Consider the following 138,517-nt stretch of genomic DNA (forward strand, 5'->3'; position numbering starts at 1 on the left):
AGATGCTCTGCATGCCCATACATCTTGGTCATGCACCTTGCCCTGCTCTCTGGCTTTCCTGCTGCTGCCTTGTCCTGCTACATTCCACTGTCAGCTTCGCTTTAACCCTAAATATTCCTCTTCCAGGCTCAGCAGTAGCCCAGGTTATTGTCCAGCACATGCCATGAAGATGGACCTTTGCTGGGACAGCTCTGTGATAGAGAGGAAAACTACCCTGAAGTGACCCAAACTGCTGGTAGTCTGTGGGAGGGGGATGGATGCCCAGCAAGCCTGTGGACTGGCCTGTACCTCAGCAAGCTCCTCTTAGTCAGGAATAATTAATTACCTTCTCAAGGATCTTAGCTTCAGCCCTTCCCTGCTCATGCCCCAGCCCAGTAGAGGAGGGAGGAGGAGACGGCAGCGAAGAGGGTAGAGAATTAATTGGACATTGTGTTGGGAATCGCCTCCTGGTTGCTGTCAATCTTGGGAGTGAACAGCCTCTTGTCTCACTCAATAGGAACTTTATATGCTCCTTTAATCCTTCAGTCTGTATTGTCAGGGCTTCCCCCCTCCTCCTGTCTCTCCTTCCCACCACAGGACTTTTGATGACCCCAGCTGTCTGAGGCAATACAAAGAAGCCCCTTAACTAACACCCTGTGATCTATACAGGCAATAAAGAGGGTCCCCTTGACAAGGATTTGCGGGCAGAATATATGCAAATGCTGGGAGGTGCGCGGGTGGGGCGGCGTGCCGGGAAAACCACAGTGCAGAGGGCACGGCTCCTGGCCCGGGGGACGCCGTGGCCCGAGCCTGTGGTACAGGTGAGGGGTGGCCAGACAAAACCAGGGCTGGCTGGGGCTGCTTGGCCATAGCACACCCTGCCATGGGGTAAAGGGAACTGGAGAGCCCTGTTCATCAGGGCTGCAGGGCCAAGCCATCCATGGGCACAAAAATGGGGGGCTCCTGGCCCATACCCCCCTGTGCTTTGCTCCTTGACGGCCACCTCCCGAAGTCAGGAGGCCATGCTCCTTCCCACATTAGCACATGAATGGGGTTAGGGGTGGGGGGGAGGTGGGAAGGGGGGCAAGCCCCCACTGTCCACTCAAGCAAACAATTTGGCTAGCAAATTGACATAATTACAAGGGACAGAGAGAAAAGAAAGGCGAGCCCCCTCCCCTGCGCTCCAGAGGGCCCGACCCCTGCCGAGTTACTTAGACCCTTTGTGCGACTCAATGCTAGGTACTGATGAGGGGACGTATGCCCTTTTCAAGGGCCCTAAGCGACCGGCTGCCCTAATCTGATTACAATTTACAGCGCTCCTTCAGAGGGGCTGCAGCGGTGCTCAGCAGCCCCGGACACGCCGGCTCGGACACGCACGCGCTGGCCCCAGCCCGAGGTGGGTGGGTGTGCGTGGCCAAGGTGGGAGGATGTGCACACTGGCACCGTGGCCAGCAGCACCAGCAGCACCTGCAGCCTGGTTTTCAGTGATCTGCCAGTTGTGCAAGGTCGAGAAGGCTGAGGGCATGGTCGTGGGGACCTGTACACGTGGGCAGGAGCAGATACGGAGTGGCCAGTGGCTGGGGTGTGCAATGAGCCCATTTCAGCCCAAATCTGGGCTTGGCACCATGCACGTGCACCTGTGCACACCAGCACATGCGTGGGCACAGATGTAGTAAACAGGTAACCCCCCTTGTCCCGGGCAGATCCACAGATGGGGCCCCTCTCCACCAAGAGTGGGGGACAACAAAGGTGAGCAAAGGCCTTCTGCCAAAATCTGTGCAGCAGCTTGCAGGAGCAGGAGTGCGAGCAAAGCCCACCACCTGCCTATTAAAAGAGGGATTAAACTATGCTGTTCCTCCCCCCACCTCCTCCCTTCTCTCTCTAACATCATCCCCTTGGGGAAACCACCACCTTTACATGAGATTTTCCCTTTTTTTTAACCTCTTTTCTGCTCCGTGCCACAGAGATCCCAGGGGATTAGCAGCCAGGCTGGGCCTTCCAGCCTCCTTGAAGGCAGGTTGTTTCAGCCACCCCCCCCATGGGAACCTGCCCCAGGACAACTTTGGTCAATGCCTCCGGTGCTTCCCAGCCAATTTGTACCACCTAATCCCCGCGAGTATCTGCAGCCCCTTTCTCACACGTTCTCCCGCCTGCAGGAGCAGCCCAATCCTCAGCTCTCCACGCTCCCCCGTTGAGAAACCCTCCGTCCATCGCACTTCAAACGCGCCAGCCCGATCCCGGCATTGTTTGCCCGGGAATTAAAGCTGCAGGGCCAGCCCCAGCGAGTGATTTAGGTACTGAGAGCAGACTGAGCCCCGCAAGAGCACGGGCAATAAAACGCTTCGCTGCCCAGCCGCCTGGGCAATTTAGGTGTCTTCCCACGAGGAGGAGGCACAGCCCAGAGGGCCAGGGAACTGGGTCAGGGCTTCTCCCAGCACATGGGACAGGACTGTCTCCCAGGGCTCAAGACCTGCCCCACCAGAGATGTGGGTTGGCCACCTTGCTGAAGCAATGAGGGTCACACGGTCTTTGTCATCACAGAGCCCCATGGATCCTTGCAAGCTGCTGGGAGTCCAAAGGCCATGAAAGTTGGACACACAGATTATCTGGGACACAGACAGAACTCAAATGGTGTGGGGTGAAGGACACCAGTCTGGTCCCACAGTAGGAAATGCAGTGCTCAAAAGGTCTGCTTCTGCTTTCAGATTTTGCAGACTTTTGGGGAAAGGTTTAGGACTCGCTTTTTGAAATGACATTGTCTATGGTGCCTGTCAGTAAATGTCCCTGTGGTGGTTTCTGATGCACTCTCTGGAGGAAGCTGTGAGCAGAAAATGGCTGTTACATCCCTTTCCCAGTGTAGAGAAGCTGGCACAAGATCTCCCTCCTTCAGCAGATCCCAGCACAGGGAAAACACTTGCCCTACATTTTGCCATCCCTGTCTTGGAGAAAGGATGCAGTTCAATGTATACTTCAGCCTCTGCAGGGATCATTCTCCAGAGACCATTTCTAACCCCTGTCAGACCTGCCTTTGCCATCATGAAAAAAATAAACAACACACCACTTGCTGGCAAGCAGGCTGGAGCTCCTGATGGCCCAGCTACCGTGTTTCTGAATTTCTCCTTGGCCAAGCAGCCCTTTCCCTGCATCCCACACTGCTGCTGTGCTTGAGACCAATCCTATGGAGGATTTTAGGCCTTTTATTACTTCTCTTTTTTCAATGGTGAGGTTGTTTCAGGCCAAATGGAGGCAACGCGTGTAAGGAGAGAGCGTCTCCCGTGCCTGGCTGTCCCTGTCCCCGCCATGGCACAGGAACACAGTGTTTTGGCACCTCCTCCTCTGTCACAATGTTTTTCAGCTCCACCAAGCAAAGTGTCCAATTAGAGCAGAGCCTCTTGCTTCCATCTTTGCCGACATTTAATTAACATGCTGCTGCTGGCAGCCGCTGACAAATTCCAGAAACATGTTGTAAAGGGTTTTTGTCTTTACCCAGCATGGAAAATGAGGGTGTCATATCCCAAGGGGATGTGAATAGCTACTTTTGACTCCCCCCCTCAGGTGTAAGAATTAAAAAGCTAGACGCAGTGAAGAGACCTATCAGCCCTCCCACCTCCTTTCCCCCCCCCTCTCTTTTCCTTTCCTGCTCCTCATATTATATCACCCTAGAAAACATGCAGGATTTTAGGCCTGGTTTTCATCCCTGTTTCCTCCAGATCTGGCTGAAGCCTGATGGTCCAGCTAAGACAGGGGCTACCCCCTTCCCATCAGAACCATCAGCACCAGTAAGTGGAAGGAGCCATATGATGACACGGGAAGAAATGGCTAAAGCCAATAAAGAGGAAAGGGTCCTGTCAGCCTGTCCTGTACATGCAAACAAAGTTCCCGAGGAGCTGCTGGAGGCCTCAGTAGGGAGCTCAAGGGAAGGTGATGGCAGAGGCCACCACGTAGAAGTGTAGCTGAACTCAGATGGCCTCACCCAGCCATGGATGGCAGGATGGGGAGAGGGTCAGCTGCTGCACCCCAGCATCTCCTCCTCAAAAACACCCAGCCTGGCCTGTGCTTCCCACAGGGGTGAGGGCTCATCACCTTCTCAATTGTCATCTCAAGATGCCAGCTTCCAAACCAAGTATCTCCCCAGACTGCATTACCTAACACATTGTCCAATACACCCAGCGTATACTGCCACCGTTCATGCCTCCACTTTGTCCCCAAGGCACCAGGAGTGTCCCAGCGCCTCCGCTTTGCCCCGGGCAGCCAAGAGCCACTGGCGGGAGGGACGGCTGTGGGCGACATCCCATCCCGCTGACACACGGCAGCACAGGGATGGAAAGAGGAACACTTTATTCCATCCACAGCAGCTCGTACAAAGGCGGCAGAGTGGGGCAGAGCCCCCGTCACGGGGAGCGGACGGTGCTGGGTCCGGCGCGGCGCGGCTCAGGGCGAGGCGGGCTTGTCGGGGTTGTGCATGTGGTACGCGTCGCTCTCCTCGTCCTCCGGCACCTGCGGCAGAGCCCCCTGAGCCCCGGCCCGGCCGCGGGCCCACAGCGCCATCTCGCGCCCCCCGCCCGCGCCCCTCACCTCCCAGTACACGCCGTCCTCGAAGCAGTTCTCGGCCGCCGCGTCCCCCCAGATGGGTAGCTTCAGGATGCCCCCTGCGAGGAGAGGGGCAGGGCGGTGGGCAGGGGTCGGGGGGATGCGGGCGGGGTGCGGCTGGTCCACCCAAGGAGTGCTCGGTGCTGTCCCCCCGGATGCATCCCGGGCACATGGATGCTTCTGTTTCATCTGCAGGCTGCCTCAACCCTCCCCTCCCCGTGCTGCCCTCCGCTCACCCACGATGGCCCCCCCAGCAAAGGCCATCAGTAGAGACACCACGATGCCGGCAGCCTGGAACCCTCCCTGGATGCTGGGTGTCCGTGTCTGGTACACACCGGTGAAGTCAAATGCCTTGATGAACCTGCCCAGGGCAGAAGTGTGGTGATTGCCCCTGGCTGGAGGCATTCCCTGGCTCCAGAAGAATCACGCTGCCCTGCTCTCTTGGGAACTATTCCCTAGCCCCATCCCTCTTCTGCATCAGACCAGGAGAGAATTGCAATGATCACAACTGCTCACTTCCTTCTCTGACCCCTGGCAAAGCTTCACCAAACAAGAGTCCAAAATATAAACATTCCCTTTGTGGTTCAGACTTTTAGCGTTACCTGGCCCCACAAAACAAAGCAGAGAGGGAGAAGCACTTCCCTCCCCATTGTGGCCCAGAATAATGCCAAACAGCAGGACTGTGGCTCACTTTATGAGGCCACCAAGAGTCAGCTGCTTAAGATGAGGCTACAATTCAATACAATTCAGTAAGCCTGATACAGTCAGTGCACACCATGTTTTTGAGGGACAACTCTGGGCAACTCTGACCTATCAACAAAAGCTGCTATTGCTTCCTGCTCCCAACTCACAGAGCTTCAGGTAAAATCTATTTTCAAGTCATCTTACCCTTCCTTTCCATATACATCCTCCGTGGCTGCAGCTGCTGTGATGGCCCCCACAATGCCCCCAATAAGGCCTGGCATGGCATGGAGATTGTGGATGCCACATGTGTCCTGAATGTGCAACCTAGACTCCAAAAAAGGCTGAGGGGAAGGGAAGTAGAGAGAGATCAGGGAGTTGAGCATGGCCTGGGAAGGATTAGCTCCTTCCATGGAGGGATAAACAGAGAAAGAGAAGAGATATTGTGTCCTATTAAAGATCTAAAGGCTTGTAGACAAAAATGTGAGCCAGCTCAGGATAAACTAACAACATATCCTCCAAACACGTTCCTGTTTGGAGTCTGAAACTTCCTGAACATTTTGGAGCAGTAAAAGGAGACAGTAGTGCATCTCATAAGGGATTCTGGAAAGCAGGAACTGTCAAAGGGAAATGAATCCATCTCTGGTCTCCTCAGCAGCACCAGGGCTGCAGACCCCTCGAGCAGCACTCACCGTGAAGTAGACATACCCCACCGTGGACACGATGCCAGAGACGGACCCGACAATGAGGGAGCCGTAGGGGGTCAGCATCATCTCGGCGCTGGTGCCCACGGCCACGCCGCCGGCCAGCGTGGCGTTCTGGATGTGCACCTGCAGGAGAACCGCTCTGCCTTGGCACCTCAGGGACACTGCACTGCTCAGCCATGGTGCGAATGGCAAAGTGGGACAGTCAGCTCCGAAAATGTTTCCAGAGGAAATATCAGGGCCCCATTTTCTCACTTGGTGGTGAAAAACAAGAAAAGAACAGGCAGCTTCTGTCTGTAGCACAGGTGCACATAGACTCCCACTCCCTGTACCACACACGTTCTTTGCATCCACAGATATGGGTGGGGAGTTGAGATGAGATGGAAATTGTCTCACCCGTGTGTCATGAAGCTCTGCTGTCACAGAGACATGTCACCCACACATCCAACACGTACCAGTCAGCCCCCCGATTGCTCATGAGCTGCTGCGCAGGCTTTGTTTGATGGGGAGCGCTGCCAAACAGGGCTCTGCAACGTGCCCAGCAGAGCAAGCCCAGCCCCTGCTGTGGCTTGGGTCCACCACAGGTCAGGCATCACCCCACACCTCAAGCCCTGCAGGACCCATTCCTACTTTCTTATCCAATATAGCCTCAGGGTTTCTGCCTGATTGATGGTTTCACCATCATGCCCTGAAACCCTGTGCCTGTACAGCAAAGCACAGGTGCCAACTGTTTCCTGGAGCCTGGATCAACCTCATTATATGTCCTCTGGGCAGTGTAGGGCTCTCTGCTGCCACCTTACCATGTCAAGCTTGCCCTTCTTCTGCAGCATGCTGGAGAAGGCCATGGTGGTGAGGACACAGGCGGCCAGCGAGCAGTAGGTGTTAATGGCAGAGCGGTGCTGGGCATCCCCGTGATCAGAAATGGCTGAGTTAAAACTGGGCCAGTACATCCACAGGTACAGGGTACCTGGTGAGATGGGGCAGATGGGAAGAGAAAGGGAAAAGAGAGAATACAGGGATTGGGAAAAAAACCCTAAAGAAGATATTTATTCTCAGGGGGAAATTACATCCCATAGTCCTGCTTTCCCCACATGATGGGACCTGCATCAGGAAAAGCTGGCAGAGAAAGGGAACCAAAATGCATTCTTGTCTTTCCAGGCACCATCTCAGCCCAGCCACTGATGAAGGCACCTGAGTAACTGAAAGGTGAAAGACCTCTGGGGTACAGAGCTCCTCAACTCCATTCCCAGTTTCAATTTTTGCCAGGGACACAGGAGGAAGCAGCCCTGTGCAGCCAGGTGTCCCCATGCAGCAGCACCCCGAGATGAGGGCAGACTCACCGATCATAGCAAAGAGGTCAGAGTGGTACACGGAGCCCTGCTTGTCCTTACTCTGCTCCAGGTTGGGTCTGTACAGCACCCGTGTCACCGTGAGGCCAAAGTAGGCTCCAAAGGTGTGAATGGTCATGGAGCCACCTGCATCCTTTACCTGCAGCCATGGGAAAACAGAGCTTTGCTTCTGCAGTCGCCACTGATTCTGGGGCTGAGGCTTGATTTGCATTGTGCCCAGCTTGTCTGTGCACTTGACAGAGGGACTCAGTGCTCCTGAACCACAGGCTGATGTGTAAAACCCCAGAAGATCTCCCTTATCAGGGAGGTATGACCCACATACCCCTCTCCTTCAAAATCTGCCTACTTTTGCTGCCTGAATTCTTGTGTTTTAAATGCTTATGAAGGCAGTGGCTTGGTGGAGCCATAGCAAAGGGAGACAGTTTGGAGAGGTGCAGAGAGGAATGAGCAGAACAAAGCAGGTACTACCTAAAGCCTTACATGAAGAAGATTGAGGAGGATGTACTCGTTCACTGAAAAGAGTGTGACTTGAAACAAAGTCATGACAAGGAGCTGTATGGGGCTGGTTTTACCCAGGATGGCCCCAAAGGCGATGCACACAGAGCCCACGCAGAAATCAGCATTGATCAGGCTGGAAAAGGGGAAGGAAAATAGTGGTTTAATAAGGAAATAGTTCTCTGTAAATCACTATTACCTATCCCCAGCTCTAGAGAACCCACCTGAAGACAAAGAGGTGATTAGGAGACATCCCTGGATTTCCCACTGACCTTCCTTCCACCCTTACACTCCCACATTTTTCAGGTAATGTGGATGATCAGTGTCCTCAGCACTGACATCCGTGGTGCCTGGCTTGACACTAAAAGGTGAAACTCATCTCAACTTTCCCTTTGAGCAGTACCACCATAATGGCAGGTACCTTTGGACTAAAAGGTGGAAAGCAAGTGGAAAGTATGTGTAGGGAAAACAACAGTTTAGAGATTGATATGTATTTGAAATAACTGAGGGACAGGTATTGCCAACTGCTTGGCTCTCATTCCAGCTCTTCCACTGGCCAGGCCAGAGGTGCCATCCCAGAGCCCAACTCCTCCTTACTTCTCCACTCCAATGAGGATCTTCCCATCCTTGAAAGAGTGGAACCAGCCTTGCATCAGGAGAGCCCACTGGATCCCAAAGGCAGCAAGGAGGAAATTGAAACCCACAGCTCCGAATCCATAGCGCTTGAGGAAGGTCATGAGGAAGCCAAAGCCCACAAAGATCATCACATGGACATCCTGGAAAGCTGTGCAGAGGGAAGGGACTGTCAGCTCTGCAAGGACAGCAGGGCTGCAAGTGCCATGTGCATTTGGTGTTGAAAAGAAACTAATTACATCAGTAGCAGTAGGGGGGAAATTCAAGAGAAAATGTGTGTTTGCCTCATGTCCCCATGTTTTTAAGTCTGAAAATGGCTCAGCTTCTGGAAACTGTCTCAGCCTTTAAAGTAAATGTTTACCAAAAGCTGTGTGCAAAAGAAGACCTGAAAGTAATGGAGTGTAGATGAAAACATTTTTCTGTTCAGATATTTTTTTCCCCTTTTATAAAACACTCAAAAAATATCATGTGAAATGAACAGTAAGGTTTTGTAAAAACATGCAAATTTTGAGTAGGTCCATTCAGTACAGGGTCTTGATGATGGCTCAGTGCAAGGAGAGTACAAGAACAAGGGAAGTTTACAAACATATTTTAAATGCTTCAGAAATCAGTGGTAAAATACCCTTGAGACCAGAAACCCACCTTGTGAGATTTTTAGTGCCTAAACCAGAGAGACCCAGTTCTTCCCACTAATGGTCAGATCTGCTCACCTGAGCCCCTCAGATGCCCTTCCCCGGGGGAAACCAGATCTGTGTGAGCCTCTTGAAAGACCTTCTTGGTGCATTAAACCTGCTGTACTTTTTAATGCTGCACGTTTCTATCAGATAAGCATTGCTTTGAAATTAAGTGAGCTGAAACGCTTGCATACTTACAAATTGAACCATGCAAACCCTCACACTGCAGGCCACTCAGCCAAGAGAAAAAGCAGGAGACCCAAGGCTGGGATCCTCCCTGGGAGACTCCCACCAGCAAACTCATGCTGCAGAGCAGATAAATACAGCAGTGATGGAGCTAAACCAGAATGTTCTGCATTTTGCAGTGCACAGAATATTACAGCCACTATATCCAGCAAAGTCTGTGCACTCAGAGAGGGTGTAAGCTCAGTGCAAAGGAAATTCTGTGGCTGCAAGTCTGCTCTACCCTGAACCTGTGCTGAAATCCATCAGCCCTGGTCCATTTCCACAGGGCTTGTGTCTGCTACTTCCACTGCGGGCTGGTGAAGTCTTGTGTGAAGTGCAGCTCTGCAGAAGCTGAATTCTGTCTTTCTGTGCTTTAGAAGACATTGCAACTTGTTTAAGGATAAGCATTTGGACAGGCTTAAGCCATGTAGTGCCATGCTAATCTGATTGCTTTTAAAAAAATGCTCCCCATGCCAATGAAATCACTCTTTGAAAAGGAAGAAGATGAGATCTGCAGCTGGCACCGTTCAGCAGAGGTCACTTCCAAAGCACTCCTACACGTGTCCCAAGAACCAATCTTACTTACTGTGGTTTTACCACACAACCCCATAGAATTCTGTCTGCAGCTGTATTTATATCCTCTCTCTCTTTTCCAGTGTAAGCAGCACAATATACAGCTAGATTTATCTGCTGCCATTTGCATTTTATATTCATTCTTTCATCCTAAAAGCAGAAATACACAGGTCAGAGTTAAAGCCATGGACTGCGTGCCTTCCAGAAACGCAGAGGATCCCACCGTGTTAGACTTTGCACAAACTCAGGAGGAAGAGCCGATCTTTCTTTAAACCACACCCAGTCTAAAACCTTTTTCTAACCCTTGCCTTTGTTTTTCCCTTAGTAAGAATAACATTGTTATCACTCAGAGGCAGCGCAGGCATTGCCATGCCCTAAAGGTTTTGTAAGTCTGCTTTTGTGGCAGGACAGTTGCCATAACTATAAAGAATAAGTGTTTCCGCCTTGGGAATGCTCTCGGGGACAAAAAAATCTCATTTCTTTTCCCCTAGAGATGAGTCACTGATTACGGAATATCCATGTGCAACCTGAAATGAGAAGGAATTGTCACACTGACTGGACCTGGCAATGGGCACCACTGACACAACCACATATTGTCTTCCTGAAACCAGGACACCTTCCTTCTGCCTGCCTTCCCAATCTTCTTGAAGGTGTTTGTCACTCCTATCCCTCTGCCATGCAGGCAGGTGCTGTGGACAGCAGTGATCACAGACGTGTTGGTACAAGTGATCTTCTGTGTTCAACCACCACATTCTTCTGAGCAGCATTGGATGGATACAAGGATTAAAATTCCAGGGCTTGGCCACCTTGTCATGTTTGTCCATCTTTGCAGAGAGAAAATACTTCTGATTAGATAAGAGAGAAAGAACAGTTGTGCTTTTGGGCACATGAGCCCTTCCTAAGGTCTGAAACAGAAACATAACTCACAGCTAAACTGAGCAGTTGCCCTTAGATTGATTTAGTTCTGTTGAATCCATCCTGTCATCTGAGGGGGAATATTTGGCACTGCAGAGCAGGAGTGGGATATGAGGACAGAAGAGATGTCACTTCCTAAGCTCCTACACACTCTTTTTGGACTGCTGATGTCCTCCCAGCACACCAGTGACAAGATCAGCCCTCAGGCACTGTTTTGCTTCACACCAGCCTGTGTGGGGCTGGTCCCAAGGGCAGATGTCCAGGGAGAGCCCAGGGCAGCCACGACCCTACATGAACCTGGAGGCTGACTGAGCAGTGGGTTTCTGTGAGCAAATCCTTTTCTGAACTAGCTAATCCTCAGCAGCCACAGGTTGCTATAGCTCCTTTGATTTAGCAGGTGTTTTTAATGGAAATGTTCTAAATAGATGCATGACTCAGGCCTGTTGCTTCCTTGGAAACAATTGCCTACAGAAGCAGCCTGTTCTGAAAGGCTCACAAAGATGACCAGGCCCTGGAGATCAAAGCCACCCAAAGGCACTGCCTGGCCAGAAGAGCTTTAACCTTCTGAATAATTTCTGTGTCACTACGATGCAGAGACCCAAGAACCCTGGGAACCTGGCAGCTTAGGAGGGCTCTGGCACTGAAATGCCAGTAGCTAAAGGGTAATTCACAAGTGAGGGGGTGGACGGAGGAAGAGGAGGAAGATGTCACAGGATGTCGACAGCGTTCCTCTGTGTGCACAGAAAGGCTCGCTCTGATCCAGAGCTGAGGGAGGGGGCAGCAAGCTGAAACCTGCGGAGTGTTGGGAACACGTCAGCCCTATTCCTGGAAAAAAAAGACGTCATGGTACCCTGCTGACAGAGCCCCATGGCACCGGAGGGCCATGAGGCTTTTCTCCTGCTCTTTGGTGAAGCCCAAGCCAGCCTCAATGCAAGAGCACAACAACCTCCTAGCAATGGCTAGAGACAGCTCCTCTGACGGGCTCAGGATGGGATGGAACGGGTTGGGATGGGAACCAACCAGCACAAGGATTAGGCTCCCAGAATACTCACAGGGGTATCGGAAGTAGAAGTCGTTCTCCATGTCACTGGTGAGGTTCATCTCTCGTTTCTCCTCCTCCCAGTGCGCATCAGCTTCGGCGCCGAAGCGCACGAAGACCCCGAAGAGGACGATCATGGCCGCCTCCCAGAGGAGGCACACGAGCGGCAGCCGCCAGCGCATGGACGTGTTCTTGGCCATGCCTTGGTGCCTCTGCCTCTCCATCCGCAGGGATCGCGTCCCCCACGCCCGCCCGAGGCCGGGCACACATATATATAGCTAGGAGAGGGCAAGGTGGGGCCCAGGGAGGTGCCTCCGGCAGGATCGCATTTCAGAGCACTGGAGCTTCAGCAGGGTTTTTCCTCTAACCCACCTTCCTCCCTGGGAGGAGGGACAGGCTTCAGCACCTTTCCTCCGAGCTGCTCCCAGCAGCTGTGAGCCCTGCCTCCACGGGACGAGCAGATGTGGAGGTCAGCGTGACTGGGGAGTGGAGTCAGAGTGTCCAGCCCCCTGCTCTGCCCAGTCCCACACCCCTTCCCTGCCCCGGCAGGAGCACCCTGATCCCTGCTGTCCCCTCCTTCCCTGCTCTGGGTGCTCCCCTCACCCTCTCCCCAGCTCTGAGACTGCTCTTGTCCAGCTGGCACTGGGGGTGCTCCAGCTCTTGCTTTTGGAAAAGCAGCTGAGGTGCAGAACAGGAAGAAGAGGAAGGTGTATGTTTCAAACCAGGTACCAAGAACCTTCATGAGTGCACAGACATGTGATGGCCCCACCAAGGCTGTAAGGATGTTCAAGTGACACATGTTCCATAATTTCTCAAAGTGATTTACCCAGAGCATCCTCCTGGCAAGGCAAACTGAGCTGGGGCTGCATAACCAGGGCAATACAGTGAGATGGTGCTGGAGGCCTAAACATCCCCTCCTCTGGTATGGTTTTTCTTTAATTAACAAATATAAACACAAAACTCCATCTTTCCTACTCTTTTGAATTATGTGCTCTTTTCCCAAAGAGCCGGGCTAGTCCTACAAACAGATCCCAGCTCCTTCCTCTGCCTGCAGATCCCTGGGCTGCCTGTCAGTCTTCAAGAGATGAAAGACTGCAGCCCAGGCAAGCTGCCCAAATTTGCTGATGGCATCTAATTGTGGCCCGCAGGCTGAGCAAGCAGCACTGATTTTGGTGTTGATTAGGCAATAATTTGAGTTTATTATTTTTTCTTGTGTGCTTTCTTCTCAAAATGACAGATGGCAGAAAAATGCTGTGGATGGTCTTGAAGAGACTGACGGCCACAGAAAATAATTCTCCAACCTCATTTGAACCCCATGCAGGCAGCAGGATAGAGACAGCGTTAGGAAGAAGAGACAAGCCCATCTGCCTTAGCCCTTACCCTGCATGAGCTCCACGTGACAGGGGTCACTTTTTGGGGACACCTAAAGCAAGTGGATGTTGCTGTTGTCTGAATGATGAGCTCCCCCTCGGGCAATGCTGCTCAGGGTGTGTTTTTGGGTCTCCCATTACACAGGGTTTGTGCAGGGCAGTCTCAGCTGTACACACGAGGATACAAAAGATCCCCAGCTAGAAAGAAGCTGAAATCCCCAAACAATACTTGATCTCTAATTGCTGGAACACTGTTGACATGTTCTGGTGCCAACTACGTGGTAGGACCGGTATCCTGCCCTGCCCTAGAGCAGCCCTTAGACACCTCGAACAAGGCAGCACAGAGGAGCATTTTTAAAAAAGGGGAACTTGCTTAGGTGCTACAGCCACCAGCAGCTACATTCTGTGATTACTTAGCAAAAGACTAACTGCAGAGCTGTTCTAACCTATGCCATCACTGAAATGGCAGGGTGTCCAGAAAAGCAGCTTGCAAAGCCCTTGTGCAGACCCCAGAGGCAGCAGTTCTGTCCCACCTGCTGTTCCCAGCTCCTCTCCCCATGTGTGGAGGCCAGGAACAAAGGCTAATGGCTTTTCTGCTGGCCTGATAGTCTCACCTTGCTGCACTGCCTGGCGCTGCCCCTCCTTATCACCCTGCAGATCAGCACTTTGTCACTGCAGTCCCATCAGGGCTGGCATGCTCCACTGACTGTCCATGCTGTGAGAGCCCATTAAAGGACTAGCTTCTCTCCAGGCTCTTTTCAGGGCCAGGCTAACACTGGGAAGGCTGATGGGGCTGTGCCAGCACATGTGTCTGCAGCAGTGCTGGCAGAGCACTTCCTGTGATGGGTTAGACCACTGCTGCATCCACCCTACAGGGTACCAAACTGTGTGGTAGGACACACAGGGCAGGTTTCACCATGCCTCAGCCACAAATATCAAGGTACTTAAATGTCCTGTTGGAAACTTCAGGCTGGTGTGAGCTTGCTCCACCACAGAATTTCACCCATCGTGTCCAGCACCTGTAAGAGCTGCAAGGTTTCCCCAAAAAATCACTGGGATGATGGTGGGGGAGAAGGAACATTTGCCTTTCTGCTTAAGAGATGTAGGACTGGGTCTGGCAGTGGCCAGATCTTAGTTACCTTGGGGAAGGGTTGTACAGTACTGGTCCCAGCTGGGTCTCTCCCAGTTTCTCACTTTTATGAGCACTAAATATATTTGAAAGAGATAGAGACAAAATCTAAAGCACAGAAATCTTTCATTGCCTGGGGGCCTTGGAGCAGTTTCACCCTGGGAAGGAGGGAGTGGGTGCTCCCCAAAATTAGTGGTCAAAGCAGCAACTTTGGGCACATGGGGTGGAGAAGGCACTGGGGAATGAGAACTTGGGGAGTCTTGGAAGCCTTGATGCAGCACAAGGCAGACTCTGGGCATTTCCCAGTATTAAAGGTGACTTGTTGCTTGTGCAGGTCCTTGAGGAATGACCTGAAAGCAAAGCATCTGAGTCAATACAAAACAAAACTTTTTTCAGGCTGGCTCAGCAGAAAGGCAAACAATTTTCCACTGGGGCAGGACAGAGTGGTGGAATGAGGGGAGATTAAACAGTTCACTTAGGTCTGGGCTTTCTCGTCCCTTTTTAGACTCCACCATTAAGTATCCCTTGGAAATAAATGTTGGAAACAGGACAAAATAAAATGATACTATTTTAAGTTAAAAAAAAAATCTTATCCGTATCGAAGTGACAACCAGACGCGAGCCAAATTCACAAATGATTTTTTCTTGTGCTCTCTCCTTCCTCTCAAGAAACAGCATTTACCAGCAAGTAAATGATTGTCCTGAAAGAACCCAAGGACTGTTTCAGAGGGAAGTGTCCTTGTGGAGCAAGCAGAGAGGGCAAATATCTGTGTAAGCAGCACAAGAAGCAGAGGTATGGGCAACTCTGGCTGTCACACTGGGAAACACACCTGGGCTCAGCCAACACCTGTGCTGGGTTTCCCAAGCTGGATAGGCTTCCAGAGCAAACACACTGTAGTGGGCAGGAAAGGAGAAGGAGTTTGAGTAGCTAGAAGCATTCCTGTGTTGGAAGCTGTCAGACTTCACTGGGAAACTCCCCTTTGCCCTGGGTATGTTTCAGGACCCAGGTGGACTGTGATAAGGCAGGTTTTGGTCACACTCTGCTAAGTGTCCTCAGCAGACTGCTGGGGCAGGTGCCAGTGGCTGGACAATGGCAGTGACACGGTGTGGTTGGCTTTTCTTCTGGGCTCAAACAGCAGAGCGATGCCAAGCAGCAAGAGCCAGGCAGGAGAAGGGAGCTCACATCCCCGAGGCTGCAGGCTGCCCTCTGCACTTTTCCAGGGACACCTGCTGCCCTTCTCTTGCTCTTGGTGGCAGGTTACTCCAGCCCAGCCGAGTGGATCAGCTCCTGGTTCTAGCTCATTAAACCCACTTGTGTTCACAGTCACCAGCAGAGCCGAATGGGCAGTTTAGTGTCCACTTGTCTTTGTTGCTCTATAAATACGACTGGCTGCTGGTGACACTGGTTTGGGCTGGGACATTCAAGCTCTGGAGGCGAGGCTGGAGCTCTGGGCTCTGCTCTGTGGGGATTCCTCTGCCTTTATCCAGCAGGTAACCAGGTGCGACCACACCTCACCGCTGACCCCACGGGAAAGATGCGCTTCAAGCCCTGCAGGGAGGGGATGCTCCTGGGCGAGGCAGCTGATGACACCCCAGGGTCTTCATCCTCCACAAGCTGCTGTGCAGGGGACCTGACCCTACACCTTTGCATAGAACCGTTAAGTTTGGAAGAGACCTTTACAATCAAGTCCAACCATCAACATTATCACTGTAACCCCTAAACCACATCACTCAGGCCAGATGCAGATGCCTCTTGGACACCTCCAGGGATGGTGATTCCTCCACTTCCCTGCTCAACCTATTTCAACACCTGACCAACAGAATAGTAAATTATTTTTTTTAAGTATGTAATCTGAATTTGAATCTGGATTTCACCCATGCGGGCCCTGGGCTGTCCCTGCTGTCCCAGGGAGGCTCGGGAGGAGGATGCCGTGTGGCAGGACCCTCGGGCAGGCTGTGTGTGCCGCGGTCCCTGTCCCTGCTGCCGCGGGCGGTACCGGGATGGCGGGTGCCGGTGTGCGGGCAGGCGCGGACCTCTAGCGGCACTCGAGGAGCTGCCGGGTGCAGGGCGGGCAGGGCACCACCGGGTCGGTGTCGCGGCTCAGCCCCGAGTCCCGCCTGGCGCCCGGCGAGCGCCGCCACCGCAGCCCCGCCCTGGTGACGTCACACCACACGCCAAATGACGTCACCAATACGCGCGCCCTGCCGGCTTTAAATTTTAAACCGGTGGCGGAGCCCAATCGGCTCGGTCCTCGCGCTGGCCTCGCCCGCCCCTCTGTCTCTGCTCCCCGCCAATGGGATGGCAGCGCTGGCCGCGCGGCCGGCCAATCAGCAGCGAGCACCCCTCAGGCTGCCGCTCGCCTCCGCCCTCTGGCTCCCCGTTCTCCGCCAATGGGGGAGGGCGGCGCGGACAGTGGGCGTGGCGGGCGCTCCGCGGCAGCCAATGGGAGCCCGCGCTAGCCGAGGGCGCGAGCGGCCGTACTGGGCGGTCGATGGCGGCGGCGGCGGCGTGAGGGGCCCGCGCCATGTCGTGCTCGCACAGCGCCGTGTTCCTGCTGGACACCGCCGGCCCCGCGCGCCGCGAGCGGCTCCAGCGCGGCGCCCTCCGCCTCCTCACCCTCCTGGGCTGCCGCTTCGGCCTCTCCCGCCTGCGCTGGGCCTTCCGCTTCTTCGACTCGCTGGGCGGCCGCGGCGGCGCCTCGCGGGGCGGCGGGTTCCGCCCGCCGGGCCCCCGCGCCTGGGAGCGGTTCGAGGAGGAGCTGGCGGAGCGGCTCGGGGCCCGGGCCCCCGCCGCTCTACCGGGCCCCGCGCCGCGCGCCGCCCTCACGCACAGCGGCCTCAAGGAGACGCTGCTCGACTTCCAGTGGGACCGCCCGGAGATCGCGTCCCCCGCCAAGCCGCCCCGCAGGAGCCGCAGGACGGGGCCGGCCGCCCCAGAGCCCCCGGAGGCGCCGCCCGAGGGCTTCGTGAACGCCGTGTTCCTGTTCTCCCCCTGCCCGCACTCGCGCAGGGAGCTCCGGCAGTTCGTGTCGGGGAACGATGCTCCCTCCTCCCTTGGAGAGCCGCCCACGGCGCAGGAGCTGGCGGAGAAACTCCTGTCCAAGAGTGTCCAGGAGTTGCTCGTGGAACAGAAAATCACGCTGTTCTGGGTGGACACTGCCGACTGGGCTCAGGTAACGAGGTTATACCGCTCAGCTTTCAGCTGTGGGCAAGAGCGGGACATCTGCCACGCTGCTTTCCGGTATAAGTAATCTTTGGGTGGTAGGGAACCGTGCCAGGTTTCAATTACTGCCTCATAATCTACAGCAAGGGACTGAAATCTGGAATGGAGTCATCCACGTGGAGACTGACGTGCATCTACAGTGGAGTAGCTGTACCGCGTTTATTGATGGGATGTCTTGTGCTTTGACTTAGAGGGGTGTTACAGCTGTTCAGAATTGCAGATAAGCAACCTGATAGTGTGTAGCTACCAGATTTAAAAAAAAGCTTGAAAATATTGCTATCTTTTATTTCACTGGGAATAGTATTACTTTGTTAGGTTCCTATGAAGGCTGATAAAACCACTCAGAAAGTATTTAGGGGCTATGGATACATTTCATATGCCAGCTTTTCTGAAAAAGTACGATTTTTATTTGTTGCATGAAAGCTCTGTTACTGCCAACCTTAACTTGAGACCTCTCTGTTATTTTTATTACAGCTGATTGAATGCCCGGATCATGGTGGCTACTGGACCATGTTTGAAGTGATTTGTCAGATGGGAGGCACCATTTTGCCAGCTGAAACCTTGGTGCACTGTTTGAGTCACCCCAGGGAAGATGCTGCTCCTGGCTTCCTGGGAGACTCCAGGTTCCCAGTGCCACAGGCTGTGCCTTGGGCCACACTTCTGCCCCTGGATGCAACTTTGAACTGTTTGTTCTCCAGGCCATCCGTGTATCGATCAGTGTTTCCCCAGCAAGAAGGAACATTGTTTCTCAGCATGCCAGGTAATAATAAAAAAAAAAAAAAAGAAAGAAAAACATAGATGTGCATGGTAGTAACTGATCTCTCATGCAGGGTCCTTGTTGCACTTCCTTTGTGAATAGTGTGTATAGAAGTAACTTCACATATTTAAAAGCCTAGATGTTTTTCTTTTTAAGTTCTGCTCGTGCTCTACTTCTTGATTCTGATTTAGCCTCTTCAGTCTTCCATGCTCCCAGAAGTTTGGATGAAGAGCTCTTTGCTGGTCACACCTTAGAGAGGTGTACTCCCTTTTCTCATACAATTATTCTATTTAGCTAAAATAACACAGATTAAAAGCCCCTTCCAAAGAAAACAGATTAGCTGTAAAGCAGCATGCATGAGGTCAGTTCTGGAGCACACTTACTGTGCAGTATATTCCTTGTTTAATCCTGGAACTAATTTTTTTTTGACATTGAAGTTTTCTCTTCACCTCGATGGAGAAACCTTTTTTACCTGCATTCAGACTTTTATTTTATCCTATGCTTGCACAGAAGGGAAGAAGCTGGAAAGCTGTGCTGTGATCCTGGTACCTCTTGCCATGAGCCAAAGACAACTACGGTGTCCAGTCAGCATCTTCCTGAAAGGAAGCTTGACAGGTTGGAGCTTGGCACAGGCTGGCGACTTCCTCACAGAGAGCTGGATCCTGCAGAGCTCACAGGCTCAGCAGGGAGAATCTAACAGGTCTCTGTTTCATCAGCTGTTGAGGAGTCTGGTGGCTGAAGGACTGCACATGGTAAATTTTCCTCTTTGCCTTAAACTAATACCTGCTCTGAAATGAACTGTGACAAAAGGGGTGGCAGTGTCATGTTGTGAAGACAATAATAGACACTGCACTACAAATTGCTCATTTGAAGCGAAATTCAGAACATTTTTTTGAGATCATGTAACTATAACCTGCTTGAAAGTATCTGTGCTCCTTAGGTCTCTGTATTTCTAGATAAAGTAAACTCTTTATCCTTTTTTTTCTTTTAAAATGCAGATTGCTGAAGTATCTCTTTCTGAAATTTGGTGCCCCTGCACTGCTGTTCTGTCACCACTTTCTGAGGATACTGCGGTTCTGACTGTGCTTGGTCCTGAGAAGACTGCTGGCATTCAAGGATGCAGCCTTGAAGGAGCTGTAGTGGAAGATTCTTCCCAGGACTGTGCTACTCACCTTCCAGAGATTGTGAATAGTGTGTTGAGTAAAATTGACATGTCAGTGGAAGATTCTCTGGCCAGTCTGGGTAGGTGTCAGGAAATGCAAAACTCTCCATCTTGTGATCATCTCTAGATCTGCAGTGGAAAAAAATCTTATTTTCTGCTTGAGGAGTCTCATTTTTGGGACTTGTTCATTGTGTCATCTGTAGCTAAGGCCTTGTGATATGATGCAGAAAGAAATCTGTATGAGTGTGCTGAGGAAGCTGCTTTTACATGTGTGTTTTATGTTAGAGTGAATTTTCTCATCTTCTGATGTATGATGCTATGATTGTATGATTGCAAACCTCTGTCTTAGAGCTTCTGAAGGCTGGGGCCTTCTGCCACTTAGTTCAGCTTCTCTCATTTTTGTGTATGTGTGTATCTGCTTACAGGAGAAGAAACTCCAGTGCCAGAGTGGGTCCAGCGGGAACTGTCCCATACAGGGGGCTGGCATCCTTCAGTGCTGGAGGCATGGTATCCTGCATCCAATGCTTGTGGAGCAAGCTCAGATCTGATGGAGTCATTCAGGTATTTTTCTGAATGTCTCTGCAATAATCAGGGATTTCTGGTTCCTTTTGAGGGAGTATGGCTGTAGCATTGCTTAGAGTTCTAGAATTAAGTGTGTCTTTGTTGCTTTTATTTCTGTACACAGTTACTGGTGGCTTATCTCTTGGTAATTAGACAAAAGAAACTGAAAACAGGATGTTTGGGTATTAGTTTGCATGGATTAAGGCCTTGGTAGTTTCAGGAGTTAAAATGACCTTAAGCTACTTGGGAAATGACAAATTTCAGCTTCTATGGGATGATAAGATCCAGTGCAATGTACTGAAATACCAGTCAGATGTCACTGGTTGTGTTCTCACAGTTGGTGTTTATTTGGAATGAATAAGCTTGCTTCTTCAAAGAGCTGGCTGAGTAAAACAAAAGAGCCTAATGCAGGGTAGTTTGGAAAGCACAAAGCTGCTCATTTAGTTTTGTGCTACAGGTCAGTGCCACATCCATCGTACATTAATATAATACTTGTTTTCCAGCATTTTAAGAGCATTTGGGTTTGAGTTACTAGTGTGTGCTACTTGCACTATATTGCTGCAGAGTGAAATCTAGAAAAACCTTATTTCTGTCCACAGGAAAGAAAGGATATGCCTCCTACTCCCACCTTTTTTGGTAACAATATTGTTCTTTCATATAGGCTCCTGCAGGTTCCTTGTGCTAACAGTAAGGATGATGCAGATCAGTCTGATGTGGAGCTCTCAGAAAGTCTATCTGAGCTGTACCAGAGAAAATTCAGTGAAACCTCTGCTGCAGCTGGACCAGGAAATAACAAAAAAAGGCGTATGTATGCTTCTGGATTATATGTGTGTGTTGTCAATAAAAGATGATGCATGAACTCCAGAGATCTGTACTCTTAGTACATGCTTTAGATTTTTTTTTGTTTTGTTTTAATTTAGGGACAGTCTAATTTACTTAGTATTAGGTTTGTTCTCTAGTAGAATCCAAATTATTGTAATTCAGGGCTGTGCAGTGACTGACTGCACTGTTAAAAGCAACATGCAGAGCTCTGCAGTTTAATTGGCTGTTAAAACAGGGGCTGCTCCAGCCTAGTAAATATTGCAGCCTCAATTTTGTTTTAATTAGAGAACTAAAACACTTTTTTTCTAGAAGAGTTTAATCACTGCATTTCTCTACACTAACTACAGTTGACTTTACCCTAGCCTCATGTATCTGCAAGTTCTACTCTGTCAGCTGTTTCTATTTCTGTGACATAAGATTGCTGCCTATATATAACTTCCAATTAAACCTGTGTAAGTTCTTATGCAGAGCAATATGCACCTGGCTTTTTATTCAGATTAATAACTGCCTATATGTTGATCTCATGTAGAAATGCTAACCTTTTGGGCCATGTTTTCCTCTAGGAGATTACTAAGTTCACAATAGTACAGAATTTAGTGTTGTTCTCTACCTTGGATGGAGTTCCTGCCCCAGTGTGCCTGATGTAGAACTCTTTCTTGTGGCATTGCAGGTGGTGTTCCCCGAACTCCAGTCAGGCAGAAGATGAAGACCATGCCCAGATCCCTGCAGATGCTCAATGTAGCAAGACTGAATGTAAAAGCTCAGAAGTTTCAACCTGATGCTGTGCCACCAGCAGTGAATGAGAAGGTTCCACAGAAGCTTTCAGCAAAAAGATTGGATGAAAAGGTGGAAGGAAAGACAAAAGCACTTAAAATATCAATTGGTGTGTGTTAAGTCCTGTTACCTTTCTGTCCTGATACATCCCATATGAACTCTTGATATCCTGCTATAGGAGTCATAGAGGATTTTTATGGAAGGGAGAGCAAAGGATAATAATGGAGTATTCAGTACCAAGGAGTAGATCAGTGTTGGAGTTTCTGTATCTTCAGCATGGCAGAGCAGAGATTTTCTCCCACCCTTCTGCCATTTAGTTTCTGATTCTTTACATACTAGTGTTACAGCTGCTTCTGGGGTTAGTTTCTTGCCTTGTGTCCATCTGAAAAATGCAATAAGGATTTACTTTTTAAGATTTTTTTAAACAAAAGAAATAGAGGGAAGCACTCATCAAGGTATGACTGGAAATGCAGCCGTATTTGCTAATTAGGCAGAAATAAAGGGCTTTTCTTGACTGCTACAGTAGCCTGAAGGTTTGCTGACCTTGAGCAAACATTACTGATTATAGGATTGATTTAGCTTATAATATGTCCTGGGCCTGGACATGGGACTGCCTCTGTTAGTGTGCTGTGGTATGGATATCATTGCTGGAAGAAATATTATTTCCTCCTCTGTTCCCTGCTTCAGCTGGGATATTTTACCAGTGAGGTGTGGTGAAACATGCGTTTAGTTAATGGAGACCATTTCCTTGCAGACTTCCAAACAGAGGAGGAGCTGCAGTCCCACTTGACTGCAAGCTACCAGAAGGCTGTTGCTGAGGGAATTCCCTCATCTGTGTGTGCCCAGAGTATGATCATGGCCATTAAAAGGTTCTTGAAAATACCAGATGCCAAAGAGAAAGAGGTAGGTAAGAGCATGTGTGGGCAGGGTTGTTAATGATCTTGAAGTTAAGAGTTTTACTATTTTGCGCAACCTTTCCTTCATATTCCCTCAAGTTTTATGTGTTTTATCATGGTCACTGACTGCTTCTATCTGTGAGGACTCAATGGTGAAAAACTGGATGCTTGTAAAATACGGAAAATCCAGTTCAGTTATTACTTTTACAACTTTGCTAAGTTTTGCAAGATGCCTTTTCTTTACACTGACATCCTTACAAATTCTAATTTCAGAGACAGTACTTTAAAAATACATTCTTGCCAACTGTATTTTAAAGAAGGTGCATCTTCTGCTTTTGCATTGCATGGCCAGTACAGGCCTGGCTTTGCCAGGAAAGAGAAAATTCTCAAGGTATTTCTTACAACCTTTAGCACTATTTATAGACTTTCAATAATCTGAAACCAAAACTGGTAAACCTGTGATTAATTTAACAAAACCACTATAAGACAAAAATCCAAAGTGGATCCAGAGTGAAGAAGGCCTGAAGCTGTGAGCATGAGATTTCAAACTCTATTTTGTTCTATGTCATAACTTTGCTACTGAAAGGAGAAGCAATTCCTTTCCTTGAAGGAAAAGGAAAAAAACTCTGAAAGAATAGGTTGGGGGGATAACTTGGGGACAAGGGAGGAATGTGCCCTGCAGACAAAGAACAGTTTGGAAGTTTGTGCTGTCATTGTGTCTGCAGGTGGCCTGTGTGGGAAGAGTCAGAAACCATCTCCTGAAGACCAGCAAAATGCTCAGACAGCAGCATGGCTCAGAGAAGGAGACCAAAGTCAGAGAGTATGAGACACTGTATTTACTTCAACTTCTGAGATACTGTGGAGTTGGTTAGCAGTTTTTAGTGGTGGCTTTTTTGTACAACTGGAAAAGTATTTACATGGGGCAAATATTTCAAGGGGACTGTGGTTGCAGTAAAACCATTTCATTAAATGCAGGTATACCCATGCTGTGTGATAAGCACTGCAGCCTATATCTGGAATGAGGCATCTCCCTTGCCACCAAAATGAAATGCTAACTAAATTTTGCTGTCAAAAGGAACCACTTCCCTTCCCATTGCTTTTTTGAGCACAGCTTTTGCAGTAAATCTGCTGTTGCCCTTGGAAAAAGAGGTGGTGGATAATTACTTGTTTCCTTAGGTGCCGACTTCAGGTATTTTTGCGCCTTGAGTTGTGCCTTCAGTGCCCTTCGCTGCAAAGCAACGCTGAGGAGATGGAGCAGCTGTTAGAAGAGGCAAGTAAAGTATGAACCAGGTTGTGTTTCTGCAGGGCACTAGAAATGCAGACCTGGAACCTGCTTTTCCTTTGATTTTACACTAACACTTTATAGTCCTTACTAAAATATCTACTGCTGCAGCTGTCACACCTTAATCCATTTTGCCACCTGAATTTCTCTTCCAGGTGACAGATATGCTGCGCATTTTATGTCTGACTGAAGACTCAGCCTATCTTACAAAGTTTCTAGAGGAAATACTAGAGTTGTAAGTTATTTAGCATGACTTATGTGTTGCTGGGGACTGTGGTTTGGGTCGAATGTTGTCTGTGAGTAGATAGCAATCAACAGCTTTGATTTATTGCATCTTTGCAATTCTCAGAAATTTAGAGGTGTTCTCTTTATTATGCTTATATTTTGGTTAAAGAAAAAGTAGCTGGTAAGCAAGTAAACTAATTAAAAAACCCATATTATGATAATCAGTTAGTTGTCTCTAAATGGACATGTAAGAGCAAGGATTTAGTTCACACTTTGGGTTTGAAATACCAACAGTTTTGAGGAGGGGTGTATTTCATGTGGTTCTCTCTGATGCTCCAGGTATATGAAGTCTATACCGAAGACCCTTGGAGGTATTTATTATGGTCTGGGTACACAAATACCTCCGAAGCTGGCATCAGTTCTGCCTTCAGACTTCTTCAGTGATGACTCCATGACTCTGGATAGCAAATCTCCAGGCCTTCCTCCCTCTTTATCATCTGTCTTAACTCCCAGCGCTGTTTGCAGTGAGAGTGATCAGCTGGAGGAGCTGCGAACCAGATCTGCCAAAAAGAGAAGGTGCCAATTCCAAACAGGAGACAGCTTTTTGTTTACTATAAAAAATACAGTCTTTATTCTGTATTTGTATCTTTTGCAAAAGTAGGTTTCAGGAGCATCTTCCATGAGAGGAAAAACATATTATGCTGTGCAGTAGCTGATCTATATTGTTAAAGTTAAAAGTGATTTACTGGAGTTCCCTCTCTTGGGGGTTCTGTGTTCATATTAGCAAATTGTGAATGAATTCCAACACCAACCTTAGGAATAGCTTTTTATATTGCAAATCATATCTCAGTGTTGTAGTAACTGAGGTATCAACATAGTTTGCAATTTGAATTTAGGGAAACACTTTCTGTCTCTTGAGTCACACCTAAGTTTAATTGTCAGTAGGTTGACAACTGTGCTTTTGATCTTGTATTAACTTAATTTTTGTGTATTTCCTAAAGGAATAACGTGTTAGCCAGACACAGGAGCATGACAGAAGCACCACAGAACTTGCGTCAAATTGAGATTCCCAAGGTAGCCAAGAACCCTGTCAGAAAGGTAAAGTTCTTCCAGAAGCATTGTCTGTGAGTTGTGATGCTTGACTGCAAACACTTTTGCTCTGTCTTCCCTTAGTAAGTGTGCCATGTACCAGCTGTACAGAGATCAAATAGTTTTGAAGGAGAAATTGAAATAATGTTTGGTTCAGAGCTTACAGTTAATATTGATAGTTAAACGTAACATTGCACTGCTGCTGAGGGTGATTTCTTGTTTGTTTCAGGAGAACTCACGTTCTTACCTTGCCACTGAGAAGTCCCAGCAGATGCCTTTGCTGCAGAAAGAGGCAGTGCAAGGTATATTGACTTCTGACTTGTTCATGGAAAGGTGCATCTTCAGCACATGTTGTCCCTGTAAATTTTACTGAGCCATGATGAAATTATGCTGAGGTATGCCGGAAATCTGAAGGAAGTTTTGCTGAGTTGTGCAAAAACTTTGAGGGGTAAAAATATGCAGTATTCTGTGTACTCATAGTCAGAAAACTTAAATTTTGTGTCCTCAAAAGAAAACCTTGACTCCTGAAATTATTTCCATCTTCTCTCCTGAAAAGAAAATGGGGGCAAGAATGAACTATATCTGAAAGTAGGATGCATCCCCACAAATGCTTCATAAAAATAAATCTCACACGTGTTCTCTGAACCAAGATGTGCTTTGGTTGAAATTTTGTAGTGCACCTAATGTTCCACATGGGACACTGACTGTCTGCTTTTTCTGCTGTGGCATCTTGTTGTAGCTTATTGCTGGAATCCTGCAAACAATACAAATTCAGAAGAGAAGGCTGGGAGGGATTTAGAGGAGGACATGTTCCAGTAGGAGAAAAAACAAATTTTCAAACTTTTTAGCCTCTAAAAAGTTGTCTTTCCATGTTGGTATATGTTCCATCCCTAGTGGCTGACAAAATTACCTTAGTTTTTTTTTTTTTTTAATCTTTCTTCTGCTTTTCCTTGTAATCTGATCTTGTGTTGTTTTTCTTGCCTCACAGAGGTTACAAAGGTAAGGAGGAATCTCTTCAATGAAGAGATAATTTCGCCATCAAAAAGGTCGCTGAAAAAAATGCTTAGAAGCCAGTCAGTGTCTGCTGTGGAAGGCCTAAAATACAAATGCACCAGTGAGGGCAACAAAGGTAGGGAATGACTTGCACATGTAGGATTGTTATGGAAAAGCTTTTATTAAAATTCCTATTTTTGCATTTTCAGTTCTATGAAGCAATTATGGTCTGTTTTTAATAAAAGATAAAAGGAGATCATTGCTGTGGTGTTTGGAGGGTGAATAATGATGGTATTGAAACTGAAACCTGTTTTTACTGAACTCTTTACATCTCAAAGAAAATTAAAGTTAAAAATGCTTGGTTGAAAAAGGATCTGTGAAATAAAGGCAAAGAATGAAATTATCTCTGTAGATTAACTATGTCTGACATGGTACTACTAATAATATTGAGAGAGTGGGAGGGAGGTGTAGACACTGGACTGAAATAATGATAGCTTGTGCTGGGAGACAGCACAGAGATTCTATATTGACTGTCAAGCTTAAGCCTGTACAAAACTGTATTTATTTATTTGTCCCAGTGCTTTGTAACTGTGTGATGTTACAGCTCTTGCATGATTTTTAGATCATCGCAAGTTATTGACCAAGAGAGTTGCAGAAACACCAATACATAAGCAGGTGTCCAGGAGACTCCTACACAAGCAGATCAAAGGCCGGTGAGTTCTTTCTGAATTTCTTCAGTAAGTATTGGCTATCCAATTAATGGATGCCTAATTAATGCCTGTGAGCAGAATTACTGGGTATCGTTGTGGGTAAGAAGATCTTCACTTAAGGCAGTAAGAGAACCAGTGGAGGCTAAATGCCATTGCTTAAGTGGAGGGAAATACTGCTTGCTTCATCACATAAGTCAAGCTACTTTAATTCCTGCAGCTAATATCTGTTTAGGTTCAGATGCTCATTCAAGGGCTTCTGAAGAAAAGGCTCCTTCTGTATTTTGTGGACTCCAGGCTGAATTGTAGCATTTTCTTTCATGTAGAACTGTTACCTGTACATCTGGGGAACTACCTCTACTTAATTACATGTCAATAGGAGGCAAAGTGCTCACTAATTGCTCTCTTAGAGTAGCCACAAAGCAAAATATTGGTGTAGAATAGAACACTGCTTTTCAGTCTCTGTGGCAGGTTCTGTTCCTGTAAATGTGCTCAGTATGCTAAGCCCAGAATGTTTGTTGTTTTTGAAGGTCTTCTGATCCAGGTTGTGATACTGGTATTGTAGAAGAGTCTCCAGAGAAGGCTGTATATGGTAAGCACTGATTTTTTCATTAAAGGTGGTTTGGCTGTGTTGTAGTTTGTAAGATGAGTGTGCTTTGATTTGGCTAATTCATGAGAAGTCAGTCCAAAAGTGCTGTACTGTTCTGTTCTGACAGAACCACTTGCTGCTCACTGCTTTAACTGCTCTGTACAGTAGAAGTTAAGAAAGACAGGTAGATAGTCTTTTAAATGAAATAATGTGAAGGGTGAACAAGATTCTGTGCTGCTGTAATTACTGTCAAACCAGCACATGCTTATTTTTAATGTAACTTTGCCATGTTGTACTGTGACCCTGCTCTGATTTCTGCTGTAACAGACAGACACACCTGGCTCTGGGATGTGCTCTCTTATGCTGGTTACTGCTGTTCCTTTTCCTCAGAAGGGAAAAAAAAAACAACCCAGCATATCTGGGCAAGCAGGAAAGTGAATTGCTAGGGAAAAGAGATGAGCATTAACCCATCTTTTAATTTGGATGTAACTTGAATTGAACATGGCTTTTTCCAGCTTTCCTTTCCATATAATAGCTAAAGAGGATTAAGAGTAATCATGAGATAGAGGAGGAGCATCATACTTTAGAAGGAGATTTGTATGCATAAATATTCCAAATCCTCAAGAAAACAGAACCTTTTCTTCACTGCTTGCCTTCCTGGGTGAGATGGGTATCTATAGAGAAGTTATTTCTGAGACTGTGTTCCTTGCAGCTGTGAACTGTTCCTGACCTTGTGCCCATTGCTGATGGGGAAAGAAAGCTCAATCTCCATTGTCTTTCCTTGCCTTTTCAGAAGCAGGTTTGAGAAGAAGCCCACGCATCAAACAGCTGTCTTTGAACAGGACCAGCTCTGGTGCTTTCTATTCTACACAGCCCAGCTCAAAAAATTCACAGCACCTCCACCAGGGGCAAGAAAAGGAGAGCTGTAAACTGCAGGATGTAGAAGGTACTACTGAGTGGGATTTGAGCAGACTGATACTGCTGATCTGAAAAGCTGGTATGGATAGCTCTGAGTTTGATTTGATTTGGCTCTACAAGAGACTGTAAGAAGCTAAGAGCTGTTATGTAATATCTTCTGTAGACAGAAATTCATCCTCAGTAATTATTTTTTAATTGGTAATCTGAATTTTGAGGAGGGTAAGGCAGCTATTTCTATGATGAATTTTCTGCCAACTTAACACACCAGTCAGGCCCATCTAACAGAATACCACTGATTGTTAGTCAGCATTCCTTAAATGCAGTGAAATCCTTGTAAAATATGGGACAGAAATCCTATAGCTTACTTTCAATCTACTCTCTGGCAGCATAAAGCAATGACTGATGGGATCTTCTTTACAGGCTTTCTCAGTAGGATTATCAGCTAAAAATGGTGACACTTAGTTCTTTATATTCCACTTATTAGAATCCTTAGTCATGAACCAGAACTATCTAAAGCTACAAGCTATAAATAGAATAAGAGGCTGAGGTATTTTCTATCTTTTTTACCATTGGAGCACTCTTTCTACAGATGGATATTAATTTCATAATGGGAAATAACAATAATTCTGGTGAAGCTTTAACACTTGGTTAGAAAAAAGTATGCCAGAGATATGAGCTTTTTACACTACTTTTCCACACATCTGACATGATTCAGACAATTGTAGCACGCTTGTGTTAGTAAAATTGTACTGTTCCATTTTATAGGCCTTAAGCAGCATTCAGAGAACCCCCCTGTCCAGACTCCCAAGAGGTTTTTCTTTGGTGCAGTCATTGACATGTGTAGTTCTGCAGTGAAGCATTCACCTGGGAGGAGGAGAACAAGAAAGGATTCCTTACACTTAGAGGAGCTTCCCTCATGTCAGGTAGAAACAGTTACCTCCCTTTCTCTTTTATCCCATCCTCATTTTCTCCTCCATTCATCAGCGTCTTAAATTTAGTGTTCATTAAGTCTCATCCAATGGGTTTTTTATGTTTCAAATCTTGGGAAGTACCTATGAAAATGGATAGATAATACTTCTAACTGTATTATTTTTCCACTGCAGACTCCTAGAAAAGCACCTCATAAATTTGCCCAGAAGCCACTAAATTCTGCCAGTAAGCACCTGAGGAGATCACCTCGCATTGTCCACAGGACACCACAGAAGCTGGAGAAGACACCTGGCAAAAGTCCAACAGCTAAGCAGACTGTAGCTAAATGCTTGGGAAGATACTTTTCTCATCCTGCACAAAAGGTCAAGTCTCCATCTGCACCAACTGCCAGCAAGGGGGTTCACTTACTGCATGTAACTCCTGAGGACTGTGGTGCAGCAACACTTTCCCCTCCTTGTAAAGAGCCTGGCTTGCAAACACCAAACCGTGAAGGGTTTGCAGGGCTCAGTTTCTCTGTCTTGCCTCCAAGAGATTCAAATCCAACTGCTTCTTCTTCCCCCTCTGCCATCCAAGGAAGGTGTGTTACAGAACGTCAGACTCCAAGGCGTTCCTTGAGACACCTCTCAAAATTAGCCTCTCCAGTTAGTGCTCGGAGGCAGATCCTCACAGAGGAAATTCAGCTGCAGTCAGATCAGTTACCTGGAGCACCTGAAAGGACACCCAGGAAACTTGAAGATCCAGGTTTAAAGTTATGTACAAGCCCACTGAGTACAGAAATACCTCAACTTGCTGTGAGGCCAGAGCCTCTCTGCAGTTCTCCACTCTGTGAAAGTTCCACAAACACTGTGACAAGCTGCTCTGCTTCCCAAACGCAGACTGGGGAGTCTGACTGGGAACCTGGTGCATCTAAACCAGCTTCTCAAAAGATTCCAGGTATTACTGGCACTTCACTGAAGCCCCTGCTTCACACATCCAAGCGGGTCAAATGTGAACCAGGTTCTAGAGGAGAGAGCCTCACATGTGCAACACTTACAGAAAATGAGGACAGTTGTCATGATAGTGGTGGTAACTGTTCTGTAGAAATCCTTCAGCTTCATCAGTCCCAAGTTACTGAAAATACTTCTGTATTGGAGAAAAATAAACAGATGGATAGAGTGTCTCAAAAGTCTCCTTCAAGGGAGGACTTGGAAAACTTGGAAAACCATTTGTCTCCAAAGCCTTTTGCTGGAGGGCAGGAAGATGAACAGAATGCTGAGAGAGACTGTGAGCCATCAGTTAAGGAGGAGAACTGCAGTGCAAACACCTGTGAGTCCTTCCTAAGTGATTTGCAAACAGCTAGTGATGACTTGGAACCAAGAACTGTGCTGAGGGAAGAATACATGGGACTGAAAGCTCCAAATCTCAGGAAACGCTCCAGATTTGCCCTGAAAGGTTCTCCCCCCATGCAGAAGTCTCCTCCGGCCTATTCCCTGCGCTGCACTGCAGACAGGAGGCAGCGGGAGGCTGCGGCTCGCATGGCACAGCCCCCGGCCCCTGCCAAGGGCTCCACTCCTGAAAGTCACTGCAAACTTCCTTCTGCCAGCTCGCCGACCTACGAAGTGGAGATGGAAATGCAAGCTTCAGGCCTGCCCAAGCTTCGCATTAAGAAAATTGGCTCCTGCTCATCGTTGGAAGTTCAGCCTGAAGCAAGTGCCAGCAAACTCAGGGGAGGAGAAAGTCCCTTCAGTGATTTTGCTATGACCTGGTGCAGCAAGCACCCAGGAAAACTGGCAGCTGCCTGTGTTTCTCCATCCTGCTGCCGTTCTTTCCATAGTACACCTGGGAAAGGTGCAGGACAGACCTTCATATGCCAGTCATACACCCCAACAAGCTGTGCCTCTACTGTCACCTCCCCATTCTCATTGGAAACAGGAGTCCTCCAGACACCTTCTCCAAAGCAGAAGGGGAAGACTACTCCTGATGCCATCAATGACTGGCCTCGCAGGAAGAGAGCAGCAGGCAGCACTGCTAATGTGAGCTGTGCTCAGAGCGAGAAGAGTGCTGATGAATGGGCACGGCTGTCAGCAGGCAGAGAGAGAAGGATGAGGATCTCAGAACACTGCAGCAGCAAAGTAACAAATACTCTTGGGGAATTTGAACTGGAAGGGATTTGCAGGCTCCAGGATCAGGCATCTCCTGGTGACTCTGAACCAAGGGCTGATGAGGACTCTGCCATGGGAACTTTTGGCTTGAAATCTCGGAAGCGGGGCTTTACTTACCTATCACCAGAAAAGGAGGAGAATCACAGTGCCAAGAGATCATGTGCTGATAGAGGCAGCTTGGATCTTACTGACTTCTCCACAGATGAAGGCAACAGAAGTAAATCAAGGACAGACTCTGTACTTCCTGAGAAACAAGGAGTGTGTGCTCTCAAAACACTGGAGCAGCACAGTTGTCTAGGGGATGATGATGTCTTCCTTTTGTCAGGTAATTAAATGGCATGAAAGACACTCAATTGAAATTCAGATGTGGTTAAAAATGGAGGTTAGACTAAAACAAGAACACCATTGTTTTATGTGTAATTATCTGAGGGAGAGTGAGGTGAAAGGGGAGTGGCTTGTAGGTGACATGGAAGATAATTATGTGGAGAGGCACACTGGATATGAGGGTATTAATGATTGAAGAGAGAGTAGAGAAATATGAAAAAGCAGGAGGCTGGAGGAACCAAAAGCAAAATTTGAGAACTTGAGGAGAGAGGATGCCAGTTGCATCCAGCTGGTGATTTGTTCAGGTTTGTGTTGATGCCACTGGCTGTTTCTGCCCAGCATCCAGCTCTAAAGCAAAAGATCTTAAGTGTAAAGCTTGGTTGCTTCAGTGCTTGAGACTGGAGTCTTGGTGGGGTTAGTTCTATGGATGTTGGTGCTTATTAGTGCTCCAGTTGTCTCTGCCTGTGGTGGCCCCTTGAAAGTGCTGCCAGGAATGATTCCCTTGCTAGCAATAATATATCAGTGGATAAATAGGTCTGAGCTGCCTCTTTGCTTTTGCTGTGAGTACAGAGGCTTCAGCTAACCTTGATGAAACAGGCTGTTCAGCTCTGTACACATGGCCTTGTGAATTTCAAGTACTTAATCCAGCATTGTTGTAGAAATTACAGGGAACTCTGTCAGGTGTTGTTCTGTAGTCATTGCACTAAGCTTTGGTGTCTGTTTTCTCTTGCAAGGAAATATTTGTATAGAGACAGTGTCTTACTCAGCATTATCACAGAAAAAAGGCCAAATCTTGAAGCAACATTAATCCATATTCAGGACATGAAGTAATAGCAGTGCTTAGCCTTAAGATGGTCCTGTAAGCGACTTTCTGTACCTACAGACCTTGTGCTTATATTTCCAGATCATTGTGGTTGTAACAGTTTTCTGCCAGGAAATGTGAATTACCTGTGTTTAATACAAGTGAAGTGATTTTCTGCTAAACCAGCTAAGAAAATTAAATGTGCTAAGAGCTGACTCCACACTGCCATTTACCTTTCTCAAATGCTAAAACATTACTGTGACAGCCTAGAGCTTGTTTCAGATAAAGCATCACTTACACTGATGTCAGTTTTGAGGTAGCATAAAGGCTGTGTGTGAGGTTTAACATTTGAGTTGTTGAATGGTTTTGCTGCAGCATCTCCCTGTGCTTCTCCAGGCTCCACTCCACCCCTGAAGAGTGGACTTTCTGCCAGCAGCCTTGTAGCCCTGACCCAGTCTCCACTGCTGTCCCCACCGCCAGCTCGAAGGAAGCATGGTCAAGGTAAGCACAGAGGAATAAGAACAAAATCATGCTGTGCTGGGGGTTGGGCTTTGGGCAGAAAACCTGTAACTGTATCTGCCACTGCTGTGTTCAGTGTCTCAATCTCACATGCTTTCAAGAAACTTGGCATGAACTGGGAAGTTTGGGGGGAAAGGTAGCAGTGAAGAGAGAGCAGCTACATGGGAAGTGCAACTTCCAGTTCTCATTGTCTCCATTTGGTATTTGGCTTCTTGGAATCATCAGTGAATCCTGATGAACTGTTGCTTTCATATATTCTTTCTGTTGTTTTAGAAGAGGAATCTGATGCTGTCCAAATTACTGCTGGCCAGGAGCTGTCTCCATTCCACATCATGGCTTCCAGGAGGCGTCGCCTTAGCAGGAGTTACTCACGGAAAAAGCTGCTCAGCTGAAGTTTGGAGCCAGACCTGCATGGGAAACTTTGCATTATTCCAGCTGTACAGCACACCTTTTAACAAAGACTGGAGTTGGGTGCTGGACTGGAACTGCCTTGTGTTGGTAGGAGACTGAATGCAAGCACGTGGCAATAGAAATAAGGACCACTCAAAAATTTATGGTTTCTTCCATCCATTCAAAACTTAGCATGGTCTTCCTGCTAATGGAAGCTTGGAGTGAGTTCTGCAGTGAAGGTCCAATTCTCCCAGGTCAGGAGGGAGAATTGTCACTTTTCTACAGCTTTCTTGCAAAATAAACTGATATGAATTTCATTGTGTCCTTTAATCCAAAATCTGTCTTTGGCTAAAGGATGGGGGCTGCAGGAAGGAGGATGCTGGAGGCGAATGGGTACAGAACAAGCTTGTGCTCCTGCTGTGTCTTGTCCTGATACTAAATGGATCCCTCTGTTAATTGCATCCAGTTTGCCACAGCTTAGTGGGAAAATAACAAGCGGATTAATTAATTAGCCAAATGCCAAGAGTACAGAAAAGGGGAAAGATAATTTAACTGGGAACATCTTTGTAGTTCATGAATGGCTTGGTGTATCCGCTCCTGGCTACTGCTGGATAAGCAGATGCTGATGGAATGACTTCATTGTCCTTTTCTGCAAACTTGCAGTAAGCCAGAGAGAATTGGCTGGGGAAGTGTCCTTGAGAAGTGAAACTTGGATGGAATAACTGAAGATGAGTTTCAAGAGTACTCCTAACCAAACTGAGTCATGGATTGAATAGTGATTTAGTTTTGTGTTCTAACCCCATGAGGAGAGCAGGATCTGTGGTTCAGTGCCTGAGATGTAGCCTACAAGGGGCTAAAATAGTGCATAATATTGGAAGGGCTGAATTTTTTCCCTTGGGATAGTGATCTCTTTGTGCATATCAGGATCTTGGGGAAGTCACCCCACTGTGTCTAGTGACTGCACAGGAAGTGGAGAGCTATGGTGTGAGGTCACCCTAACTAAAACAAGGCATGGGAAATCAGAGGTTTGTAAGGTGCCTTTAAGGTTTTGAGGGACTAGGTGGGATTGAGGGGAGCTTGTTTCCTGGATGCACTATTTGTTGCAGGAAAGCTGTTAATTTCCTGCTCAGAAGAGGGGTGGAATCCTGTGCTTAACAGTGATTGTTTTGTTCCTGGGAGAGCTGCACCTCCTTCAAGGATGTGGAGTGACACAAGCTTGGAACTCCAAATCTATTACTTACTTCCAAATAGGATGGATTGTTATTTTCCCTTTTTGAGGGTCTTTGTTTTCAACAACAGGAAATAAAATGTCTGAACTTAATCATGTGTAGCTCAGCCACATACAGAGCCCTCAATATCCTCCCCTCATTGTCACACCACTACAGGCAAGGTCAAGGATGTAGGAGATCAGAAGGTGGTTCTTACATCAGATGCTGGCTTTTAACTTGGTGTATTACTCCTTATTAAGTAGTGGCTGTAGTGCCTGTTCTCATTTCAGGCTGAAGCAGTGGTTTGTTTTTTAGAGTCAAGTGGTCAAGCAGCCCTTTGTCTGCTGTCCCTTTCCCTTCTTAAAGCAGGTATCTGGGCTTTCACTTCTTGCTCTGCTAGAGTTAAACTTTGTCTCCCTTCCTGAGCTGTCAGTGTTAAGCTGCAGAATTGTATTTAGTCTGGTTTAAATCCAGACTGGAAGTTCTCTCAAGAATATGAAAACCTTGCTTTAAAGCAGCTTAGAGACCACAGGAGAAGAAGAGAACCAGAGCTACTTTTATCATGGACATTTTAGGCAATTCTACTGCTGGCTGCAGATTCTCCTCTTGTGGCAATTTAATGTAGGAGGCCTACCAGATGTGGCTGGGACTACTTAAAGCACATATTTAAACATTAGGCTAACAGTGTGACAGTGGCTGTCTTCCCATGCAGTGAGATTTAAATATAAATAATTTCCTACATTCCCAGAGTAAATGGCCCTTCTGACAAGTGACCATAAAACTCACTCTGCTTTATTAGAAAAGTTATAGTAGAAATGTAAAAACCCCAAAGTTACTACAAAAATGTATGTACAAATTCTGCAGGACTGCAGAGCACCTCCTGCCGAGGCTGCCAGGGCTGAGCAAGCCCTTCAGCTGAGAATTCCACATTGTAAACAAGTTTTTAGTGTTAAGAGGCCTGGAAGGAAAGTGTCTCCTGCTTCACAGTGTTGAAGCTGCTGAGGGAGCAGAGGAAAAGCATCCTGTCAGTGCTGCCTGGACTGGCAGCAACGTGGAGAATGCAGGCTGCTGCTCCCACACTCGACTCCCTCCTGATAACAAATCACATCCTTCTCTTCCGCAGGTCTTGCAATGTAACAGGGCTGTAGCCAGGCTGGCTTGTGGGGCAGGAGGGCTCTCAAACTCAGCTCAGCAGTACCTGAGCAGCCTGCCCTGCGCCAGGTGAGCGTTAAGCCTGGCTCTAGAGCGGGTTTTTCCTGACGTCGATCATGGCAGGGTGGTAAGGCACTGGGCTGACGTTGAGGCTGGCTCTGCGCAGCTCCCGGCGGGGTTTGGGAGCCGCAGCCAGGCTCCGTGCCGGGAGCAGCAAGTGCTCCGCGTCCCTCTGCCGCGGCTCGCCGGGGCTGTCGCTGGGCAGCGAGGAACGCCTCCACGACGAGGGCAAAGGGGCGTGCACCAGGTCCCTGCTCTCCTCCCTGGCCCGAGGGCTCTCTTCAGCGGCAGCTGGAGGCACAGTCTGCTGCTCCCCGAGGCTCAGTTCCTCACAGGTGCCAAGCTCAGGGGCAGCCCCATGAATGCTTCTCTCCATCCCTGCTGGGAAAAATTGAGGGTACAGAGATGAGTATCAGGATCTCTACTTTCCTCACCAAAATTATATATATATAACAATTGCTGAAGGACCTGTACATGTACTGCTCTGGACTGCTCCAAGCTCCCACTGCCAGGCGTGCGTATTGAACCTCCCTTTCAACTTGGCAGGAACAGCAAAGTCCTAGCCTGGGTTTCCTCTCACCTTTGGCTTGTCCAGGGTGGAGGTTCATGTTACTCAGTCTCTGGTTCAGCTCCTGGTTTGCCCACATGTAACGGCTCAGCTCCTTCTCCAGAACCTGAATCCTCGCCTCATACTGCAGCTTGCTGCTGGCCAGCCCCTCGTCCATGTGCTCTACAGAAAAAACAAGGCTATTTCAGCCTGGGAGCCTTGTGAAAGACAAAAGCAGTAGCCCTGGTGCCCATTTGGAGAGCTGGGGGGTTACCACGGCTCTGCTGCAGCAGTAACTGCATGTTCTGCTCGTGCTCCTTCTGCTGCAGGGTGAGCTGCCGGTCCATCTCCAGCCGCTGGCGCTCCACGGCCGCCTCCAGCCAGTACACCAGCTGCTGCTGCTCCTCCAGCTGCATCTCCAGCTCTGAGAAGGCAATGTGCTGCCTGTGCTGATCCTCTCGCAGTGTCACCACCTGGCCAGGGCCCAAGAGCAAGAACACTTCAGCTCCTTCATGCCTGGGAAGATTTCCTGCTTCAGTGAGTCCCAGTCACATTAGTTTTTTGGTAGAGTTTACAAAGGTTGGTAGTGCTGGGATGTCAGAGCTGCCTTGTGCGGAGGGAAGAGCAAGGTGTGGCTGCACTGATGTGGCAGGGATCTATGCATCCTATGAGTAGCTAAACCACTCTCCCAGCTGGGGGTTTGTGGCCTGACTTTACAAGGCAAAACCACAATATGATGCAAGGAGAAAGCTTAAAACTGAGGAAAAAAAGAGTTTGGTCATATCATGATTTATCTTAACAAGTGTGTTCAAGCTGCATTATGTTTATTATCTGTTCTGGCTGGCTAATAATGCAATCACTAACAGCCAATAAATGAAATACAGCTCCCACCAGCAGACAGTTGTCTCCCACCTTGTCAAAGTACTTGCAGAGCAGAGCTCGTGTCTCGGAGGAGGACAGGTAGCTGAGTTTGGCCATGAGGTTCATCTCACACTGGGACAGCAGGCTGGCCGAGGCCCGCAGGACTCGCTGCCTGCACGTGATGGACTCATTCTTGTACTCAATGGCTGCATCCAGAGCCTCGATGGCCTCATCCAGCTGGAACAAGATCCGTTCTTCCTGCCAGGGCAGAGCTGTAGTTATTAGGGAGCAAAGGGTTTGCTCTGCCTCACTCTGCCCTAACCTTCCTTGTCGTGTCAAGAGTGTTGGTGGGAAGCTGGGACATGCACCGTTTGGGATGCAGGGGAGCACCTGCCAATGCCCTCATGCTCTTCTGACCTACAGCCTCCTGCTCCCCAGCCAGCAGAGGTACCTCTGGGGACAGCAGCGTGCCCTGGCGCAGCTTGTTGTCGAGCTCCAGCCTCTGTTTGAGCAGCTGGTCCTTCTCCTGGCGCAGGCTGTTGATCTCCTGGCGGATCTGCTGCTGGTCGTGGGCGCTGCCCTGACGCAGCTGCCCGTTCTTCTCGCTCAGCTCCTTCTCCAGGTGCTCCAGGCGGCTGGACACGCGCACTATGTCATCTGTCAGGGCCTGCAGCAGAGGATGCTCAAGGGGATCTGCTCTGAAGGCAAGTCAGGCCTGTTCAACTTTCTCTCAAGTGACCTCCCAGACAGACACAAGCCAAAGGTTACCAAACCAACAAGCTCAGAGGCACAGCACAACCAGACTCTTTTATAGAGATAAGATTTCCCACTTCCCAACACCACCTCATGCTAGCCTGCTGCCCTCTGCCAGACCCAGGATGGCACTCAGGTCTTCCAGCCCCCACCTCTGCTGGAAATCAAGCAAAGGGTTGAGGTGTCACACTCTTGTCCTACCTGGCTGGAGCGCAGCCGTTTGCTCTCCAGGCCATTCTTCTCCTGCAGCAGGGCTTCCTTTTTGGCTACAATAGCTTCTCGCTTCCTCAGCTCATCTTCCAGCTCATCCAGGGCCTGGCGCTGCTCCAGAACTTTATCCATCTCCATGTCCAGCCACTTCTTCTGTTCCTCAATTTTCTGATGGAGAGAGAAGCAAAAGGCATGTGTGTGTGCAGACAGCAGCAGCAGCAATGTCCATGACTGCTGGACTAAAGAGCAGTGGGGATGAGATCTGAACAAGAGTCCCCATTCCATCTCTGCTAATACCCACAGCCCAGACTTCGCTTTTGTCCTTCCAACCCTTCAAGAGGCAGCTGTCGAGGAGATCTTGGAGGGCATATCTCTCACCATCCTTTTGGTAACAGACAAAATTTCAAAGCTTCTTTACCAATGATTTAGATGAGATCCTGTTTCTGAGGCTAAGACAAGATCTGTCCTCTGCTACTAGATGCAAATGATGTTACAGACTGTCCTTCTCAAGGGTGGGATGGGTTCAGGTCCCTGTTTTCAGCTCTCTCCCATCAGGCTGCAGTCTGCCAAGCACCCCCTCTGAACAGGAAAGCGGAGGCAGGCTTGCTGTCAGTACCTGCTGCTGCTCCAGGCTGATCACAGAACCATTGCTGCCGCTCCGCCGCTTCCTCTGGAAAGCCGCAATTTCCTCTGTTTTGATGCGCAGGATTTTCTGGTGCTGCTCGTGCTTCAGTTCCAGTTCCTGTGTGTGAAAGAGCAGCCGTGAGCAGGGAGGGAGGGAGGGAGTGGGAGATGTTTGCCCTATGGGGCTGAGGGACAGGCTATGTTCTCCCCCAGCTCTTGGGATACTCTGTCTCCATGCTCTCCAAGACAACCACAGCCCACATCAGAGCCTGCCCACTGTCACTCTCACAAGCAGCACAGCAGCTCCTGCTCTCTCCTACCTTGACTCTGTGCTGTCCCTTGTTCACCTCTGTCTCCAGCCGCCGTTTCTGCTCGCTCTCCTGGCGCAGCCGCCGCTGCAGCTGCCCCTGCTGCCGCCGCATCAGCTGGATGTTCCTCTCCAGCTCCTGCACGCGCTTCTCGCTCTGTGCCGACAGCGACACCAGCCTCTCCGTCGCCTGCTTCTTCCTGCACAGAACCTGCCAGAGGGTAAAACCACCCTTGGCCTCGGCTCTCCTCTCTTTGCAGAGCCGCCCCCAGCTCTGCTCTGCTCAGTGCCGGGTGGGCAGAGCCCTTCCCTCACCTGTGCCTTGCTCTGCGCGGCCGCCACGCGCGTGCGGAACTCCTGCAGCTTGCGCTTCTCCCCAGGGTCCCGCGGCTCCTTGCCCTCCAGCTCCTGGAGCTGCTTCTGGCTGTCGCTCAGCTCTGCCCGCACCTGCTCTGCCTCCTGCTCCAGCTCACTGATCTTCTGGCTGTACTGCCTGTTCAGAGCCTGGGCGTCCTTGCCTGCAACACAGCCCTCTCTCTCACAGCCAGGATCTTGACCCTTCCTCCCTCTCCCCAAGTATTTTAGGCTACAGAGACTGAATGTTCCCTTTCTGTCAGCCATTCCAGGGAAGGGACAAACCAGTGGGAAGGGCTTCTGTCAGCTGGAGGGATGGAGAAATAAGGCCCTGCTGCTTATAGGGGAACAGACTGAGAACAAGCAACACAGGGAGAGAAGAGAATGGAAGAAGAGACTAAGCACCACGACTAGGAGGAGGTTTCATGGGAAATGGGTGCATATTCCTGCCAGTGGCTCTGCACCTGTCTTTATGAGCTCTGTGATCAGCTCCTCCTTCATGCGGATGTTGATTGCCAGCTCTCGAATCTTCTGCTGTGCTTGCACCAGCCTCCACTCTGAGTCCTTCCCTGCCAGGCGCTCCCAGGAACCAACCACTGACTCCCGCTTCCCACAGACCTCTGGAACACAGATTCCCAGGTCAGGAAGGTTCTGTCTTAGCAGATGGGTGATAGAAGGACAATCTGGTCTTGGATCTGTAGCCAGAGTCTGGCACAGCATTGCCCAGAGTCCCCCTTCCACCAAAACACACACCTTTTCCAGACCCTACAAGTTCAAGTTTCTCCCTAACAAAAGCAACTGGACTCCATTTTTGTCCTCTGGGCACATCCAGGTGGGACATCAAGATCATCACCCAGTGAAGCACCACCAGTCCATGGAAGATTGTCCAACAACCTATGGTTGCTACTTGCCTTTTGACAGCTCCAGCTGCTCCTCCTGAATTGAGTGGGCATTGCCTCCACTTGGGTCCTCGCTTAACTTGAAAATCTCTTTCTTGCTCAAATTTTGGATCCCATTTCTAGAAGGAGAAACAAATCAATCAGTTTGGTCTGGGCTAAAGCTGTTCCCCGTAAGGACCCTCATGATCCACAGACTTCAGAAGGAGATGGAAACAATAGCTGTGGTCAGGAATGATGGTAATGAGCAGTAAGGTGTCTCAGCAGCATCACTGACCCCACAGGCAGCGTTTGCCCTACATCAGCCATGAGAGCTAAGCTGCAGCTGTGGGACAGCCAGGTCACTGCCAGGGCACTGCAGAGGAACAGCTGGCTGGGACACCCCAACTCACCGGCACTGGGACAGGGACTGTGTCTGTTCCCATTCCTCCATCTCCTCTCCTGAGGACAGTTCTGATGGCTTCTCTGAGTCCTGGCTGAGCTCCCTCCTCAGCACCACATCTCGGACATCAGGATTGCCTGTTGAGCACTGTGTATGGTTCAGGTGCCAGCCTGCTGGCCCCTCCTTCTGCAAAGAGGAGTTGCTGCTGAGCTTCTAGGGCACAGAATTGGAAAGAGAGGAAACAAGCAGTATGACCAGTGTTAGAAAAAGTGGCTCCCATCTGAGTGTCACTGCTAGACATAAAAGCAACAAAATGGATTGAGTATATTTTCAGGAGAATCAATCTGTTTCCAGACCCAGCTGTCTGTGCTTCTGCTGCTCAAACACTGAACAAATCTGGGACTCACACACAAGATGAAAGCAAAACCCTCAGTTTTGAAGCTGGGCTGTTTTTGCCAGAGTTGTAAAACTCTGGGTTTGAACACTGAGCACAGTCCTCTGGACTACACTTCTGACTAGGATCACATTGAACAGCAGGGCAGAAACTTTCCTATGGTGGAAAGCAGCCACATGAAGAGGCAGCAGTTCTGCAGTGGCACAGTCTTACACCCTCACCTTCTTGCAAAGAGTTCTTCCACTCTGCTCAGGAGGCAGCCCTGAGGAAACCACACCAAGGCCATAGGACGGGGCAGCATCCAGAGGGGCTGTGTGGGGTCTCTGGCTGGCAGTCACCAGGTGAAGATTTTCCAACAGTCCTGGCACACACAGGTTTGGCATTGCCATCTCCAAGCGCACGTGCAGCTCTGAGATCATATCCTGCTGTTCTTGCAGTTTGTCACTCTAGGAAACAATGAGAAAAATGTGGTTAGGAATGTGTTGATCAGAGGACCCTGAAAGCTGGGCTGAGAACCCCTGGTCAGGAAGGAGAGGAGTGGGGCAGGTCCCCACAAAGGGAGCAGAGCCCAGAAATACCTGCAGCTTATATTGTTCCATAGCATCCTCCAGGGCAGCCAGGAAATCACGGTTCTCCTCCTCCAGGCGTTCCACTTGCCTCTGCAGCTTGGCCACCTGCTCATCTCTGATGGACTCACACTTCTTCTCAGTGCTCACCTGCTCCCCAAGAGAAAAGAGAGGCAACATCAGCATCCACCTTTGTCCTCCCCTTCCCACGCTGGACTCTGCAAAGACTCAACAGCTCTGCAGACCAATGTTCTTCCTGTGCAATAAATCTCTCAGCAGCAGCTGAATCCAATTTCTCCCTGTCTGCTGGGAGGACCATGTCCTTCTGCCTCCCTAGGGCCTCCTGCTCAGGTTACTTCTCCTGACCCTTCCATCACTCTGTTCTGGATCTGCCGTGGCCGTGAGATGACCCCAAGCTCAGAGCTGTGACACCCCACTGTTACCTGGGCTTTTGCCAGCTTTGCACCTTGTCCCTCGGGTGCCTGGTCCTCCATGGAGGTGCTCTCAATGCCGCTGTCCAGCCCGGCCGAGGTCAGCTCGCTCCTCTCGCTCTCCACGGCGCACAGCCACTCCTTGACGCGCAGGATGTGCTCCAGGCTCAGGCTGCCCTGCTCCTGCAGCTCGGAGAGCAGCCGGTGCGCGGCGTCGGTGCAGGTGCGGTAGTGGGCGCACTCGGCCAGCAGCCGGGCCGTGGCGTCGGGCGCGCCGCGCCGCGCGCTGCCCGAGCGCCGGATGGTGCGTGTCTCGGAGCGCTGCCGCTGCTCCAGCGCCTTCTGCAGCTTCTGGATCTGCAGCTGCAGCTCCTCCACGTGCTCCGTCTCCCTGCGGCAGTTCACCACCGCCTTGTTCTGGATGTTCTGCGCCCGGCTGGCGTAGTTCAGCGTGTTGAGGCTCTCGTCGAAGTCGGAGGACGATGGGCTGACACAGGCGATCATCACGGTCTGGGCATTGCCCCCCAGAGAGTCTTTCAGGATCCTAAGGAAGAGCACAGGGATTAAAATAGCAGAAATACAAAATAGCACAGGAAGCTGAATGTTTTCAGCCCTTTTCAGAGGTTAAGCCCAAGGAAAATGATGTCCTTGCTCCATAGTTGGTTTGGCACTAGTGAGGTGAATGGAATCATTAGGCAGAGGATTAACAGTTTGCACCATGGAGAGTCTCCATCCAAATAACTCCTGAGGCTGGGACCTGCCTGACTCTGTGATCACTGCCAGGGATGTGCTGCCAGGGGTCCTGCTGGAGATTGCAAAGGCCACTGTTCAAGTTAAAAACTAGCTGTGGACCATTAAACAAGTCTACTGGGAGTACTTTTTATCCCCTGCCATGCAGGAAGGGCAGGATAACCCATGGTAATGCCTCATCTCAGCTTCAACAGCACAACTCATGGAAGCCTCATTGTCTCCAGCACTGCAACGAGCTAGGCCTGCATTTCTATCCTGGTCTCATTGCTCCTCAAGACTGAAAACCCACAGAGAGGCAGCCCTGTAACCTGAGCCCATGAGACGTGGGGGGTCCTGGTCCCAGTGGTACCTGGTGATTTTGGAGTCCCTGTATGGGATGTGGGTGGTCTTTCTCCGAGGATCTCCCAAGGCACTGATGACATTGCCCAAGGCCAGGAGGCCACAGTTGATCTGGATGCTCTCCTTCAGCCTCTCCCCCGTGTTTCCTGTCTTCACAATTCGCTCTGAGCCCGCCAGGTCCACGAAATGGAACTTAGAGACGAGGACCTGTCCGGCGGCGGGCGCGGCGGGCGGGCGGCGGTGCAGGGGCAGCCGGCCGGCCCCTCGCCGCTGCTCCATGGTCACCGTGAAGATGGTGTGCGAGCGGCTCGACTGCCTGTTGATGTGCGTGGCTCCCGTGTGCTTGGCTGTGTTCCCCATCTCCAGCAGGCTCAGCACCTCGTCCAGCCCCTCCACTTCTGACTCCTTCACACCGCAGAGCACTGCAAAGCAAAGGCAGCTGTGGCTGGGAGGGACGGGCTGCCCGAGGATGCGGCTCCTCTGTGCAGCCTGGTGCTGCCACCCTGCCTGTACGGGGCCTTGCCCAGACCAGCTTTCAAGATTAAGCACAGCAAACTGCTGCAGGAGACAAAGGGATGGAGGGAGAAGAAGCCTGTGCACAGCCACACATACCAACGTTGCCCTTGTCATCCTCCCGGATCTGGATGTCTTTGCTGGCTGTATCCACCTGCAGCAAGTCCCGGAACTCCTCCTTGTACACCTCCAGGTAGGACACTCGGACCGTGTAGTCGATCAGGTCATTCTCATCGATGAGCTGGAAGGTCTCAGCCATGGCTCGTGGGATGATGCCCTGCTCATCTTCATTGATGGAAGCTGGCAAAGAGAGGCACAGGCTCAGGGAGAGTCCAGGGAGCCCACGCTGGCTGGGGACAGAGTGAGCTCAGAAGCCTGCCTGCAGCACACGTCAGCTGGGAAGGAGCAGCCTCACAACTCTCCCAGAGCTCAGCCCTGCCAGCCTGGGTTACACATCCCACAAGAGCTCTGGGCAAATCCTACCCCACTGCTGTGCTGGAATCCAGCAAAGCTGCTTGTTTCCAGTCCTTCCTCAAGAAGGAAAAAGCACCTCAGCATTTTAGTGAGTATCAAACACTATGCCTGCAGCTACAGTGAGCTGTCTTCTGAAGCCAGCATGACTCCACAACTTTTTCCAGCTCTGAGAAGCTTTTCTTTTTTTTTTTTTTTCTTTTTGGGGTTGCAGCTTGCTTGTATCTGGACACAGCATTCCACTGTCTGAACTTAAATGTTTTTCTTTCTGTCTCCAACAGCCATGTAAAATGGCACTTCCCGAATTTGGTGCAATGGTAGCCTGAACTGGGAGACTGAAAACAGATGTAGATTAAAAGCATGAAACAATATAGTGTTTACAAATGATGCAATTATCTAAAGATGACTGAAATGTTTACAGTACATCCTCTGTAAGAAATCATAATGCCATTAAACCAGAAAGAAAAAGTTGTCTTTTTCCTCACTTCCTTCATATAAAGAAACAAACAGGATTAACACTTGCAAACCTCCCTCTCCTTCAGCTTTATTTCAGGACCTAGGACTATGACCACCACCTCCAGAGCTGGTGGAGGAACAGTCCCTGTCACTTGTGCTGCAGTGAAAGAGGAGAAACCTAGACACTGCGATATCAAAGGTTTCCATGGGGAGTGGCTACAACAACATAGGTGGGGGAAAGGGAAGGCTGGTGGGGGGTAGGATGGCAGAGAGAGGTTGGCTTGAACTGGAGGGGCTGGCAAGGTGGAAGGGTTGTTTGGGAAACTGGAAGTGATGGAATTGATGGTACAGCTGGGTTTGGGTAGAGACATCAAAGGTGCTGAAATGAGTGTGGACAGCAGCACCAGTGGGGCTGGTGGGTTGGGAGAGATGGCTGGGATAATGGTGGTGTGGGAGGCTTGGCTGGATGGGAGGAGATGGAGATGGAAGGAGGTGATAATGTGAGGCTGGTGGGGACAGGAGGGACAGGGATGCTGTTGGAGCAGGGATTTTGGTGGAACAAGGATGCAGGCGGGAGAGAGATGCTGGAAGAGCAGGGATGCTGGCAGGACAGGGATGCTGGTGGAGCAGGGATGCTGATGGAGAAGGGATGCTGGCAGGACAGGGATGCTGATGGAGCAGGGATGCTGGTGGAGCAGGGATGCTGGTAGAGCAGGGGTGCTGATGGAGCAGGGATGCTGGAAGAGCAAGGATGCTGGTTGAGCAGGGATGCAGGCAGGACAGGGATGCTGTTGGAGCAGGGATGCTGGTGGAGCAGGGATGCTGGCAGGACAGGGATGCTGATGGAGCAGGGATGCTGGTGGAGCAGGGATGCTGGCAGGACAGGGATGCAGGCAGGGCAAGGATGCTGGTGGGCACGGAGCCGCCGGTTCCGGCAAGACTTACCGACGCTGGCCTCCCCGATGGTGTAGGTCTTGCCGGAGCCCGTCTGTCCGTAGGCGAAGACGGTGGCGTTGAAGCCGCGGAAGAAGGCGCGCAGCAGCGGCTGGACGCAGGCCCGGTACACGGCCGCCTGCCCCGCCGCCTCGGGCAGCACGGCGGCGAAGCGGAACCGGCGGCGGCCCAGCGCCACCTCGCCGGTGGCGGCATCGCCCCGCAGGCAGGGCCGGTGTCCCCGCAGCGCCTCCCGGGGCAGCAGCGGCCGCACCCGCACCGCCACCCGCACCGCCGCCGCCTCCGCCGCCATGGCCGCGCCCGGCGCGCCGCGATGGCGTCACGGCTCCTCCCGCGGGGACGGGGCGAGGAGCGGCGGGACGGGAGGAGGGATGCGGAGAGCTGGGAGGGAGGATGCGGCGGGACGGGAGGAGGGATGCGGAGAGCTGGGAGGGAGGATGCGGCGGGACGGGAGGAGGGATGCGGAGAGCTGGGAGGGAGGATGCGGCGGGACGGGAGGAGGGATGCGGAGAGCTGGGAGGGAGGATGCGGCGGGACGGGAGGAGGGATGCGGCTGGTCCTCTCTGCACCCCGGGGGGATCCGGGAACGCCCGCGGCTGCGGGAGTTGCGCGGCGGCTCCCCGGTGCTCCAGAGAAGCTCCATCACTCCTGGGACTCTTCATCACTCGCAAAGGACTCCGTCCCTGGCGAGGCAGCGCTCCGTTAATCGCGAGGTGTTGCATCTCTGGTGAAACAAAGTTCCACCACCCGTGAGATGCGCCGTCAGTCACAAGGGACTCGCATCTCCCATCAGCTGCTTCATCACCCCAGCACCTGTGACACTCCACTCCCGGCTGACATTCCCACCATCCCCGTGGGGAAGGGACAAGGGGCTGCGTGGCCCTGCCGAGGCACAGAGTGCTCGAGGTGGAGGCGTGGGCAGCTCCGGGGATGCAGTTTGCGGAGCAGCTGGTGCCGACAGCTGGTGCTTCCCGGCCGCCCGCCGTGCCGGGGGCTGGCAGGGCCGGCTCAGCCACTGACGTACGTTCAGGACAATCTGAGCGATGACAAAGTTTTTCATCCGGCAGCCTGCAGTTCCCTGTGCACCGCCCCTGCGGCTGCGGGGAGGGGAACGGGCCCCGCGGGTCCCCTGGGTGCCGTGGGAAGCGCGGGCTCTGGGCTGTGCCGAGCGCAGCCGGACACACGGCCGGCACTGCCGGCGCTGCCGGAGCGGCTCGACCACGCTCGGCATGGGGCTCCGGCTCCCCCTGCGCCGCAGCACCAGCTTCACCCCCGACCACCCTGCCCTCATGGAGCTGCCTGGCCCCACTGCCCTGAAGATGGAAGCAAACGTCCTTGTCATGGGAGCGGACAACGTAGGGAAATCAGGTAAGAACTGACCGTGAGCTGGAACAGGGGGTTCCCAGGCTGGAAACTGCAGCACTGTTTGGGGGGCCACTAGCAGGGAGCAGCCCATGGAGCAAGTTGGTGATATAGGGTTGAGCCCTGGAGGGCAGCTGGGATTCAAGGTGAGGAAGCTGAGCACGACCTTGTGGCCAGCGGGGAGTGAAGGGGAAGGTATTTTCCACTGAGCTGCAGTTTGCTGATGGTCCTGGTTGTGCAGATGCTTTGGTTCTTGCTGTGCCTCTGCTGCACTCTCAGAGTGCTGGTGGCTGGGAAAACTCAGAGGTCATTAATGCTTGTAGGAGTTTGCAAGGGGATGGTGCCTGACTCCGCTCTGGATTTAGAAAGGAGAATCCTCCAGGTTTTTGGTTATTCTGATGATTCCTGTCCTTCCCTCTGCAGCTCTGACTGTGCGTTTCCTGACCCGGCGCTTTATTGGAGAGTATGGAGACATGGGTGAGTGCCAGGCCAGGGCCAGGCCACTTCCCAACAGGGACTGGGGTCGAGAGAGAACCCTGCTTCTGCCTGTGGGATTTCATTGCAGCCCATCCCCTCCTGCCTTTCTCCAGAGCTTTTGCCTTCTCACAGGGGCTCGATGTATTTTTTCAGTGACCCATCTCCAGAATTGCTTCTCTGGGGTGCAAAAAGTAGAGGGTGCCAGCTGGTGACACCATGAAGATGACATTTTTTTTTTTTTCTCTTTGTGGGGGGCAGAATTCATCTACAGCCACAACCTGACTGTGGATGGCCGAGAGATTCTCTTACACATCTGGGACGTCCCCAGTTCCCAGGTGAGAGGGCTCCACTCTATCACCCGTTTCTACCCCAGAGATACAAGCCCCCTTTTCTGGAAGTTACCTATGGAAAACAACAGGCTAGGAATTCCAGTTGGGCAAGGCTCTCAAATCAGAGAGTTTGTAATTGACTAAACTCTTCTCACCTGCCAAGTACAGGACAGCAGTGTTGCTGACAGGGCAGCAATAGTTACCATAGCCCATGGCCCTGTGGCTGGAGCTGAAGGACTAATGCTAATACAGGACTGTGCTAAAGAAGTGCTGCTCTGAGGTCCCCACACTGTTATCACCTGCAGCCTGCAGTGCTTGGCAGCTGGGTGAGTGTTAGGATTAGGGTGTGATGCTGAAAGCTGAATCATTCCCCCTTGGTTAGTTCTGCCAAGTGCTGCTCTGCCCTCCTCAGTACTTCTCTTTCTCTCTGCCCTTTTGCTGTTCTCTAGCTGTCCCTGTCCCGACAGGCTCAGGATTGCCCTCTTCTAGCAGGCAGGTGTGGAGGGAGGGAGCCAAATAAAACAACCCTTCCTTTTCTCTTTCCCCAGGAGCAGGCAGAAGATAGTTCCTCAGAGGAGAAGCGAATCCAGTGGGCAGACAGCTTTGTCCTGGTCTACAGTATCTGTGACCGTGCCAGCTTCAACATCCTGCCCCTCAAAATCCAGGTCATCAAGGCAGCCAAGGAGGGGCAGAGCCAGGAGAAGGTGCCCATTGTCATTGTGGGCAACAAACGGGACCTGCACCACCAGCGGGTGGTGTCCAGCGAGGAGGGGCGGCTCCTGGCCCTCTCTTTGGACTGTGGTTTCTATGAGGTCTCTGCAGCTGAGGCTTATCATGGGGCCCTCATGGTCTTCCATGGACTGGCCAAGCTCATCCCAGACACCAAGCTGGCCCTGAAGAAGGGCACAGGGATCCGTGGCATCGTCAAGACCATGTCGGCTGTGTTTGCCCGTAAGCGAACAGACTCCCTCTGAGCTCCTGCAGGATGTTCTGCTCTCTGTGCTGCCCAGCTGGGCCCAGCCTCCTCACTGGGTGCCCATGGAGATGGTGTGTGTCTTTCCATAAGTAAGATGGGTTCCTTGCTGTCCTCCTAGTGTCAGGGTCTGGGTGTCCTGCCATGCACAGCCAGTGCAGCCAAGGACTGTTGTATGTTACTCTTGGCTCTGCCATGGGACAGTCTCACCTCTGCTGTACCAGCTCTTTAGGTGCCTCCCGCTTTCTCCTTTTATCCTCCAACACTGGAAACCACGGTGGGGATTTTGCCAAAGCTCCAGGCAGCAGCATCCCTAGCTCCTGTACCAGGAGCTGCCCAGGCTGTCAGCAATTAGGGAGGATATCCTGCGCTTGTACAGCTGTCCCTCCATTTCTGCTCTGGGATTCTTATTCCTGTTTAACCTTCATCAGGATCCTCATCAGTAACCCTGGAGCACGCATGAGCTGGAGAGGTGGGGCTTTCTCTACTGGGGAGGCACTGGTAGTTCACTTGTGTGTGACAGTGTGCCAGAGCCCAGGGCACTGGCAGTCCTGGAGGATTTGGTGAGGGCTGGTGCCTGGCATCCCCCCTGCTGTGCTTTTGAGCAGCCCTGCTGGTGGCCCTCTCTCCCACAGCCTTTCAGCAATCACAGCGTTTCCCCTGTGCGGGCGGGTGAGCGCTGCACAGGCTGTGCCTGGGAAAAGCCAGGCATGGGGCTCGTTCCCAGGATGGGAATTGCACCACACGCCTTCCCAGCCACCCCTTTGTGAGGCTGCCTGTCCCCGGGGAGGAGAGGAGGTGGAGAAAGGGGTCTCCGGGCTCCTCACTGAACCCTTCTGCTGCTGGGAGGCTTTTCCCTGCCTCTCCCAAACCCTTCTCTTTGTGCCCTGGGAAAGCAGTGTGTTGGAAGAAGGTTTGTGTGTGCTGTAGGGACACTGATTTCTCTGCTGTGTTCTTCTGGAAATGCAATAAATTTTCTTTGGCAGGAAGCCCCGGCTCCTTGGAGCTGTGAATTTGTACTTGGGGCATGGGAAGAGACACGTACTGTGCTGGGCATGAGCACCCACTATCCCAGTGACAGCTACCCACAGGGAATGTAGCAGGATGTTTCCCGCACCCACTCCCTTGGCCCTGAGCTGGGGGTCTCACCCTACTCTGTTCCCTTGGTTTGGTGTCTCATTCCCACGAAGAAGCTGAGCAGATGGGGTGAGTGGCAGGTGGTTTATTATTGCAGGTTTATTATTGCAGCAGATGCAACAAGGTGTTGTGGGAAGCCAGGTGATCCTGTGGGAGAGGGGCTCCAGGAGTTCCACCTGTTCTCACCAGCCTTTTTCCTGACCCCACCATCCATTTCACCACCAGCTGGGAGGGAACTGCCCAGGGCTTTCCCATTCATGAATCCTGCTGTTTGGTGGGGATCTTCAGTGCCTCCATGGAGGAGCAATCTGTGCCTAGGGATGGGCCCTGCAAGGGGGATGGAGGGAGGAAGGATGGGGAAACAGGCTTGCTATGCTGATGTTTGACAGCTTTGCCGTCCTCCCTGCTCTCTCTCACTGTTGTTCTCAATGTGTAGCCCATCTAAGTTCACTCTGTCTACTGAGCAGGGTCCAAGGTAGCCCTGGACAGTCCCTTCTTCTGGTCTCACTGCTCTTGCCACATCTCCTTCACCTTCCCCTACCTCCTCCTTCCAGCAGCAGGGCTTTCGGTTGCCTTTATTCCCCCATCCTGGCCTTGATGCACTCCAGAATAAGCTATCCCATGGCCTGTCTACCACTTTAAGCTCCTGTCCTGGAACAGGGGTGTGTGTGGGCTGCTGGCAGGGGCCCAGGCAAAGCGTGCTGAGGGGGTTTGAGAGGGGCTGGGGTGTGCTTGTCCCGCCTGCTGGCTCAGTCCTTCTTGAAGACAGGACTGTAGAGGCTGCCGTAGTAGGCCCGGCTGTACACGGGCTCGGGGCTGAAGCGGTAGGAGCCCTCGCTGACCCGCCTGTTGTACGGGGAGAAGGCGGATTTCCGCGGGAATGGGTAGTCGGGGTCGAAGGCAGGGCTGCGGTAGTAGCTGTGCCGCAGGAAGAGGGGATCCTCCAGCCCCAGGAAGGAGAGGGGGTGATGGCCGCGGTACTGCCGCCAGTCGCTCCTCAGCTGGGATTTCTCCTCACTGGAGGTGGCAGCAGCCTTGGTCTCCTCCTCTTCCTCCTTCTTCTCTTTCTTCTCCGTGTCAGTCTTGCTGCCCCTGGATGCTTCTTCTTCCTTCACCGACTGCCTGCGGAGCTGAGAGAGGGGGTGAGCACCCAGCCAGGTTGTACCTACCTGTCAGCCCTTCTCCATCCATGCTACACAGCCCCCCTTAAACTGGGAGAACTTCAGGAGAAACCAGTTTGCCCCCAGAGTGGAGGGGAGTGGGTGGCTTGTAGTCCTTGAGCACCTTGTGGTGGAGAAATTCTCTCAGGAGAACAACAGGCTGAGGTAAAGGAGACAGAACAGGGTGTCAGCCTGAACTTCCACTTTCCCAGGAATGTGGTCACGCCTTGGCTTGGGCATGAACTGTGTGAAGGTGTCACCATTGTCTGACCCATTTGTTCAATTGGGGACTCGCTGTCATGGCTTTGGGGATGCTCAAAAGGAGGGTGGGACTGACATGTCTTCATGGCACTCCATCTCCCCAGTCTGGTACCCCCTGACATTGCCTGCAGCTATGGGGTGCTCGTGGCAGGAGATTGAGCAAAATGGTTGGCTAGAGATGGACAGGGCCTGGCTGGGGGCAAACTCACCGGCACGTAGCTGTACAGGGTGCCCAGCAGATGCTTAGGGGCACTGACGAGGGTGCCCCCGAGAGCATCCACTGTCTCCATGGCCCTGGACAGCCTGCGGGGCGTGAAGAGGATCAAGCCCTCTGCCGCATCCCAGGCCACAGCTGGGACCTTCTTAACGCTGGAGATGCCGGAGGCACAGGCGGTTTGCAGGTTGTGAGCCACGCTGCCCACGAGCCCGGGCTCCTGTCCCTGCTGTCCAGAGAAACCAGCTCAGCTCCTGCCGGGCCCTCTGCCCCACCGGCCCCTCCAGGGCTGGCCCTGCTTTCCCCATCCCCTTTGCAGCTCTAAGCCCGAGAGATTTCAGCTCACTGCTCTGCAGAAGGCACCACAGCTCTTTGCAGCAGGGTCTCTCCCCATCCCTGTCAGCTCCCCCACTCCAGGCCCCCGGGGACCCTCTGCTCCAGGCTGTGCTTCCGCTGCAGGCAGAGCAAAGGGCACTGACCCCAACCTGCTGCTTCCCGTCCTCGGGTCCCAGCGGAGCCCATGCTGGAGTCTGTTCCCAGCCCCACTGGCTCACACCACCCCTCACCGTGGGGATTTTTCAGGGATGTTCAGAGGTTCAGTAGGGAATTCAGTGCTGACATCCCACAGCTCCAAAGGAGTTTTGAACATACAAGCCAGGGTGATTTTGCCTGGCACAGAGGCTGCCCACAGCCCCAGCTTTGCAGATTTGGTAGGGGACTCCTGGGGTGCCCTGCTGCCAGGCCCCTCCTGCATCCTCCAAGCTGCAGTTCAGGATTGAGCAGGGATAGGGGCCTGGTCCCCAAAGGAATGGGGGAACAGCCTCCATGCTTGCATGATCCATGGGGAGGAGAATTTGGAGCATTCACTGCTCTGCTTTTCTCCATACCTTGGTGTGGCTGGTGTCTTTCTTCCCTGCCTTCTCCTGCCTCTGCTCCGGTGCCTTGCTCTGGCGCCGGGTCGGCCAACCCTGCCCATCGCTGCGGGCCTGGGGGGCCACGGGGGCACTCGGCCTGGCCAGGCTGCCCTGGAAAGGGAGCAAAACCCACCACTCAGAGAGAGCTGATCCCATCCACTCCATCCTGCTTAGCCTGAGGATTTCACAGGGGTGCACAGGGAGCTCATTTGTGCATCTAGGGAGAAATCCTGAGGGCAGATGGGAGCTCTGGGGTTTTGGCACAGGCCAGGAAGATGTTCCCACTGCAGCATGGGGTGGGAGAAGCAATTCCTTCTCCCCATCCTCTCTGGGTCTCCACAGGGGCTTTTTGCTTTAGGAAGGATGTTATGGCAAGGCCATAAATCAACAATTACCCACTGGGAGCCTGCTAAAAATGTGGTACATGGTTATTTATGTGTGAACATCATGCAGGAACTGCCAGCCCCAGCTTGTCCTGCTGAGCAGGGGAAATGTACTCTGCTCAGATTTGCTCCAAGGGGCCTGAAATGTCCTGTCTGAAAGCAAAATCAGCTCAAAGGAGGATATGGGGGAGCAGGAACCCAGCAGGTGGCTCCTGGCACTCACCAGGATGGGGATCCAGGAGGCCAGCTCCTGCCCTTTGGTTTTGGCACGCTGGAGGCTTTGGGTGGTTTGCTGGTAAGCGCGGTGGGACACGGTGCTGACCAAAGCTCCAATCCGGCCCAGGGTGCTGGGAGCACTGGGAGCGCTGGGAGCACTGGGAGTGCTGGCAGCCCTGGAAGCACTGGGAGCACTGGAAGTGCTGGGACCCCTGGGAGCACTGGAAGTGCTGGGAGCCCTGGGAGCACTGGGAGCACTGGAAGTGCTGTGAGCCCTGGGAGCACTGGGAGTGCTGGGAGCACTGGAAGCACTGGGAGTGGTGGTAGTGGTGGTTGTGCTGGGCTGCCGCTGGGAGGCCTTTGGTGTTGACAGATGTTTCTTTTTGGGCTTCTTATCTAAAGGCAGAAGAGTACAGGCAAAAGAGGGATGGGAGGGTTACATTCTGGTGGGACAACCTTTCTAGGCAGCCTTATGCCAAAATCCAGGGGCTGCCTCCTGCCCCATGCACCCCACAACTGAGAAGCCACCCAGCCAGTTGTCACCAGGCTCCCTCAGAGTGGATTTGGGCATCAGGACTACCTGCTTCTTCATCCTCCTCTGGCAGCAGGTATTCCATCAGCTTCTCCAGCCCCCCCAGGGCTGTGTCGACGCCTGCAGCTGCCATCTGGGTCACCGAGTTCTTCCTCGTGTACTTGGCTGTTGTTTCCACTGTGCTCTTGGTGGCCTCATAGCCCTCTGCTGCCAGCTCCTTGATCTTATCCACGGAGCTGCCAATGGTGCTTTTGGCACTTTGCAGGGGGCAGGAGATAGTGTCCTTCAGTTCAGATGCGAGCTATGGGCAGAGAGATGGAGAGCAGCCCCACTGGTGTTCTTGGGGTGGCACGGGACAGCCAGAGGGACCACAGGGACCCCAGCCATGTCCATGCCACTAAACAGCTCCAAGAGGGGCATAGCAGCTCTCTCCAACCTGGGCTGGAGGTAGCCAGCAGGGGTGGGACACAGGACATTGCTGACTTATATCTGGGAGCACTAACCATTGTTTAGGCTGCAGAAGCCCTTGGAGGAGCCCTCACCTGGAGATGCTGCCTTGTTTCCCAGCCAGCAGCCCATCACCATCCAGAAGCAAGGCTAGACGAGATGCACTGTGCATTTTTCAGAAGGACTGGGGGATTCCAGATTGTCCTGCCTGTGACTTACCTTGTCAACAGGGTACTGGAGAGCAGGAATCTTCTCCTCTAGGTGGTCCAGGCCCCGGCAAGCCAGGTTGTTGGCCACAGCGACTGCCTTGGGCAAAAGCACGGTAAGAAAAGCACCCGGGCTGTGCCGGGCACGTGCGTGTGCCAGTGCTGTCCCAGCAGGGAGGCTCTGCTGGGCCCCCCTGCCGTGTCCCCCAGCACAGGACTCACACTGGGGCTCCAGCCGGCGCACCACGGGCTCCATGCCCCACATGGCCAGGGCGCCGGCGCCCTGCACGCCGCGCTCGTACACCTCGCACACCGAGGCCATCAGCGGGTGCGACTCCTTGGTGCTGCTGTACTTGCGCTGCAGCGTCTCGCAGGTGGAGCTCACCACGGGCAGCTGCAGGACCCTCTGCAGCACGTTCTCCTGCTCGGGGCAGATGGACCTGGCTGAGCCAGCAGCCCTTCCCTGAGGAATGCCCCTTGCCCACACACCGGCGGCTCTCAGTGGGTTGCAGTGATTGCAGTGACCAGGGGACCGCGGTTTGCACAGCAAGAGGAGGAGGAGGCCATTTCTCAGCCCCACTGAGGGTCTGCCAGGTGTGCTGAGTAAGGACAAACAGGCTGGCTGCTGCCACTGAGGTAGAAGGGACAGTGTCCGAGGAGGACAGTCCCCACTCCTCCCAAGCCCAACTGTTTAGGTGCTCCCTCTGGCTTTCCACCCTGTGGAAACCTCCACGACTTCTGGAGGTTTGAGGAATAAATGGGGCACAGATGAAGGACAAGCATAGTTGGCAGCTAATACTTAGTGCTTGTATCAGCTCAAGGTCAACTTTTTTGATTCTCAACTGTTTAATTTCAAACAAGCACAAAGGTGTATCCGTTCCCTTTGATGATGCTCTATGCTACTGCAGGAAAAGATCCATATAAAGAGAGCATGGGAACATCTGGGACAGCGTGAGGTGTGGCTGATATTCATCCAGCACAGTCAATACACGCTACCTGGCCCCCTTGGCACATCTCTGCCCTTTTCTCTCCCTTCCCTGCACCCACCTTGGCATTTCCATCCTGCAGAGCCTGAGTCTTCTTCACCGTCATTGTGGCGCACCCACCTGCAAAGCAAAGTTGGGAAGCGCAGACTCCGCCTGAAAGCAGGGCTGGGCTTGTGTTCCCCTCACTCCTCACTCCCCACACACAGCAGCTGGGCTGACACACACCTCCCATGGGTGCAGTGGACGTGGCATTGCCCAATGCTTGACTTTTTACCAGTTAAATTGTAAAAGCAAAGCCTCCATGCAGCCCTGCCCTGCTCGTGTGCCCTAGCAGACAAAGACTCAAAAAGATTACTTGAGAGGCATCTAGTTTAGAGAAGTTAAGATAAGGGCAAAGCTGGCAAAGCAAACTCAGAGCAACCAGGATGCCAACAGATGTGCATGAGAATGGACTCTGGCTGAGAAGGGGTAAGAAGGTAACACAGGAGCTGATAGAAGAGTGGTGGTTAGGGATATGGTGAGATGTCCAGGTGAGTTCAGCATTCCCCTCACACACAGATTTGCTGCTCATAATGCCAGCACTCATCCTTGTGAAAACACAGCTCCAGCCCCACAGATCCCTTTTTCTGAGCAGCAGATGAAATTCTGGGAATCTAGAGAGAATCCCTGTTCTTGTTTCTGGTCCCTGAAGCACCCAGTGGGCACAGGGTTACTCACCAAGGGCCAGCCTGTCCCCAGCAGAGCAGGAGCAGAGAGTGGTGTGTGCACTGTCCCTCCAGCAGGGTCCTGTGAGGGTGATGCACTGTGCTCTGGCCACTACCACCCCCACGAGGCCCCACCTCCCATTGCGTGGGCTCGGAGCTGACGATTGTGGTGGAAACGGGCCAAGGAGCTCCCTGAAAGCACCATAACTGGGAACAGCTGATGGCACAAAATCCCCAAGTTGCCCTCCCTGCAGAGTCCAAAGCCACAACACGGCTGAAATGTTCTGGGGTTTAACACCACTCCTTCCACAGAAGATGAGAAGTTACTCTGGGACATCACCACCTCGAAAACAACAGATCATGAGCAGATAAGGAGAAGCTGAAGAGTCAGGCAGAGTTTCCTAAGAGATTAAAATCTTCCTGTATTTCTGTAAGCCCTGTTATGCCTCATGCCTGTTGGGAAACCTGACATAGACCAAGAACATGGTTTCTCCCCAGAAGAGTTTACTGAGCACAAGGAACAGAAGGCAGATGTGGAGGGACATATTCTGCTTAATCTGATTTGGCCAGGTCTGCAATTTCTGACATGATTCATGAGGCTTTTGGTGAGGAGGCTTCAGCTGAGGGTCAGGACAGACACTACATTAGGAAAGCTTTAGGCATTTGTGGGAGATGGAAAAAAAGATCAGTTTGGAAGTGATCTCTGAAGATCATCTCATTCAACTCTTGCTCAAAGCAGGGCTACCCTCAAACCTAGATCAAGCTGCTCTAGGTCTTGTCCAGTCTTAAAAACTTCCAGGGAGAAGACTCCTCTCTCTGAGGCCCAGTTTCTGTGCTAACCATACTAATGGTTAAACTATTTTTTCCCAATGTCCAACCAGAATTTTCTTTGCTGTACCTGACATCTCCCATCCTTGCTTTGTTCCCCTCTGTGCAGAATTTGTGTCCCAGTTGGTGCTGGTGCAGCCTGTGTTCCATGCCCCTGAATGCCCTACCCTCTCAGTGATCTTCTGACAGACTATTCAAGATGTCTCCTGTGATGGTGGGACAAAACAAGACATGGTTCCTCAAATGTGGACTCACAAATGCTTGGTGGAGGAGCAACTGCCCTCCTTGACCAGCCAGCAATGTTCTCACCAAAATGCTGCTCCCCACAGCCTTGATGCACAGGAGGCACATTGAGGACTCACACCATCATTAACAAATCCATTTATGGTACTGATTGCAAAGAAGACCACACCACCTGTATGGGGCTATGCCAAATCTTGGTTATTGACTACAGATGAGCCACACTGATGAGACGAGGACAATGTGGTAGAAAGAGGACAATTGCCAGAGGACAAGGCAATAATCAGGGAGTTCAGTGCAGATGGATGGTCCAGGACTGCTGTGTGTCCTGGATCAGCTGGTGAGGCAGGGAGCCCCTTGGCATGTGGCTCACAATGCCCACAGCTGCCCAGCACTCCCACCCAGGACACAGAGATGAGCACCCAACACAGCTCCACGGCTCCCTGTGTGTGACTGCTCCCATGGGGGTGGGAGGCTTCCCTGGGGCATGGGAAAGCCCCACATGGAAATACTCCCTTTCCTTCCCAGAGAGCCCAGAGTCCACTCCCAGCCCAGGGCTGTGTCTGCCTTGCTGGCTGGGTGCAGAGGCACGTGAATGTGCTGGGCTGCCTCCAGCTGGTGCTGGGGTCACTCACTGCCCTTCAGACAGAGGGACAAAGGGCACCAGCCTGCTTGAGAGTTTGTTCTCTTGGCACTGAGATTTTTCCAGCCCTGCTGGCATGGCTAAAAGTGCAGAGGCCACAGCAACCTCCTCTGTGCCTTGGCTGGAGTCAGGAGCCAACACAGCCTTTGCCCTACTAATGCCTGTGCTCATCCCCTCCCCTTCCTCTGGGGCAAAGGCTGTGCCAGCCCCGGCTCTGCAGGGCAAAGGTACCACGGCTTCCCTGCCCCACCACTGCAGCCTGCACCAGAAACACTTCCTGTGCTCCTGCAGCAAGGTTGAGAGCTCACCAGACCCACAGGTGCAGGGAAGCAGTTTCACACCCTGTCTCTGCAGTTCAATAAACCACGGTGAGGGGATCAGCCAGATCCCCAAAGCCCTGCAAGGCACCTTTACACTTTGGTCTGGGAAGGGGCTGGAGAGGTATCTGATTCATTTCTGTGCAGGACCAACAGTCCCATAATCACTGCTGACAGATGTCTGCCCAGTTTCTTTTTAAGGACTGCCCTCCTGGGCAATCTATTTAGATTTTTATTTTACTTTCAGTTCAAAAAAAGGTGTTATTTAATTCTTTGTGGAAATATAAAATTACTATCTCCTGGATTTAGAGACTGATTAATTGTCTTGCTCATGGCAGAAAAGCTTTTAGACACTTGGAAAACTACTCACACCCTGCCCCAGTCACACTTCCTCTACAGAACTGGTTTATTTGGTATCTCCCTGGACATGTTGGTTTTTAATATTTGACTGCTCTTGACACTCACCTGGGAATCCCCAATGGCTCATGTACTCCTTGAAATGTCATACCAAGCACAGTGTTAATGCTAGGAAGGCCTTTCTGTAAGCAGAAGAGATGATGATCACTCTCCTACTGTTTCCATTACAAAATGAGTTTGAGGCCAGTAATCCAGAAGGAAAGTCTTGCTAAAGCATTCCTGAATGCCATGCTTTACACATTGTTCAAGAGCTGACATTTTGGAGCTTCCAAGTTTACAAGACTCACTGCAGAGGGTACGAGCTAACAGTGAGCTCAGTTTTATGGTTAGCTTGGCTCCATCCCTTGCCACCTCTGCCCGAGATATTACCCTTTGTTCCCTCCCTAAGTTAAATTTGTCCTTAAACTATGAGCACCTAAATGAAAGATACTGAATTATAAGATACTGAAATGCAGGTGTCCCTGTTCTTTCCACCCAGCTGTGCCTACACTGGTCATAAGGCTCCAGCCCTCACTGCTGCTACTCAAAGGCAGCTGATGGCAATTCCCAAAACACCACCTTGTTTCAGGGCATTCCAAGGATTCAGTTTCACCTGATACTCACTTATTTCTTAATGTTTTTGCAGCTGAAATTGTGATTCTAAATTAGCTGGATGAATCTAGCTGCCAGTTGGCTACTGTAAAAGGAAAGCTCTAGAAGCCAATCACAGGCAATGTCTCTTTAAGAGTGTCACACTTCATAAAATTCAGATGTGGGAGGAATCCTCCCTCCTTCAGCATCTCTTTACACCACCTTCCAAGTTATACACAGACACAGTGTCACACTCATTACAGTTTATTGCTTATGTTCAAACATCTTGTTCTTATTCCAACTGCTGTATTAGAAACACACACAAAAAAGGCACTAAAAGGATTTTCTCCATATGATCACAATCCTACGGCTTCAGTCACATTACATTAAGGTACCTTAAATCACCAGCTTCCAGCTGGGGAGCAGAAGGCAAATATTAGTGCTTAACATCCAGTAAACAGAGGTATTCCCGTGTGTTCCAGCCCACATCATGGAGAATGGGACAGGCAGGGCTGAGACAGGCTGAAAATTCACGCCCCATTTCCCTCAATAAGGCTGTACATGCTAATCCACACCCTATGGGAGAAACATCAAAGCCTGGCTCAGAGCTTTGCACAGTGCTTGCCTGCAGGGCACAGGGAGGTGGAGATCGGGCTACCCCACTGTATCAATGGCTTTCCCTGAAAAGTGTAAGAAAGAAAGAGAAAGCACTTGGCAAACAGTGAAAGTATTTTGTGAAATATTTTGCATCTGAGAGCTCCCCTGAATGGGATTGAAAGCACATTTTTAGCAATAAAATGGAATTCTGTAGACAAAAACTGGTCAAATCTCCACCTTCAGATGATCAAGACTCCTCTTCCTTTCTTCCAGGGTTCCTACACACTGGGATAATAATCAACTCTGACCAAGGTAGGGATGGATTCTACCATAGCCAGGTATATGAAAGACAAATGGAGAAAGACACAAAAAATTCCACTGTTATAAAGGAGAGGAAGCCTTGAATATTGCCCATAATATATATCCCACACACAATGCTCTGCGTTGGCCTGAACAGCCAATATGCTCTACTTTTAGTGGTACTTATTTCCATATTAAAAATAAGAGCTGCTGAAGGCCACATTTGGTCTTCAAACACACTTAATTATCCTGCCCAGCAACCTCTTTCTTTCCAAACACTTCATTGGCAGGCTATCACTTTGTATTCAAACTGGAAGTAATTCCAAGCCCAACCACAACTTCAGGTAAACTGGAGCACTGCCTCACCTGCCTACTTAATTCTACATCCTTTGCCTTTTAATAAAGGAGACCTACACCTTTTAATTTTCTGTTTTTAGATAGCATCAGAAATAATAAGAGAGGACCTTGGTTCAGGTTAGAGTAGTCTGTTCACATCTCCTTGACAGATTAAACAAGGACTTCTTACACCAAAAAGCAGCAGAATACACAGGCTTACTCTGGTAAAGAAAAATGTTAAATTTATCCCCTATATAATGTGGAATTTTGTCTGAGATGGCATAAAACTGGTAATTTGCGAAGTCAGGAGAAGAAAATCTGCATGCCATGCTAGCCAGCTGGACACAGCATTTCTCTTTTAACCCAGTTACACTGCCAGCCATCACTGCCAGTGAGGTCAGTGATAAACAATAACACAGTTGCAGGGCAAACACGAGGCATTTTCAAACGGTTGCACCCATTCAGCCAGCGAGGGAGCACACAAACAATCATGTGGTCATGAGCAGGGAGGATAGGGAGCACCAGATAGGAAAGTCCAAACCATGAATGCCCAAATCCAGTAAAAAGCTTTCTTCTCACACAGGATTCTGATATTATCATGACCAACTCCATTCTCTTCCCTCCTGGAGCTTACACAACTAGAAACATGTCCTTGCAGTTTTTTCTGACTCAACAAGCTCTGAGCCAGGCTTCTCTCCTTAACTGCACGTTCCAAACTCCTTATTATACTGGAATTTTTCATGTAAAATGAAAAGAGAAGAACAAGCTCCTTATCACAATATCATCAATGGAAAATAGTTGTGCTTGCAATTACAGGGGTTTGGGAGTTAATGTGGTGTCCTGCACCAAAGCCCTCAGCTGTGGCCTGCTGGAGCAGTCAGAGTCACTGGCCAACAGTCCTTGGCTCACAGTATCAAAGGAAACAAAGAAAGTGCAGATTTCTTGGGACAGGAGTTGGCACTCGCTAGACTGCAGCTCTGGCATCACCAGTGCACACACCCCAGAGACCATTTCCAGGTACCTTCACAGAACACAGGATCCATCAACCCAAACCCACCAGAACACTCATCCCTGGCTTCAGGCCGTTCTAACTGCAGCTCCTAACCTGCCTTAGCCCACTCTAGACAATCCGACCAAAGGGACCTTGGATTAGTGAATTAGTGAAACTTTCCAGTGTAAACATGATCAGTGTAGTCATGAATCATATAGCTATTACTGTTGCCTATGCACCTATTTCACAACCCTGTATTAAAATAAAGGAATTTTTTTTTATCTAGCAGCCAAGTTCCAAGTCCTCTTTCTGCTTGTGAAATATTGCTCAGCTTTTTCCTCTCTCCACTCCAGCAGGGAGTGTGTCATGGCACCGAACTCATCTGCAAAGGCACAGGGAAGGAAAAAGGGCAGAATTCAATTATTCAGAGGACAAAATTAATTTTGAGGTTATTTTAAGACGTTCATTTGAAAGTGCCATATGAAGATAAAAATCTATCAAGAGGATCAAAGCTGCAGCCTCACACTATGCAGCACCTTTTATGTCACTGTTTGAGCTTCAGATGTGGGCTTGCTAATGTGAGGATCCCCACCAGGGAGGAGAGGAGGCCACAGAAACCAATCACTCCTGAGTTGGTTTTGTAGATTCCCAGCGTATCCAGAGGGCCTGAGAGATCACAGAGATTCTTTACCAAGTCCAGCAGCAAAGGAGGATTCCTTTTCAGAATCTGAAAGAGCTGGCAGAGAAAACTATGCAAACCATCACTTTTCACGCCATTTATCTCCTCGCTGTGCTCCTGCCAGAAGCAATTCTCCTTTGTCTTTTCTTCCAGCGCAGCTTGTTCCAACCTCCAGCAGATCTCATAGCAGTCCCTGGCCAGGTTGAGCAGCAGCGAGCAGTAGTAGCACTTGGTAGCCCAGTGGTGCCACTTGGGGCCGTCGATGCGGGGCTGCAGGCCGGCGCTGCGCAGCCAGAGCACGGCGTCGCAGAGGAAGTAGAGGGCGCGGCTCAGGTGCGAGGCGGTGAGGCACAGCCGGGGCACCGCCGCGGGCAGCGCCGCGCTCCTCCGCGCTGCCACCAAGGCGTGCACCACGTTCCCCAGTCTGAACACTGCAAGAAACCCCGCAAAGGTTAGCACTGCCTCATGCACAACTCGTCCTGCCGCTGTCCACGCGTAGCTTTACAAAACTTGGCAGTTGTATGATTAAGCGCTTTCTGGAATTAGTGAGGAAAGGGCTGTCAACATCTCAGTTTTGTGTAAAAATCACCAGCCCAGGACATACACACACGTTTGGACTTGCAGCCTTTCTTGCCACCCCGTTCTTGCACCTGGGGGGTCCTCTGGACCAGTATCACCCTCAGCTCTGTAGGAATCAGTGCCAGCAAATAAAGAACACAAACAGAGCCTCTAATTTCAGATGTACATTTCACTGGATTTTATCTCACTTGGTGGACAGAAGATGTTACTGCATTAATCCTACTGCAACCATGAGATACAAGTTTCCTATGTGCCTGTGAAAGCTGGTGATTCACCCGCTGAGCATGGACACCAAAGTCCCTCCTCAGCCATGAATCTGTCAGAGGGACATGCACATCCCTGCAAACTGTGTGGAACAGTGTATTCCATTTCAAGCTACAACATATGGCAAGCCTGATTTCACCTGCTGCACCGTTTGAGTTTTGGCCCCTGAGTGTTAATACAATATTATTCAAAACACTTTTTACACCCTGCTGCCTTGTCACAGATGTTGACAGCACCCAAGCCTGGTGGAACTACAAGAGCCCTGAATTTAGGCCTGATGTCTATTAGTGATTAATTTAGCAGAAGCACAAGAATTATGGCTATCCTCATAAACCAACTGGCCTCCCCACGAGAAATTACCATGGTTCTGAAGCTAATGGAATAATAAACAAATCCATGGCAATACAGGAGACTAGAATATTTGTCTCATATGTTGCAGTTGTCCCAGGATTGAGCAATTGACAAGTGGGTGGAAGATCAAGCAGAAAGCAAGTGATACACACACAGTAACAGTGTAACCATTGCGGATGCAACCGTGACACAGAATGGAGTGATGCAAATGGTCAGGCTGTGCGACAAGCACGGAAGGGTATGAGATTTAGCAGCGTATAAATGCTAAAGAAAATGTTAAGTATATAAGGATATAAAAGCCATATTGAAGGATGGTCCTCCAGAGTTGATTTTGTGGGATGATGATCTTTTAACACTGGGCTGTCTCAACCCGCCAGCTGGAAGAACTAATGAGCACACAGTGACAGCCTTGTCCATAACCCTGGTCTGTCCTTGAACAGAGGTGACATTTTGGCCTCTATAGCAGCAGCTGACTGTTGATTTATTCCTCTGGCCTGTCCAGGGGTAATTCCGATTGTCTAACTGGAAAGGAGGCTGAGGAAGTAAAAAAAGTCTACTTGGCCCTACTTAGCCTGGCAAGCCATGGCAGAGATAAGGTCTATTGGCAGTTTTGTAAATATACTAAGAGAGGTTTTCTGGCTCAAGCTAGGTTAACTACAGGAAATGTAAGGCCAGGAAGTTTTACTGGAAGGAGCAAGTGAAGAAGGTCTTATCCCTCTAGACACCAGGTACTTACTTTTCCGGCCAGAGCTCATGCTAGATTCCAACTGCTTGAGTTTCATTACCAGCTTCTTTTTATCGGCTTTATTCTCTATTAAATAGCTAAGCAACATGCATGTGTACTGAGTGGCTCTGGAAGGGAAAAAATGAGGAGAGGGGGACACAGGTGAGACACAGACAATCACAGGCTGGCAGCAGCAGGACAGGTTTATTTCACAGAACCAGAATTGTCAGGGTTGGAAGGAGACCATAGAGTACAACCCCAGTGCCAAGGCAGGAACACAGGAGCGTGTCCAGGTGGGTTTGGGATGTCTCCAGAGAGGGAGACTCCAGCACCTCCCCGGGCAGCTGTCCCAGCGCTCTGCCGCCTGCAATCTAAAGAAGTTCTTCCTCATGCTGAGGTGAAACTCCTTGTGTCTTAGTTTGCGGCCATCGCTGCTCGTCCTGCCGCCGGGCACCGCGGGAGAGCCCGGCTCCATCCCGGGAGCGGAAGGTGCCTCAGGCCCGGGCTGGGCGCGGGGCCGCGGCCCGGCGGGACGGGACGGGCCCCGGGGCGGTGCTGGGGGGGCCCGGGGAGGACGCTTGCCCCCACACTCACCGGAAGAGCTGGTCGCGGCCCTGGCAGCGGTTGGTGAAGTCCACGAAGCCCTCCATGGCTCGGCGGCACCGCGGGAGCAGCGCGGGGGCCGCGGCCGCTCCGCCCCGCCGCGCTCGGGCCCCGCCCCGCCGCGGAACGCTCCGCTGCGCGCCGCGTTCCCGCCCGGGCCGCGGCACCCGGGTGCCGTTACCGCGGCAACCGTCAACAACGGAGCAGTGGCGGTGTCACCCCGAAAGGCTTCCCCCTCCCGGGAGCCGGCGGCGGAGCTGCGGCGGATCCTCCCGGGAAAGGCGGAGGAGCCCGGCACGGCCCCTCGGCCCCGGCACGGCCCCTCGGCCCCGGCCCCGCTCCGAGGTCAGGCCGCGCTGAGGGGTGGCGGCGGTGCGGTGCGGTGCGGTGCGCCCCGTGAGCGCGGCCCCGCCACAGAGCTGAAGCTCGAAACCACCCGGTGTCTTGGAAACGAAGTATAAAACTTCCAGCGGGTGCACGCGCTCTCAAAGTTAATCGCTGTGATTTTACCCAGGTCTTATAAGTCCATTTAACGAAGAGCAAGCTAATATTTTTGAATGCTTTGTCATAATTCTTACACAGGCTCGTGACAAAGTTTTTGGGCTCTCTTTACCTGTGGGCAGCCTGCAGATCCTTTCGTGGCTGAGATCCCCAGAGCAGGACAAACCCCCCGGGAAACAGAGGCGATACAAGGAGAAATGAGCTGTACAGAACAGGGTTGCTCTGCCTATCAATACTGAAAGGAACCCACCCTTAGACATCATTAATCATTTTTTCTCCCATTACCTCATTAAAGAAAGTATTGAAGGACTCTTCGTTCTTCTGCATCCAGGGTGGTTCCTGCATCCGTGGTGTGCCTTGCCTCTGGAAAAGGAGAACCATGGCGGTGAATACTCGGAAGCATCCCCTGAGGATTCCTCCACCATCTGAGAAGGACTGGCAAAAGGAAGATGAGGAAGATTTCTTCCTGCTGGATCCTGATCGAAAGCGTGATGTGCTGCCGCAGCCCTTCAGGATGATCAACAAACTGGTGCTGCAGGTTTTTGAGAGTGCTATGGAAATCATTGAAAGGAGGGAGATGCTCCGAGAAGCACAGAAACTAAAGGTGCAGCCCAAAAAATGCTTCCCAACAGCTGAATTCCAGGTACAGAGCCTCTCCCAGCAGAGACAGCATTAACCACCACAGCAGATTTTGTCATTCCTCTGTTCATGACATTCCTCAGAATGCACCACCATCTCACTGGTTCAGTTCAAAAGCCTGCAGCTTCTAAGCTTGTCTGACAGGTTCTGCTTCCCACTCAACTATCACACCTCTCTGAAAAGAGAGAAGCAGGTATTAAACACTAAATTTACCTTCTGCTTCCCAGGCTGGCTCCACCCTTGTTTGCTGGGGAGAAGGTAATTAGTCAGTAGCACACAAGTGGGCAAGTCCAGCTCTGTGTTATGGTGAACACTCCAATAGGAGCAATGTGAGCAGAGCCACAGTCCTGCCTTCCCCTTTATTATGTGGGGGTGTCAGGAGGATACTCTGGTGTCTGCTGGTGTTGTGTGATTGCTGGAGGAGTTCAGCATCCCATCACAGCTCTGTGCTGGAATGGAAGGGCTGAATGCTCCTGAGCTCTTGGCCTTTAAAGCCCCTTCTGTTTGTGGGACAAAACTTTCTCATTCCTAACACAGACCAATCTCTGTGACAGAAATGAGAGACCCTCCCCTGCTCCTGTGGGGAAAGAATGTGTCAAAATGTTCCTCTTGTAGAATCAATCAGCATTTTCTGGTGAAAAACCAGGAGTATATCATTAGTATGGCTGATGTACCCTGCTGTGAGAAGGCAGCTTGGTATACTCACCTTTTCCCTTTTTTGGTAGGTAACTGAAAGAGCCAATTGCCTTGCAGTGTCTGGGAAATACATCTTTGTCGGTCTGTCCATGGGTCTGTCTGCCTTCAGCACGTCTGACTTGAAGGATGTCTGTGCTTGGGATGCAGCCAAGACAGAGATCTGTGCCATCCATGCCTCAGATCTGGGGAGCGAGTGCCATGTCCTGCTTGCTGTGGATGAAATGGGTTAGTGTGATGTGGATTTTCTTGCCCTAGCTGGGGATTAACTATGCTCTGGAGCTGAACTGACAGCTGTGCTACACAATTTTGCTAGGTCAGGAGGAACATTAGGGTGGCTGAGAAGCTTCCTAGAAGGCCCTGCAGAGAGGGCGTTGGACAGCTCACAGATTGTAGGGTGACAGAGTGGCCTTAGGGCCTTGTGATTAGCAGAGGGTGTGGGTTTGGTGGCCCTGATGGTGCAGAAGAGGCAAGTGCACAGCTGAGGGTGAAGCACAGTAAAGTTTAGGAACATCTTGGGCTGGGCAGAAAGAACTATTGCTCAGTATGACCTCCTGTCTGTGACCTGTTCCTGCACCTGTAATAGTTTGTTGGTTCATCTGAAAGTTGTCAGTTCTGGTGGAGATACTTTTCAGACTGGTTTATCCATCTCTACGCACAATCAAATATTTACTGGTGCTCTCATATGGAAACCAACAAAAGTATAGTGCTGGAAAAAGCCCAGGAAGTAATGTAATCCTGTTCATTCTCCTGCACATGTTGTAACAGCCATCTCCCAAGAGCATGGCTAACATTCCTTCACTCTTCTCTCCCACCTTCTGCTACTTCCGTATTTCTATTTCAGGGCTTGCCTGGCTCTTCTGCTTTCACAGGGAAAGCTTCCTGCTCATTAAAACCCTGAATGAAGTGGTAAGTACTGAGCTAATACCATAGACACTGGGCACAGGCTGGGAAGTAATCAATCATGTGGAGTACCAGTAGCCCTCAGAAATTTATTCATAGGCAGTAGCGCTCCAAGACTGCTGCCCAATATTTATTTTTGTTCTTCCAACAATCTGCCTGGCCTTCAGCCTATTGAGAACTGTGTAAAGCCATGGAGCACTCTGAATCAGTGATCTTGCTTTGATGCCAGCCTGCTTTTCCTTGGCAGGTGGACATCAGCCAGAGAAGCACTTGTGTGGAGGTGGTGCTGTCCCAAGGAGGTGATTATGCAGGAATCCTGCTGCAAGGCAAGTGCTGTGTTTGGAGACTCTTGTGTTCTAACATAGGGGCAGCAGCAATGTTTTTAGAATGCTGCACGTGGTCTGGGTACCCAGAGATCCTGTTTTAACCCTCCCAGTCCCTCCTCCAGCTTAAAGAGTGGCTCCTGCCACTCCCTGTCCCTTCCAAAAACTTGGTGTGGATCAGGACCGATCCCAGAAGCTGTCTGGAACTGGTCAGTGCAGGCCCCAGTCCCCAGGAGGCTTGGTGAAAGCAGGTTTCCCTCTCTCCAGAAGTATCAAACTCAGTTCTTCCTCTGGTTTGCTATAGCTCACTTTTACACTGGAAAGATGTAGACCTGAAAAATGTTCTCTGCAGATATAGGGCAGAGAGCATAGAGAACCTCTAAAAACTCTACAAGAAACTCCTTGTTACAACAATCTTCTGTTTCATGGCAGCAGAATCCATGGCAGGCAGGTCTTCTGGACCCAAGTTTGGTGGAATCTGCCTGGACATGTGCTGAGAATGAGACATGTAGCAGAGAACTAATGTGAGACCACGTCTCACTTTCTGCTCTCTACTACTCAGAGGCTACAAGTCAGGTTCTTGACTGAGTAGCTTCATAGAATTTCTTTGGTGGATGCGGGACCTTGAAGAGCTGAGCTGGAGACCTGGTATGTCAGTCTCAATCAAGCATGTCAAGCCTTAAGTTGGAGGAGAGGTGGGCTGCATGGAGTTCACACAGATTTTATCTTTCAAAAAATACACAAATCTTTTTATAAGGATAAAACATAACAGAGGCTGCTTGCCTGAAAACCTTTTCTCCTCATTTCCAATTGCTTAACATGGTTTCCCAATGCAGACAGCACAAAAGCTTGGCTGGAGATCTACCAATTGCCTAAGGATTCCTGGCTGACAGAGATGGAAAAGATCACAGAAGCTGCAGAAGCTGCAGAAATTGCAGAAGCTGCAGAAGAGCTGGCTTGCACTGAGAGGAGGTCAAGCTGCTCATCTGAGGTACAAAACAGTTCCATCTCCCTCTGTGGTATTTTTTCTTAAAGCTTTTTGCCCACAGGTCTTCCCCCAAGCCTTGCTGCTGCAGACAGTGACAGCAAGCACAGCCTGAACCCTCCTGTTGGCCCAAGGGGATGATGTGTGTATGTCTACAGCTGCTGCATTTGCCCATCCCACATTTCATCAGGCCTTTGTGCTGTTGGGACATCTTTACTCTCCCAAGACAGGCTTTCCAAAGAGATTTCCCTGGTCCCAGGGTTAGTGCTCCTGCTGCCCCTCCCTGAAACTGGCAGCTCCTTTCTCAGTATTGCTCCATCTGAGGGGGCCCTGTGTATGGTATTCCCACAGGGCTCTGCTTTATGTTACTGGGGGAAGGTGAACAGGAGTGGGAATCAGGCAGGATGCCTCTGCTTGGCAGTCTGGCCCTGAACAGGGTTTGTGTTTTAGACTGCATACAAGAGTGCCTGGTGGGGTCACAGCCTCACCCACCTGAGCAGGGCAGTGTCTGCCTGTGTGCACCAACCACTGTCAGCCCTGGTTCTCTGGCAGAAAGCTGAGGAGCTGCATGGAGACAGTTCTGCAGAGATGATCACTGGCCTCAGTGACTGTCCTGAGTTGCCATGGGGAATTTTAAATGCTGAGTGAAGCCTTAACCCTCCCCTTTATCACTTTCACCCTGCTGGATTTCACCTCTCAGCACACAGACACTTCCTGCCCAGCATCTTGAACATGCCCTCTGTGATAGCAGCCTCTTAACTCTTTGCTCTTCCTTCAGCAAAGACTTTCCTGGACATTTGAGAGGGAACTGCTTTCAGCCTTGTCCTCAGAGTAAGCATCTTGCTTAACTTAGCAAAGCCAAAAACAAGCACTCAGGCATTCTCTCTTTGCTGATTCTATGCAGACTATCCAAGTTCCTGCCCCTTCCTTCTCAGATGTGGCTGATTATTTAGTCAGACTTTTTCTGTTCAGCCCAATGTCAATGTGTGTGTGGGGTGGTGGGCACACACTGATATTGGCTCCCTGTTACAATTTTCTATTCCCAGCCAAGCATATATGTGACCTTCTCCAATCCTGGTCTCTATGAAGTAAAATCTGGTTCTTGCTTTCAGAAGACACTCTTTGACCTTTAGTCCTTTTTCTTTTTATTCTTTTTTGCCTTTCCTCCCCCCCCCCCCCCCTTTATTTTCTGAGCATTGGTGTGACTCACACAGGCCTGTGCTGCAACAGGAATAATTGAGAGATGGCACAAAGACAAGATTCTGGGCAGGACATCCTTGTAATTTAGTTGAGAAAGTAATGCCACCCTCAAGCTTCTGTGTCTTGGCCTGAAGAATGAGCACAAACCCAGTATCTCCCAGACAGTGCCAGCCATCCTCTGCATTCACAAAGGAGTTATTCCTAAATTCTTGAGGAAGCATTTGATTCCCACAAACAGGTGAAAACTCACCAGTGTAGCACACAGCACAGTTCTCAGGTGGGCACTTTTCTGTTGCAGGAGCTTCCAGTGTCTGCAATCCAAGCTGATGTAGAGCTGGATCCCCCAGTGCTGCTGCTGACAGTGAGGCCACCCAAACCCATCACAGGTCAGGACTGATTCTGGATATGCAGTCTGCAGCCTGTTTGAGGTGGCAAAGGAATCATGGCCCCTATAAATACAGAACAGGTCAGAAAGCTTCAGTAACATGATTCCTGATCCTTTCCTGACCTGTTTTTCTAGTTACATGTAATCCTGTAGTGGGAGTTGCTTCCTCCCAGACCATCTCACACGTCACCTTTGCCAGTACAAAGTGCTTTAGAGTGTCTCAGAGTGGGTGTCATACACCCCTGGCTTCAGTGTCATTGGAGAAGGAGGAGGCTGCTTCCTAGATCTAGTAGTACCCCTAGCTCATCTCTCTTGAGTCCTGGATTTATAGAAGAATGCCAAAGATGAGGAGGGGACAGACTTTATGCTGGGAAAGTGAAACAGAAAGGCAAGGTGAGCGAGGTCCTCAGAAGCCTTCCCCTAATCCCTGCATTCAAATACTGGGAAATGGACTAGAGATGTGGAAAATCCCCACAAGATAAAGTGCTTCAAGATCATGCCACAAACGCCTCCATGGTGTTTGCTTCATGGTTTCTGCTTCTCCAGGGCTGTGCCTTTCCCCCTTGTGTTCCCAATCCAGGCACTAGTTTTAAAGGCCCTCTGGATGCCTTGAAGGAAGTGCAAGATGGCAGCACACTTGGCTTGGGGTACAGCCACCTAATCAAGGATTCCCAGTGGGAGCTGCAGGAAGCAATCTTCTGTAGCACTTACCAGGAGTATCTGGAGGCTGAGGGTGTGATCAAGGAGGAGATCCCCAGGTGAGTGGGAGCACCAACCAGGATTCAGTCCATGAGCCATCCACACAGGGCACTGAGCTGTGCAGATGGAAGCCTCTGTCTTAGCTTTGCTTCCTTCATCCCAAGGCTTCAGAGCAGGGGGCTGGACCCATTACAGGTCTTGTCACAGTGCTGCCTACTAATCAAAGCCTTTATTTTACAGATATTTTCTTCCTTTTTTCAGATATGCTACCTTTCATTTTCTCCTTCCTAGTCGGATTCTGGTGGGACCAGAAATGGAAGTACAGCCAGGTAATCCAAAAGGACAAAAAGCTGTTAATCTGTGAAGCAGTCATTGCTTGACACTGAGCTCCAGTAGAGCTCAGTGGGCCTGACTTGCATCCACTCTGTAAGTTCCATCTCCAAACCTGGGTAAAACTGTCAGCTCTAAGACTTAGAAGTCAGTTACTGGCATGGAGTAAAAAAAAAAGTATCTTCATATTTAAAAAAAAATCCACAACCTCCCCCTGAAAAAAACCCCCAACAAATAAAAACCAACCAAACAAACAACCAAAAATGAAAAAGGAGGCATATAGTCAATATTAAAAAAAACCAAAACAACAACGAAAAAACCAACCAAACAAAAAAAAGATAAAGGGAGAGGTTGTTCTGCTTTAGTTTCTGTGTGAGCAGAATTTCTATCAGGAGTATCATGAAAGCTCTAATGAGAGCTTTCTAATGGTGTTTTGGTGTCCTGGATTGTTCCTTTCTTTGTCCCCAGTCTCCTCTTTCTGTCATCCTCTTCTCTGTAGCAGATATTCCAGTTGGCATTGGTGTGCATTGGGATGGAAACCACAACTTCTGCTTGTACTTACTCAACCGTTCACTCAAGGAGAAAGCTGGTAAGAAAGTTTTGCTTTCTGTAGCAGAGCACTCTGTGGGCAGTGGGAGTGTTCTGTGGCCAGGGGCTGTCATTCTGCCAGGTCTTCATGATTCAGGGAGATGAGGAACTGGGAGGAAAGCTGACTCATATCTTGTGGGTTAGGCTGGCATTTGGATTGTGGGGCTCTGTGCTGCACAGACTGACAGTGTTTTTAGTGAAGCCACTCTGGCAGAAGGCTGCAGAATGGTGCATGTTTAATGGGGAAAATTTATGCTAGTACTATGTGAGAGAATATTCTGCACCTTCTTACAGTTGTCTCCCTTCATGCCATTCTGTTTAGATTCTGATCTGAAACCTGATGTTGTGTGGCCCTGTGCAGCTCCAATTGCATGCTCTGCTGTCAGCTCCTGCTCCAGGTACCTGGCACTGGCAGGTGAAGATGCAACAATAACTATTTGGGATAAATACCTAGGTGAGCTTTGGGACTGTATATTGGGATCACTGTGGATAAATTGCAGCTTTGCCTATGAGTTTGAGGCTCAGACTTAGTGTGAATAAAGGGCTGCTGGTGAGTTTACCAGGAAATCTGAAAATAGTTTGAATTCAGTCATCTATTGGATGCTTGGCCAGAAGTTGCCAGTGCAGCTCTGGCCCTTGCAGAACCATCCCCATCCAGGGCAATGCAGGGGCTGGAGCAGCTGCAGCAGGAGCTGTGAGACAGTGACAGTCACTGCTTTGCCACTGCACTCTAAGGTAGTTTTTGAGGCTGTTGTGGCATCGCAGTTTAGGCTGCCATCAGTGCTAGTGTCATCCTGCCATGATGCAGGGACTCTCCTGGCAGAAGAATCTTCTTCTGCCATCTGCTTGTTCTCCCTCTGAGCAGGCCACACTCCAAACTAAGCTTTGCTTGGACAAATTACCAGTTCCTTTTTTTCCTCTTTCCTCAGGATACCCACTGTTTGTGACTGCCATTCTGGAGGAACGTTTCATTCGTAGTATCCACTTTCTGTGTGATTCTGCAGCTGCCAGTGATGAGACAAGTGGTACAGATTCTGTCTGTAGTGGTGCAGATCCTGTCTATCCCATCATACAGCTTCTAGTGCTGTGTACAGACAGCTCTTTCTATTTGGTGAAAGCCTCCAGGGCTGGGAAGTCCAGCATCACACTCCTGGCAGACAGGTGAGGTAGAGTCCAGCCAAAGAAGCCGTAGTTGTAGTGGTCCAGTGTAACAAGGAGCCCCAGATTTCTGTGGAGTAACTTCCTACTGTTCTTACCCAGATGGCTCTGCCATGCTGCTGTCAGCAGCAAGTGTGGTTTTGCTAGTGCTAAAATTCAGTGGTTTGGCAGAATTAGGAGTGTTTCTGGATTCTTCTGTGCACCAGAACACAAATACCTCTAGCATAGCTCCAGGCCTGATGTTAAACTATTTATATCTCTGCTAGGTACCCAGGGAATCTTTTCTCCCCTCTTCTGCCCTTAACAGAATACCATCCCCCTAGAAGTTAAAATAAATATTTCTTGCCATCTTTCTGTAATTTTTTGTGTTCACTTATGCCCTTGCTTTGAGGAGGAGGGAAACTGTTGCTCTGAAGACTCTGATTCATGCTTCCATGGCAGGCAGGGATTTGTATCCCCAGTGTAGTTCCTAGGCAGGTTTGCACAGGGATGGGCCTCGAGGGTTCCTGCCCAGGAGGAGACAGGATTTGTCTCTATAAGGAAGGGCTGGCTAGGACTTTTTACCAGCCAGTGTGCCACCGATTGCCACTGTCATTATCACAGCCTCTCAGTACATGCCAGGCACATGCAACAGCAGCATAAACCTGTGTCTCTTTTACAGACCTGAAAATCCAAATCTTACTGTCAGTGCAGTGATGCCTGTCCTGGCCTTCCCCAGTGCAGTGAGTATTACTGCCAGCTCTCTAAACAACTGGGTGGGAACACATGGCCAGCTGTGCTGGGATCTTGTTTCCAGCAAGGACAATAACTGGGTGCCTAGAAGACAATGAGCAGGGCAATCAGATATGGTTCTTGCCTCACATCCTTTCCCAGCCTCCAAATATTTTTGATGTAAAGACTTCCTGCACCAGTTACAGGTCTGTGTGTAGCTGGTAATGCTCAAAGGATTTCTCTTCCATGATCTTACTCAGTATCCCCTTGCACTTGTGCCCCCTAACTGGCCACTGAGGTGCACATGGACAGGTACATCTGGAAGGTGGGAGGGTTCAGCCATGAAGCCTCAGGCATCAGGGTCAAATATGAGAGGGCATTCTGGCGAGGAAGTTACAAACACAAGTCCAGCCAGACCTTGCAAGTGGCCTCAGAAACTTTGCAGGCATGGGGAGGAAAGGATTAAAAGCCACTCACCATAGCAGCCATTCAGAAGGCTGGATCTAGCTAATTTCTAATGTGACCTGTTTCCCTTTTCCAATCCAAACCTCCAGCAGTTTCAGTTCAAATTCCCTGCAAGGGCTGTTCTTCATCTCTGTCACTTTAGGACTATGGGGCAGGCAAAGAAAACTGCATCATAGTTGGGGGTGTGAAGTCCTGGATGTCATCTCAAGTCCTTTACAGAAAATGTTTTTCACTTCTTTTATACCTAATTGTCAATTTGGCTGATTCAGGTCCTGATCTTCTCCTGGGATGGCTCAGTGTCCCTGATGAACACTGACACATCACAGACTGTTTTCTGCTTCTGCACTCCACCTTCTCATGCTGTAGCACCCCCCTGGCAGCCAGTGTTCACAGTGGATAGTGTGAACTGCTGCTTGCTGCTCCGAGGTGGGTGACAACTTGGGGTGACCACAGATACAGAATCACTGGATGCATTCAGCTGTGCACTGATCCTTGACAGTTCTTGCTGGATGACCCCTGATGTAGTAGCTCACTGTTCTTGTCTCTGTCTAGGAGTTGAGCACCAGCAGGCAGATGAACTGGTCCAGAGTAAAGACACTCACAGCACCATCTTCCTTTTTGATTTCAACTCTTACCCACTGAAGGAGGCTTTCCCAAAGAAACCAGATTTGCCTCTGAAACCCTTACAGGAACTGCAGTGGATGGAGAGATGTAACATTTTCCTACGTGACAGGTTTCACTTTCTGCCTGAGAGGTAAGTGCACCTGCATTATTGTAAGCTGTGGTGTTGCTGAGTTCATGCAAGGTCTCACTCTGGAGCTTCTGGGTTGTTCTATGTGCTGTGAGATTTGTGTCTAAGGTTGGTGTTCAGGGCAGCTGGATTCCTGACAGCCACCCAGAACTCTTCTGTTCTCCCTAGAACAGCTTCAGCTGCAAATTCTGATGTGTTTTTGTGCAACACTGTTTGTACAAGCTTGTCAGGGAGTATGATCTTATGTGTTTGCTTTAGACCCCACAGCCAGGCAGAGCTGGGGTCTCTTTGTACCTCTCTCGACCCCTGCATCCCCGGGTTCATGTGATGTTGAAGTAGGTGTGTGTCGGCGGTTCCTTGGCTTGGGACGGTCCCCGGCAGCCTCGGGGATGCTGCATCGCGGGGATGTGGTCATTAGATGGCACTGTGACATCTCTTTTTGGGTCCTTGAGCTCCGCTGGAAACCTGGAGCTAGATCAGTACTTTGTATCTTATTTTCACTGTGCTTTAATTCTCCAATTTGAAACGGAACAGATGGGTGCAGGTGTGAACTTATAGCACATACTATCTGGTAGCCGTCCCTAATTCCTTGTGTCCAGGGTGAATCCTGTGGAGTTGTCTGGCTAGTTAAGTGCAGAAAAGTTCCATCCTATGCTACCAGCCAGCAGTTCTGTCCCTCCTTCTCAAAAAGCTGTATAAGACCTGTTTGCCTTATACCAGAAAACTGGGGAGTCACCACCTCCAGGGACATCTTGCTGAAGCCAGAGTAGTGCAAATGCAACTGCAGTGATTCCTGTGTCTACAGAGATCTAGAGACAATAGGAATTCAGAGGTCCTTGCTGTCAGGAGCAGTGAATTTGAATATTGATTTGCAGAAGGGAATCACTAAGGTTTTTGGACACAGGAAATAGAATTGTTTAATTGGTAGTGAGCCCCAGGGGCCCTTGGGAGTGTTGTCTGGAGTAATGTCAGGGAGTGTTTTTGTTTGAACCACCCTTTTCCCCCCTTTTTAGGCAGCAGGTACTGCTGGAAATGGAGGAGCAGGAATACTGGGATTGTCTGCAGGCACAAGCAGCTGCCATGGACAGTGAGAGAGAGAAAGTAAAGGGAGAGAAGAAGCAGTAGCCAGCCTTCCACCCTGAGGGCCAGGCTCATGATCCAGCACTGACATTTTGATGGACACTATTGCAATCATCTCTCTCCCAGAGACCTGGAGCATCAGAGCAATCTGGTATGTTACAGTAATACTATGGACCTTAATAAAGCCTCTCCTCCATTAAAAGTCTCTTGCTCTTTGTAGGACTGGCATTTTGTCAGACTCTGATTTTCTGTCCTTGTGTGGCTGGAGCTCACCAGTGGGTCTCATTTTCTGCTCCTACCCAGATGGACAGTCATGAGCATCCTTAACCAGAAACCTGGTCCTTTCAAAGGAGGCAGCAAATTGGCTGTGGAGGTGTCTTCCCTCAAAGCACAGGAGTGCTAAGCAGCAGTGACACTGCAGAGTGTGACAGGACTGACATAGGATGTTTCTCTTGACTTCAAAGCAGGCAGTTTTGGGATAAGACTGCTTAGGAACTGCAGCCTGGAAGGCCCATGAGAAAGCTTCAGTCTTTTTACAACCGATCATGCTTCCAGGATGACTGCCTAACCCACAAAGAATCTGACAAATCTCCCAGAAACTACTCCAGTCTGTGTTCATAGGGGACTTTTTTCTATCTCCCAGGTCTCTCTTTAGTGCCTCCAACAAAGGTTCAGGAGGGCACAAAAATCACCTGTAGGGTGCCAGGGATTCAGCACAGACTGTGCTGTGTAGATGGTCCCATGCCAAGGTCCCATTTCAGTTTTTTATAGCAAGTTGTCTTGTTTTGGGCTGAGTTTTGATGAGAGGTTTCAGCTCATCCTCTGAAAATAAAGTCAGCCAATCTGTTAGGGAGGTAGGAAAAGGGAGAAGCATTCCATTTATTTCACAGTCTCAGATGCCTGGCTTTGCTGTGGAGAAGAACAAGCCATTCAAATTGAACCTTCCTCTTTGCTACCTTTGTGAAGACTCTGAGGGCTGTAGTAAAAGCTTTTGTGCTGTCATTTTCCATCTGCCACAGATTACAGCTTCACAGCTCATCTGATTGTTAGGGTTATTGGGACTGGGCTATGTGAGCTCTTGCCATCTGCCTCAGAGCAGAGTCAGGAGGGTGAGCCCAAACCACTCTCAATGCCTGTTTAAACTGAGCCACCTGGGTCAGCACTGAAGTGAACAAGGAGCAATTCTTGATCCTTCCTTCTGTTCTTGCTGTGATGGCCACAGAGCTTAATTACTTTGTTTCTATGATACTTTCAGAAACAATAGACCTTCTGCCATAGCCAGGCATAGGGGATTACTCAGGGCAGGAATTCCTATTCCTACATTGCTTCCCATGCTGCAGAAAGCCAGCACAACTAATACATGGCCCCTTAAACAGCACTGGGTCTAGTTCTTGCTATTTGTTCAAATATAAAAGGCCTGGGGATCTGTGTCATTAATCCTACCCCATCTGTTCTCCATCCAGAAGAGGAGCAGGGCTTGCCTTGGCATCAGAAGAGGCAGGACAGGATCTGCTGAACAGTTAGATGTACTGTGCATCCAACAGTTTGTGTGTATTTCTCTCAAGATATACTTGTTTGTTTGCAGTTAGAATTTGCTCTAAGATTCTAATCATGTGCTTGGCCAAGATAACTAGGAGCTGGCAGACTCCACAGAGAAAGGAAAACAACAAGCAGCTGCAGGAGGCTGATGAAGAGCCTTTGTTTTAACTCATAATTTCAACAGGGGACCATTTGTTTCCTGCTTCTTCAAGGGATACAGAAAAATTGGCATGATCAGTGTGTTGACATGTGTGTTGGGGATGGAGCTCTGTGCTGAGCTCCACAGCATGTTCTGGTGACAAACAGCCACCTGATTGCTTGTTCAAACACAATGCCCTTGGCAGCTCCATTTTCATTCCTGGTCACTCTGTGAGCCCTAGGCAGCTGTAGGTCTGTCCCAGTTTCAGCTGTTCTCTGCTGGGAACTATAGAAAGGCCTTGAGTAGTATCACACAGATATATGTATATGTATATATGTATATATGTATATATGTATATATGTATATATGTATATATGTATATATGTATCTCACCATCAAAAGATGAAACTGGATTCTGCTCCTAGCTTGTTGCCAAGTTCAGTGCACTCAGACTTGCTTAGGGTAAAATAGGAGCAATTTGGCTCTGTATTTTAAAAAAGTGGAAGTTAAAAGCTGAGTTGATGGGTAGAGAAGGCTGTGAGGGAGGAAGAGGAGCTCAGCTCCACAGAGAGGCGCTCAAGCAGCATCATTCCAGCAGAGCCAGGCTCCTGCCCAGCTGGGTGGAGATGGTTTTTCTGCACCAGAAAGGAGACGAGGCTGTCGTCTAATCTTGCTAAATTATCTGCTGTTCTCTGCAAGAAGCCAAATGTCATCTTACTTCTTTGCATACTTGCTTGTGCTGTGAAGGCAGAGGAAATCAGAGGCTGATATGATCTGATTCCCCCGCTCCTGGGGCCAGCAAACGTTTGGGCTGTTTGGATAAGCCACGTCTGTGTCTGTTGGAAGGAGTGCAGTCCTCAAAGAGCTGAAGTGCTGTGTGCCCTAAGATCTGCACTCCTTGTTGCCTGTGTTGCCAATTTTAACACTATAATTCACACATCCTGTAGTGTCTCACCACATAAACCTGAAACCGTTCTGAGGAGGAAGCTGCAAAGACCTTTGTGTCCTACCTGGGGGAAATCATGTCCCTTCAAGACCCTCTGGGATATACAGGGAAGGTCAAGCTGCCTCCCCTGCTCTACTAATTTGTGTCTAGATATAGGTAGACTATATACTGCATCCCATTCCTAATTTCTGAAATAGCTCTCGTTGTCCAAACTAGTGTTGCCTCATTACCTCTAATGCCAGTTCCCTGTACCAGGGTGCAGTTTCTCATCATCCTCTGAGTCCAGGCTATTGCTGTTGGATTGTGCTGCTCAGCCAAGCCATGCAGATCAACTCTTTTAATCCTCCCTAATGCATTGTGCCAGCCATCTCAGTCTGGTTTATTGTGCAAACCCTTCAGTTTGTCCCTGTTCTATTCCAGTTTGATGGTGTCCAGTGTTTCTTGTGCTGCTCTGTCTAGGACCCGGTACAATATTCATGTGTGCTCTCACATGGGGAGCCAGGTTCTGTTGGCCTGGATACCAGATTTTGCAAGAGCAGGACAATTGGCTGGGATGAGAAACAAGCCATGTTTCTGAGGCCAAGATACAGGATGAGGCTGGCTGAGCTCAGCTGAGTGCTCAGGAGATAAGAGATTTGCATGATGACGAGGGTGATGCTGTGCTTTGGCTCTTGCCCCGTGGATTTACAAGCACTCCATGCAGCTCAGACAGTGCTTGTGCTCTGAGGAACTCACACCCTACACAAGCCAAGTGCTGGGCCTGGGGTGCAAGGAGCAGCCTCCTTGTGCCACAGGGGAGGATTTGTCCTTGCAGGAGCCAGGTCCTCACATGGCACACCTCTGTGCAGGGCCATGTGCTGGCTAAACCAGGAAAGCCCATGGTTTAAGAGAAGGGGAAGGAGAATGACTCATGTCACTGCAGGGCTGCAGATCAGACAGGAGGGGAATGTACAGTGTCTGAGTAGTGAACTGGCTGTGCTGCTGAGTTTGAAACACTTCCACTGCCTTGAGCTTGTTTTGTTAGAAGCTCTGGGTCAGCCTGCTCAGGCAAACTGCAGCTCTTGTGCATGGGAAGGGCTGGATTGCTGGAGGGAGAGGGAATAAATTTGTGTTGTTGAGAGGGTGTTCACAGAAAAAGGAGATGTGTAGGGGGAAAACAAGTCCTGCACCGAGCAATGAGGAAGATATGCTAATTAGGCAAGGAAGAGCAACCTGCTAGGTTGCAATCCTGACCTAACAACCAATTATAGGATAATATAGCACACTAATACAGGGTAAACACTAAGTGGAGGATGCTTCTAAATTAATTTCTTTTGGAAACACAGCCATCATTAGAAAACATCCGGCATCCTAATTTTGAACTGCCAATTGCTGATGCCAGCACAGCCTGTGGTCAGTTGTCACAGCTGTTAAACTACCTGTGCTGTTTGATTTTGTACCTTGTTTCTGATCTGAATAGGTCATGTTCCAGCCTCCAGCTTGCCAGGCCTCTGGGAGATGGATCAGCCCACCAGGAAAAGGTGTGGGTTTTGTGGAGGGATTTAAAAGCCATGTGTGTATGTAAGGCAGATGTAGGGAGACTAAACAGGCTCCAGCATCCATGGAGGACCTCAGCAATGGGTTCAGGTTAGAGGTGAGGGGAAATCTGCACTGGCTGTGGAGGCAGCACAAGTGTGGATTCCTGGGGAGTCATGCAGCATCCGTCAGTGGAGGGATCTCTTATGGCCAGGGAGATTCACCAGGACAGGGAGCACTCCTGAATTCCTTCTCACCCTGATTCTCTGTCATTCTCAGTTTCTAGAAATGAGATGGAATGGGTTCCTGAAGTGTTTCCCACACATTCTGCATTTGTGTCCTTTCTCTCTTTGAAGACCATAACACACACAAGGAAACAAGAAAAGCATTTCACACAATTCCTGGGCCAGTGGAGAGAGGCAACTGGAGCAGGGACACAAACCAGGAACAATATTTGCAATTGTCCAAATGGGAATGGAATGTTCAGTTCCATCACTAGTAGCTTTTGCATTTTATGGATCTCCCCCGTGACAGAATCCTGGCAGAGACTGAGGCAGTGATGGTGGATGAGACAGGACTGAACAGATCTGCCAGGCTGTACTTCCCTCCTTGTTCAATAACTTTTATCCTTCGTGTTTCCCAGTGAGCAGGCAGTGCCTATTATGGTTTTGTCATTTTTTCTCCTGGTCTCTGTGGAAGTTCATATTTTAGCAATTAATTTTCTTAAAATTATTTCTGCTAAAAGCATTACCAGAAGGTCCCTTGGCATTGGTAACTGTTTGCAAAGGCTGAATTGTGTTGATCAGCATTACAGACAAGCCCCCTTCCAGCAGATTAAATCAGAGTCAGTGCTGCTGAGTGGAGTAACAAGGGGTAAGGCAGCTATGAGTGATAAAAGGAAGAAGCTGTGAGTTATTTGGCTTTGCTATGATCACTTTAATCAGTGGTTTTCAGGAACAGGTTGTATTTTTCTTCAGTGCACATTACCAGTTGTAAATCATCATTCCTCAGGGATCAGAGAGACTGAAGTTATTTACTTGTTGGAACCAGAGTGAGCAGATAGACTTACACATTTACTTTACAAAATGAATCTGAATCAGAAGCCTTCCTCTGCATATTCTCCACCTCTTGAGGGAAAACCTGAAATCCAGATCTGGATTTTACACTTCCATCTTGCTATGATCACACTAATCCTAATCTTCCAGACTGGGGAAGAAACTATAAAGCCTAGGTGCCATTTAGGCTACCTGTCCTGCTTTTGTACTGCCACTTAGTCAGCCTGAACAGCAGTTTTTCTCTTTGAATGCATTAAGACAGTCTCATTGCAGCATAATTATTTTGTGCAAAGACATGCATCTTGTTGCCTCATACCAGAGCTTCTGGAGGAAAAATGCTAATGCAGCCTGCAGTTTGATTATCATTGTGGTGACAGTTGTTTTCCCGTTTAATTTTGACTTTGCTTTCATTCTCTGGGAGCAGAGTGATGGCTGGAGCTCCTCTCCCCTTTCAAAGATGCCATTCTGCAGCTAGGAAATATTTAGCAAGGCACTGGGGCAACACAGCAGACACATAACAGGCACGTAATGAAATACAATGAATTGTTGGTGAAAAGATCAGCCAATTAATGCTTTCAGCTGTTGCAGCACAAACACCCCCATATTCCCTCCCCCAAAGGTAGATCAAGTGCTGTTATGAATTCCTAAAGCCTCTTTAGAGAATTTAAATGCATCTTCCAGCTCTAAGCTGTGGACTCACGTAGCATTCCAGCAATAATATTTTCCCAAGGATGAACTGTTCCTGAGCAGAATGGCCACTGAAGTGCATTTCATATGTAAGGGATTTTAAGTTAGCAGGAGCTTATGGTTCTATAAGTAAGGTTTGTATCATCTGTCAGAAAGCTAAACATTTCCCCAAGAAGTCCGTAAAAAACACAGTGGTTTCAAATTTTCAATACAACCCCAGTGTTTTTTTCACTTGTCTTTATTATCTAATTACACACACAGGGTGAGAAAGGAGCAAGAACCGTAAGGAAGAAGTTTTATTTTTTAAATTTTTCTCAGAGGAGAAATACTGCTGCATTTTGTTTCATTAGTTTAAAAAATGACAATCCTTTTCACTGAAATGGTCTTTAGAGCAAAACTTGTTTCAGTGTTTTACTGCACATCCTCAGTACTGTAGGAAAGAACAGATGCAGTTTGCAAGAGAAATTAATGATTTTGGATGCCTTTACCTCACATACTCAACTAGAGTTTCCTCAAATGGACTGTTTTCACTGTCCCCCAAAGGCCTCCTTCAAATCAAATCAGAATGTCTTGAAATGAATCTTAGATGTCTCACTAGAAAATGCACTGAAGATTTGGCTGTCACGCGTGTGAAGAAACAATTAAATTTTCCACTGCCCCTTAAAACTGCACTTAAAACTGCTGAAGCTGCAAGAGCCTTTGGGCAGTGTCAATGCACACCTGAGTCTGTGAAATGAACTGCCCTGGGTCAAATTCACTCCTTGTGTGGCTTCCTGCAATGTGTTTACTCTAGTGGATTTACACCATGGAAAGAAATTATGAGGTATTTAAATAATCAGGAGGGAACTCCAGCTAATTGCAGCCACGCTGGGGGTTTGTAGGTGAGCAGAAGGCAGGCACCTCCACACATCCCTCAGGCATTGAGCCACTGGGCTTCACTGCTCCAGAACAAGGGTGTGATAATCTGCCACGGCTCTGTGCACCTCCAGCCCAAGGCAGAGCTTCCAGCCAAAGCCCCTCTGCTGGAGTGCCATGGCCACCCCACTCTGGAAGCAGCAAACACTGATCCTGCTGGCCAGCAAGCACTGATCCTGCTGGCCATCAAACACTGATCCTGCTGGCCAGCAAACACTGATCCTGTTTGTCAGCAAACACTGATCCTGCTGGCCATCAAACACTGATCCTGCTGGCCAGCCAACACTGATCCTGCTGGCCATCAAACACTGATCCTGATGGCCAGCCAACACTGATCCTGCTGGCCAGCCAACACTGATCCTGCTGGCCAGCAAACACTGATCCTGTTTGTCAGCAAACACTGATCCTGCTGGCCAGCCAACACTGATCCTGCTGGCCAGCCAACACTGATCCTGCTGGCCAGCAAGCACTGATCCTGCTGGCCATCAAACACTGATCCTGCTGGCCAGCAAACACTGATCCTGCTGGCCAGCCAACACTGATCCTGTTTGTCAGCAAACACTGATCCTGCTGGCCAGCCAACACTGATCCTGCTGGCCAGCCAACACTGATCCTGTTTGTCAGCAAACACTGATCCTGCTGGCCAGCCAACACTGATCCTGCTGGCCAGCCAACACTGATCCTGTTTGTCAGCAAACACTGATCCTGCTGGCCAGCAAACACTGATCCTGCTGGCCAGCAAACACTGATCCTGCTGGCCAGCCAACACTGATCCTGCTGGCCAGCCAACACTGATCCTGTTTGTCAGCAAACACTGATCCTGCTGGCCAGCCAACACTGATCCTGCTGGCCAGCCTGCTCCAACACTGAGCTCTCTGAGCTGAGCCCTGCCTGCTCCACCCCTCAGCAGAGCCCGGGGCCTGGGACCAGGAAAGCTGAATGGGGCTGGAATTGTGCACACATCTGCAGTCCCTGAGCCCACAGCCCTCGCTGCTACAGCTCTGTGCTGGGGACACTCCTGTTAGTGAGACTGGCACAGACAAGGCAGTGCCAGGCAGGGGCAGGAACCTGGAAACAGCCTCCCACTGGCAGCACGTGTCTGAGATAGTATGGGGGGCTTTAACTAAACCTGCTGGAAATTCAGGGGCCTTCTGGGAAGGATGCTGATGAGGGCAGGGAGCTGCAGGGTGTCTCTTTTTCAGGAGCAAATGCATTTTATGCAATCATTTTAGACCCTCTCTTGGCTTCAGTGCCCTCCCCACAACAGTGAGGCTGATTATTTGTGCTAATGCCCTCATCTCTGGTGAACAATATTGCTCCTATATTTAATATGAGAGAGGGTTATTACAGTATTATCTAGAATGAGCCATAACCATTATAGGTTGCTTTATGTCTCAAAGCTAGTTTTAATTAAAACTGCCAATAACTTTGGAGGTGTTTGACTTCTGGAGTTGAGACAAAGGAAGAAGATGCTCAGGTGGTTTCATTTGGTTGTGAATGAATTATTAGAAGGGTGGAATCAGATTCACTGGCAGCTGAGTCCTGCACTTTCTGTTCTGTCTCAGAGTCCATAGAGCCTGATTGGCCTTTCCCAACACATGTAGATATTTGGGAACAGGTTATCATTTCCCACAGGCCCATGGAAAGAGATGTTATCCTCCCTTACAACACTCAACTTGATTTTATTATGAGACAAACCATGAAGTGGGACTTCATGTTGCAGGGATGCCATTTGAACAAACTTCCTGCTAGCCAGAAATAAAAAACGGTGTCCTCAGAAGTTGCTTGGTTTAAAGTAAATTCAGAGATTTTCCCAGCTCCCTCCCAAAGCTTCAGCAATTCTGGACATCACATCTGCTCCATCAGCACGAGCAATGGAATAGGAGATCACGTCTCCCTTTACCTGCAGCAAGTAGAAAAGCAGCTCACAAGTGTGCTATTAAAAGACTGAAATGAACATGCAATTAGAGATCAGAGAAGCCTTCTGCAGCAAAGTGCTAATTACTCCAATCAGAGATTCCTGTGTCTCTCTTTACCTGTGCACATCAGAGTTCAAGCTTTTGATAGTCACAGCGAACTCAGAAAATCCATTTATATCCACACCTGATGGCTGGTGTAAGTGACATAATCGATCTGCTTTGCTTAGCCCTCTGCCCATGTCCTACACAACATCAATATGCAAATGCAGCAGAGGTGAGCTGGGGGCTGAGTTCAGGCACTTTGCAGCTGGGTACATTCTGAGTTTGGAACAATTCCCCCTTTACCATGTGCCTCCACCACCTTCTCACCCTCTGAGTCTGTGGGTGTGTCTGATAAGTTACAGGGCACATTCCTAAGAGGGAAAAGGAAAACCATCTGGGATTTCATGCACTTTAATGTAATTTTGTGAGGAGGAGACCACTTCAACCCTAGAATCGAAAAGAAATAATGAATAATTAAATAACCTTTTCCTCCCACTTCCTCTGCCTCTGCTTTTTCTCCACAGTATCACATAGTATCTGACAAGTTTCTTTTCCTGATGGAAGTCACTGGGCAATTTCCCCACCTTATTTACTGATGGGTGCCCTTCCATATACTAATACTGTAATCACTACCTCCAGGAGAAAAATCATCTCAGGTTTGCCCTTACAGGAGTTTTACACTCAGATTTACAGCCTGTCCCTTTCCTTGGAGTGCAGAGACAATACTCCAGGATTACATGGCTTGAATAATCTGGAATCCAACCAAGTCATCCATCCCATGTTGAAATAATATCATTAGAGACCTTTGTAAGAAACTGTATGAACTTTGGCTTTATTTTGGTATCTAATCAGTACACATTGAGTCAGAATTAGCACCATAATATGAGGAAAAGAACAGCATATTTGTTTGGGAAAATGCAGGCAGGCAATGATGGTAGGTGTGAGTGATATTCTTTCTTAGCTGTGCCATGAAACCATTTTTTCTGAGTCTGAAACCTCAGTCTCAATTTCCTTAATAGCCAATTCTTTCATTTTGTTCTCCTTGTTCAGCCTTAAAAGTTATTTACAAGGTACTTCTAAAAGCATGTGATTTAGGCTGCTCTAATGCTTCGTTTGTTTTTGTCTCATCAAATTGCCTGCTGACCTGCAAGTAGTGGCCAAATCAGACTGAAATTAAAAAGGTGGTGGAATATGCCCCAGTCTCTCCTCAATCAATACCCGCCTAAATTACTGCAAACCTGGAGCCATGGTGCATGTAATACATCATTTTGTAACCCCATAAATTGCTTTTAGCCAGTCTCTTCTGATTTCTCTGTAATGGCCTTTCAGTTGAGATCAAGTGTAGCATCAGTTCTGCACCAGCTGTGCACCCTGCCCCAGGCCTGGCTCACACTGGCCCTGGGATGAGCTCAGCCAAATGGTGAGGACTCCTCGATGCTGGTCACTTGGAAGCTGCTCTGAGATGCCTCCCCTCTGTGAATCACATTCACAACAAAGACACCAAGGTCAGTAAAGAAGGAACCGGGTCCCAGATGGGAGGAGAATGAGAAGATGCCTTAGTCTTAGGCTGAAATTCTATTGTAAGCCATGGTGATGGACTATGATACACAGAATATCCCTATAAATAATGGAAAAAAGCCTGAGGGTTTGGAGCATTCACATTGTAGACATAAGCAAAGACATCCATGCTAAACAAGCAGATATTGAAGTAGTTGTGGTCCCATGAAAAGTTTCAACAGAGAGAGAGAAGAGTGATGAAGACCCTTTGCCCCCAGGGAAAGAAGAAGCCCATACCTGCCTGCCACAGACTGTGAAGCCCTGCCCAGGGCTGGGTTCTCACTTACCTCATCCTTTTCCAAGAAAGTGAGGAAGAGAGGTGGATAGATGATACTGGAATTTGTTATTTGACCCCTGGATTACATGGCCTCACAGCACTAGCCCTTGCCATGATTTTTTCTGACTAAATGGAGCAGTTTCCAACCCCATGGGGATCTCCAAAAGCAGAATCCTTGCCATGGCCTCAGCAGCCACAGCTGGGGAGGTGCACCCTGGGCAGTGCCCGTGCTGCTCGTGGATCATCCCTCTGCTTGCACAGAGCCCTGTGTGACTGGGAGAGCAGGTGTCCAGCCTCCCCTCCTCCTGAGAGAGCCCTGCAGCTTCTGCTGAGATGAAGATGCTCACCATCTGCCAGTGCTGCTGGCCTGGCCACGCCACTCTCTTCCCTGCAGGAGTGTGCCTGTGTCACAAATGCTGCTGTGAGAGAGGCCCTACCCTGCCTGCAGAGCAGCACCTCTGCAGCTGAGCTGAGAACATGATGGGCTCTGAGACAGCAGCTTGATCCACTCCCCTGGCCCTTCCCAGAGGCTGTGTCCACAGAGTCATTTTCAAATTACTTTTGAGAGATAAGTTAAGCCCAGTCCAACCAGAAGCAGGACCACCACTGATCTCTTCACACAGGACTCCTGCTTTTCATGCCTTTCCCAGCCTTGGTCCCTTTTCTGTGGTTGCTTGCACAATGATCTTCCTTTCAGGGGATCATTTTTTTCAAATCCCATGAGCTGGGCTGCAGAGAGACATCTGCACCCATGCCCCCTCCATGGGACACCCACAAGCTCCCACTCTTGGTATCCTTGCTCAGGATCAGGCCTAGAGAGATTGCTTCATCTGACCAAAATGTGAAGACAGTTAACTAACACTCTATTATGGAGTTTAGAGTTATATCCTAAAGCAGTACAGTTTTTGAAAAAAGCTAAAATTCTAAGGCATCAACTTCTAGGGTGACCTGCTTGGAACTCACAGGCTCCTTGCTCCAGCAAACACAGTAGAAGGAAATTAGACAGATTTTACAGAGCTCCACTGAAAAGAGATATTTTTACAAGAAAATAATGAGAACTTTAGAGGAAAAGGTTTAACTTTTGGCAAAGAAAAGACGTGTCAGTGTGTATCTGCTGAACTGCTGAATATGCTTGGCACTGAGAGCAGTTCCTCTTGGCTCTTCTGTTCCACTTTTCCCTGGTGATTGTCTTAAAGAGCTATTAGGAACTCTTGGAAGAAGTGTGGAAGATGCTGTAATTAAAGCACAGCCTTGGTCAGTGTTGGTGTAATGTGCAAGTGAAGTGATTCCCTGGGCTGGGAGAGATTATATGAACTGAATTACTCATAAGATGCTTGAAATTTGTTGACTTAATCTGTGCAACTTTTAACACTCTGAAATGTCAATGTAGGCTGCAAAGAGCTCAAAACACTTTCAGATGTTCAGAGATGGTCAGAGATCAGCTTGCTCTATCAGAAGTATCAAAGACCCCTCTTTCTACCAAAGCACAATCTTTTTATAAACATCTTAATAGGAAAAACATGCCTGCTATTGGACAGCAGAAATCCAAATGTCCTCTTTCAAGCTGGTGTTTTAAAATGAAGTGAAAATTTCCACTGTGGTTTGATTTCAGTTTTCCCAAGAGAGACACCATCATTTTTCCCACTGGAACAGCAGCTTCCTTTCAATGATTTTTACTATGAAAGAAAACTAATTTATCTCTTGGGGCAGTAGTTACAGGGTCAGTCTCAAAACACTTCTGAGACTGGGAGAAAGTTCCATGTTCCTCCAAAACCCCCATTGCTGCATAAGTCATGTGTACATAAAGACACAAAGGGCAGTGTGTGTGTTGGGGCAAGGCTCATGCAAGCAGTGGCAGAGCAAGCCATGAGTAACTGGCCTTTATTTTTCTAGGAATTTAAAGCCAGGTGCAACCCAAATCAAGTCAGGGTGGGATTTCCCAGCTCTGGCTGCTGAGGAAGAGAGCAGTGTAAACACTTAGAGGCTGCTTTGAGGTTTGCTGTACTCCTGCCTTTCACCAGGAGTCGATGGAGGTTTCAAGGTGACACAGAGAGGCCATTCCTGTGGCCTTTTCCTCTTGATGGACTTCAAGTGGATTAAGAGCTGCCTAGAAGTCACTGCACTTTGCAAGCAACACAGTCCTGGATGCAGGGATGTTGTGGTGGCTTCAGGAGAGGGTGCTACTTGCCACTGTTATCTACTGCAGAGAGTCTAAAAGCTTCTCAGATCTTCTGTAAGTGAATAAAAGGCATTTCCAGCTACAAAATTAATTCATTTTCCTTCCTCTCTGAATTTCAGGAGTAGAGTGCTATAAGGTGGGTAAGCCCTAATTCTTTTGAACATATCTTTATTTGAGACTGCAGTATTTAAAACTTTCTGTTAATAAGAGTAAAGAGACCTCTTAATTAATAGAGCTTGTAATAGCCACAGTGGCACACAGAGCAAAATTTGACAAGAGAAATTACTTCTCCAGAAACATTATAATGAACTTGTGTGCAGATCACAGTACTGATAGGCATAATGTACTGCATCTGGTTTCAATTTGCAGGTTTGACCTTTCACCAAAAATGAATTTTAATAGGCAATTGACTTAAATAATTCCTACGTGTTCAAATCAATACTGGAACATGATGGTTAAGAGGTTAAAATAATTGAGGTGTGTGAAAGCGGTTTTACAGGACTGATCAGAAGGCTGGTGGTGGTGGAGGTCAGAGCTCAGGTCTGTGGCTGTGCCATCACCAACGTGGCTGTGACTTCAGCAAAACTGCTCTGGTACCTCCTGCAGCCCTCCCAGCCCCACACTGCTCCCTCCTCTGGAGAGCACAAGGGGTGGTGGAGCTGAGCAGGATGCTGTGCTCCCTGGATTGCCATGGGAGGGAGAATCCAGGTCACACCCACGCTGAGCATGCATCCCATCCTGCTGCCCCGAGCTGGCCACACACCAGGGTTTAGAGCCTGTGTGGTCTGAGTGAGCTCATCTTCTGCATGTGCAAAGAACAAACATGTTCTGCAGAGAATTGTTTCTGTAATAGTCCACAAGAAGGTTCCCTTTGACTGTACAGCACAGCTGTTACTCTGAATTTCATTCATGATGTGTGGATAAGGGCAGGGGATGTCACGTTGCACCCAGCAGCAAGTGCTCTCAGGTGTGTAGAATTTAATCCTGTGTACTAAAAACAGGGGCTGAAAAGGGAAGGGCAAGACAGCACATCATAGTCTGAGGCCTCACCCCCTCAGGCTGTGGAGGCAAACCCACCCTGCTGGCCACTGCTCTGGGTGACAACACCAAGCCCTGCCCTTCCTGCCACCCAAGCCCAGGGTTGTGATGATGCTGCCTGGTTCCTCAAGTGGGATGAATGGCTTTGCAACGTTTCTTGTCCGTCTGGTGAGGCTGTGCCTGGTGGGGATGGCCCAGGGAGGGCCACTGCTGCTGGCACCACAGGCTGTGTGGTGCAGGATGCTGATGTGTCCAAGGCAGCACAGAGACATCCCACACCTCCAGGGAAGAGCTGAGAGTGCTAGGGTGGGAGATCCATGCCAGGAGACATCTCACTCCCAGCACGCCAGCCTCAATCAAGGAGAGTTTTGCTGCAAATTCTGAAGCTAAATTTAAGAGTTCATTTGCAAGGAGTTGGCTTTTTTTTTTAGCCCAGATCAGTTTCTCAGTCTGCTTTTGCTGTGCAGCTGCATGTACAGCTGTAGCTGGGTGATGGAGGGAAGAGCACAGGGCTGAGGGCAGGGGAGGGATCAGCAGGGCTGTGCTCAATTCATGACAGGGCACTGAGCTCTGCTTGCATTTGAAATGGAAGGGTAAGAAATTTGGTCTCTGAGGCTGGTCTGATGCTGGTTTGCTGCTACAGTTCTGACATGGCCCTGGGGGTTTTCTGCTGCCCCTGCAGCTGGCACCAGTATCTGCTTCCCCCAAACTGGGCAAAGCTCAGTCCCACCTGGGAAACCAGTAAGTGCAAGGTGACTCAGTGATGGAGTACAAAACTTGGCTGGACATGCAGCAAGCTGGGGCTGAGCATCATCTGACTCCAAATGAGATTTCTCTCCTCCTTCATCTGCTCTTGATCTCAGAGCTGGACTCTCATAAGTAGACTGAACAGTGACAGCAACACTGTTGTATTTTAGTAAATGCTTCATACTTAGGAGACCCTTCCTCAAAAAGGATGGCAGCAGCTGGATGACAGTGAGGAGAGATGTGTTTTGCACATGCATTTTTTTGGGAAAAAGAGTTGGAAATTCTGCAAAATAGAAAACCTTTTTAGCTATGTTTGCTCTTACAATATTTCTGTGGTGCTTCTGTACATCAGGTTTGCAGGTATGACTGATATAGCAATATGTGATCGTGCCAAGGGACTGTTCCACTCTGCCACTGCAATTTGATCCCTATGCAAAATTACTTCTTTAATATATAGGGAAATAATCATAGATTGTTTTCCTGGGATATCCCTTCCCTGGGAAGATAAAGAAACGAAATCCTTCCATCAAACTACATTTCTGCCTAATTAATGCATGAGCAGACCCTTTGGTGGAGTTGTTCCCAGGCATGAGGAAGATGAACCCAGCAGTGGATGGCAGATGGGTCTGGCATGGACAGAAAAGGAGCAGGGGGAGAAATTGTCCCTTTTCTTTCTGAGTAAGTGGACATCTTCAGCAGTGCATCTGTCATAATGCTGCCCAGATAATCTATCTTCTGCAGCCTGAAATGTGATAGGGTTTGAGACTGACAGTCTGGAAAATAGAAACTGTCTTGGCACTGAGCAGGCTGGCAGGGAAACCTCTTCCTGGGGGTGGGATTGACAGCGTGGCAAAACCAATTACCCTGGACCCTGGTCTGGGCTCATGGGGCTGTGCCTGGGCACACAGCACTCCTGATTGTGATGGCTCTGCCTGTGCTCAGGTGAGCAGTTGCCATATGCTGAGGGTTGCAACTTTCAGGGGTTTTGTGGTCCATGGAACTAGAGCTTAAAAACTGCTTTTTGCAGCTATGCATTATGAACTACAACTGTGCTCCAGTGTTAAAGCAATGCCTGGAGGAACTGCTTTCTGGAAACATCACTTCACTCCTATATCTTCTGGAAAGTTCATTGCTGCCTTGACAAAATTCAGTTTTTATTTAAAATGATTAATGTCTGTGAATTTAATCAAGGCGTGTTCACCCAGTGGTGGCTCTGCTATAATAGCTCGATTTTAAACAGCTTGTGTCCTGATGCGTGAGGTGTGTTATATTATTTGACAGCAGTGACATTTATATTTGTAATTACTAAATGGTGACAATCCATTGGAAAGCCTGCCCCACTTGAGGGAAGGAAATGGATGGAAATGCAGGGCACTGAAAAGCACAAAGTGTCACAATACATCAGTGCATCCTGAGATTAAAAAAGCCATGGATGACATTCTCCTACTAACAAAAGCACATATGTGTTCCCAAATAAATTGCTGAGTTTTAATTATTTCTCTTGCATTCTTGAAATATTCTCTTCCTGCTTATTGCCTGGCACAGTTACCTCTATTTCATAGCACAGGAGCAACTTGAAAAGCAGAAGATGTCATGCCCACGAGTCATGGGCCTCTCGGGGTTTGATTACAGAATGTTGAAATATTGGGCAAGTCAAGCTGGAGCAGAGAACCCAAATCTGATATAAATCTTGATAAATTGGTCAGGGAAAAATGTTTGGAGCTGCTGTTTGTGAAGTGCTGAGATATAGGATAAACTTATCAGCTGGTAGATGCTATTTTGAAAGTGGCTTTAGACTATTAACACTTTGCAGATAGGATCCCTCCCCGTGCAAGAGGAAACTCTGTGGTATTTATGAAAGCACTTGAGACTGGGTTAGCAATGAAAGGAGATGTCCTCGGGCTTGCAGGTAATTAATGGTACTTATCTCCTAGGTAAGAGGCACTGTTGGGCGAGATCAGTATCTGGATTTTGCAGGTGTAGTTAGAACAAGGAGCTCTAAATGAAATTCCTAATTTAGATGGTTTATGTGACCTGCTGGGGTGCCTGGTGACACTGGGCTGTGCTTGTCCTTGACACTAATGTCCTTTTTTTCATCTGCTTGGTCTATTAAAACTTTTCTTGCCCTCAGAACATGCAAATAACCTGCAGAGCTGTTCCTCTGGCAGATCCAACACTTCTCCCTGTCCAGCCAGCCCTCCACCACCTCCCAGCTGGAGGGTGAACATTTCCAGGAGTTCTGGTGTGTTCATAACATAAGCTGGGAAGGATGGTGCCCTGATGGGTGTACACCCATCTTCAGGGTGTCTAAGATCTTAGCAGCTTTGGTTTTGTTTTGGTTTCTTTTTTCCTTTGCAAAACTCCAGTTGCTGAAGAGGTCTAGCTGTAAATAACAACCTTGTGACTTCCTCAAGTTCATGTTGCACCTGGAATTTTCCTGATAGTCATAATAGATATTTTCTTTCCTTGTGCATTGGATTTATCTCTTGCAGGTGCTAATTTATACTGATTGCAGCTCATCAGGCTTGCATCTTATCTGCCACGGGTTTCTTATGCTTTCTGATTTCCTGAAGGAAATGTGTATTGACAGCTCTCAATGAATCCCACAGTACAAGGAGGTGCATGTGATGCCAAATCCTTGCAGAGAGTCCCAGATACTCTCTGACAATGCCTAATGGGTTTGTACTTGAGCAAATGTTTCATTGTATTAATCTAACAATGGCAAAGTAGCACAAGACTTATGAGAGCACTTTTTTTCCAAAACAAAAACAAAAAATAAGCAACCTATCATCTTATCATAGGCTCTTCAGTAGTTGGTGAAAACTGTCCTTCAGATAAGAGTGAAGTCCTCTTCCTCAAGTGGTTTTCTAGTTTTTTAATCAAACTTTCCTTTTGGGAATGATCTACAAACTCTATCAGTACTTATGTAAAAAGATCTTCATAATTCAAAATGAAGAAATGAAATATTTAGGCAAGATTAATCCTGAAAACATCACTGCTTTAGCTGCATAGTCATTCATCTTATGACATGGACATATTTGCTTGGCTACAAACTTCCTCTGAAAAAATCTAGTTCCACTGCAGCTTAAAATATTAAAGTGGGGAGAAAGGACAAGCTTTGGAAAGGAACAAAATGGGAATAGAAGCTGATGGCATTTAAGCTGAAGGTAAAATGCCATATGTCTGGCACAGGAGCAAGAATAATTAAAATTGCTGCGTTTTTTGAAGGTGGTCCCTGACCATATGCACCTACTCAGTGCAGCTCTACAGGTTTCTGTCTGAGATATCCCTGCAGAGCAGCAGGACAGAGAAGTTGTGTTGTTTTTCTCAGCCTGGGGAAGATGCTCCAATGGTCTTTTTCACCCTGGGATAGGTTAAAAGTTGTAAGAACTACTTGAAGGGCAGCAAAGAAATTATTGATATCTCCAAGGTACCCTTTGGTGCCTGGTGGGTCCTTCCACCCCACGGGCACTAAAGCCCATGTTCCTGTGTCATTTTGGGATGGGGTCACTGCAGAGCTCCCACAGATCCCATCCCCACCTCCAGGCATCTTGTGTGCCCAGCTCTGTGAGATGGAATGGAGTCTCCAGTGTCTTGAGGCTGAGAGGTTTTTTGCTTACTTGTTTATAGCATTTCCTGAACTAAAGCCGGATTGCTGTTGTGGCAACCTTGAACTTTTGCAGTTTCTCATCCAGCTGAAATGATTCAGTCTGGCAGGAGTCTGGTGAGGCTCTGAGCTGCTTATGAATGCATAGCTTGTACCAATAAGGGAAATTAATAATTCCTCAAAACCATGCAACAATTTAGTCAGCTGTTCATTTTCTTGTTGGCTTTTAAAGTCAAAACTGTCTTAAAAGGCACTGTGGAAATTGTACCCTGCCTGTTTTGGGGGGACTGGTACACAGGCTGAGCTTGAGTGTTGAGTAGTGGGTGGCTGGCAGGGATCACTGCTCCTTCTAGTGCAAGGTCCTGTGAAACCTGCTGGGAAATAGATAGGAGTAGGAAGTTTTCACTGAGCAACTTTGTGTGAAACCAAAATCCATCCAGATCTCAGGCAGGTGGAGCCACACAGACCTTCCAGAAGTTGCTGAGTTCCCATCTTGGGACAATCAGCTCAAAACAGGGCTTCAAATGAGCATGGGGGCAAGGGGCTAATGTGGAACAGCTGGCACACTGAGCTCAGGCAACTGTGCAATAAATCTCTAGCCCAGAAGATGCACAAAATGTCTGTCACAGATCCCTACAGACCTGAGGACTAAAGTACAGCATGTTTTGCAGGCTATGCAAGCTCCAGCACTATCTGCTCTGTCTCCTGGGGTCAACTGCTTGGTACACAGCCCTGCCTTTTTACAAATAATTTGGGACTGGCCTGAGGAAGCTGCCTAAATCCTGAGGATGTCTTAAACACTTTTCAGAGTGAGGGGATGGCTTTGGAGAAAGGAAAGCTGCTCTCCTGTCCTCTTGATGAGCAACAAGCACAGAAGCTCTGCATTATCCTTGTGGGGAACACTGTGCTGCAGGCAAAGCCCAGCTGAAACTTCCCCATCCTTGCTTGGCACAGTTTTCTCCCCACTTTTGAGAGCAAACCAGCTGTACAGACCATTAAAGTGGGTGAGCTCTCAGGTGCTGTGTTATCTCTGATTTATCCTTAGAAAAGAGCATCCTGATGTCATTCTCATGAGGGAAGCAGGCTGCTGTATTTGCAGCTTGTGGTGTTCCTCAGCCTGGCCTCTGCCCCATGGCAAAACCCTTCCATGATGCAGGATGGTGCTGGAGTGGAGATAAATTAAAGGCCTGAGAGTTTTATTAGGCTAAGTATGAATGATAAAATTGCACTGGCATCCCTGCAGTTGTATAATTTAACACAAGATTCAATTAGTTTTATCCTGCCCCTAAATTTTTAATTTTTCAGTATATTAAACTTGCTTCCCCCCATGCCTCTTCTGAAAAACTTGCAAATGCTTCATATAAATATTCAGTGATGAGGAGACTGAAAAACATGAACAGCTCTGGAGATGCTACTGAGGCTGTTGGTATCCACACAAATTGCTTTGTGGGGTCAGGGAAGCAGCTGAAAGTTTAACTCAGTGTCTTGGCTCAAGGAGGGATCCCAGTCCTGTTCAGAAAACTTGCAAGCAGGTGGGTCCTTTTAGTAAGGGATGCTTATTTCTTCCTCTCCTATGGGAAAGCTTTTCCAGCTATGCCCTCATCTAACACTTAGACATTTAACTAGCCAATCTATTTGTGCTGGAAATTAAATGTAAAAATTCCTCTTGTGCCTGTGCTACTTTTTCTCTTGCACATTGTTGGTGGAGTCAAGGGTCACTCCAGCTCTCAGTGCAAAAATAGGCAGGGTCTGATGATGGTAATCTCCCTGATCTATTCAAAGACTGCAATTGTACCACTAGACTTTCATTTGCAAACTGAAATGAGTTATTTTTAATCTTCTTTTGTGAGATTAACTAAACTTGTTATGGTTCTTTGTACCTATTACAGTCTGAATGAGATCTTTCCTAAATTGGGATTCCTGGGCCTGAGCAATAACACTGATCTTCAGCTTCTCCTGAGCAGACCTTCTGTAATAATTGCAGAAACTCATTAGCCTCTCTTGTGGCCCAGTCACATCATCAGCTTGTTCTATCAACAAAGGTTTTCATCTTCCCAGGACATCTATTACACTCAAATAGAAACTATTTTTTCCTGTGGGTTATTTTTTTCCCTATTCTTGTTGAAATGATGCCTGGTTGTTTCAGGATCTCTACAGGTTTGTGGGAGATTTGCAGCCATCAGTACTGTGTGTCTGAGAAGCATCTCAGGGTGAGGGATACTAGGCCAGATTTGTCAGAATTGCTCAGCAATCCTGCTCCTGGACAGCAAATCAGAGCAGCTGTGTTGAGGGCAGTGCCTGCCTGCTCAGGGATGGAAGCACTGCACTGGGAGTCTGGGAAGATGCCCCTGTGGAGATGCTTTTTCCCTCCCTGGGGGTGTATTTCTGCAGACCCTGCAGAGAAGACTGGTGTGGGCTTTCCAACCTTTTCCCTACTTGGTTTAGGAAATGGTGGAGTGAGAATTTGGATGTGTGGAGGTGATGAGAGGAAATGGCCTCAGGCTGTGCTGGGCAGGTTTGCAGAATAGATGACAGGAAAAATGTCTTCACTGAAAGGGTGGTCAGGCAGTGGAACAGGCTGCCCAGGGAAGTGGAATCACCATTCCTGGCAGAGTTCAAAATCCAGTGAATGTGGCACTTAAAGAATGTGGTTCAGTGGTGAACATGGTGGTGCTGTGTCAATGACTGGAGCTGAACACCTTTGAGGTCTTTTCAGCCTTAGTGGATTCTGTGATTTTAAAGTGGCTTTACCTCTCATCTCTCTTGACTACCTGGGGACTGTGGTGCTGTCTTTTTGACTAAAGAAATCAAGTGTTTGTCTCTCCTCTCAGAAGGCTTTAGAGGAGGCATTGTTGTGACCTCAGGGGGCTGTGTGGCACTGCTTGGCTTTTCATGGTTCCAGCCCGCCCTGCTGCACTTCAAGCTGTCCCAATTTTAAGCTATTTAAATAATAACTATGGCAATTCTCCCACAGAGTCAAATGCAAAGCAAGTATGTTGTACAGTCATTCTTAGACAACAGTGGCTACTGAGTGATGCTTAAGGTCAGGTAGCCTCAAGTACCCAAAATTGGCCACTTGTAGCAAGGTACAGTTGATTTTTCATCTTCTTGCACTGGATGAAGTAACACATAAAGTATTGTCTCTAATCATCAGGTCAATTCCTGTGAAAAAAAGTCTGATCAAACCCTTCATTTATCTTCAATTGATTAGATGGTACTGACATGTTGAGAAGACACTTAAAAAGACTACTTCAACCTTAATAAATTCCAGAGAAAAAAGACAGTTCTTAATTTTCCAGTTGGCTACATAGAATTTGTTAAAGCCACATTCTGTGAAAATTGGCTCACCCTAGAGAGCTTCAGGTCTATCACATTGTGCCTTAACAAAGGGCCTCAGCAAAGCAGCAGATGAGTATCAAAGACTTGAATGACTGAGTGTGGTGGGTGGCTTAAAATTACATATTAAAGGAATTGTTATTGCCCTTGTGAGTAGTACAGCTTTTAGAGCTTTTGATGACCTCAGAAAGGAGACATGGGCATCAGGAGGAGGAAATACAAATTGATTCAGCCAGGACTGGTGATTTTTGAATCTACAAATTACTTTAACCCAGGTCAACTTAGTCCTTTTGTTTTTCCTCTTGGAATCTAGTCACCCAAAAATGCAATGGGGGCTGTGCAGAGGGGTCATCCTCAAGGGTGTGAGGAGTCACAGATGTCTGATCCCAGATTCACAGGAGCCAGTCCCTGTGAGACAGAGACTGCTGTTCTGGGCACTCATTTACAAATGAAACCCTTTGCACTGACTTCACTGAATGGTCTCATTCCCTAATGGAGCAATTACCAGCAGTGGGAATTTGTGTGTTCCTCATAAGTTTCTTTTGTGCATGTCTTGCAATAAATCTTCTTTCTATTATGTTGACTAAGCTGATGCCCACAGAGGGGACTATTGCATAGCAAGGGTGTTGTGGAAGGAGAGTGCCTCCTGCCTGGGGGTGATGCATCCACCTTCCAGTGCTGCTCAGGATTCCAGCTCTGTGCTGTTTGTAGAGCAATCCTTCTGATATTTGTTAAAGTTATCTACACTATTGGGTAGGGCTTCCTTTTTTGTTGGAATAGAGTTACTGAATGTATGCAGAGAGCTGCTTCCAGTAGGATTATTTTATAAAGCAGAAAATAAAACACAGCACTCTCCAGCTTGAGAAGCATACTGGGCTTTTTGCTTGAATTCTTACTGAATGTAGAAATTAAAGCTATTCTTAAAGAAAAAGAAAGTTTTTATTTTTCTCTTGCAAGGCCAAGTCTGATCTTGATGCCATTTTTTCACTGATTTCAAGGAGCACTGGGTCCTAATTTGTAACCACAAACTTTCTACTCTGTGAGTTAGAAGTAATTAAAACCTAAAAGGGCTGTTTCTGGCTGAGGTCTAAGGACTTAAAATAATGTGGCTGCAGAATAGAACAACTTTTAATCAATTGTAGTTGATCTTTGCCCTTCTTTAGGACTTGGGGAAGTGGGAATTCAGCAAAAAAGAAAATTTTAAAAAGTGCCTTACTTCTGAGGGTAGATAGTCTTATTTCTTCCCCTACCCTCCTTTTTTTTTTTTTTTTTCCATCAGTGTTGCTCTTGGTGAAAGCAGGAGTGGATTAGGAAACTGAATCTCTGGTTTACTTTTCAATTCACTTGTGATGGCTTGAAAATGAATCCAAGTGGAAAACTTAAGGTAAACTAAGCTCCTCTTGACCTAGTGGTTTAAAACCCATGATGGGGAGGGCAGGCAAACACCTAAAGAAATCACTGCCTTGATGTGGATTGTGGCACTTCTGTCTTCCAAAGGCATATGGGAAAAAAAGATGTGAGATGAGCTCTGGCCAGATCCTGGATTTTCATCCTTCCCCACCTTGAGCAATATATTCTCAAGGACAAGCTGGAAGCACTGGAGCATTTTGCCTATACTGCAAGTATCACAGTAATGAAAACTTCAGTTCAAATCACTGCATAACTCCAGGACAACTGGAGGGGTTTTTTTTCATTTAGAGCAAGTGAATTTCTAGCTCTTGTGGAGAGAAACCTTGAGCTAAGTATAGCCTAAAGCATTTAAACAGACGGCAGATGAAAATAATGCAATGGTTGCAGCTTTTTTAATAATGACTCTTAGGGCTTAATTCATGACTTTAAAGCTCTTGGGGTTGGAAGTCTGAGGCCTCCTGAGGTCTGAGGCACATCCATAACAGTAATGGCCTCTCTGTGGATTGATGAGCTGAGCAATGAAGGGATCCAGCTGTGTTCAGTAATGGTGGCAGAGGCATCACATCTTCTGTACCTGGGATGCTTTCACCTGGGAAATGCTGGCCTGGACAGCTCAGCTGGGGGGCCTGACCTGATGGACAGTCCTCAGTTCTCCGTGGAGTCAGACTCATCTCCAGTGTGTGCATATTCTTAAGGAAGGCAGGCCTCAAGGATGGTTTCTAGGTTCTTCCCCATTCCCATCGTGGCCATTTGTCTAAATGGAAACTCGTGGTCTTGGTTTGTGGCCTTGAAGCTCCCCACATCAGAGCCCAGGGGTTAAAACAGCTTCTGCATATCAAAGGGCTCTGCTGGAGGTGCACAAAAGTAAAATCTTTGAACTTAGATGATTAATGGTGGGGGTGGTAGCTGCAAGTCCCTGGATTTTGTTCTTAACAGAAGTGGTAAGGCAATATATCCTGGCTGTCAGTGTAGTAGCTCAGGCAGGGCTGCTACTGCTAGAGTGGAAAGCTGTTCCTTTCCAGCAAATAGCAGTATGAGATTCTGACTCCCTCCTCATCTGAATGGAGGAAAAAAACCCAGCCCACCCTGTTTAGCAGGCAAGTCAGCTCTCCTGCAGTCTGATAAATACTCCAGGCTTGATAGCCTTGCTTCCCCCACAGCAGTGCTGGTAGCCATTTGCCAGCTGCTTGCTCTGACCTCCAGTCACGGGGGTCTGTCAACACAGTTTTTCAGAGGTGGCAGTGTGAGATCTAGCAACAATCAAGTAATCAGCACCATTGCCTGAAGATCTATTGGGCAAAGCCAGTGAGGCGAGAGCTAGAGCTGGAAATTTCCTTATGCTTCCAACCTTAACAGCCAGAGGTTTAAAAAACAAGGAAAAAAAAAGACTTACAAGTTGTATAAAATTACACTCATAATCCAGGCTGCCTATGAAATGCTTATATGACAGCATCTATTTGGCCTAATGTTGATTTGATAGAAATTAAAATATGGGTTGAAAAGAGCTCTTGAATGGGCTTTTATGTGCTTTGTGCACAGGAGCAGGACAACTGTGTATTCCTCTGGCTAAACTGAATTTCAGATTGTTTTCCCAGGTGAAATTTGTTTGGTTAACAGGAACTCAAGAGCACAGATGAGTCTTGTGCAGCTCTCAGCAGCTCTTGGCAGTCCTGGTCCCATGCAGAAGGGTGAGCTGGCCCACTTGTACAGCAGATGTGTGTGTTTAGACCTCTGAGAGGTAACTCCTCTGTCCTGACAAAACTTCTGACTGGGTAAATACCTGTCTGTGGAAAGAAGTTTGAGCTGTGCTGAGTGCGTAGATTTTTTTTAAACACATCCTATAAATATTCTGCAGCAAAATAGCAGTGGCTAAAAAACCAAAAATGTATATGATTTCGTTATCAGCAAAACACTTGCTCCATCACTTGAATTCTCAATCAGAAACTTTGCCAAACCAGCAATTTTTTCATTGTTTCAGCCGAGAAAGTTTCTTGGAAACAAAATCACACTCCAGAATTAATAAACGCTGATCTGAAAGTTCCCTTTGAAGAGGGTGGTTTGCTGGGCAGGAATTCAAGTTCTCTGGTTTGAATGAGGCAGCTTGTTCCTTTCTGGAGTACTGTGAGGCAGCACCTGTGCCACTGAGGGTGATTCCCACTGGGATGTGAACTGCCTCCAGGGGTGGGATGGCAGCACATGCTCGGGGTCCAGCTCTGCAAAGCACCTGGTGCCCTCAGTGGTCTGTCTTGCTGTTCACTCAGCATCTCCTGCAAGAAGGATGCTCAGGTTCTCCTTTTCTTTGCTCTGATACCTCTGATGCAATCTAGGAAAGTGGATTTTTCTCTGCTTTCTTGCAATGTTTCTTCTCTTTAGGTGACTGGTTGGCACTGAAAAGTCTCTCTGTAAGGACAGAGCAGGAAGGCAGCACAAACTGGACACATATTGGTGCAAAGCTGCTGCTGCAATCCTGCTGGTTTGAATTTTTTTCCCAGCTGTCTAGTGTGAAGAAGACAGTAGAAGCCCAGTGTGTTTTTGGAACCCAGAGCCTCTTTGAATATTTTCTCACTGCCCCTCTGAGCTCCTTGCACAGTCCCCCTAGCACACAAAATAAGGGTTGGCCAGCACAGTCAGTGGCCTCTCTGGTGCTGTGAGCTTAGGGCTGAAAAAGGCATTTTCTGTCTGAATGTGGAGCTGGTGTCACAAGGCTGTCACAAAAAGCCAGAGCTGCTGCATGAAGAGAGGCATCTCCCAGCTGCTGCAAAGCTGAGACAGAGGTTTGTGGCTGCAAAGTCCCTGCTGTGTGTGCCTTGGCTGATCTGGCTTTTCCTGCTCTCCCTGTGTTGTCCTTTTTATATGAGCTTGAAGGAAAATGTTCTTGCTTGCTTCCCACTCCCAGCTTTGCTCCTGTTGGGATCCTGCAAAATAAACTGGTGATGGACCTGAAGAGCTAAATTCCTCCACCCTATTTAGTACTGACACTTGAGATCCTTGGCTGTCTTGTGTTAAACCCTTATTAAACTTTAGTTCATTTACCTCTGTTAAGCCATCCAGGTGTCTCTGTCTGTAATTACAAGGTCTGCATTTCTAACACACTTCCTTTACTCATTTTCTTACCCTGTTTTGCGCTGCTCAGGTTCCCAGGACCCTGGGAAAGACCAGTAGTCCCTGTAAAACACAGCAGTTTGATGTGAGCTCTCTGCTGTGCCAGGTATCAGACTGGCTGTTCCTCTCTTGTCCCCAGCCTGTAGCCCTAATTAGAGGTATCTTATTGAAATGCCAAATTTGCATGCCTTGGAGTAATCTTTTAACCCTTTCTAGCAGCTAAGAGCTCACCTGATGCTTTTACAGTAGATATTAATCCTGGCCAGCAAAACCAAGCTGAGCAGCCATTGCCAGTTAATTCTTGGCTGATGAATCACAGATTACCCTGAGCTGGAAGGAACCCACAAGGATCACTGAAATCTAACTGGTGCTGCCCAGGACCACCCCAAGAATCACAACATGTGCCTGAGTGTTGACCAAGCAGCTCTCAAACTCTGGCAGGCTTGGTGCTGTGCTTGGTGAATGAGCCAGCAGTTTCCTTGAAAGCAAGTGCAAGTTTCTTTTCTTTGGGTTATCCTCATTTTTTTTTCCCTGTTGTATTGCTTCTACACTTATAGCCTACAGCAGTAGGTTAAGGAAACAACTCTACTCTGTGAGATGCAGCAAAGCCTCTAGAAAACAGCCTACCACCTCCATGCAGGGCAATGCCTGTGCTGTGCAGAGTAATCTGCACCTAGTGCCTTGGGGTGTGCTTGGCACTGGCTGTTTGTGTTAATTGAGCATCACTGCTGGAGCTCTAGAATGCCTCAACGACACAATCCAGACTCACAGCTTTTCACAGCTCCCTTTTTGTCTCCCTGAATTAAACAGCAGAATTCTGATATGGAGATTTTACATGTGCTGTATTCCCATGTCATGCTGAAAAGCCTTTAACACTGCATGGCAGCTCACTGGCTGGTCCTTGGGGTGCCAAAGGGGGTCTGCTCCACCTCTCCACCCAGGCAAACACTGATGAAATATGGATATGGGGATTTGGGAACATGGTGTGGTTAGAAGACTTCCCAAAGCTTCAAGTGCTGCTTGAGACTACTTCTCCTGCTGTTAGAGATTCTTCCCTCTCTTAGGAAAACAAAGAGATAAGCCAAAATCACTGTTAATCTGTGTCTCGTTAGTGCTTCTCTGCCTTTTGCCAATCCTCTCCTTCTAGAACATTATTGCTTATTTTAAGATCTGATCTGGTTGATGATGTCCCACCTTGGTTCCTCCTTGCCCAGCTTTGACTTGGGGAAGTTATGCCAGGACAAAGCTTCACATGAGCTGACAGAATTTGCTGCCCACTGCTGCTGACTCCAAAAGAAGTCTGTGCAAAGGATGCTGCTGAAGAGTTGAGCTTTGGGATGCTTTTTTGCTTTTCCTGTATAAATCAGGAGACAGGCTATGGCTCAGAACCACCCAGCTGTGAAGTGCAGCCCAACCAGTGACCACGAGGGGTGCACAGACTGGAGGCAGATTTAGGAAAAAGATTTGGTCAGTTTGTGGCCATTCAGAGACCCCTGCCCCACTGTGGTGATGGGAGGTGAACCTGGACCTGTCTCAGCAGCCATCCCTGATGTGTGGGGATGGGAGAGCCAGTAAGAGGAACTCTCTGGGAGGGGATGACCCCTGCACATGTAGTTTCTTTTGCATCCTTTAATAGCTCCTAGGAGCAGTAAGGTTGTTCAAGAAGTGTCTTCTCTAGTATTAGCACTAATCTGAAGGAAATGTTAGATTACATCTCCTACCAGATTTTAATTTGAAGGCACACTCTATTTCAACAATCAGAAGTGTTGTTTGGATATAAACCAAAAATTAATTCCTGTGGAACTTACTGAATGAGCACTAAATATTTTGAGTTCATGAAATATGATTTAGGTTGTTTTCAACAAAGCCTTAATTTAAAAAGGAAATGGAGATTTTTAACTGCTTATCTTCCAGTCTTGGCCAATTATACTCTGTAGCCAGAATTAAAAAGCATCAGATGAAACATCTTTCCACTGAAACAGAACGAACATGCAGGAAAGGAAGAGCCTTAGAACATCCTTGCCTTGAATTTCAAATAAGCTCCTTATCTGATAAAGCTGGAGATACTCATCCAAAGTCTCTGAAGTCAGGAGGGCTGGGATGGGTTTTGAGAACATTCATGAAATACTACCCTGGCCTCCCTTGTGTGAAGCATTTGCCTGAGCACTGCAATTAGTATTTGATCAAGGGAGAGTTTTGTCATCCTGTATGTACAGGACCCCTGTGTCAACACTGACTTGACCTTGTTTCAGCCTGCCAACACTGCTAAAACAAGGAGGCATTTTCTGCTCTTGGGCTGTGCCTGAGGAATTGGTTGTACTTGAGGACTGCAATAATACCTTCTTCTAACTTAATTGCCAAGACTTTTGGAAGGACTTCCAAATGCACTTCTCAAATCCCTAAAACCCTTTCTGAAAAACTGTTTGCCCCCTTTAAACTGCTATGAAGCATTTTAAGGACAAAAATCTTTTCCTTTCAAATACTACAGGGGTTTAAATCCTCCTCCTACTCATTCCTTGGGCTGTATTTTCTACAAAGCAATTATCAGCCTTTGCTAATTTTTATCAGCATTATTAAACGCTTGTGGTCTTAAGTAGATCTTACATTCACCTGATTAGTGAATACTCAGTATTTAAACCCTCTCCCAGTTTTTGAACTCTGATCCTGTTGTACTTCTAATACGTGTTTGATGGCAGATTTGCACCATGCATAACGTACTGGTAGCTCTGTGGCACTTTTAGCTGAGTTGTTTTGTAGTGCCAAAGAGACCAAGCCCTCCTGGGTGGTGTCACAACTTTCCTGGGGACCCAGCATGGCTCTCCAGGGCTCAAGATGAGGCCCATGAGGCCCCTTCTGTTGGAAAGTGTGTCTGGCTCCTGCCCTCCGAACTGATTCTGTTGCAAGTGTTTTGCAAGGCTTCTCATCAGCATGGTGTGCTGAGTCAGAAAAATGTAATTCACCATGTATTAGGAAGAATAAGCAATTATCCCTTGTCAATTATGCCTTCAATCAGTGCGTATAAACAGCTGGTGGTGCAGAACAGTCTTCACTTAAAATCAGAGAACCTTTTAGGAGAGTTGGTTCATTTCCATATATTTACCAGATTTTCTTCCTATAAAAATATCACGTCTTTAGGAAAAGAAAAAAAAAAGTGACTTAATCCTCTTGGTCTCTGGGGCAAATGATGTATTTTTAGGTGTGACTAATTAGCCAACGTAGAGGGGGGGATTTTAAAGCTGCTATGAGAAGAGCTCTGTCACTTGAAACATTCAGGAGGTTGTTGCTGGTTATTATGCCTCTCCAGCTGTGTCTAGCTCAGACAACGCTGGCTCCTGATCCACAAGTGTCAAACTCTTTCTTGCCCATCAACTTTTCCAGGAGCCTGATGCATAGGAACTTGTCAAGCTTTATCTTCCACTTGCCAGGGTTGGGATTTGCCAGGGAACTCTCTGCAGGCAGATCCCAGTCCGAGATTGAGACAGGGCACACTTGGTGCTGTGTGTGGGGTGATGCTCCCTGGTAAGCATCACTAACGAGCCATTATAAGGTGAGGCATAGCGTGCATGGCAGTTAATTTTGACTTTAATTTTAGTTAATAGTTCGTAACACTTAATTTCAATACTTAACAAGCTTAAACAGAAGAAACAACTAGTGCACTTCTTATGTTAATTAGCAAGATTTTGCTGCTGACTGCTCCTGTGCTCTTACTCCTCCTAGCTCTTTGCCTTGACCTTAATTGATGTTCTTCAGGCTTTCTGCTGGGACACAACTGAAACAGGTTATTTCTTTCTTCTGGTTGTTACCACCTTTGAGTAGAGAATATTCATCAAAATGAGGGGGAATGACATCTGAGTCAGTGGTGATGCTTCCTGAGATGGCTGCATGGTTTGCAGGTGAAGCAGAGTGCTTCAGTGGGTTCCTCTGAGAGCAACCTGTGTCTTCAGGGCTGGAGCACGCCTGCATAAAACAAAACTGGCTGATGAAAGAAGTGAAGGATGGGTCTTTGTATGGAAATCCAAGAGAAGGTCCAATGCGTCTCAAATAACATCCAGGGACAAAAACAAGATGAGTTGAGGGCACAGGATTAAATAGGGGGAAGAAGGGGCGGATCTGAAGGTCAAGGGCCAATGGGAACAGGGAAAAGTGGTGCAGAGGTGGGGCAACGAACAAGAAGAACCAATGGGGTAACAGGGGTGGAGCATTGCAGCAAACCAGGACCAATGGGGATAAGGAGAGGGGAGAACATTCTAGGGAAGGTACATATATGGTAAACAGGGGCTGAACTGGGGTGAGATCAACTGTATCAACCAATGGATTTTAAGATATTAACATGTGCCTGCAAAGGCCTGTGGGAGGGAGGCACTTTCTTGCCATGACTTCAGGATGTTTCTCCTTCCCTGCCCTTGCCCCTGCAGTAAGGCAGTGTTGTATCTGCTTGAGTCTTCCATTGTAAGGGTGTGTGGTTAGGTGAAGTTATGTAGGATGTTTAGGGAGAGTGTGTGCATTTTGTGTTGACTAACACCAAATGATTCTGTTGATTACCAGAGTCTATAAACATAAACTGGTTAAGCAACTTAAGGCCAAATACAGTTCACAATTGCTGGCAGAGGAGAAAAAACCTGAGATCTTTCTCACCACTGATAAGCTTCATCTACCAAAAGAAGTTGGATTAATTTTGCTTTGCTAAATTGTTGCTGTTTTAGGCCAAAATAGGCGTTACCATGGAATGCAACAAATGACACAATTTTGTGGGTGCATGCAATGGATGGCTTGAGATATGATTGCTTTTGGGAAGAGGCAAAAATGAATGAACAGCTCTTGAGAATGGTTTTGTGGAGAAAAAGCCCTCAATGCTCACCCCCAGCATGGCATTAATTTTTCTCTGCCACCAAAGCTAAGCAAGGATTGTTTTTATTCCCTTGAGGGATGATGGGTAAAACAGCAGCAAAAACCCCGCTGTGCACTGTCTCCTGCCTGATTGAATTTTAGTCAGAGGACTTCTTTCTGTCCATGGTCTCTCTGCCTATCACTTGTAAAGTAACAGAGTGCAGCCTGTGTTCATCTTAATAGACTACATCATATTAGAGTGTCTAATGGGTACTGGGAGCACTTCTACAAAACTCATCAATATGCTTATGGAGTGTACCTTCCCTCACCTTTCTCCAGGGTATCTATAAAAGTACAGATATGCAGTCTGTGCTCATTATTAAACCAGAAGTAGTAAGTATTATTTCTTCTCTTGGGATTGTGAAAGTATGGGCTGTGTAAACTCATTTGCACCAGCCAGAGGTTAGAGGCCTGTATCTGAACTTCATCTTATCACTATCTTATCACTGGAGTTAATATATGGTGATAGGTACAGATAGCAGAATGACTGATTGACTGAAGTTAATTTGTGTGCTGACTGAGAGAAGTGTTAGGGGAGGGAGACATCCATCACAGGAATGTGTTCTATATATATATTTATGTATGTGTGTGTGTATGTGTGTTAGGATCAACTGCTGCTGCACAGCTTCTCAGGAGGAGTAGAAAATTGAAGCTATGTCAAACACAACTTGAATTATTTGTGTCTCCGTCACTGCTGCTGCTTGTCTTGGCTGGATCAGCCTGTACTGAGATTGAGACTTGCATGTGTTGGGATGTGAAGGGGGTGCTCCTGGAGGGTTCTGTGGGGTGGGACATGTCTCACCCAGCATGTGCAGAGCTGCTGTGGCTGCTTGTGGTGCAGGGACTCACAGGGTCTCACCAGATCTGCCCTTGCCATGCTCTTACACTATCAGTCTCTCTGCACTTACAGCATGCATGGATCACTCTCCAACACCCAAGTCTGGCTTCTCTTGTCCTGCCAGAGGAAAATCAAGAGAAGCATTGATTCTTCTTGCTGCAAAATGAGAGCTCCCACCAGTGAAGTCTGCAGCACAGGGACAGGTAATATCCAAACTGAGGGTGCAGTGATGCTGACACTGAGCAAGTGTGTGTTTTATTTGACTGTGACATTCAGACAGGGACACTGGGCAAACTCTCATCATCCTTTCAGCTGGGATGGCCCTGGCAGCAGGGAGGTGCTGGTTGTATGTCTTCCTTTTGCTCTTCCCTCCAAGGATTCCCAGCTGGACAGAAATGATTGGAACCACATCCTGACCTGTGGAGAAGAACTATTCATTGCTCCTGCCTGGGCTATGAGTGAGGGCTACAGGAGTGACTGATGCCATGAGCCTGGTGTGTTGATGGAGGGCTTGGCAGGACTGGTCCTCTACTTGGGGCATCTCTGCAGCTCAGTTCACAGTGAGCTCAGCTCTCAGCAAGGGAACAGAACAGCTCCTGGGTGGGAGAAGCATGGACCATGCCAGCCAAAGCTTTGTTCTCCATGGGAAGCAGTGTTAGCAGAAATTGGAATTTACAAGGCCTTGCTGCACAATTATTTAAGTGTATATTGGTCTCTTTTCCCTCTCCTACCTCTTTTATGGGTTGGTGCAGTCCCTGCTCTGTTAGGATCCAGAGGAGCCAGATGACCACTGCCAGCTGTAATAACTCTGTGAGCAATAACAGGAGCTGCTGCAGTTTAGCAATTGTTAACTATGTTCTTCATTGAATTTTGTTATAGCTGTGCAATTAAGCTCACCGTAGTATGTTGCACCTAATGTGTTTATTAAGAAATCTAGTGAACCAAAACAAACATATCCATACAGTCTGACAAACTTGTTTTCCACCAAAGTTAATTAAAGAGGAGGATTCCTCCTGACTTAAATATTTTCTTGCCTTGCACCTTAAAACCAGCTAATTTTAAACTAATTGGATTGTTAACAATTCTCAACAGAGAACAGTTCTGACTGCAGGGGTTTCCCAAATGCATGAGGATGTGGTGGGCACCATGCAGGTTAAGCAGGGCTGAGCCTGGTGCAGGGCAGCAGGGCAGGGAATATTTTGGTGGATAGGTCAGGCAGTGAGGGGGAGGCTGGTTCTCTGAAGCCTGGAGATGAGATATGTGAAAAAACCCCAGGGGGATTTTGGCTTGGGTGAACTCACTGCTAACCTGGAGGACAGGTTTTTTTTACTGTGAACTGTTTTGTCTTTGTCTTGAGGGAATTTTTCAGTCTCTGCAGGACTGTTTAATTTAGCAGGGATGCTGGGTTTTGATGGCAGTGTCTCTTTCAGGTGGATGCTATTGCAGGTGCTGTGGGAACTGTTGTGTAAAGGTGGAGCCAGGTCAGCAAATTCTTTAAGTGGTCATATGTCTAGAGAAGGAGGTTTGCAATATCTGTATTAATGTAAAGAAGACAGTGGGGAAGGCTTCCAGGCAACTATGTTCCTTCCTATTCAATTTTTTTTTTTTTTTAAACCACATGTTCTAATAAAAGATACAGCTTCCAGGAAGATGCAGTGTCTCTCTTACACTCATAGACCAGAGATTTCCTTAAATCTTCAGAGGGAAGATGTGCCCCAAAAGGTGGTGAGTGGAGGCAGGGTTGAACAGCAGCACCTGAGCTGCACTGGCCTCCCCAGTGCTGGAGGACAGGCTCTGGAGAGCTGAGGGGTGTGCTGTGAGGGAGCTCAACCAAAATGTTTATCTGACCATTTCCATGGACAGCCAAACTTTCTTTTTTTTTGAGACAGTGACTCTAAAGTTTTCAAGCAAACTTTGTTTTCTAAAGACCACTGAAGAGACACTGTCAGCTCTGTCATTCTTGTTCAGCTTAATATTGCAATCTCCTTTAAAGCCATCATTACATCTGCCACCTGTTAAGTAAGAGTGATTTTTTTTTTAATGGTGAGAAAGCTGTTTACTTGTATTTGAATGTCATCTAAGATTAAAAACTTTATTCAATTACCTTCTGAATGGTACCTCAGTATGATTTGATGATACACAAGTAGTAATGTGAATTGATTTGATTTTGTCTGAGAGATTCATCACAGGAGGTGAAAATCCAAAATATTCTTCAGCAGTAAATTAATATTCTTTTCCTGCTCATAAAAGATCGGATGATTGTGGTATTAATATATTTTAAGCCTGTTAAGATTCAAATTGTGAATGGTCTTGTAAAGTTTTCTATTGCCCTTTGTGAGGAGTAGCTGTTGATTCATTATTTCTTTAATGAAAAGGTAGCTCTGGCTCATGAACACTGATTTCCATTTCACAATATCTGAATCTCTGGTTTCCTCGGGGAGGGCAGAGCTGTGAGTTGTTGCATGGCTAAATCTCTTTAAAACAGTTAAACCTTAAATTATATCAGGACTGGACCTTCTTCTGTGTCCCTATAGAAAGCCAGCTTCTGATTTTTCATGCTGTTCTCTTTACAGATGCCTTCCAGGCTGATTCAGCACCTTCCTACCCTGTTCCCAGTGTTTCTCCCACTTTCTTCACTGTGCCCCAAGGCTGAAGGACAAGCACATGCAATTAACCCAAGTTACTATCAGCATCCTTGGATGAGGATGCCCTGGATAGTCTGCTTTGGCCATGCTGCTCACATCTGAACTGTGTTGTTCCTCTGCACTTCCTGCAGCAATGTGTGGAGATGTAAAGCACACAGACATGTTTGGAAAGGGTGGAGACCCTGCTAAGGATTCTTGGTGCAGGACTTGTCTCTTCTGTAATCTCTCTGATCACTTGTGTTCTGCTGGTTGTTCCTGCAAATAGTGCTGAACCTGAGATCAGGATGTTTTTGATTAAGACATGCTGGGATGGAGACAGAATGTGCCTGCCTGATGTTTCCAAAATAGGAAACCTTCTAGCACTGCCACATTATGGCTTGGAGATGGGAAAATTATGCACTGGCTTCTCAGGAATTTTCATATTGTTTTTTTTTTTTCTCTGCAGCACTTGAGTCACATTCATTTAATAACCTTACATGGGGTGGGTTTGGGGGGAAGTTCGTGCAATGCAATGCAGCTTAATTTGAATTTTATAGCAGTTTAGTACCACTTGGTGTGTGCAGCGTTTCTGGATTTTATTTCTTTAATATCCATACAGACATTTTCCTGCTGACGAAGTATCTGCCACTTTGCTCTTGTAGGGAAGATGCCTGGGGAAAACTCAGGTTGGGAATGTACTTCTGCAAGGTGCCTTTTAGAAGGTCTCCCAAAGGGCAGCACAGAGAGCTAAAGCCCAGACCAATGTCACTCCTGTCTGGTACTGGACTTTCCTGGCATGAACCAGTGAAATGATTCTTTGGGCTTCTCCACAGTAAGTTGGGTTTGGCTGGTGCTGGGGCTGTGCTGATTAACAACCACAAACACTGAGTTTCCCTGGCAGGTGGCAGAAGGATGGTCCTGGTCCTTTCCTTTGGCTGTATTTTTCTAAACCTGAGCGCTGCTGGTCCTTGTGGGGCAGGGGATTTGGCACATGCCTGCTGTCCCTCTTTGGTGCCTCAGGAGGATCCATGGTGTAAAGCTGGAGGATCTGAGCCTCTCTCTGTCAGCATGAAGCAAACTTCACCCCAGATCAGTGGCTGAGTTTGCAGAGGAGAGAGGATGGTTTGAAACTATGTGAAGAAACAAACAGTGTGTGCTGCAGCTGTGGAGCTGAATACAGGCTGGGGGAGCATTAGAAACTGGATAGTTTAGGACATAAAATTTCTACAGAACTTTCCTGAAGCTAAAGGTATGCACACCACTGTCCTTGCCTACTTCAAAGGACAATAAATTGTTACATTCCCTTAAAAAAAAGCTTGTTTTATGCGTAGGCTTATTAAGTACCTAAGATGTGAGAATTGAATTTCATCGACCATAGAAACACAGACTAACCTTAAAAAACTAAGCCACTGTTAAGATAAAAGATGGAAGGACAAGCACATAGCGTGTGTGTATTCTGGTCAGCTCCTTGGAGATTTTCTTGCTGCTAATAATTTTTGTAGCACCCCTTTTTTTTTCCAGCTCCAACCACCACTTTCCCCTGCAGTTTTATTTCCAAGTTCCTTACAGATGTCCAAATAGATTAGACTTACCACATTTTTCCTGTGGAAAATTAGTTATCTTTTTAAAGAAAGATATTGGATTCAGTCTAGCATGAGCTTCTCTTTGTACACCCATGCTACATTTTATACAGCTTTCCATTAACTACCATATCTTTTAATTATTTTTTCCTTCATAACTTGTTCATGAAATCTTGCACACTAGTGCAGTAGGATTAATGGGCTTCTCTTAAACATAGTTTTATATTTGCTGTTTCCTAGCACACACTGCCATTTATGCCTTGATAGATTTTTTAAAATTATCATTATCCTCAGGAATTATCCAGTCCCCAGAACTTAAGTGTGTTAAGCTCTGGCTCTTACTTTCACTTCAGATGGGAATGATTTCCATTTCTATTAACTCATTCATATTAGTCATCCTATTTGTGTCCCAGCACTCAAAATCCACTTTATGGAGTGCAAATTGAAGTTAAATTTTCACTTAGGTTTGGGATTGTACCAAGTTAATATTTATTTTCTACTCCATCCCCTCCATGGCAAAAGCTGCACAGAAGCAGCCTCAGTCTGTGCTGGTGGCCCTGCAGGAGGAGCAGGGCATGATGTGGTGACTTTCCCGGTATAAATCCTCAGTGATTTGCTTTGAACATGTCACAAGGAGCCCTTTTTGCTCTGTTTTGCATGCTGAGCAGCACCTCTGGCTGCTTTGGGCAGCAGTGCCTCCAGCAGCCTGTGGCTGGCTCTGGGTCCAGCCAGAGCTGTCTGGGCTCTGCAGGCTCGTGCTCAGGGTTGCTGTGTTGTCTCACTCCTGCCTTGCTGGTTTCTCACCTGCCAGGTTCAATTCCATGTTCAATTCCCTCTAGGAGGTGAAGCTCTGTTAACTCCACCAGCACCTTGAACATGCTGCTTGCAATGTCCCTGGGGTGTTTCTTCACTTCCCCTCCCTGTGCTCAGGGATCTTAGCCCTGATTTGGGTGGGGTAAAGCAGCACTCTGGGAATCCTCTCAGGGTTCTCAACTTGTCTGAGATGCAAGAAATCCCCAGGTCTGCTGTGACATTGGTGTCGCCTTACATTTTGCATTTATTTTCTGCCTTGTATTTTGATGTCTGGCCTTATTATCAATGCAGGGCACTTTGAACCTTTGCAAGGAGAGCTCTCCACCCACTTCCACTGGCTGGACAAAATGGGTAAGGGACATGGCATAGTAAAATATTCCTTCTTATGATGAACAGCTCTCTACACACAGTGTGCCTTCATACTCCTTCCTACAAGCCATGGCTTGAATGGTGAACTGTGGGGATGCCCAATGGGATGAAAAGTTCAGAGCAGTAAGAGGATGGAAGTGTCCCCAAGGAAGGCTGATAAATGTGCTCAGGGAAGGGGGCCTGTGTCTGAGGGGGGGCAGAGGGAGGAATGACTGTAACTGGGGAAAGTGAGGGAAAAACAGAGTCCTCCTGCCAGGAATTTGTGTAGGTTGCTGTCATGGGAGGTAGAGAAGTTGTTTAGAAAAAGCCAGCACCCACTGGAATACTGAGACCAGAACATTTTCAGCTCCACCAGAGTCTCCCAGTCCCCATGCTTGGCCAGAAAACAAGTGTTTGTTAAAAGAGGCGCTGGCACTGTGCCTCAGAGCAGAATGAGAAATGCCTTGGGGTTTCACCAGGGAGAAGAGGAGGAAGAAAAAAGCCATTCTTCCTAATTTGATATTCAGTGCAGCTTGTCCCATGTTTCTTAACACTGCCTTAACACACTCTGGAAGATGTCGTTCCCTCCATGCTGCTGTTATTTGCTTTATAGTTATCATTTATTTCTATTTATGCTATCTAAACTGCTCCTGCCCAGGGCACAAGTACAAGACACATTATAGGAAGGGAGGAGGATAATGTGAACTGTCTGAGCTTTTCCTGAGCAGGGAATGGCCTTGAGATGACAGTGGAGGTTTGCTGGGTCAGGCCAGCCCAGCAGTGGGATGGATCCAGAGGCAGGAGCTGAGCCCTGGGGCTGCAGCCCCTCTCACACATTCTGCCTGTTCTGAGGACCAGGGAAAATGTAAAGCCCTTCATGAAATCCCCTTTCTGCTGGGGCTGTATTTCTGTATTTGACTCACATCTTGCTCCTCATGAGCAGTGGTGCTCCAAAGGCTCTCTCCCTGGTGCCAGCGAGGGAATTTGCTGGTGAGGGACAGGGATGCAGCCTCTATAGATCCAGCTATTGACCAAGGTGTCAGGTGTTGGAACAACTCTCCTGACCCCACTGAGAGAGGCCAAAATCTCCCATTAGATGCACCTGAACCCCCTGAGAAAGGGTTGGGACTGAGCCTGTGGAGATATTTTAGCTCCAGGAAAAACCTTTTCTTGCATGAAGGAGAATTTGCTGCTTCTACATATTTCTCTTTGGATGGTTTTAGTAGATTTCTTTCAGGCTCTGTCTAGACATGGGGTTGTGTTTACTAGAAAAACCTATTTTTCTCAACAGCGGTTTAAAAAATGTTCTTGGCTAATGTAGTTTGCCCCTCACAATGGCAAAGAAGGTAGTGTTATTTAAGACAAAGATTTCAATTTTGTGTAAGGCTGAAATCTGCCCTGAAAGAAATGTGCTTGCAATTTTATTTTTTTTCCCTTTCATCCAGGAAAGCATGAGAATGCAGCCTGAAAAAGACCAAAGCCTTATTGTGCTTACAGGCTTTTTCTATGATCAAAACTAAGTCCTTTCAGTTCAGGCAGGGATCTGCTTTATATCTAAGTCCAACTTACACTGAGGTAGTTGTACAATGCCCCAAAACATGTTTTTATTGGTATTTTTAATTAATTAATTGAAAAGTTTGTTGATGTTGTTGCATGTGTTAAAATCAGTTAGGTTAAGGGAGAGCAACCAGTTTCACAACCGTGTTAATTAGGAGAAGAGGAAAGAAAATTGCAACAAGTAGAAAATCATGTTAGCAGCCTCCAGGGGATGGATCTGTTCTAAGTCACAGCAGTACCTGAGGGGCACTCAGAGGGTTGAAGAGCCAGAATAACCATGACTGCAGGTCTTTCTGTGCTTAACAGAATAATAGTAGAACATATGATTGCAAAACACTAGCTTGGAACTGCTTGTAGTTATTTGTTCACAACAATTTGTCTGCATGTGGAGAGTTTTCCTATAACAGCTGAGGAGGCTATGATGAAAGGACACTTTTTATTTTAAATTAAAAGTAGTGGCCTTAGCCTAGCTCGGATTTTTTTTTGTACAGAAAAAAGATTTCTGCTTGCTGGACCTGCTGAAATGAGGATTCTGGGGAAGTTGTGCCTGAGGAGGGTGTGGATACAAATTGCCTTGCTGAGATTGGGTAGAATATCACAGAAACAAGTCCCTGAGCAAAATATTGCTGGAAAGCATGCAAACAAAAACTGCAGAGGGTTGCAAACTGGCAGCTAAGTGTGATGTTAGTGGCTGGCTGGAGCAGTGCTCTGGTTTGTAAAGCTGCCTGAGCACTCCCCCCTGGACCTGCTGCCTGGAAACACCACTATCTTCTTACTGCTCTAAGTGAAGGGATAATTCATCTTTGTGTTTTTCTTCCTTTTTATTTTTTTTTCCTAAAACATCTCTAACCCTGCAAATTAAAAATGGACCCATGAGTAATTAGGCTTTTCTTTTTCCTTTGTTAAGTGAGTAAGTGATGATGACAGCTGAAAAATGCATGTGGTCTTTCTATCCGAGTCTACAGACCTTGAAGGTCCCCAAGTACAGGAGAAAATATTCTGAGATACAGATTTTCTTGGATTCCCCATAGAATATTTTTCTTGGGATTTTCAATTGTCTCTGTCTACACAGGTTATAAATCTAGTTCCGTAGAAGCAAGACAAATTTTAATGGAATTTTTTGTTAAAACTAATTAAACATCTGGCTCCCTCATCACCACAAACAGACAGAAGATTAACTATAAAATAATAGCCAACTTCAAATTTGAACAGGGTTTTTGGAAACTTGCATTCACCTTTTGCTTTTTCTGGCTGTTACAGGAAGCCACTGGTAACACAGGTGTCCTTGGTCACTGACAAGTGGCCTGCAGAACAGATTTTACACTGGAATGGAAACAAATTGATTAAAACCACTGTCTCCAATAGTGATTCTTATTTCCTTAATCACATCTTCATCATCTGCAGTTTGCAGATCAATCTTGACTTCACGCATCGTAGTTCTGTCAAAAACCACACCATCTGTTATGGAAATGCTGGGAGGCACTTGGCAAATTTTGATCAGACACCTTTATTTCCCTTTGACATTTTGATGTAGGCAAGGCCTAATTGGATTTCAAGATCAATCACTGTTCCTGTGAATATCTTCCCACAAGAGATGCTCAGAGCCCTTTGGCTCATGAAACTCAGTGTGGACAACAAGAATCTCTTGTGTTTTGCTGCACTTTCTTGGCTGTTTCCTCCAAAACCCACACCTGTTTCTTTGATGCTCTTGAGCCAAATCTTGGTGTTGAGTTGCCTTCAAAGCAGGCTGAGCTGGAAATGAGGAGCCTTCTCCAGCAGATGGCCCAGGACCAGTGCTGCCCTGCCCACACCTCTCTGATTTTGCACTTCTCACCCCCTCTTGCTCCTCAGGAAGGGGTTCCTGATGCTCTCCTGAGCCCAAATCTCACCTGATCTACGTTTGCTTGGTTTAATTCCCAGCTGTCACCACACTTGTCCCTTTCCCTGCTCTTAGACCTCTGCAGAAGGTGCTCTTCCTGCAGAACTGGGGTTATGATTTGGGGTGATAAAAGCTGAGAGTAGTGTCCCAAACAGGAGCCCTGTCCTGGTGCTGGCAGGGAGGGAAGGGTAACTCCAGCTCCTGAGAAGAGCTTGGGTTCTCATGGGCAATGGAAATGCCTTGGGATCACGGTTAAGTTTCTGCAGTCAGACCTTCTGTTCACCTTATTTTTTTAATTGTTCAGCATGTTCTTTTAGTATTTTCAGTCCTTTTATTCTGTCCTGATTTCTGCTGTGAAACTCTTTCAAGTAATTTTGGCAAGAAATCCATGAGAGCATTGGCTTGATATTCTCCCACGTTTAATATTTTGATGTAGATTTTTTTATTTCTTTCTTTTTCTGTTTTGGCTTTTCAACCTTCATTTGTTAAAGAAACCTTTAAAACCAAAGGGTATTTCTCATCTATAATGGCATGAATAAATGAACGTGAGCTCTGTGATTAATGTGCCCTTATGTAGTTTTATATAGTTTATCATCCTAGAAGGGGAAAAGTGCTTTGTACTTGTTTTCTAGAGAGTGTGGAGGGAGCTTGAGACAGTGTTCAGTATTTAGGGGAGAAGGAAACAGACACTAAAGAATGAGGATGCAGAAGGTAGTTATTAAAAAAGAAAAATAACTCAATGAGCCTAGGACTTGTGCAGGGCAGAGGGATTTTCCCTCTCTCATTTGACAGAGCTGCAGTTTTCCAAACTGAAGTTGTGATTTTAAGTTGGGAAGTCTGCTGCTGCACCACCATCACTGCTTGGTCCCACTGTGCTGGTATGTGATGGAAGTGATGTCTGTAGTAATTTTAGTACAGAAGGGAGGCAGTGAATTACTCTGGGAATATTTTTCCCATCCTGCTGGTACATTCACATCCCCTGGAAGCACCAAGAGGATGCTCTGGGGACACAAGGAGTGTCTCCTCCCATGGCAGTTTAATTGCCCCAAGTTCTTAGGCTAGCACTCAGCCTCCAAAGGGCTGAGCTGTGTGAGCAAGCAAAAACAAAACAGAAAGTGGCACTTTGGTAGAAACCAATAATGTGGTGCCAAATCAAAGTAGATCCAAATACTGAAAAAAAAAAAAAAAAAAAAGCTGAGCCAAGATCAATGTCTCAGATGTTCAGCTGCTTTTAGCATGGAAATCACATAAGATATTCACTTAGTAGGAGGAAAGAAGGTTAAAATGGTTAGCTGAGAGAACAATTAGGCAATCTCTACTTTTTTATTGAACCAAAGAAAATTCAACTTTCTGGCTGTGTGGGCTCTTTTCCATTGTTTGTGCCTGAGTGAGGGTGTGGGATCAAATGTCTCTGATTTGGAGAGTGCCCCTGTGGCCAGGGCAGGCAGGAGGGTGCAGCAGAAGGGGATGGGGCACTGAGGTGCTCCTGGTTTAGGGAACCTCAGGCAGGGAGGACAAGGCTGCCTTGGAGCCACAGACCACAGGGCTGCTTTATCTTTAGGTGCAGCTGTTATTTGTCCATAGAGGATTTTTCAAGCTGCTGGGGCAGGGGGGAACTGGACCTGTTCCTACAACCAGCCCTCTGTTTGGAAGAGGAAATGGAAGTGTAGTCTCTTAATTAGTTTGTTCCTCTGTTTTAGAGATGCCTCCCACTTTTCAGGGTTGGAATGTGTACTGCAGAGGTGAGCTGGGTGTGAATTGTAAATGTGAGGACCAAAACACAGTGCAATTCACTGAGCTCTGGCTGCAGACCCTCTTGAAACTCGGCGGATTTCCCCCTCCTCTGCACCTACCCTATTAAATTCAAGCTGTTATGACATTTCAAAAGACTTTTGAATAAGGCATGGTGTGGTATATTTTGCATCACTTGTTATCCTGAGGGCTGGTGTAGCTTCTGTACTCATTTTCTCAGCGTTGTCTGTGATGGATAGAACTGCCTTCGTCTCAGTGAGGTCTTTGAATCTAGCAAGCCTTGACATCTAATGCAATCTGAATAATCAACAGAAGCAAGTAATGAGATGCCAGTGTTGAGAGGAAAATTCCTGCAGCTTAATGTCCCAGTGCAGAGCGTGGTGTATCAGCTTTGTAACCTGCTAATTTAATAATGGAGCCACCCGAGCTGTACACATAAAGCATCTTCCAATGGGCCTAGAAATTAACCTTTAAAAGCCAGTTGGCTTTGTCTCTCAAAGTCTGTGATTTTAGGCCTGTGGGTTTTCTGTAGGATTTAAAGGGTTTGGGTCAATTAAATGAAGGGGAGCTGGATGAACCTGGTTTGCCTGTGAAAACTCAGGTGGGGTGTTTGGGCTTTTTTTGTTGGTTGGTTTGTTTGTTTTCAAGGGCTGTTGAGCCCAGCAATGTGGATCAGGCTGGATCCCTGATAAACCTCCTGGAGACTTAGTATCTGCACCTGTGAGCATCCAGAAAGGCCCAGAGTAATGTATGGCAACAAAAACTCCTCTGCTTTAATAAAATCCTGCTGTTTTGCCTAACAGCACTTGAGAGCTTCAAGTGGAAGTTTACCCAGCTACACAGATCCTCAGTTTTCTTTTGTTTCATTATTTTTTTTTTTTATTTTTCAGAAAAAACAAACTTGCAAAAGGGCTGCAAAGTTTTTCCAGTCCATTTCCAGTGCAGTGTCAAAACACAGCAGCTGGATAAATATTTTGGCATCTTCTGGGGAGAAAATAAATACAGGAAACAGTAATGAGTAAGCACAGCCTCTCTCCTTCTGGGCATTTGGGGAAAGGCAGGCCAAATTTTGTGGTGGTTTCTTTACTGAACATCCCAGCATCTCCCTTGCTTTATCTGTATCCTGCTGTGAGTGTGCACCATGTAACAGGATTTGCATTTGCTGTTTGTAGTCATGGAGCCAAATCCAACTTGATCTGAACAATTTTCTGGGTTTTCTATCTGCAATTCTGATGCAAACTCACATATCACTTGTACAAGATCCTGCAGATGCAGGATGGGAGAAAACTCCTCTAATTTGGTTGGATGCAGGTGAATAATTACATTATGCTTATGTGGCTTTTCTTAGTTCATTTGGGTTTCTAATATTTAAATTAATGTGTGACAGTGTTAACTCTAATATTGATTGCTCACCAGTGTGATAACCACTAGTACAATCTCCAGTTGTTTTTCAATATTTTCTTCTGCTGTGCTCTTCTATTGGAACTAATCTCTTTTAAGCTACATATAAAAACATCCTTCTTCAAAAGAACTTGTTTGCTTTGGAGGCATTTCAGACACATTCAAGAACTTGCTCCAGTGACTTATTGCAAGCCCAGAGGAGTTCTGTAACATTGCACTATCTTTTCTCTGTCTTTAGCAGCTGTTTTCTCCTTTTTTTTCTGCCTGTGAAAGACAGCTTTTGTGAGACAGGCCCTCATGGGAGTTTCTGTGTGATTAACCCTCCCACCCTCATGGACAGCTTGTGTCCAGCACATTTTTTAAGCTCTCCCACACTCAAGGCTGCCTTTTGCAGCCCCATACCAGCTCCCCTCACATTTTCCTCCCATCCTCACATGGTTTAGGTCTAGAGTTGGTCCATCAGGTCCTTAGGGCAGCTGAAAACCTGGTTCCAGGCCAACCATGAGATGCAAAACACTGGCAGTGCATAAGGGGCTTGTCACACTCCCTGTCTCCTGGGCTGAATCCTCCTGAAAGATGGGAACATTTGGCAAAATTTTGGGTACCAGTACAGGTACTTCCAGAAGAGCCTGGGAGATTAGGAAGCCCAAAGTCCACTAAGAATTTTCCATCCCTCTGTTGATTTTGGAAATGGGACACAAGGTTCATACCTGCTATTAAACATCAGGCTGTAATTGCTTGCTCTGAGTCCAGGGTTTGCTGGAGAAATAATTGTTTTGGCTTTGTTAACAAATGCTGCCAGCACCATTCCTGTCTGTGGGAGAGTCCCCCTGGGAAATGGTGATTTTTGGATGCTGAGTGTGCTCCATGGAGTCCTGCTGAAATGAGAGCATGGAAAACCACCCAAAGGGCCCAGGGATGCTGCTGCCTGCAGTAAAGGTGGGTCTGTGAAGAGAGCTGATCATGTCAGCTGAAAATAGGTGAGACTGCAATAAAGACAAATTTAATCACATTGAGAAAAGTGGTAATAACCTAGTTTTTGGGCTGGCTCTGGGATCTTTTTCAGTTTTTTTCTGTAGTTACTGCCTTATGAGAGAAAAGATGGGGGACAGAAAAACAGATGTCCCAGATACAGCAGGCATTTCTGATAACTTGACTCCTAAAATAATCTTGCTTTATAGAAATTGATTTTGTTCTTTTTCTTTTACAAAGAACAACACAGAGAAGGAGTTCATCTTTCCACAAATCCTCTCTAAAGGAATAGTACTATATAAATCAAACTCTGGTTCAGGAGGTTTGTTTTTTTTAATCTTTAATATTTAATTTAAGCCTTCAGTTTGGACTGACATCTATTCATCTCGAAGGGGCATAGGTTTTTTATTTTCTATGAGAGAGTGGTATTTTCCCTTTTAATAGACCCTTTATGTCATGCTAGGGAAAGAGGGAGAAGCTACAATATTCCCCCAAGCAGTATCACACTCATGACACCTTGTTTTCTCTGTAATGGATTCAGACTAAAATAAGGTCCTTTAAGTTTTTTTTCTCCTCCTAAAGCCCTGGCAGGTTAGGAGGATTTAGATCCACCAGAATAAAAGCAAGGGCTGGGATGTGAGCAGCTGGCTTTGCTGCCATATTTCCCAGCTCCTGGTGGTCAGTGCATCACTGGAACCATCACTACCTGTGCCCCAGTTGGGGTTTCTGGGTTGATGTTTGGAAAAGGGAGGGAGGATGTGGGTCCTGAGCTCCCTGTGCCCTGTCATGTAGCATCCATCAGTTTCAGAGAGAAAGTTCCCAGGACCAGAAGAGCTTCTGTGCAAATAGTCTATTAATATTTTTTTCTGAAGGTTTTTTTATGTAAAAGAAAACATGCTTTAAGATCCAGCAGTAGGTATTAAAATGAATGTCTTTCTCTTCCAGGAGTTTGTTCAGTGTGCAAATAAAATCAACCTTTGTGCACAAAAAATCTGGAAGGTTTTGATTTAAAATTCATTGGATTTTCTAGAGAAGGGTGAGGGGCTTTTTTCTTCATGTGTAGTAATGTATTGAGAAATATCCTCATCTGCATAAAACATCAGAGAGCAAATGGCAATTATGGATTCATAGACTAGCAAAAAATGTTATTCTTGATTTATCCTTGTGATAAGATTTATAAAGCACAGTGATAGTCTATGCTAAAAAGAATTACTCCAGTTGGTATAAATAAAACTTGAAGGCAAAAGTGACAATATCAGCCCAAAACATGATCTGAACAGTATGAGGCAACACACAAATTGGTAGTTGATGTCCAGAGGAGAGGACTGCATTTCCTATTTGCACTTGAGGGATATATGAGCTCATTTGAACCTGCAGGAGAGTTCTCATGTGTGACTCAGAGGAAGAGCAATGAGAATTATTGCCCCACTCATTGAAATACCAGTTTTTACTGAAGTCTCCACTTCTGAATTTGACTTGTTCATTGCAAGATGAGTTGGCACTTTCCAGTGTGATGTGGAAGGGCTCAAAATGTACATCTCAGGAGCCCTCCATCTAATTTTATTGCAGGCTGCAACAACATGTAACAGCAAAGTCCCACATTAGTTTTGTGTCATCAGAGCAGCTCTGCTGTGATAATGTAAAAACACTCCAGAAGATGATGTGTTTGCCCCAATAAAAAGCTGCCTGGAGGAGATGCTAAAATGTGTTACCTGGTGGAGGAGGGCCATCCAAGCAGAGAGTGTGAATGGGCTGCACTGAGAGCCTCAGCCTGACAAAATGCATTCCTGGGGAGCTGTGCCTCTGCACAGGGAGGGGGCCGTGGTCAGGGCTTGAGCTGGAAAAAGCTGCCCCTGCTGTCTGTGGAGATCTCCTGCCAGTGACAGTCAGGATTTTTGCATCTCTTGTAAGGCTAGAGCAGGATAATTTAGCTGGAAATGAATGATCAAAATATTGATGGTTTGTGACATTGACTTTCTGTGTCTCAGTTTCCCACGTATTGTTTGGTGTCATGGTGTGTGATGATTAGGGATGGTATTTGTAATGTTACTGTATAAGTATGGATAATGGTTATTTTCTGTGGTTTAAAAGCCTTCTCTGCCACCAGCAAAAGGACTGAGTCCAGCATTATGGTTTCTGATCCCCATCAATGTTAAAGATCCCATTATTCTGAGCTCTGCTTTGTGTGAACCTTTCCTTGCTGCCTGTCAGCAGAGGCACAGGGCACAATCAGCAGGTTGGTCCTGCAGGGATGCAGGGTCCCAGGTGTTTGTGTGCACATCAGCAGGATTTGGTGGCATCTGTACCATTTCCCTGCCAGGGTACAGGGCAGGGGCTCCATGGTCCTGCTGGCCACAGCCTGGGACCAGGAAAACACAGCTGTGGTGAAAACCCCACAGTTAAAAAAACTGGAAGTATGAAAGTCTTGGAAACTCTGGGTGGAATGGGCTGAAAGGGGGCTTGGAGATCTCTGTGGTATCAGAGATACCAATTAGCAGCTCTGGTGTCTGCTCAGGGTGAGAACCTAGACCTCAGAGGATGGCTTGGGAGCAGCAAGCTGTCATCCCTCGCAAATGGGCCATACAAACCTACTCAGCAACAGAGCAAGGAAAAGAGGGAAAGCTTATTCTCCCTGCCTGAGTGGTTGTTCAAAAAACTCACGTTTCTGAAGTTTTTTTAGTCCCATTTTTTTAGTCCATCAATTTACATCTATTTGTTCTTGTGCCAATATACTTCCTCAGCTGAAATAGCTCTTCTCTCTCCCCTGTGTTTACCCCCTTGATGTATTTATAGAAAAAAATCACAGCCCCTCTCAGGCTTCATTTTGCAAAGCTAAATGGAGCAGCTTGACCACTTTCCTCTTACAACACTGGCTCATTCCTGCTGCTTTTTTCTCTGAGCTGGGGACTGTGTGGGGCAGGGTACTCCCAGTGAGATGCTCGTCCTTCCCAATGATCTGTGCCTTGTAAATGTGTCAGCAGCTGTGTGCAGACCCATTCCCTTTGTTTTTGTATGGCCACAGCCTCTCCTAAGCATCCTGTGCTGGACCAGTGCTTTGCTTTTCCCCTTTCTCCCCACTGATAAGCTCCCAGGTGCTCACAGATACTCTTACTGCTCCTTTAATACAGAATCATAAATGATTTTTTTTTTGTGTTGGACCCATCCCTCAGCCTTTTGTTCTGTGCAGTTTCTCTAAGAATGTTTCCCAGCTCTGTCTAGTGCCACTGAAGGCATTAGTGCATTTCTGCTCTGTCTACAGATAATTAATGAAAATAGTAACAGAAATGGGTCCCAGACACTGAGGAATTCCTCTAACAATCTCCCCCAGCCTGCTCATCCTCCTCTCAAAATGGCATGTCAGCATCTCTTCTACTAGGTGGGTTGGGAAATAGTTAGTGGTTGTGAATTAATACAAATAATTTCCAGTGAACTTAATTTTCCATGTCAGCTGTTTTGCTGAAGTCCTGATAGGTTGTATGTGCTGCTTTAAAAAAATGAGCATTTTTATCAAAAAAACAGAATGGTGTCCCTGGATGTGATTTATCTTGGTGCATTTTCTCCTGCCACCATTTGCTTCCAAAGCCCTTTTCTTCATCATGTATTAAACAGCATTGCTAGCCTGTGAAATCAGACTAGAGAACCAAAAGCTGTCCAGATTGCTTGTCTGCACTTCTAAAAAATTGGAATATCATATTTTCTCATTCTATCTGATTGCACAGATTTATTAAATGAATCCTTGCCTTGTAGCTATCTTACATCCAGCTTCTCAAACCTGTGCAGGCAGGATGATGGTTCTTTCTTTGATGAAATCTATTGGAAACAGACCAGTAAATGAATCCCAGTCACCATGCATTTAATAACAAATGTAGGCAAATAAAACATCCTTAGGGACTGTCATTTTTCAAGCTCTGCATAGGTGGCATGGCTTCAGGCTGCAGCTCTGTGTCTCAGTGCATTTAAACACCCTGTCACCTGCAAAGAGCAGCAGTTCAGATACACAAAGAATTTGGCAAAGAATGGCTGCAGGAAGGTTTGCAATGAGCTCTGCTCTCACTAACAGGTTTGTCATTAAAGTGGAATATCCTGTATGGACACGTCCAACTTTTATCATTCCTCAGAAGCAGCAAGCTAACATGGTATTAACTGAACTAGTATGATAGATGGCTGTGTTATAATTGAATTAGTTGGGAAGCATTGACCTTTTTGATGTATAATGTCTCTGAATGTGAACAACAAATACAAACTAATGCTTTTATGACTTTGCTGGGTGAGTTTAGTCATCAATTGGCTTGTGATAAATAAGACATTGTACACTCCAGTCAATGGAAAACATGTTTGCAGCTCCTGTGCTTGTATTTCTGTGCTCTGTGAAATCAGCTCTGCCAGCACATGTTACTCACCTGTGGCTTTTGTGTTATGAGCTGGACCCAAATGTGAATTCAAGTCCTCAGAGGACCTTATACTGCTGGATAATGATAAGCCCAGCAGCTAATGCTTGGTGTTAATTGTTTTCTCCCTTACTGTGTGGCCAGATTAGCTGACAACGACCTGAGGAGATTTCTGCTGTTTCTGCAGCACCTCTCCTTGTCAAAATAGTTGTAGATCAATAGCTGTTACCTCCACAAGCCATAGCAAAAGTGGAGTTAGAGGGGAAATGCAATTAGAGGAGAGGAAGCTATTTGCAAAGAATTCATGTGTTTTGTTCTTGTTTTGTTTCTACACCTTGGTTCTTCCAACTTCAGAGCAGAAAATGAAATTTTTCTGCTTTTTATTCAGTTTGGGCTTGACAGAAAAATCACTATTGCTCTAACCTGGGACATTTTATTAGTGTGTATCTGACCGTGATGAATTCACATATTGCTGCTTGCCACCGGAGCCAGATAAATGATCTCCAGTGGGCAGAGTGCGTGGGGTACTGATGGGTGTCTGATCTGCCTCTTCCAATGCTGCCCAGGTCAGGAAGCCTTGCCTGGAAAAATCCATGTTCAGTGTGTCATCTGATGGGTCTCAGCCTGCATTCTCACACCTCCAAAATGGCACAGCCTTGGTGCAGGAAGATTCCCCACTACCCCTCGTGCCAATGTGTAAATGTAGCCAATTCCTGCTGGCTTTGGTTTTCCTCACCCCACTCCCAGTCTTGTGCAGTTTTCAGGTACTTTCTTGCACACAAGAATTTCCAAGCCCCTCTCCAGGTCTGAGACTCAGCCAAGCCTAGGAGCCTGCAGCTACAGCAGCTTTCTCACAGTTATTATTGATTTAGGTAAAAGTATAAACGTTGCATTCTTCCAGTTTGTGTGTCTGTCTCTTGCCTCAGGCTCTTTTCCTCTGTGGGATCAATTACCTTTTTATGCTTGGATGCAGTCTGGCATGCCCTGCTGGAGCACAGAAGCAGGGCCACTGCTGTGCCAGTTTGGATCAGAAGAGCCCCTCCAGTACAGGACTTTGTCACCAGGAGGGCCAACAGCAGGCATTTTGGGGGGCACTGCAGAAATGCATAGTCATGGCTTAGTTTTCATCTAAGAAAACAACATATATTAGTGCCTTCACAGCGAGGTCAGAGTAAGCCATGAAAGAACAAAACCAGAGCAACCAGTTACCAGCAGAAATTAAATTTGTCTCATCACTGTTTTTGTACATCTGTGCCCCACTCTCTATTTTTGGACATCCCCCAAAATCCATGTAGAGTTCTGATGCTTATCACTCCAAGTCTAGATAGTGTCATTGTCTATAAGAGACTTCAAAAAGCTTTTTTAACTCTTAATCTTCGGTAATACTTGGTGGTGGTGAAGTTTTACAGTACTGATACTTAAAGGAAAAGGTCTCATATACCTCCTTCTCTGGCTCTCTGCATCAGTGTTAGATGCAATGAAGGTATTTTAAAATAATTTTGTCGTGCAAGTTCAGGAACAGGTTTTTGCTGGGCTCAATGCAAATGTGTTTTACATGGTCCCCACTGATAAAGCAATTATGGAAGAGCTGGGCTGCAGTGTGTGTATAATCCCCTGGACATCACAGGGGAAGAGTAAGGACTTAGAATAACACAGGGAGCCAACCTTGCAAAGCTAATAAAATGCAATACTGACACAGAAGGAAGAGAGATTCTTTTTCTGTAGGACCTGCCCATGGTCAATGGCAGAAAAGATGAAATGCTAGAGAGTTTTCAATCTATTTGTTGTGGTTCAAGAGCCTTGTACAGGATGTGTCACAAACAGTTCACTGTCTCCATAATGTAATTTAAGTTCCTGTGATCCGTATGGGTCATTCATCTGCTGTTTTCCCCAGCAAGGGGAAGCATGACTTTTTAGCTTATAAAGACATCTTGTTATGATGCATCTTATTATATCATTCAATCCCTCCTGTGAGCGAGCCAGTGACACAGGGGAGGAATACAAGAGAGTGGGAATACTGAATAAAAAGTGAGGACACTGTTCCCTTGCCCACCAGTGGCACACTGATGTGTCACATTGCCTGCTCCAGTCCTACCAGCTACTGGAGAAATCCCAGGGATGCTGAGATCCATACGTTTTTTTGCTGACAATTTCAAATGAAGGGATTGATTTAACCCTACCAAGTCTGAAGACACAACCTGATGTGTGCTGCTACCTGGATCTTTGGATTGCAGCCAGTGAATTTTGCACCACATTGAGGTACAAAGTGGCCTGGAGAAGCCAGGGGGGAATGACATAGATACACTGAACTATTCTTCATGCTGGGAGCACAAAACCATACATCATTTCAAATGATTTTAAGGCAGACAAACTCACCTCAGAGGTATGGACACTAGGAGCAGGGAACAATTTAGAGATTTCAGCTGAAACGTGGAAGAACTCCTTTAAAGCTTCTACAAATTATCTCCTACAGGCTTTCCCCATATCCCCTCCCAAGGAAGCTGACCTTGGCCCCACACACCAGCTGTTGTTGTTGTTGTTGTTGCAAAAGTTCACTTTTGACTCTCCATTCCACATGGGCTCAGCCAGAACATATTGCTCCATCCCCTGAAAGCCTTGGAGCATCTGGTTAATACATGATCCTCATTCCCCCAGTGAAGATCCAGGAAATGGTTATAATAAAAGCAGGGCCAAAGAATCCAAGGTTAAGTGGAGGTGGGTTCCTGCCCAACATCACACATGAGCAAACTGGACAATGTGATATTGCTTCCTGGAGCAAAACTGACAGACGAGATGGGAAACTGGAGCTCAGAACAAACAAGACAGAAATACTGAGGGAGGAAAAGGCAAAGCAGTGCAACTCCTGATTCAGCTGGAGAAGGAGTCAGAATTAAACCACTCCATCACAGCAATGGTTGCTTTCCTCCAACCCACCTGGCAGAAATGAGAACTTGTCCTTTCTCTCAACAATGATTTGCAAAGATTCTTCTATCATTTTCCAGACTGCAAGGCTGGAATTAGGATGAATAGCTCAATCCCCTGCAACAATTCCAGGCATTTCTCTGCAAAGACACGTCACACTGCTGTGGGGGATACAAACCCATGAGGATGCTGGGCTGGAGATGTTGGTGTTTCCCAGCCAAGTGTCCAGAGGTGTCCAAAGGTGGGGGGATATTTGCTATTAAATACATTCTACTTTTAAACCCAAGGAAAGATTAAGCACCAGATGAACCACCTAAGGCAGTGGTAGTTTCTTAATTGTTTAATTTCTTTTGTGGAGACTGCAGGTTTTTCTGGAAGATACTTTTTAATCAAATGCTAACTGCTGAGATAAACACAGTGGTGGTTATTGAGTGAAATGCTATGGGATATTTTGCAGACTGATGAGCTAATAGTCTCTACTGGCCTTAAAACCTGGATGGACATTTTAAGGAGATTCTATAAAAAGGCCATGCCAATAAATAATTACTCAGGGCAGTAAAAGCTAAGGCATTTGTGAATTCCTTGGTGGCCACAAGAAATCTGAGGACTGTTTAGTGTATCACTAAGTGCCAGTGAGCACAATCAGAAATCCATCAATATGACTGGAAAGTCTCCTCTGGCTTCAGTGGACATTTGGTCAGGTCACAGTTGTGGAATTTCTGTGAGGGCTAAAGCCAGCAGGGAGGCAGAGCTGTGCCACCCTCCACCACAGAGCATCTCTGGATGACAGAGATCTTCCTTCAGGTTTTGACTCTCTTGGGAAGGTTATTTTGATTTTCCTTTAGAAAACCTTGATGGGCTTGGGGACTTGGGGATGAGCCAGTAACCAACAGAGAGACAGATTGCATAGAAAATTCACCTGAACGTGCAAGAAAGCAGCACGTAGCTTGCACAGCTTGGAAGAAGCTTCATCTCTCTTCTCTCAGTGTGGAAGGTAACACCTTCCACAGAGCAAAAGTGTCCCCAGCCCTGCCCTGAGATCCTGCACAGCCTGTTGTGGGGCTGTGCTCCAGGGAGCCTTGCAAAGTAGCAGGTGGTGTCCTGTCACACTTGCTGCTGCCTTCACCTGTGAGCTGGAGGGGAAGCAGTGCCCAGAGAGCCAGAGGATGGCTGGGCAGGCTCCATGTGAGCCACAGTGACTCCATCTGCCCAGCCTCCCAGCACACTCCCTCCTGGGGGCTGCACCTGAAAAGAAACCCCTTGATTATCCTTCCCTTCACTTTTGACCTAAAATCTGTTGCACCTGTGCTTTTAAGCACAGTTCATTCCAGAAGGGAGCTTGTCTGTGCCATGACCTGAGAAATATCTGAACTTACCCTCTCTGCTCATCGTTAGCAGGGCATTCACCAAGACCAAAGCTGAGAAGTGAAGGCTCATTTAGAAAGGGATTGGTCATGAATATAAATAATAAAATTGTTCTGGTTTTGAGTTTAAGTTGGTTAAACAAACCTTAATGTAACAGTTCTTCTCTCTGATGGATTAGCCCATGGCCACTTTAATCATCAGCATTTTTCTACACGGCTTTAAAAGTGCACTTTACAAATTATCAAACATGCAGTATGGAGGGGTGTGTGTATATTTTTCTGAAGTGTTTGTGCCAGCAAAAGCCAGTTGCTCCCACGCCCACTGAAAAGAAATTCAATTTAGCAGAGGGGAAACTAATTAAAAAATTTAGACCAATATTCACAAAAATATTTTATCTTATCCGTCCTACTGTACAGATACTGTTCTTTTTGTTTGTAAATACTTTGGGGGAAAAATATCACTTCTGCCTAGAACTGCTGTCAAGTTGTACTGCTTTGAAGAACTTGGCATATTCTCCAGTCAGCACATCTGGTATGGGTGGATGCTCTTCAACAGGCTGATTTTGTATTTTTTTTCTGGTTGATGTTATATTTCAAGTGATCCTGTGCCAAAGCCCGTTTAGCTGAACAAGAAGTTTGCCCATTATCAATCACTCACTGATAACTGCTGCCAGCTCCAAGATGCATCTTTCCAGGCACAGCCTGTGTGCATGCTGGCTGCAGGAGTCAGCTTCAGCAACATTGAGACCCTGCTGGGATTTCAGGGGAAGTGCAAATACGGAGGACTTGATAAAAATAGCAATCTGCAGGCTCTGTACTGCTAAGTGCTATTTAACATGCAGAAAGTTTTAGTGTTGGTGTTTAAGCTAGGAGGGGATTCAGTGTTTCACCCAGATGTGACAGTGAGGAAGGGAGCAGTGCCCTGGATTGTCTGGCTCTTCCCCAGAGGTTGCCTTGCTCTCCCAAATCCTGGTTAAAGACTTGAGGGAGCACAGCAGGCTCAGAGAGACTTGTCTGTTTGGAGTGTAAGTAACTGTACTCCCAGCACAGGCTATGCTTTGGGCTTTAGATATTCTCTTTCTCTTAAAAGCAAACCCAAAAGAGATTAAGGACTTGCTGCTGGAGCACTGGAAAATATAAACAAGTCTCTGCACTAAAGGTGATATTGGCAAAGGACTGTTTTTTCTACAGTTTGATACCATTAGAATGCTGCTAGCTGCTTAAGAAATGTCTGTGCTGAAGAAGGTGCTAGGTAAAGTCGTGTCCCATTTAAAATGAAATATGTTTTCTTCTACCTCTTAGTAAAAGAGATTCACCAGAAAATGGTTAGGGAGTTCCTGAAAGCAGCTAACACACCAAGCTGACTGGTGTTTGGTCTTGTTTTTCTAAAGGCACAAATTTGCCCAGAGGTCACAATAAAGAAGGTGAAAAAAAAAATACTTGCTGCATGAAGACTTGTTAGTGCTTTTAAATGAGCCCCTGGGGCAGTCCCTTTGCTGTCACTGGGACAGGCAGCTTGGTTTGAAGTTATAAACATTTGTATATGAGTCTCTGCAAGGAGGAGCACATAGCAGCTGTGTGGAGCTGCAGCCACTGGCATGAGAAAAGCAAAGTGAGAGCCCTGAGCCCAGGCTTGCTGATGCTTATGCTGGCTCCTTGGATGCACACTGCTCAAGAGAGGGTGCAACAGAGAGGAAATTTTGCAGGAGACTGTGGATAAGACATGAATGGAAAAAACCTGCCCCTCCACAGGGAGTTGTTCACATGGAGAAAGAGCCAAAAAGTTTCAGAGAAATATCTACTGAGTGTTGCAGTGATGAAAGTCAGAATTTCTCTCCTAGCCTTTACCCTCAATATCAGTTTTCCCTTCTGCTTCCATCAGCTTCAGTGTTTCCAGCCCTGTGGAGCTATTCCTGTGCACAAATAAACAGCACCATTGCTGCTGTGAGAGAGGACAGTGGCAACGTGTTCCTTTTTGTGTAAGCTGGAATTGGCATCACATATGAATGAGGAATATGTGCTGGCCCTGACAACCAAATTGGGCTGAAATATCTTTATATTAGGGCTGTGCTACATAGGGAAGAGATTGTGAGGAACTGGGCACGATTTCTGCAGCACTGTGATGCCAGTCAAACTGGGAAAGGTGTGTGTGTGCTCAGTCCTGGACACCCCTGGCTTGAGGACACATCCTCTGGGTCACCTGTTTAGAGTGGAAGGAGTTGCTGAAGCAGAAGGAAAGGAAGATGGGAGGCCTGGAGGGGAGGTGGAAGCCATGGGGGAGCCAGACAAGGTAAATGTGGCAGCTGCTGAAGGAAAGAGAAGATGAAAGGGAAAAGAAGAGTGAAGAACAAAGCAGAAATGTCAAGGAAAGGTGGCGAGGGGAGACAGGAGTTGAAGGTGCTAAAATTAGATGGAGAACGGGGACAGGGGGAGCTGCTCTGGTGCTCTCCTCTTAGACGAAATTCCCACTGAAGCTGCTGTCAAATCTGGCCTGGGGACAGGAGAACTGGAGTCCAGATTGGAAAGCAATGGGAAAGGGAGGGGGGAAGGTGTCCCTGCAGGTCTGCAGCACCCCAGCTGATCAGAGAGGATTTCCCTGGCCCCAGGGGAGCCAGCCCTGCTGCCCTTGGGACACACCAGCCACTGTACACTAAACGTCTTGTGTTTGTGAGGCTGCACCCTGTTTAACTGTTTCAAACCAATTTTTGCAGGTGATTCCTAATTATATGCTGCTAGTCGCAGCCCACAAAAAGACAATGAAACCCTTGCCATCAATTAAATGTAATTTCTGCATGCTGAGTTGGAATCAAGGAAGGCAAAAGATGAAGTCACCATATTTTCCTCTGGAAGCAGCTATGGGAGCCAACTCTGGAAACCTCTCAGGTCCTGGGCAAAACCAAGTAAGATCAGCTAGCCCTGAACTAGGGGTAAGAAATGTTTTCTATTTGTTTTCTGGTGTGTGCAGCTCTGAAGGGTATAGAAGGCCCTTCTGACTATTCTGAAGACCTGAAGGCATGTGCTCAAGGAAGAGATGTAGGGCTGAAATCATCCAGCCATGAAATTTGTAAGTAAATGGGTACTTAAAGAATAAAACAATTTGACAAAAGCATGGAAAATGAGGCCCAAGGACACTGCCTCTTTAAATGCTGTTAAGTAGTGGTAAGATAATATAATATAAACATGTTTTTCTTCCATTTGCAAGGATGTATGTTTACCTTCTCTTGTATTAGCTGCTGTGTGTTTTAAGTGTTCTTACAGATGCTATGTATACAGTGAGTAACAGTGGAAGAACTTGAACATCAGTGGGTTTCAAACAAAAATCCCCTCCTGACCCCTTGTTTCTCTCAGCAAAGCAGAGAGCTCTGTTCCCAAGGTTGTCAGAATAACTAAACCATGTAGTTTTAGGCCAGTTTGTCCATGGTGGTCTGATGGCTGTGGTGTGCTTGTGCACACAACCCTTCAAATTAATTCATCTAGGAAAGGAAAGCCGATAGTCCACTCCCCAAACAGTGCTCATGAGAGAAGTCGAGCCTTTGACACGTTACTGCTTTATTTCACCCAGCAACACCTCTATTAAAAACTCTCTGCAGTATTTCTGTGGCGAGGCGAGCCAGCCAGCAGCAGGGGAAGAGACAGTGCTGTGTTGAGGTAAAACCTTCCTGCCCAGACGGAGAGCGTGAGTGCCGAGGTGCTGCACGTGCAGCACGGCACAGCTGGGGTGGGGATCCCACACCTACAGCCCCGTCCTACACGGGAGACCCCATCCCTGCAAGGACCACCTGCCTGGGGGGTGTGGGCAGCTGTGCAGAGCAGGGATGTGCACTGGTGGCACTGGTGCCCTGGGAGAGGTGGGCATGCAGGGTGGGCACTGGGTGTGCAAGGCGGGCATTGGGTGCTGTCACGGAATCACAGAATTGTTCAGGTTGGGAAAGACCTCTAAGATCATCAAGTCCAGCTGTTAACTCAGCCCAGCCGAGTCCACCTCGAAACCGTGCTCCTAAGTGCCACATCCACACGTCTTTCAAGTACCTCCAGGGATGGTGACTCCCCCACTGCCCTGGGCAGTCTGTTCCAGCCCTCACCTCTCAGTGAAGAAGTATTTCCTAATAACCTCAACCTCCCCTGGCGCAACTTGGGGCCGTTTCCTCCTGCCCTATCGCTTGTTACCTGGGAGAAGAGACCGACCCCTACCTGGCTACGAGCTCCTTTCAGAGAGTTGTAAAAGCCATAAAGTCACCCTTGCCTCGCCTTTTCTGCGGGCTGACCAGCCCCAGCTCCATCAGCTGCTCCTCCTCAGTCTGCTGCTCTCCATGTGGGGCTCTTTCCCTCCCCTGCCCGCCTCTGCACCAGGCGCGGTTCCCTGCCCGGACAGCGGGGCTGGCGGTGCGGGGGAGCCGAGCGCTGTCCGCCGCCCCGCGGAGCGCCGGGACTCACACCGATAATAAAAATATCAGGGGTATAATGGTTTGGGGAAGCGGATCTCGGTGCCTGCGGAGCCGGGGCCGGGCCGGCGCTGCCGCAGCGCCCGGGGCCGATCGGGGCAGCCCTGCCGCGGCTGCGGGACCGGGGGGCGGTGCGGGGCGGTTCGGCTTGTGCAGCCCCCTCCCTCCCTCCCATCTCCCCTCCTTCTCTCGCCTCTCTCCTCCCCTCTCCTCTCCCTCCTCCCATGCCAACCTGCTGCCGCCTTTGTCAGCGCAGCCCGGCGCTATGGCATCCTGCTGGGGCTTCAGGCTCGGGCTCTTCCTCCTCCTGCTCCTGCTCCTGGCCGGGAAGCGGCTGCTGCAGCGGCAGATGCAGCCGTGACGGCCGCGCTCCCCGCGCCGGAGGCAGGCGGAGCCCGCAGGTGAGCCCCGGGTGCGGAGGGTGCGCAGGGGTGGGCTGGGGGACAGGGGTGCCGAGGACAAACCCCCCCCCGCTCTCCGGCCCCAGGGATGCGCTGGACACCCGGGGGTGCGGGGGGCACCGGCTTCCCCCGTCGGGCCGGGAGAAGGAGGAGTAAGTGCAGGTAAAGGATTTCTCAGCCCCTGTGGTCCCCACCGCTGCCCCGGGGTCCTGCCTCCTTGTTACGCTCTCTAGGAAAGGGGGTACTCCAAAATCGTGAAACTCTGTCTGGGACTTTGGCAGCTCCACTTCAGTCCCTCACATCTGGATCTGCCCAGAGCAAGTGGGTGACCCTTGGGCTGAGTCCAAGGGACCCCAAACGGAGTGTGGAGGGATGGGGATCGGGGAAGCTGGACCCGCCAGGGCAAGAGAGCAGTGAGGTCTGGGGTGGCAGTGAGATTGTTATAGGTTTGCTGTGCAAAGATCCAGGTTGCCCACAGATGGGATGAATGGCTCACATTTAATTCAATTAGACTTTTTTGTGTCTGTCTGTCAGTGTTTTTAATGGTGCCTCCTTATACAAAAATTCCAGTAAAAATGTGGCTCGGTGTACTCTAATAATATATTGGGAGGACAGTGTTTGTGTGTGTCTGTATGGGCCAAGAGTTGGCAAAGAATAACCAAGAGTATATGATGCAATAATAATTCAAGTAATTTATTTCAGTTTTAGAGTGATTGTTTGCACTTTCCCAGATCGTAGAGATACCTTAATCTGGATTGCATAACTGAACCATGCAAATATTCAGCCCAATGTTACTGTGCAAGAAAAATCAATGGCAGACCCTGTTCCACTTGAGCTCTGGCACGGCCGTGAGGGTCCACTGCTTTTATCCACCAGTTCCCTTAATTTATGCGCTCAGATCCTTTAAAAACCGCTGAATTCTGGGGTGTTGGGAAGCTGAAGTGTTGTGCAGAGTCCTTTTACAGCAGAGCCTGCCTCTGTTAAGACGCTGCGTTTGTAAAGCGCGGTTTTCCAGGGCTCATTCACACAAGATAAGAGCCAGAAAATCGCAACTTCTTCCAGCGCTGTTCCCAGCGACCCCCGGTGACCGCGGGGGAGGTTGGCAGTGGGATGCTCGGGAGGATGCGGAGTGTGCATCGCTCCCGTGCCCGGCAGCAGCGAGCCGCGGGCGGGAGCGGTGCCCGGCTCCGTGAGCTCCGGCATGCAGGTGTTCATCCCCTTCGGCTGCAAAGGGGTGAATGAAAACCACAGCGGCGAGGCAGAGGGAGAGCCAGCACCCACCGCCCCCTGCCCAGGGACTGAGCCCACCCTGCTCCTCGCAGCCCTGGAGACAGTCCGGAGGACACAGCCTGTGCCGGACCGGGCAGGAGGACTTTTCTCTTCAATGAAAGGTGGAGAAGAGCAGTTGCCATTGTGCTGGCAGGGCTCCAAAGTGCGTGTTTTAGTTTTCTTTTTAATGAGCAGCAGAAGGCTGGAGGGAGGAGGAGAAAGGTGTGCAGAAACAGGCATTGTTTCCCCGAGTGCCAGCTCCAGTGCCTGTGTGCAGTGGAAGCCAGATGGGGCTCGAGGTCCCCATTCCTTCATCAGAAATTTCTTAATGTTTTGGCAAAGAAATGGATTTATGAGTGTGGGAGAAAACAAAAACTGAATTCTGTCTGGATGGGTTACATTTCATGTGAGGCAAGTGTTGCCTGCCTTGTTTTATAGTATCTGGTGTTGGGAAGACAGGCTGAATGATTTATGAGCAGAAGTTAATAGTAAAACAGCAGATCACTGGCTCTGTATTAATGTTGTGCTGTGCTGAAGTGGCTGGCTCTTTCTGAGGGAATTTATGCAAGGATCACTCGCTGTCTGCCATTGCTGTAGTGGCATTCTAGGGTGGCCCCTTAGTCACCGTGGGGGGAACAAAACAAGGCTGCTGTTTCCCTTTTGGCTGGCAAATCAAAGGGAGAGGGGAAATGGTGACTCCAGCAGTCACATCTGTGCGTTACCTGCACCTGCTGTGGATATTGGGAAATGGGGAGAGCAAATGTCAGTGGCACAAAGAGCAGGGAAGGAAATGAAGGAGGAAATAAGGGAGGAGGACAATGTGGTCTGTCTGCCAGTGGCCATGATTCAGACTCGTGCAGGGCACCTTGCCACTCTGCAGCTGCTCAGGGAAGTTGAGGGGACTGTCTTTTGAATCCTGTGCTGGGGTTTGTCTGCTCCAATGTGTGCTGCCCTTAGACCACTTGGCAGGGCAGGGTTTGGGCTGAAGGAGTCACAGGAAAGCAACGAGGGCAACTGGAAAGCAGAATTAATTTAATGAATTTCTGTGGATGGCAAATTTATAGGGTAGTCATGAGGTGAGGGGACCACCCCCACCCCACTGTGATTTGAGAGATGGCGAGGATGGGAAGTGCATTCTGGCTTTTCTGCAAGGAAGCAAGATGCATGGAAGAGTCTGCAGGTTCCCATGGGCTGGAGAGCCACAGGGGAGAGGTTTCATGGAAGCTTGGCTCCTAAAGACACCAGAAAATAGAACAGTATATTCCCTTTATGCAGCAGAAAGCTCCACTGGGGATGGGGGTTGCAATTGTAATATTCTTGGACTTCTCCAGAGGCTGAGACAGTGGGTTAGTGGTAAGATGAGAGCTCAGTTCATTGCTCCTGGTGCAGGGCAAGAAGACATCGATTTGTGGTAAATGTGGAGCTCATCTGCGTGCAAGGAGAGCCAGCCCCCATCGACTGGCTGTGCAATATGATGCTCTGCAAGTCCGTGCTGGGATATAATTGTGCTATTAGAGCAGCAAATGTCAGATCTCGGGAAGCTGAGTCAAAGCTACCCTTCCAGTGTTAACATAACAAAACCATTAAGAATGAAATGTTAAGTGTCTCCTTTGGTCAGAGATGGTCTTGGTGAAGATAAATAAGCCAGATCCCATCCCTTTGTCTGGGGAGCTCCTTGTGCCTGGGACCAGAGTCAGTTGGAGGGGGGCTCTGGGGGGGTGTGTGGCTGCTGGCAGTGAGTGTAAGGCACGAGGACATTGGTGGAATTGAGGCCATCTGAGGAGACCCTGTGCTGCTGCTCTTGCTGTGGGTACTTCCATTCTCTTTGCTGCTTTTGACTGAATCATGACCCTGTACCCTCTTTGAAAGACCTTCCTGTGCTGATTTCAGAGCTCTGCATTTTTGTGCCTCATCTAGGTCTATTCTGGTCCTGCTTTGAGAGATACTGAATGAACGTGGACATAATGCTGAGATGGTGCATGGCCAAGTGTTGGCACCCGGGCTGTGGCAGCTCCTGGGCTGGCCTGCCAAGAAGCACCTGTCTTTGTCGCAGGCTGTTAGGAGGCTTGACAACAGACAGAGGAGCTTAATGTGCCACTGAAAATTTTGGCACCAGGTTTTACAGCCCTGAACCAGGAAACAAGATTCCAAAGCCCTTATATATTATCCTTATGGGGTAGTGCATCCTGTTCTTCACAACCCCAATCTGTTGATGCTCCACTAGCAGCAATGGATGCTCTGGCACAAGGGAGCACCAATTTCCACACTCAGGCTGAAGCCCAGAGATATCTTTCACACCTAAAATGCTCTCACACCAAAAAGCTGTTTGTGAACAGCCAAGGGGTGAAGAGGAAATTATTCCAGCTCCTAGCTAGCCTTCTTTTCCTCAAGACCTATATCTGAGTTTGCAACCTGTCTTTTCAATTTCTACCTCCTGTAGCTGAGTCTCAGTTGAACTGGCTGAATTCCCACCTGAGCAGGTTCAGCTCTCTCTTGGTCACCCTTGTCTCAAAGCCTCTGCCACCTCCCTGACCTCTCACTGCTTTATAGCTGACTGTCAGCTGCCAGCCTTGGATCTGGAAGCACAGGGGGATGTGCCTTACTTGCATATCGATTGGGGTCCCCAAAGCAAGAGTCCTGGTTGGTGCTAAGTAAAAGCAGCATGAGATTAGGGGTATGCAGCAGGGCTTCCACTCAAATCACTGAGCTTGTCATCACTCAGCAGCCTTGCAAATCAGGCTGCACCCGAGTTTTACCAGATTCATAGTGTTCAGAAACCCAAATTGAAGTTAAAACCTCTGATGATGCTAAGAATGGCTTGGTGCAAAGCAAAAATTTTTAAGAAGCTGTACCTAGGCTATCCTCACTGGGATGAGAGAGTAAAGACAGAAAGGTGAGGAACAGAATGGGTTGACACTTTTCGAAAGTACATTAGTGCAAACTGGCTACTTGGGTGTTTTACAGGAGTGTGAGTGGGGAGAAGGCAGGGCAGCACAGGGTATGCATCAGGCTGTGAAAATGTATATCCAGGTGAGGGGTTTGCAAGAAGCTGTGAATTTACAAATAGGAGGAGATAGTTGCTTTTGCTGGTATCAGCCTGGAGGTGACAAAAAGACATGTTTTCACTCCAGTCCCAAGTGGCAGATTTATAACATGCAGAAAATTGACTTGCAATGCCAGTCCCCTGGCAGTTGGGAATGTCTCTGAGCTCCACATGTGAAGTTTATTCTGT

The 138,517-nt window shown here is 48.1% G+C and overlaps 8 protein-coding genes across 16 annotated transcripts in view; 4 read left to right on the forward strand and 4 right to left on the reverse strand.

The window, feature by feature from the left end:
- Positions 1–4,402: 4,402 nt before the first annotated feature.
- Positions 4,403–12,081, reverse strand: RHCG (Rh family C glycoprotein; the record flags this gene model as incomplete). Of its 2 annotated transcripts, XM_079318340.1 has the most annotated exons (10): positions 4,403–4,476; positions 4,555–4,628; positions 4,806–4,930; positions 5,458–5,594; positions 5,943–6,080; positions 6,755–6,921; positions 7,295–7,442; positions 7,784–7,934; positions 8,396–8,582; positions 11,871–12,081. In XM_079318340.1, the coding sequence occupies 10 exons, from the start codon at positions 12,079–12,081 to the stop codon at positions 4,411–4,413; spliced, it is 1,404 nt and encodes a 467-aa protein (XP_079174466.1). In that variant the 3' UTR covers positions 4,403–4,410. The 2 variants fall into 2 exon arrangements, with proteins under 2 accessions (XP_079174466.1, XP_079174467.1); XM_079318341.1 differs by lacking the exon at positions 4,403–4,476 and having other exon boundaries at positions 4,596–4,628; positions 5,959–6,080; positions 11,871–12,022.
- Positions 12,082–16,821: 4,740 nt separating this feature from the next.
- Positions 16,822–33,774, forward strand: TICRR (TOPBP1 interacting checkpoint and replication regulator). Its single transcript, XM_079317837.1, has 22 exons — positions 16,822–17,528; positions 18,053–18,338; positions 18,846–19,087; positions 19,334–19,577; positions 19,923–20,058; positions 20,720–20,862; positions 21,551–21,763; positions 22,409–22,557; positions 23,276–23,370; positions 23,727–23,820; positions 23,988–24,067; positions 24,397–24,633; positions 25,059–25,155; positions 25,376–25,448; positions 26,135–26,275; positions 26,762–26,852; positions 27,377–27,438; positions 28,229–28,381; positions 29,119–29,276; positions 29,457–31,749; positions 32,947–33,051; positions 33,343–33,774. The coding sequence occupies exons 1-22, from the start codon at positions 16,881–16,883 to the stop codon at positions 33,459–33,461; spliced, it is 5,859 nt and encodes a 1,952-aa protein (XP_079173963.1). The 5' UTR covers positions 16,822–16,880; the 3' UTR covers positions 33,462–33,774.
- Positions 33,775–35,437: 1,663 nt separating this feature from the next.
- KIF7 (kinesin family member 7) lies at positions 35,438–46,003 on the reverse strand. Of its 4 annotated transcripts, none has more exons than XM_079318453.1 (18): positions 45,679–46,003; positions 43,906–44,106; positions 43,304–43,715; positions 42,217–42,748; positions 41,786–41,923; positions 41,429–41,653; positions 40,842–41,026; positions 40,447–40,553; positions 40,000–40,155; positions 39,497–39,699; positions 39,195–39,392; positions 38,867–38,992; positions 38,242–38,418; positions 37,739–37,954; positions 37,339–37,545; positions 36,701–36,899; positions 36,460–36,609; positions 35,438–36,257 (listed from the first exon to the last, which is right to left on the reverse strand). In XM_079318453.1, the coding sequence occupies exons 1-18, from the start codon at positions 45,977–45,979 to the stop codon at positions 35,908–35,910; spliced, it is 4,083 nt and encodes a 1,360-aa protein (XP_079174579.1). In that variant the 5' UTR covers positions 45,980–46,003; the 3' UTR covers positions 35,438–35,907. The 4 variants fall into 4 exon arrangements, with proteins under 4 accessions (XP_079174579.1, XP_079174578.1, XP_079174577.1 ...); XM_079318452.1 differs by having other exon boundaries at positions 35,438–36,260; XM_079318451.1 differs by having other exon boundaries at positions 40,824–41,026.
- Positions 46,004–46,158: 155 nt separating this feature from the next.
- On the forward strand, positions 46,159–49,826 carry LOC306808177 (ras-related and estrogen-regulated growth inhibitor-like protein). Its single transcript, XM_079318458.1, has 4 exons — positions 46,159–47,055; positions 47,473–47,526; positions 47,785–47,861; positions 48,404–49,826. Exons 1-4 carry the CDS (start codon positions 46,731–46,733, stop codon positions 48,827–48,829), a joined length of 882 nt encoding a protein of 293 aa, XP_079174584.1. The 5' UTR covers positions 46,159–46,730; the 3' UTR covers positions 48,830–49,826.
- Positions 49,827–50,016: 190 nt separating this feature from the next.
- Positions 50,017–56,102, reverse strand: PLIN1 (perilipin 1). 3 transcript variants are annotated; one of them, XM_079318457.1, is made up of 9 exons: positions 56,002–56,102; positions 55,346–55,404; positions 54,521–54,719; positions 54,312–54,394; positions 53,694–53,946; positions 53,121–53,509; positions 52,488–52,625; positions 51,596–51,829; positions 50,018–51,095 (listed from the first exon to the last, which is right to left on the reverse strand). In XM_079318457.1, exons 2-9 carry the CDS (start codon positions 55,388–55,390, stop codon positions 50,715–50,717), a joined length of 1,722 nt encoding a protein of 573 aa, XP_079174583.1. In that variant the 5' UTR covers positions 55,391–55,404; positions 56,002–56,102; the 3' UTR covers positions 50,018–50,714. The 3 variants fall into 3 exon arrangements, with proteins under 3 accessions (XP_079174582.1, XP_079174583.1, XP_079174581.1); XM_079318456.1 differs by lacking the exon at positions 56,002–56,102 and having other exon boundaries at positions 50,017–51,095; positions 51,596–51,826; positions 55,346–55,966; XM_079318455.1 differs by lacking the exon at positions 56,002–56,102 and having other exon boundaries at positions 55,346–55,965.
- Positions 56,103–59,251: 3,149 nt separating this feature from the next.
- On the reverse strand, positions 59,252–64,550 carry PEX11A (peroxisomal biogenesis factor 11 alpha). Its single transcript, XM_079317606.1, has 3 exons — positions 64,419–64,550; positions 63,837–63,952; positions 59,252–62,337 (listed from the first exon to the last, which is right to left on the reverse strand). Exons 1-3 carry the CDS (start codon positions 64,472–64,474, stop codon positions 61,772–61,774), a joined length of 738 nt encoding a protein of 245 aa, XP_079173732.1. The 5' UTR covers positions 64,475–64,550; the 3' UTR covers positions 59,252–61,771.
- On the forward strand, positions 64,473–76,060 carry WDR93 (WD repeat domain 93; the record flags this gene model as incomplete). 2 transcript variants are annotated; one of them, XM_079317605.1, is made up of 16 exons in its annotated part: positions 64,473–64,772; positions 65,260–65,571; positions 66,293–66,488; positions 67,105–67,169; positions 67,411–67,493; positions 68,327–68,477; positions 69,970–70,057; positions 70,637–70,814; positions 71,017–71,084; positions 71,588–71,674; positions 71,996–72,127; positions 72,603–72,834; positions 73,493–73,553; positions 74,277–74,433; positions 74,560–74,761; positions 75,772–76,060. In XM_079317605.1, 16 exons carry the CDS (start codon positions 64,473–64,475, stop codon positions 75,881–75,883), a joined length of 2,424 nt encoding a protein of 807 aa, XP_079173731.1. In that variant the 3' UTR covers positions 75,884–76,060. The 2 variants fall into 2 exon arrangements, 1 of the variants encoding a protein (XP_079173731.1); XR_013775805.1 differs by lacking the exon at positions 74,277–74,433.
- A 57,779-nt stretch (positions 76,061–133,839) lies between these two features.
- The window catches only part of MINAR1 (membrane integral NOTCH2 associated receptor 1), a 17,920-nt gene continuing 13,242 nt past the window's right edge, over positions 133,840–138,517 (forward strand). The window contains exon 1 of one of the 2 annotated variants that reach the window (XM_079317981.1): positions 133,840–134,016. The gene's annotated coding sequence lies outside the window, so the exon portion shown is untranslated. The remainder of the gene's footprint in view (positions 134,017–138,517) is intronic. The other variant, XM_079317982.1, reaches the window with a different exon arrangement.

Source organism: Erithacus rubecula (assembly GCF_903797595.1).
Source record: "Erithacus rubecula genome assembly, chromosome: 14".
Classification (NCBI taxonomy): domain Eukaryota; kingdom Metazoa; phylum Chordata; class Aves; order Passeriformes; family Muscicapidae; genus Erithacus; species Erithacus rubecula.

Coding starts and splice junctions, on each gene's coding strand:
- PEX11A (XM_079317606.1), bottom strand. CDS start 64,474: ATGGAGGGCTTCGTGGACTTCACCAACCGCTGCCAGGGCCGCGACCAG. Junction 63,953..64,418: donor GGCCGCGACCAGCTCTTCCG/GTGAGTGTGGGG, acceptor TTTCCCTTCCAG/AGCCACTCAGTACACATGCA. Junction 62,338..63,836: donor CATGAGCTCTGGCCGGAAAA/GTAAGTACCTGG, acceptor GGTTTCTTGCAG/TGTTCAGACTGGGGAACGTG.
- KIF7 (XM_079318454.1), bottom strand. CDS start 45,979: ATGGCGGCGGAGGCGGCGGCGGTGCGGGTGGCGGTGCGGGTGCGGCCG. Junction 41,924..42,216: donor CAAAGCTGGCAAAAGCCCAG/GTAACAGTGGGG, acceptor CTTGGGGAGCAG/GTGAGCACTGAGAAGAAGTG. Junction 37,955..38,241: donor AACGGCTGCGCTCCAGCCAG/GTAGGACAAGAG, acceptor CCTCTGCTGCAG/GCCCTGACAGATGACATAGT.
- PLIN1 (XM_079318455.1), bottom strand. CDS start 55,516: ATGGGAGGTGTGTGTCAGCCCAGCTGCTGTGTGTGGGGAGTGAGGAGT. Junction 52,626..53,120: donor CCTCCTGGATCCCCATCCTG/GTGAGTGCCAGG, acceptor CTCCCTTTCCAG/GGCAGCCTGGCCAGGCCGAG. Junction 51,830..52,487: donor AAGACACCAGCCACACCAAG/GTATGGAGAAAA, acceptor TTCTCTGGACAG/CAGGGACAGGAGCCCGGGCT.
- LOC306808177 (XM_079318458.1), top strand. CDS start 46,731: ATGACAAAGTTTTTCATCCGGCAGCCTGCAGTTCCCTGTGCACCGCCC. Junction 47,056..47,472: donor GGACAACGTAGGGAAATCAG/GTAAGAACTGAC, acceptor TTCCCTCTGCAG/CTCTGACTGTGCGTTTCCTG. Junction 47,527..47,784: donor TGGAGAGTATGGAGACATGG/GTGAGTGCCAGG, acceptor TGTGGGGGGCAG/AATTCATCTACAGCCACAAC.
- TICRR (XM_079317837.1), top strand. CDS start 16,881: ATGTCGTGCTCGCACAGCGCCGTGTTCCTGCTGGACACCGCCGGCCCC. Junction 20,863..21,550: donor AGGAAATAACAAAAAAAGGC/GTATGTATGCTT, acceptor GTGGCATTGCAG/GTGGTGTTCCCCGAACTCCA. Junction 23,371..23,726: donor AAGGAGACCAAAGTCAGAGA/GTATGAGACACT, acceptor TTGTTTCCTTAG/GTGCCGACTTCAGGTATTTT.